This window comes from Sycon ciliatum, chromosome 9, assembly GCF_964019385.1.
Source record: "Sycon ciliatum chromosome 9, ocSycCili1.1, whole genome shotgun sequence".
Taxonomy (NCBI): domain Eukaryota; kingdom Metazoa; phylum Porifera; class Calcarea; order Leucosolenida; family Sycettidae; genus Sycon; species Sycon ciliatum.
This window is the reverse complement of record NC_088651.1, coordinates 24,435,088-24,560,554: the sequence shown is the minus strand read 5'-3', so window position 1 is coordinate 24,560,554 and position 125,467 is coordinate 24,435,088. Positions and strand designations below refer to the sequence as shown.

The 125,467-nt window shown below is 46.2% G+C and overlaps 3 protein-coding genes and 1 long non-coding RNA gene across 5 annotated transcripts; all 4 read right to left on the bottom strand.

Annotated features, from left to right (window-relative positions):
• Positions 1-3,915: 3,915 nt before the first annotated feature.
• On the bottom strand, positions 3,916-37,258 carry LOC135824380 (uncharacterized). The gene is made up of 15 exons (XM_065337112.1): positions 36,386-37,258; positions 26,219-26,391; positions 25,185-25,250; positions 24,467-24,538; positions 22,576-22,647; positions 21,225-21,296; positions 19,399-19,470; positions 16,425-16,496; positions 15,758-15,829; positions 14,525-14,596; positions 11,522-11,634; positions 10,815-10,925; positions 9,415-9,642; positions 7,256-7,472; positions 3,916-6,613 (listed from the first exon to the last, which is right to left on the bottom strand). Exons 1-15 carry the CDS (start codon positions 37,256-37,258, stop codon positions 4,558-4,560), a joined length of 4,341 nt encoding a protein of 1,446 aa, XP_065193184.1. The 3' UTR covers positions 3,916-4,557.
• Positions 37,259-40,078: 2,820 nt separating this feature from the next.
• Positions 40,079-56,126, bottom strand: LOC135824379 (uncharacterized). The gene is made up of 6 exons (XM_065337111.1): positions 55,770-56,126; positions 49,745-49,806; positions 44,675-45,275; positions 43,745-43,962; positions 42,033-42,085; positions 40,079-40,488 (listed from the first exon to the last, which is right to left on the bottom strand). Exons 1-6 carry the CDS (start codon positions 56,124-56,126, stop codon positions 40,250-40,252), a joined length of 1,530 nt encoding a protein of 509 aa, XP_065193183.1. The 3' UTR covers positions 40,079-40,249.
• Positions 56,127-70,013: 13,887 nt separating this feature from the next.
• LOC135824378 (uncharacterized) lies at positions 70,014-71,699 on the bottom strand. The gene has a single exon (XM_065337110.1). The coding sequence runs from the start codon at positions 71,697-71,699 to the stop codon at positions 70,014-70,016; it is 1,686 nt and encodes a 561-aa protein (XP_065193182.1).
• A 39,394-nt stretch (positions 71,700-111,093) lies between these two features.
• LOC135824955 (uncharacterized) lies at positions 111,094-112,430 on the bottom strand. Of its 2 annotated transcripts, none has more exons than XR_010554986.1 (2): positions 111,931-112,430; positions 111,094-111,294 (listed from the first exon to the last, which is right to left on the bottom strand). It is a non-coding gene; the product is annotated as an uncharacterized LOC135824955 (long non-coding RNA). The 2 variants fall into 2 exon arrangements; XR_010554987.1 differs by having other exon boundaries at positions 112,012-112,430.
• Between the last annotated feature and the right edge of the window lie 13,037 nt (positions 112,431-125,467).

Genomic DNA, 125,467 nt, shown 5'->3' with positions numbered 1-125,467 from the left:
GGAAGTGCTACTGAGGTTGCGTTTGTTCGGTGCCACGTGACAATATCGAGAAAACATTATCACTGTACAACTCACGACAATTGGTACGGGCTGACAGATGTTGCTTGATTGACGAAGTGCGATTCTTAGCTCCGTTGGGTGTTGTCTCCTTCAATGTCCCGTCATCTCGCCTCTTCGTGGCATCACCACTATCCGTCTCTTCGCGTTTCCGCGGCCTTCCACGTTTCTTGACACTAACCGTTGGGTGCGCGATGCCCAGTGTTCTTTCAGCTACGTCTCCTCCATTGCGGATTTCTACTGAGCTTCTTACTCCCACTTGTCTGGTGTCCGATATTGAGGTTAGTTTTCGCGGTCTACCACGTTTTCGAATATTGACTGTTGTTGTCACTTCCGTTGTCGTTGTACGTTCGTCCTCCCCAGTCCGTATTTTTATTTGGCTTCGCGTCACCCTTCCCGACGCCGACAGATGCTTTGTCAATTTCGGTGGTTTACGTGTCGGTCTTTCACCATCTTTCATGCTGTTCTCAGCTCGCCCGTGTCCTACACACGCAGAGGAGTACGGGCATGCAGTCACATCTTCACGGGAAGAGGAAGATCCACTGATGGACTGGACAGCACATTTTGGAGGAAGACCACGGCGAGGACGACAATCGCGCGCATCAAGTGCCGTTAAGGTGTGTTCCGCTTGATGCTTTCTTTCTCTTCTTTGTTCATTTTTCAGTTGCAAGTTTAGTGTTAGTACACACATTCGTTATTGCTCTCGCTTTCATTGTTAAAATTCACACTTGTAATTTTCACTGCTGTTGTTCTTAGTGTTATTTCTCTAACTTAGATTTTCTATAATAGTTCAATTTGGTTTTCAGTGTCCTTGAGTACAACGAAGATTCCTGATGAGTGTTGTACGAAAACTTGTTTGAATCCCTTTTTTTCTCTACACAAGTTCTTCACATTTTCATCGTTTTATTGCACATTGTCTCCAAAGTTTTACATCACATGAATACAGTGTACACAAATGTCGATCCGGCTTGTATTACTGATTGCGGTTATCAAATAATAATAATAAGAAGAAGAATAAGAATTTTAATATGGCAATAAGTAGGACGAGCTGAAGCGACATGTGGACTACTTTATTAACAATGTAAGCGATGGAGACGATGCAAGAAACAATCTAAAGGGTAAATAAAATACATGTAAGAAGAAAAAGGGCAATGGAAAAAAAGATGATTCGAACAAGTTTTCGTACAACACTCTTCAGGAATCACCGTTGTACTAAAGAACAAAATGAGAACAAAGGAAATAATATAGCAATCAAGGTAGGGTGACACGATACAATGACAGCACTGGAATATCGAGGTGCGATTTCTCACAAAAGTGTGTAGAACACAAGGGTATACAAGTAAGAACTAAGCGTGACAAGTGTGTATCAGCAACAAAAACAAAAAAAGTGAGAACGAATGATAATAATAACAATAATAAACAAGAAGGTGACAAAACACATTTAGGCACAAGTGGCAACAACGTTGCCACACTACACAAAAGAACATTATTTGAACAATTTTAGGGTAATAACACTATCTTTCTGGACACACAAATTCGGCTTATGAATGCGCTGACAAACAGCTTCCAAAACTTGTAACTGCACAAGATAACCATGACGAGCACGGCACAAAACAGAAAAACAGGAATCAGAATAAGTACGACAACAGTCAGTACTAGAAACCAAATGATTGTATACTGAAGACTTATTACGAGACGGACGCACACAATCTCGACTCACGCGCACACCCTCACACTCACTCTCACCCTCACTGTCCGAATCAGAACCTGCTCCGTCATCCACAGCGGTTCGACTCTCCTCCTCACTTGCATCGTCCTGCGTTTCACCTTCACCACCCACGCCAACCGTGAATGCCGTTGCCTAAGAATAAGAATGCAATGAATATAACTAAATGCGCACTCATATCACAACCATGGGGACGAATCATGTATTCCAGAACGTTTTCTTGTCACAATTATCAATGGAATTCGTGACTAAAGAGAATGATGAAACTACAATAGGATTTATACACTTGCAGTGGAACAGCGAGGATACAAGCATAGTAAGAAAAATAGCACAAACCTAGGAACAATTTGCACAGGTAATAAACTATAGGTGAGGTGAGAAATGATAGGAAATTCAGCAAGTGCAGTGTGACAATGGACATGCATGTGTAAGTGTGTGTGAGTGCGAATTTACTGGAATAGCGTATTTACTGGAATAGCGTAATTTCCTATCATTTCTCACCTCACCTATAGTTTATTACCTGTGCAAATTGTTCCTAGGTTTGTGCTATTTTTCTTACTATGCTTGTATCCTCGCTGTTCCACTGCAAGTGTATAAATCCTATTGTAGTTTCATCATTCTCTTTAGTCACGAATTCCATTGATAATTGTGACAAGAAAACGTTCTGGAATACATGATTCGTCCCCATGGTTGTGATATGAGTGCGCATTTAGTTATATTCATTGCATTATTAAGATTATTGTCTCCACGTCGCCTTTTTAAATAATAATAAGGTTCGATTAAAATACTAAGAACTATCCTTAACATGTAGATGCACCTCTGCTGCGTTTGCATGTTCAATAGCTAAGAGACTTGAATGACGACTGATAAAGACTGATATTTCCTTTGTTACTCCCTTCATTGGTTGATGTATTTTGCCTGTCGCTGCAAATTCTTTATAATTGTTTTGATGTTGGAGTTCGGATTGAGTTTCTTTCCTTTCTTCCTCTTCCTTCAACTATTTCTTGTCCCTTTGGTTTTTAGGTTTTATTTTATTTGTTTATTTTTTTCACTTTCTTTTTGCTGTCCCACCCATGGAAATATTTCCCGGTGGGTCTGGATTATCGCCTTCGAAAGAAGTGAATAAAGGAGACAAAATAATATCTGCAAAGCAGCAAGGAAACCCAACGAACTTCAAGCTGTCCGAGTACATTGCTAGTTGCCACCCAGCAGTTTTGTGTCACAGTGTACGATAGACAGCTGTGCTCTCACACTTACATGTCCAGTATTTACTATCTTCCTAGCATTGCTGCCGTTGGTGGTGTTGTTTTTGTTGTCGTCGTCGTCCTTGTTGTCGTCATCGTCGTCGTCGTTGTCGTCGTTTTTGTTCTTGTTGTCGGAACAGTTTACACTGCAACTGCCAAGTTGTGACCTTTTCATAGTTTCACCTTTGTTACCGTCGCACATGAACAGTCTGTATATGTACATTTGACCTCCCCCCCCCCCTCCCCCCCCCCCCCCCAGAAAACCCACGGCAATATTAATTTTATGCACTTATTTATTATTTATATATTTATTACAGCATCTCATAGCACAGTGAGAACACCGGCCAATACAAAGAGAGAGGGTGTGGTGTTAGCCAACCACGGCAAGGAAGGGAGAAGCTGAACATTGTACATCTACTAGTATCGGGTATGTGCATGCCTCCCCGGCAATTCCGTATTTGTTCAGGACCACCCCCCCCACCCCACCCCACCCCCACCCCCACCCCTGAGAATACTGTAAAGGCTTGGCAAAATTATACATAATTATTATTGTCATGTCACTCATGTTATTGCCTTTGTGTAGAACGTGTCTGGGGCATGCCGACTGTGCTGCTAACTTACGTTATGGGACATCATGTTTGTACCCCATACCACTGTAGCATGCGTAGACACACACACACACTCACACACACACACACACACACACACACACACACACACACACACACACACACACACACACACACACACACACACACACACACACACCTTTGGAAAGCCAATCGCCGAACACACACACACACACACACACACACACACACAAACACACACACACACATGGACACACTCACGATAAGCTGTGAATTTCAGGACTAAAAACAGGAATGAAGTGAAATAGCTTTGCTATACCCTCTCCACTCAATAAAAGAATTGCTTTTCGAAAGACAATAAAACTATTATTGTATTACCACTAATGTTACAAATGTTTTCAAACTATTATATTATCGAGTAGATGGTTGTACATAGCGACAAGTATAGACGTTAGCTATTGGAATTCAGTTAAGCATTAAATTATTGTGATGATTCTCCACAAGGAAGCAGCGGTTAGTGATTGAAGCACATTACGATCCAACTATCTTGCACGGAACGCTTTTGAATGGAAGGCGTGCTTGCAGATACACAGACAGTCTGAGTGTGTACGTGCGATATCGCGACAAAAGACAATGGGTATGGGGGGCGAGTGCTTTCCGACTCGGTGGTCTTGCTGAAGTAAATGGCAATTAATTATTGAGCATCCACCATAATATGCATGAATGTGCACAGGAAAGATGATTAAAAGGGTTCACTAAAACAAGCCAGATCAATCAGACCGTGGGTCTTAATGCTAGGACATTATGTTAGCTATGATTATAACGGAGAAGCAGCAAGTTTACTAGAGAATAATTATTTTACGACCAATTATACCACAATAAATTATTTTACGATAAATTTTTCCAACATAGATTATTTCACCATTAGGTGAGTAAATGATTAACACCGATGTGAGTTTGGTCCATTTGCATCCGTGCCTTCAGTACCCTGGAGCTGAGCCTTTTCACACAGCACGGATTTGCTTCTGGCGGCTAGCATCTGCTTCCTGAGGTAGGGTGCCAGAGGCTCGTACTCCTTGTCCCCCAGCTCAGTCACCTCGACGGTGTGTGTGATATGGTCCGTATGCACCCGGCCGAGCGATGCTCTCATCATGCTGCCTTGTGCGCCACTCGTCTCCGCAGTGTAGTCTTCGGCAAAGCAGCTAGCATCATCCGTCCACACGGCACTGAGTGTAGCAGAGCGAACGTCAGCGACGGACCTCCCGGCGCTGCGTGCTGGCAGTCTGTTGCCGTCTGCACACGTTATTTCAGATGTGGCTTGCGAGACGTCACCAATTTCGATATCAAAGTCGATCTTCTCGCCATTGGAGATGCGCTGGACTTGGGGAACTGCTTTTCCTGGCGTTCCGGTCGTCACTCTTGAACTAGCACCAGCGCCAGGTTTGCTTATGTTTCCACCATCTGCATATTCATCCTCATCAACAGCATGCGCATCTGCCAGCATCATTGACTGAGCCTTTTTGGTTTCTCGGCTGGTGCCCAGGGCAGTGTTTGCCTGCACTGTCTGCATGTGTCGGATATCAGTTTTCTGAGGCATAGGGAAGAGATCCGAACCTTGCGATTCAGCAGTGCCCATGCGAACAGGTTCTACTAGTGCTGCCTCCCCACACGCTCCACCTCCTGGCTGTCCACCATCTCCTTCATAGGCAGCTGATCCAGTACCCATGGGCTCTACAGCAACCGCCTGATATGTAGGTTCGGACGCGCGCGTGGCGGACCTCTGGTTAGGGAATGCTGCATTGTCGCGACTCGCAACTTCCAAATCTCTCCCTGTTATATACCCCCCTGATTCGGCTCCTGATGCTTGTAGGGCGACCGCCTGATACATGGGTTCAGGACCACGTTTGCCGGCACTCAGGGTAGAGAATGCTGCATTGCCACGCCCCGCCACCTCCGGCTGTCCTCCTGCTTCGTAGCTAGCTATGTCAGCGCCCGTCGCGTGTATAGCAAGTGCCTGATATGTGGGTTCAGGAACGCGTTTGGTGGCGCTCAGGTTAGATCCGGATGAAATGAATGCACTCCCCTCCGCATGCGGGTCTCCATCCATTACGTTCTCGCCCGACAGCGCAGAATTGAGAAAGGCGCTGCGCGTGGCTTCAGGAGCGTGTCTGCCGGCAAATAAGGTCGCAGCAGATGCAATGAATGCAGCATCACCTTCTCCATGCAGATCCCCATCCATTCCATTCCCGCCGGAAAGGGCAGAATTGCCAAAAGCGCTCGGCATAGTCAAATCGTGACCATCCGCTGTGCTCGACAATATTGTAGTGTTCGAAACGGATCCTGGAATGTGATTATGCACCGACACTACAGGTGTGAGTATGCCGCCGCGGTGCACATTATCGTACATGTACGAACTCTGTTGATTCCGGCCTAGAAAGGTCTTTGCAATGGCGTGAGTGTATTCCGTGTTATGCAAGTTTTCAGTGGACATGCTATGGGGCACTGCATACGCACCGTGCTCCTTATCTGCATGCTCCTGACGACTGCCAAGCTGCGAACAGAGATAGCCACCCTGATCCGAATGCGACAGTGAGTCGTAGAGATGCTGGCTGTATTCATCCGCATTGCTGCTCAAGCTGTACTCGTTGTCGGTGGACATGCTTCCGCCGATAGCCCTGCCAATGGCTCTGGAATACGTCGACTGGTCATCGGCACTTGTGCCGTCGTCGAGAATAAACGAGCTAGGGCCCGAGCCATTGTTGACTTCCGAGAACATAGAGCAGAGAACTTCTTCGCCTGGACCCCATCTGATGGACGTTGTCGACATACATGAAGGCGACATGCAACCGTCCTCCCTCGAGTCCACACTGGCGACACCGCTCTTGGGGAATTTAGCCAGCATGTACGCTCCATTAATCCTGCCCCAATCCATGCCCACGTCGTAATCTATTTCGGCAGGGTAGTCTGATTGCGCTCCACCCTCCTGCTGTCGTGTGCTGGACAGAACACAAGAGAGACAGGCACAATGGAATTCAGGAGATAGACCGAATTACACATACAAGTACTCTCTTTTTAAATGCACTCATTTATTCACTCATGGTAAAAAAAAGGAGAAAGACGAAACATTACGAGTTAGGACTAACAGTCCACAAACGTAACATTTTGTCCGTCTCCCTTTTACAATAATTACATTGGCTCACCATCCGAGTTCAAATTTATTCACTCATTCATTGATTTGACGCATGTGCACAGGGAAACACACACACTGCAAGATGGCATTGAGACACGCACTGACTGTGGATACGTCAGAGAAGCATCAAATTAGGAAGATATCAGTGTGCCCTGTCATGGTTGCAAGCCCCCCCCCCCCCCCCATCCCACCACCACCCATAATACTCCTGTCAATTGAAGAGAGAAAGAACACTGGAAGAAATTTGAACGTGCTGCTGGTATTGCTCTTATCTACTTTTCTCATTTCTCCTGCTGGCAGTCATACCGTGGTAATCAAACTCACACTATGCATGCACATAGCATGCCACTCACTCACACCACATATCCGTGCATAAATCCACACCCACCAGCCTTCTCTGCGCGGACAGCAGCCATAGCAAGAAGAGAGGAAAAAAAGACTTGCCTACCTCGTTCCGTTTTCTTTCATCATGGTCAGGGTGCCATGCTTCTTTCGCTTGTCCTTCTTGGTCATGAAGAACATGATTCCCATCACAGCCAGGAGCATGCAGATAATGGCACAGATCAGTAAGATAATGAAGCCTGTACTGAGGCCAGACTTTTTAGAATTGACACGCACTGGAGGTGTACTGGACGCATTCACTGCTGCCGAGGAATTTGTGGGTTCTGCACACAACAAAAAACACACGCATTCCGATACAGAAAAATGTTCGCATTTGCTCAATTCCAATATAGGCTAGGTGATAGCATCATGGGTTCAGCTGCTTGAGCAAAGTCGTGGCAGCACAGCACCGCACTAGTCACCCACCCTGTGTATTTAGCGCCCATGAGCGGTTCCACTAATACAACGTATCGTAATTTACGGAGTATAAGCCACGCTGGATTATAAGCTGCACCCCCCCCCTCCCCCTTTCTGCCACGAAATACAGTAAAAATGAGGCTGTGATACTGACATTCATCGATCCTAATTTAACCCTTTAAGAGCCACAGGAAAATTTCAAAATTCTGCATTTTTTCGTGTTCCTTGAATCATAGCTTCAATTCTACTCACTCAATCCTCACAATCTAGGGCTTCCTGGAAAGGTCTCCGGGAGAGGAAGAGAATGAGGTCAATCATGATAGCCAGCACACCATCTATCCAGCGCTAGATCGCAGCGACAGTACGAAAAATGCCCCAAATGCGCCCAATCGCGTCCCGCTCCAGATATTTCATTTTGCTCGATCGTGGAGTTCCAATTTTTTCGCTGTGTACTCTTGACAATATCAACAGTGAAACCCGTGCAAATTCGAGTAAACCAGCGTGACGAAAAGTCTCAAAATTCTCAATACTAAAGTCGCACTGCGCGCTTTTGAAATTGCCGCGATCGCGGCTCAACTTACGAGTGATTTATCTCAGGAACCGTTGCTCGCAGCGCTTCGCGGATTGTTTCTCCCGACAGGTGAGAGTTTTCTCTTCGCCCTGGATATTTCGATCACTGGATTTGAGCGAGATTGGACTGAGTTACGATCTTTTGAAGTTTTGCATTTGAATGCGTCGTTTACGACGCATTCAAGTATGGGGCGGCTCTTAAAGGGTTAAGTTAATTCGAGTTTAGCTCTGCACACCTGATATTTCATATCACTACAGTATTTTCCGGAGTATAAGCCAAGCTGGAGTGTAAGCCGCACTGGAGTATAAGCCGCACTGGAGTGTAAGCCGCACTGGAGTAACTGGAGTAAGGCGCACCCACGCCCCATTTTTCGGCCAGGAAATACACGACGTCTACCCTATTTTTCACCGTTAATTTGATCATCGGAGTATAAGCCGCAAATTGACTGGTCGTGATGGAGGAAGATGCAGCCAACATCATTGACGGGGAAACCGCGTACATGATTGTGATGTGCTCGCTGCTGCGACTGCAACTGACCTGGTATGTTCTGAGGCAGTGAACAAGCAAGAAATCATCATGTATTCTTTTGTCACATAACCACTTGACAAGACCAAAATGCGACAGCACTTGGTCAAGTGTGTCCGTGGTGGGAAATTGCTGCAATTCCCCGGATGTAGTGGCAATGGCATGTAGGATGTTGAGCAATGCTCGCTATCACTGGACATCAGGACTGTTCCCCGAGGGCTGATAAAGCTGCAGCTATTCGTGTAAGTATTTGTACTTCGATGTGGTTTACATCACTCAAGGTCTTGCAAGAAAAGTATTTTCCTGTGAACACCAGGAATGTTTTGCCGAATATTTATGACCAGGCAGAAGAGCCGACAAAAGGCATCTCATTATTGTTAGAACGTATCGCAGCAAGAACAACTACACAAGCGCAGCACATTTTTCCACAAGCATCAGCCATTCTTTTTGTCGTTTTGTCGGCTCTTCTGCCTGGATTTCGTTGACAGATGCGTTAAGCCCATGGATCCTTCCATGAGTGACATGCGAACTGTAACTATATACTATATATATATATGACCAACTCCAAAACTGGTTCGAACTAATCGCTATCAGGTTTGGCCTCTTTCCTCTGTGCTGCGCTAATGAATCCACAAAGGACGAAACAGCATGCTGTCCGCAGATTAAGTCTGTGTTTGTATTAAATAGAACCAAGCTTCTTGATGAGAGTGTACCTGTCAGATTGTGTACGTCCGGTGAGGTCTCATGTGGGTTAGCGGTGATTCCTGCTCCACTCTGGGTAGCTGAGAGCCCCGCTCCCCGTGGCCGAGTGGTGAGGGAGGATCCAGGTACCGTGGGCTTTAGTTCCCTTGTTATGGGCGCGGCGACGGTGGTTTGCGAGCCAGTCTGGCTTGAGGTCGTAGCTTTGTCTCCGTGTCTGGTGACGGGTACAACAGGATGAGCTGCAGGTGATACAAACAAGATCGGAGAAAGCTCAAAATGCCTAGTGACAAGAAGCTGCCAACATGTAGCGTGAACCAGATAAATCTAACATTTTTTTCAACGACCTCTTGAATGCCAAACATGAGATGGAGCTACAGGAAGCATGCACAAACTGAATCGTGGCAGTGGTGGTGAGGGTTAGGGAGCTCCACCGACCTGGTGTCTCGACTTCATGGCCACCTACGCCACATGTACCACATAATTTGGATATAGCAAACCCTTTGGATATAGAAAGGAAAAAGACACTATGGATACGAGTTAAGAGTAACTCTCCATCACTGTAACATGATACTTTACACAGTCTTGTGTCTTTTCCTTTCTACATTTATTTATGGCTCAACATCCGAGTTCCTTTGGATATAATGCGTTTTAGGAGCATCATACTAAACCCCAATGCAATACAGCTGCATTTAATCTTTGGCTACACTAAACATTCCAGTTCAGTCTTTCCACTGTTCACTAACACCGTATCATCAGGGATATGGATTTTGTACGGCAGTGTGTGCCTTGGGATTAACTATGATCATGACATGGCCACAGGGGAGTTACGCTATACTTCAGTACTTTGCAGGATCTTGCAATATTCTATAGCAGTCATTTGACCATGGATGCACAACACAATCTCTTATCGCAATTTGAGCATGAGCAGAGTAGGCTAACACAAGCAAGCAAAAATGTACTTAGATCAACTTGTGTGGGTAGAGAAGGCTAAAGAAAAAGTACTTAGATACACTTGCACCATGTGAAGTTCACCCACTGTCTTAGAGGGTTGAATTTGCCGGAGGCAGATAGCGGAATATATGAACAGGAGAATGAGTGGTTGCTGTTTCGTAACTCTGTGTTTCGAAAACAAACGGAATCGATCATTAGACGAAAATTGATTTTGATCTTACGATCGATTCGGTTTGTGAAACTCAGAGTTACGAAACAGCAACCGCTCATTCTTCTGTTCGTATAGATACACTTGTATGTGAAGGGTAGGCTAACAAAAAAAGTTCTCAGTTACACTTGCAGACGTAGGAGACGGTACCAGAAAAGTACTTAGATGCACATGTATGAATATGGCAGGGTAACCAAAAAAGTACTTAGATACACTTGTATGCGTAGGGTAGGAAAACAAAAAAGTACTCACGGACACAGTGGTGGTCCAGTACAGAACCTGTGCATCTCTCATTGGCCGAGCATGGTGTGTCGGCTGCGGGGATACTGGAACATGGGCCATGGCAGAATTCCGTCGTCAGATCTGCATGCAGAAAACCCATGCACAGTGACTTTAGCCACCAGTAACCCAGCATAATGGAACTTCAACAGGCAAGAACGGGGTGGTTTTTCCCTAGACATTTTATACTATGACAACATCAGGTGAGATGGTTTTTGCAAAGTTGCGGTACAACGACTCACTTCTCGCCAATTTACAACTCGCTGGCAATAAACGTGTAATGCATTGCGTCCAAAACATTTTCCGCTGACTGACCACTATGACATCATTCGCATCTCGGTATCCCAGATATCACCATAAGTACGCGTATCATGGCGTGTCCACTAAACCGAGTGGCTGGGGAGTGTTGTATATGACCGTGACTCATGGCTTGTGGGGCAATACCATACTGATGCACACTTTCTGTATTGATTTCCACTGCAAATAAAGTATACAACAACAGCACTGAGGTTCAGGCTTGTGACGAGTTAGCCGCAGTTCACTCTTTCAACCTAGCCTGGTGGTAATGTTGCAGAGAGAAATGACAGACATTTGAACAGTGTTGGGGATTTTTTTCCAGTGGCTGGTAGTTGGTTTGAGCGCCTGTCAATGGCACATCTCTATTTCTTCTCGAAACTTACTGTTATCCAAGAAATGCTGCACGTGCTTGTCAAGCACAATTGTGTTTGCAGATCCATGGATCTTGATCGAACACAAATGGTGGTTCAAGGGGAAGGGATTTCCCCTAAGATAGCTGTATACAAATGGCATAGACAAAGAACACAACATGCACAATCTAGTTCAGCTACTGCCGTATTCAATATGTTAGCACAATATTATTTTTTAAGAACTCAGATGGCGAGCCAAGGAAATTGTACCATGGAAATCGTGGGCACAGGTTATGCGATCATGCACGTCTGACTGTTCAAAATCTGGTTTAGTTGGTGGACTCGATCGCATAACTTGTGCCCACAATTTCCATGTTACACATATTATTTTTGTGGTTAATCCTAGCTTAAAGATGAGATCCAGGTGTGTGTTCACTATCATATTCCGAATAGTGTAGAACGGGTCATTTTAGCGACTATTAATTTTAGCGTTTTCCCATTGTCAACCGGCTAGCGACGTTTTATTTGAGCGATTTGCAGCGATTATACTCACGAATCATCAGTGCACTACCACTCGTACTAATGTCTCAACGGATTAGCTACTTGAAACTTTAGCGAAAATGAGTTGACCGCTAAATTCGCTAGGGTTTTTACGTCGCTACAATAACCCGTTCTTCAGTAAATATTATAGCAAGAAAGAAGTTGTGGAGTTCAGAAAATATTCAAGCAGCTGTTTGTTTCTTGCTTTTTACATACACTTGGCCGACTACCATTGTGAGTGCCTGCCAGATAAACAGGCGCGTGCACCGTATGAGTTTTTTGGTGTCTGGAAACCACCTTTTTTCGGGCAATCTTGCCAAAAGAAAAGCGTGTAGTACTGGATTGGTTATCGATCCTGCAAACGCATCGATCGACGGGCAGTTTACCATGGTTTACAGTACAGTGACTATGTCCTTATTTCGAAGTGAGAGAGAGTTGCTTTGCCTGCAGTTCGAAATACATTATTCTCTTTTTCTTCAGTGGAGAGTAGCCACGGAGGGATCAATCTCTAGCTCTGGTTCGCTCCTGGATTGGCGATGACGTTCAAGAAATCCGTTTTGTCTCGAAATTTGAGTCAAGCACGCGCGATACAAGTCAGTTCAAGGATATGATTGACGATATCTCCTTCCAAACCGTTGACTCAAATCAAGATCGCCACAGCCTTTCGTTCTCGCTCATGTGCGCAGCAGAGATGTTCGTCAAAAACGTTGTCGACTGGAAGACGTAAAAATGTGCGTCTATGATCCACTTGCGCTGCTTCAGAACGAAGCGCTGCTCCGGCCGCGACTCAAGGACGCGGGGCTTCGCTTTTCTTCCGCGAGCTTCCATCGAAGCAAGGTCCATAACTCTCTATTGAAATCATGTGGAACATTGCCAATACATGCTGAAAACTTCGTCATAAGAACAGAAAGAAAGAGACGTCGAATGTAACTTGTAAGCAGTGTTTTGATGAAACAAACAAGCCTGGAGTGGACTAGTGAAGTACCATAGTCTGATAGACATAGTGTTATAGACTGTAGTGTAGCCTGGGCAGCTAGGCCTATCAAACCTTTACGTGTTCAATAATTATGACAAACATGTATGTGAGTACATTGACTGTTGCACCCTTTTTGCAAATGCTTTTTGAAGTGCTGGTATGTAAAAGGTAACCCGTTTTATCCTGCTATCGATTATACATGTACCAACATTTCCATGTAACCGGCATCGTCCCCTCCCTCCATTCCTCTTTATTCTTATTTCTGTCCTTTCTACCCCTGTACCTGGTTCCCTCTCAGACGCGTTTGTGCCGGCATGATCTGATGATAGCATGCAGTCGGACGAGCCCCGCATCTCATCAGCACCAGTGTTCATTGGTGCCCTGCACCCCTGATCTTGAGTCCCCCCCTCCCTCCCTCCTCCCTAGCCGGCTGCCCTCGCCGTTATCTCCGACGGGATGTTCGGGGGATGCGCATGTGCACAAAATTCATACATAATTATACAATGGGGCCCCAGAAAAAAAATTATCAACTCTAGAAACCCCCCTTTCAAGACTCGGTGCACGCCACTGATAAACCGTGGGTTGCGTGCGAGAGACTACAATTCATTCATGGAAATAATTCTGCTCGATTTCAAAAGCTCGATTTTGGCCGTATTCAGGCTAAAAAACTAAATTTAAACTTTAGATAATGGGATGATGACTATGGTATGGTATGGTATTTTTATTTTTATTCACCAATTGAACAGGCATATCTGCCTTCTTGCCGGGATGGCCAGAGCCAACCATGGCTCCTACTAATTGATGAATATGAGAATGTGAAGCAAAAGAAAAGAAAAAAATGGTACTTTGTCAGCTATATATTCCGTACTCAACAAATTTGGAGAGGGCAGTATATGGATTCCATATTGAAGGACTATGGATGGTAAAGATGCTACTTGTGTTTTATGATAAAAGTGTACAGAGAGAGAGACTACAACATAGCTCAGTGGTTGGAGCATCGCTGGCTACAAGCGAGGGTCCCTGGTTCGAGTCCTGGTGGTGACTGTCAATTTTTTTCTTCAGACTTTTCCCGTTTTGCGTCTTTACCTCAAACCAGTGAAAATTGTAGATTTATAGAAAAGAAAAGGACCAAGAAACTGCAAGTTACACTATAATGTCCACTAACACCACCAGATACTAAACAAATAGTTCATGCGATAACATTGCACGACACTGACCAACCGTACTGACATTCTACAACTAGCTGCCACTCAGCTCTAGCACGTCTTGGATGCGCACTCCAGCAGCCTTCCAACTTGGAAGGTTCTTAGTTAAAGCTCTGCCCAAGCCACTGCTCGTGAAACAGATTAGCAACAGGCATCACCGAGTCTCAGCTTTTGCGCCAGTCTGCGCAACATTAACAAGTAGATTACGGACAGGAGGAGTGACGAGTACAAGACAAGAAATAGCGCTAAAGTTGGTGTATCTGAGATAGTGTGTGGATACACTATGCTATTTGAATCCTAATCTTTTCAACTTACACAGATGTTGGTTGCTTTTTTCCAATGAAAAGACTCGTTGGTATTTTGGTAAGGTTGTTATTGTCGAGATAACTATGCAAGCAGATAACAAAACACATAGGCACACACATGCGGCCATGAATACAGACGCAAACACACACACACACACACACACACACACATACACACACACACACACATACACACACACACATATATATACACACACACATATATATATATATACACACACACAAACACACAGATTACATGCATCCGTGCACGGTCTTGTGTCTTACGCTGGCCAACAATGACTGTGTATCAATATTATTTTGTACATCTGTGGACGCTACATGAAATCTCTCGTACAGTGGAGGACATAAATGCAAAGAAAATTCATTTACTCTATGGACACTCGATGGAGCTTTGGGACCGTAGCTGTCGGTATATAAACCGCGCTACATGCTACAATAGGGAGCTGGATGTCTAAGCAAATGTAGTTGTCCATACTGTGAGAGGATCACGGCAGTATGTACTGCAGGTTTAGGAGCACTTCGGTGCTCGGAAGTCACCTCCCCTCAAACCCAAGCAGCAATCTATGCCATTGGCATTAGAGGTAAGAACCTGTCTTGCCTCTATCTTGTATTGGCCACACAAACACCATGCGAAGAGGCTTACTATGGGCAGAAATGGGCTGCAACTCTAAAATATTAATTTTATCTGGACCAGGCCAGACTTGAGATGGATACATTCTTCAGCAATGAATCCACCAGACTTCAGGTGGACATGCTCTTCAGCAGTGAAGCTGCTTGTGCAACACAAGCTATGAGGACCCTGCATCCTTTGTCCTAGTCTCAGTACCATTGTCTTTCTTTATTATTTTCGAGCTGGGAATTCCACAAAGTAAGAAATAAATTAAAAAAATCCAAAATACACTCTGCCTGATAAGATACCAGAGATTTGACAAATGCACGGTTGCATGTACAGTGAGACCTGGTTAAGAAGAACACTGATAAGACAAACTTTCGCTTTAGAAGAACTAGCGTTCATAGCTCTATTGGATAAATCACTGTGTATTCACTGGGTATAAAATATGGATAAGAAGAACTCCCGTTATAAAAGAACAAATACCATCGGTCCCTTGGTGTTCGTCCTAAAGAGGTTTGACGGTATTTCAATCTAAAGTCTAACTCTAATACACCGTTTACTGAGATACAGCTGTATCTGTATCAAGATCCGTGAATAACAACTCACATTCTTCTCAGTTCTGGATTGTATCCGAGTAGAGCACTTGGCACACTTGAAAAGGCGTTGCCTGCCAATTTCCTGCATGCGCAAACGCAAGGGACAACGAAGGTTACAAACATTAATGGTAATTTCGGCCTTTTCATCAGTGATGTAATCCAACACTACCATATAATTCTCTCTGCAGATTTTTATGTGTAAGTATCTACAAGTTGGAGTCATGTTATGTTCTGCTATCTTTATTTTAAATGTAGAAAAGAAAAGGACATAATGGATACGAGTTAAGAGTAATTCTCCATCACTGTAACTGGATACTATATACAGTCAGAATGTGCCTTTATTTTACTTCACCATAGGTACGAGCATTGCACTACAACGGACAACAGGCAGAAAAGGGCAAACAAAATGCCAAGCAGAGTATAAATAAACCTCTGCCTCGTTGGAATTACTACAATGTCATACTGAATGTATCAACACATGTGATTGCTCCCCCATCATGCTCCAAGGTCAAAATGCTGCTTAGCCCGATGATCCTTGGATGGGACTAGCTATGTGCCTTGGCTGGCAGAGATACGTTTCAGAGTTTAAAATCCTTCCTTTTATGTATGACTATTAATTGTTATCCTATATGCACAATGGTTATGAAGCCAGGGGGAAAAAATACACGCCAACATACACTGTAGCAAGCTTGTTCTTTCCGTCGAAGAGTCCTTGAGGTAGGCTTGATAATCGATTGCTATCCAGGTCCCTGTGGGACAGAAAAGGAAAGCAATTCTTGCAAATTAACACAAGGTCTTCTGGGTCTTACAGGTTCTTGATTGAATGATCTAAGTTGTTAACACAAGACCACAATTTCAGTCCATATTTGCTTCATTCTTCTTTTCCTTTTCTTTTTGACTTCTTACTCTTTTCCTTGTTAGCCGTGGTTGGCTATAAAAACCCTGCACCTGCCACGTAACGTGGTCATTGGCTACCCCAGCCATGTATTGCTTGGAAAAAAATAAAATAAAATCGCTACTGTATTTTCCGGAGTATATTTCCAGAGTATATATAAGTATACTTTGAAAATTCACCCGAAAAAGGGAAGGGATGCGTCCTATACTCCGATGTTCAACTCAACTGTGAGAAGTAAGGTAGATGTATGTGTTTCTTGGCAATATATTGGGGCGGGGGATGCGACTTATACTCCAGTGAGACTCATACTTCGGAACATACTGTACTAGCTAATTGGTTTTAGCTACGAAGAAAATGTATGAAAATTTGTAGATTGGCGATAGAAATTATTGCCATGAATATATTAACCTGTGTGAATACATGATTTGTAACACTTCGCCAGCTTCATACAAAGCAGTGGGCATCCATAATACCATCGTGGTGGTAAAACATGCGACGATCACATAGGGCATTCCCGTTGTAATTGCTTCCAAATCAACTAGTCATCAGCATTGGCCGGGGACAACAGTGCAGAATTGCTGCTATTGCTGTTGAGGGCCCAACACATCCCAAAAGAATACTATTAGGTACAGTTTAAGTCAATTGTAATGATTTGAAAATGGAAAGCCATCATTGTCTCCGATAAAAACAAAAAACGAGGAACAACCAAGAGCAAAACTGAAAAGGAACAACCAGCTTCAAACCTAAAGAGTGCTTTCACATCTATCACATGACCATACAGGACAGCCATGTTAGTTCCAACTCCACTCAATCCCTGCATCAGGGAGTCGTAAAAGCCCGGGAGAGGACACGGCACACATTCCCAGAAAACATCTTTGCCTCGCGCTCCCGGGGAACGCTGCCAGGGAACGGTGTTGCGAGGCAAGGACATTATTATTTTCGAAAATTGTGATGTCTTCTTGAAATACTAATTGGGACATTCTCCAATTTCTCTTAGAGCACGGAGACGATTGCTCCGTCGAGTCTTCTGATCTCTATTTTCATCCTCAATTCTTCCAGCTGCTTCACTCATTCTCTCTCTGTTTATCGAAGTTAATTTATTCTGAGGCGATGGAAATGCAAGATAAATCCCTAATTGTACTTCAATTTTATTTGAGTTGGGGTGAACGAAATGAGATTTGTGGAAAATGACGCCACTTCCCGTGTTAGCCGCTGGTCGTATCATACAGCCCATATTCCATTGCAGGTGATGGGCGAACGTTCGTGTTGAGATCCGCTGAGCTTCCTCGTACTCATGGAGTTGAATTTGTGGCAGAAATTGCACTGAATTGCAGTCAAGTGGTTGTGAATGAAACCAGATTTGTGGAAAATGACGCCACTTCCCGTATTAGCCGCTGGTCGTATCATACAGCCCATATTCCATTGGAGTTGATGGGCGAAAGTTCTTGTGGAGATCTGCTGAGCTTCCTCGTACTCGTGGAGTTGAATTTGTGGCAGAAATTGCACTGAAATTGCAGTCAAATGGTTGTGTATGAAACGAGATTTGTGGAAAATGCAGCCACTTCCCGTGTTAGCCGCTGGTCGTATCATACAGCCCATATTCCATTGGAGTTGATGGGCGAAAGTTCTTGTGGAGATCCGCTGAGCTTCCTCGTACTCGTGGAGTTATGAATTTGTGTCAGAAATTGCACTGAAATTGCAGTCGAGTGGACTTCTGTGCGTGTGTTGTGAGTGAATCGCAACGGCTCCCTTCCTTCAGCATCGTCAAAACTCAACATAGAGCATTATTACGCACTCGTTCCATGATTCATGATATTGCCCGGATTCTTTTAAAAACAATCAATGTGTGTTCCCCATCTATCTACATTGTACATGGTTGCAGGTCGTTATTTATAAATCTTGGATAATTTCAACACTTTTCTACTCGTATACTGAGTACGCGGTGACTTTAGCCGTTTAGGAAACGGAAGGCTCAGCCTCCAGGTTGGCCAGAAAGGTTCTCAGTGAATCTAACCGAAGTCTTGGCGAGTGTACAAAAGGTAAACCTATCATTTGTACTTCATAAGGGAATTGTGCACAAAAATGCTCACACACGCACGCATGCGAGCGCACACACAAACACTGTACAAACACACACAAAAGTACAAGCACATGTGCACAATACACACGCCCCCCCCCCCCCACACACCCCCAACTCCCCACCCCCTGTACCATGTGTACTGAGTCTGACAGACAGACACACAATCATGTTTATGCTTCCTTCGCCAAAAGTTTCGGATAATTATGGTGTCAACAACGAGTTGTAAAAATATTGGTATTTTAGGACTCCCTGCCCTGAAGACGAGCACAGCGCCGTGGATCGAGCAGATCCGGCCGCACCGGCCTAGCGTGCTTTACTTTCTGGCCGAGGCAAACATCGTCCGCGTGCGCGCATCCCGTGTCCTCTCCCGGGCTTTTACGATTCCCTGCCCTGCATATATGGATCACATGATGTCGGCCATGTTGGTTCCAATGTCCGCATGATATGATCCCCTTCTGCAGCAATCTGCATAAATTTAGTAACATGACAAACATGTGCCACCACTCTGCACCCACACCCCAATGAGATTTCACACGTTAATCTTTGGATAGGACTTGCCGCGATACTTAGCCTCCAGAAATTCTTAATTAGACTCAATATTTCCGTATAAGGTGGTCTTAACCAATCCGCTCTATCTCCATGAAGACATAAAAATCACACTACATCTTCAACATACAGAGTCATAAGCTTGGTCTTTCCATCGAAGAGTCCTTGAGGTAGGCTTGATAACCGATTGTCGCCCAGATTCCTGTTGAACGGAAATGAAAGACAAGACTTTAAAATCAACAATAGTACTGCTGGGTCTTGCGATTGAGAGATTGGATGAACTGAGTATCTCAGAACTCAGAAATGCAGGGCTAAAATGTAACATTAGCCCTGTGTCTATTGGGTGTGTCGCACCTCGCGAATTCCAGGCTGCAGTGGCACAACACAAGAATCCCACCTTGGACCAGCCTCACCGTTTCCTGCTGGTTATAATCACAAATGCAGTTTCTAGCAAAACTCAAAAATATTCTTAGGTGCAGATATTAGGTACGGTAATCAGCATCCACTGTGTGGTCCGATGACTGGCCATGTTGCCACAAAACTCGGAGCAACAACAAAACAATGTTTTGACCATTGAGAATATCTGCCAAAGTCTCCATCCTCTTCAGGGGTTAATAAGCAGGGGGTTTGATTTTACTTGGTCCGACTTATCAAAATGTGCGCTTCGCTTCCGAAGCCTACCAAACAAATTCTCTCAGGACGGAATAAACTTCCCAGCTACCTAATGTGTGCCTCAGTTGTCGATTCGTGATATTGAGGAAGGAATGGCTCAAACTCAAAAGGAGGCAGAAAACGCACCATCCAGAAACTCATGCAGCAATGTTCACGATGTGGCGGCTGACGAATCAAGATCGCAGAAGAGATGGCCGAGAAGCTGATCAATATAAACAACCACCCCTGGAGTCGCCTCTCATGCGAGAAACTGGCTGGAAAACTGAAACGAACAAATAGCGGATACGGTGTGTGGATGGTGCGGAGTTCTCAGAGCCGCGAGGCGTCATCATTACATCAAGCCTATGCGATCAAAATCTCCGTCGGTGATGAGAAGTGATATTTTGGTGCGTGGTGGTCTACCTGTTCACCTCATTTGAAGGTATCGTAGGAATATCGGGCGAAAAAGCCTACAGTTACCATTCTTGCCGTTGCACTGCACAAGCAAGAGGCAAAGGCGATCGTCAGAATAGGGCTTCTTGATTGCAAACGTCAAGGAAGCGCAATGTAGCTTGAAGGAGACAAAAAAAAACCATTTTGGCAGTTGCACTGCACGAGCAAGAGGCAAAGGCAATCGTCAAAATAGGGCTTATTTATTGAAAAAGTCAAGGAAGCGCAGTGTAGCTTGAAGGAGACAAAAAAAGAAACAGTTTGGCAGTTGCACTGCACGAGCAAGAGGCAAAGGCGATCGTCAAAATAGGGCTTATTGATTGAAAAAGTCAAGGAAGCGCAGTGTAGCTTGAAGGAGACAAAAAAAAAATGCCGATGTTTTGCAGGGTGACGCACTTGCAGATGCGCCCAGAGACACCAGCAGCTATGAAAACTAGAAGGTCAGCCCAAGAGATGATACAGTTATCTATCTAATGTCTCTTGGTTGATTTTTTAGTTATGGTGCTCATATGTACGAATGCTTGAGTTTTGAAGTGAATCACACATTTTAATAAGTCGGACCAAGTACTTCCTTCCATCGTGTTTATTTTGCCCATGCAAGAGGCTTCTTGGGAGCACGAACACAATTTAGCGGAAACTATGCGTTGTGAGTATACTATTTTTCTCTTATATAAATGGCACACCAATTACACACATGCAGCTGTTGCGACCTTGCCATAGCTCATCAAATGCCCCTAGAGGATATACTATACTTGAACAAATTCAATGTGCTACTGTATTAGCAGGCACAACTTCCATCAAACTTTGTTATTGCAATCTACTCGAAGTAGTAACAGATCAACAATGGACACTTACAGAGATATGAGGTCCGGGTTATGATCAAAGAATCCTTCTGGTATTGAAGTCAAGTTGTTGCGATCAATTTTGCTGATTGGAAAATCCATGCACACACCACGTTTGTACCCGCATGAATCACATGCGTGGGGCAGAGGTCAGAAACGGGGGGGGGGGGGGGGGGGGGAAGAGATTCTCAAATCAGAGCAATGAATGGACACAATGTACTGGAGTGAAGGCTATGAGGACATGTATGCATCAAACTGTGCATTATGCCTGGTGAAAGACCGTCATGGTGTGGAAAGGTGACGCTAAATTTTTGCAAGTTCAACAATAATGTACAAACTAGAGTTTCGTATCCGTTGACAACCAGAACTCAAATTTCGACAGCTGCGGTAACAGGCCAGTATCAAAGAGTACCGTCAGGCGAAATAGCACGTCATGGTACATTTGAGACCAGCAGGAAGGAGATGACGTCCACTAATTTAGTATCGGTGCACACGAATGTGCTGTGTGTGTGTGACTTTGTGTGCCAGCTATGACATCAAACCCGGTGGTTCCGTGCCTAGCATGTAGGTCAGAACCATCCTGCAAAGTTTGAATGATGTAGGTTGACCAATCGCTCGACCTGCCATACATTTTGAAATTGTTTCCGACTTCTGACCGCTGGTGAAGCCAGGAATCATTTGTCCAGTCAAGTCGGCAGCCTAACTGTCGGTAAGTTTGTGTTTGGATCCCGTTCTGCTCGATGTGGTAGATCACTGACAATTTTGATATCGCAGAAAATTGAACTCGGAGTCGTGCGTACGCTTCTTTATATTCAGAAAATCGCAAAAGTGTCTCTGTGTGGCCGTCCTATGCCAGGAGAAACTCCAATCAGGCTCTTATGTCCTCTGCCTTCTTGGTAGAATGTAAACTTTGTTTGAACAACGAACACAACAATCAAGAACGGCTTTGCCATGAAAAATATAGCTATGCTGGAGCTGAAAAAAAGAAGATGAAAAAACGTGCCCAGGATGAGACTCGAGTACACGCGTACTCTCCTAGGAAGTTCTTTTGATGTCGCTCATAGATGCTTAATTTCGCGTGACGGACATTGCTCGTTTCTAGCTGAGAAGGTGCAGGCCTGATTGCGTTCAGTGACTGGTTTTGACGGTCTGGTTGCGGGACTATGACCTGTTGGCTCAAGTGTGATGGATAGAGTCCAGAGCTTCTAGGACAGGTTTTGCAATATACACACAAGACACTGAGCTTATAGAACAGAAAATGACAAAGGAGCTACGAGTTACGAGTCCTTTCTTAACACACTTTGTCACATATGATACACAAACAATACGGGATGTCACTTTCAATACACTTGCTATACACTTACAGGTATTTGAGATTAACATTATGAGCTAGTAATCCACTTGGCAGTGTGTCCAACTTGTTACTGGACATCGTCCTGAATAAAAAGAAAGAAAGAAAGAGAAACAAGGATTACGACGCATGCCGTACTCCGTCAATTTGAAGCTGGGATTCTATTTGCAAATGTCCATTTTAGGAGTTTTCTATCCAAGAGGGGCTTCTAATCGAGAGGAGCTTAATTCATTATAATCCATACCATTATTCCAATCAAATCTCTGAAATGTTCACATAACACTCAAAAGCAACTCAGCCTCACATTACGTCCATATGGACCTGTGTTATGCATACATGCGCAGTGTAGTTTTGTACTTCCTCCGCGTCATCGAAATTGTCGCAGTTTGACTTTTGATATAAAACGGGGTATTTACTCACCAGCACTCGTACCAGAGGCAAGGAATCGGACATAGGCGATGGTCATCAGTATAGGGTGACGGCAAAGTTCTATTTTCTGTTATTGGAAGCTGGAATTTTTGAACTAGACGCAATTTCTTCGCTGATGTCGCTGCGATGGTAATTTCGACTCGCTGAGATCAGTCAGGCGTTGTAGCCTGCACATTTCTCGTGCTTATGGCCATTCACTCAAGCCTCGTCACTGTTTTGCCTTAGCTGGGGTGAGAATGACTTCGTGGAACAAGTGGCAGAGCTTGGAGAAACATCGAAGGATCAGCAAACTAAATGCCTGCAACAGCGATAAAATTTGTCGCTCTGGCTGAGACACTCAATACAATCATGTACTCGTACATTATTGTACCTGCAAGAGCCGTGTAGACTCTACACGTAGTGCTAGTGATGCACGCGCAGGTGCCGTACCATGGTATACCAGTGAATCACGGCCGGGCAGTGATGCTGAAAAAGAGGGCGCGCTGGACGTGATAGTACACTTACCTGCATGAGCTGTGACCGCACAGCTAAAATAAATGGGCATGACACGGCTAAAAAAAGTTCATTTCAAGATCGAGGTGATTCCGCCGACGGTAATCAACCGACCTCGCAACGATCGTGTATTCTTACTAGGCTTCGTTGGTGGTGAAGTAGAAATCATCCAGAGCTAGCAGATGACAAGCATAGCAGCTCTTGTCCTGCGGAGAAAGTCAAAACGTTTGAGATGAGGCGCGACCAACTTTCAACCCTCCTTGAAATATTTCGGAACGATATTTTTGCGTCCATTGACATCAGCGACGACGAGGACTTCATCTCTGCATGAAAACTCTCAGTCCAACTGTCCTGGAACGTTACTCTAGTCTTCAGACTATCATACTGTGCAATAAGTTTTGAATGGCTTAGCTTATGAAGTGGTCAGTAACAAGTGACAAGTCACTAGTCAAACTGCGACAATTTCGATGATGCGGAGGAAGTATATACATGCATGAGATATTGGAAAAAACTCAAAGTAGTGTCTTGTCAGCGGCGAGTTTGGATCTTATTTCGCGCCGCGTGCCACATGCTTGCATGGCACTCCCACGTATTCGGGAACACCTCAGTGTGTCACAGAGTCGATATGGATACTCTAGCTGGCCCAGGGAGTGACTAAGATCAAGGCCCATGCCCACAGGTTTTGCACGGTTCAGCGTCGCGTATACGCGACGTTGGCCATTCATTCAGGGTTCATCTGCAGCGTCGCGCATTCGCGATGCTGGCGTGCAAAGGGGTTAAAGCCAATATCAATTATAATGTTTTTGACAATCTGGGCCAAGAAATGTAGTGCATGTTTATTGGTGGTGTTTAGGTATCCATTGGTTTCAATGGTTATGTAGTCAGGCCTTGGGCGTAGTGCAATTGCGGGATTTCCTATTACACAATGAACTCAAAATGGGTATGTCAATCAGGGAAAATTACATTCTAAATTTTGAACATACAGCCTCGTGAGATTGATGTTGTTTGCAAACACGTCCTCCGGTAGCGTGCGTATGCTGTTGATGGAGATGAATCTGTGAAGTGAGCACAAACGGTATGGAGGTGTTGACCACATCAACTGCATTTTTTACTTTGAAGCAGACTCCATCACAATAGAATTAGGCAGCAACGCTTGAGATGATGCTCCTGATAGCGTGTAAGGGAGGCTTCCGAAGAACAAGCATCACAGAACAGGAAACGTCTGACCATCAATAAAAATGGGAAACATTTCGAAAGCTAGGGTATTGTTGATTTTCTTGAACATTGGAGTGCGTGGTAGTGGACGATTGCCAAATATGGGTAGTCTAAATATCAACAAAAGGTAGTGGGCGAATGCAGGCAGCGCAGGGATGAAACCAGCCAATTTTGATCGTAATTGGACATTGGGAAATGCCGATGATGTTTGATTGTTACAGACACTGACTTTAAGTCTGAGGGGCTGGAATCATTTTATAGAACACGGAGGCTCCACTGCAGCAGCCAATTCATATCACAATCAGTCACCAACACCACACCAAGGTCGTTGATACTGCAAATTCTATTCAAAAGATATGAAATCTGGACTGGACCAGACTGGAATCAATCTCATTTGTTTACTTCCCAGCACTTTAAGCTTTTAGAGCTGTTTCTCCCCTCCCCCCCCCCCCCCTGCTACTATTCTTGCTACTTTGAAGTACTCACATATTCTCCGTATGATCACCAAATGCGCCGGGAGCCAATCCGGTAAGGTTTTGAGTGTGTGCCACCCTAAGAACGAAGCATGACATGCAAACACACACGCATATCTGCCAACCTTTGCAAGCCTGAGATCGACACAAGGACATACCTAGGAACGAAAAATGTATACAGTGGTCCCCCTATAATCCGGCACCATTTGTGCCATGGAAAATCTGCTGGAATAGGGAGGGTGCTGGATTAACAAATCTGATTTACTGCTGCAATGTGCATGAAGAGGACATTTTGGCTCCTGAAAATTGTGCTGATTTATCGAGGGTGCTGGTTTATAAAGTGCTGGATTAAAGAGGGACAACTGTACAAGTCTAGCTGAGGCATGCGACAAATGCACTTTTGGGTGCCTAGTACCACCCTGCCAAGTTGGGACAGTCAGGGCCAAATCGGGATGGTCGGCAGGTATTCACACGGGTCATTGACAAAGCATGAAGGTGGATTGTTCGGGTAACTCAGGCTTTTCTTGAACATCCAGTTCAGATCCAGTGTGGTTCTCCGTGCCGATCAATCCCCTCTAGCTTAAATACAGCATTCATTCATAAAGGCAACAATCGGTGAATCGCCCATAGTAGGTCGATGCTAAAGGCCGATCATCCAAAACAGTCCCACTGGCTTTTGATAGCCCATTATTGGTTGAACGGAGGCTTAAAACCACTTCAAGGTCCAAAGTCTGGGTATGGGTTCTTATTCTCCATGTATATGGCCATACCATACCTGTCCTAATTTGTGTAGCCTCGAAAAATTCCTATTTCTCTGGCAAGATCATTTTGCATGGTCTACACAATGCAGCATAAGCTGCTGTTTTCACGATAGCTACAATTATTTGTTTTGGTGCGAGACACCAAAAGGTTAGGATGCCAATTTGGGATGAACGGACTGTAGAATGGAAAACATGTTGATGTGGGCTGGTAAAGTGTCAATGACGTCACTATCAGCCAGGCAATTAAACAGCATTCTGAAAGATTTAAAAAAAAATTCAAACGTACCACTGAGTAGCATTGTTGGGGCATCGTAACAGAACTCTGCGTCCATGGCTCACATACTGGCTATCGTCGAAGTCGCATTCGTCACTTCTGCCCTGGTTCCTGAACATCCTGGCTTCACCACTGGTCAGGAAGCAGTGTGCGATCAACGCCACGAGAAGGGCATCTTGGCATATCTGCGCAGTCGGATAGCAGGTGCACAGTTGTTTTAAGCACAAGTTGGATGATGGAAATACATTGCATCCTATCACGCTTTGGTATTGTTGTTGTTGTTGTTGTTGTTGTTGTTGTTGTTGTTGTTGTTGTTGTTGTTGTTGTTGTTGTTGTTGTTGTTGTTGTTTTTGTTGTTGTATATTTTATTTATAGTGGAAGTCAAAACAGGCAAAATGCCTAGTAACATTGGACCCACTGTAAATAAAATGTTAAAGGGTATTACCTAGATCATGACTGTCTTGTGTTATATTTCCACTTACTTGTACATGTCACGGTGACTGTGTCTCACCTTGCACACTCCACTCTCACTATCACACCTGCACATTTGCACCAGCATACTAGGCCGACTACAATGATAAAGGCTTCTGTTTGAGTTCCCCATCATTCTTCTCCTATGCTAATAATGCCTACTTACTGTTGACACAGTGCAACTCCATTCCGTTAGTACTGCAGTTTGATACCAACTGGCGATCGATTATCAGACACAAATGGCTAGTGATCGCCCTTTGTTCTGAAGCTAGGAGTAAGAACAATGAGCTGGTTTCACATTCTCGACAGTGCTTACTCCAACTCCTACCCATCGAGCAAGGATAAGGCAAGGTGATCATTGAGTACGGCACAAACTGGGCCTGTATGTGTGTAAGACTTAGACGGCGAGCAATCATGAACTTACGTGGCGCGTTGGCGACATCCTCCAAGCAGTAGTCCAAAATTATCCCTTGGGGTCGAAGCGTTCAAAGCTAGGCTAGGTGAAGAATGTCGGGCAGCAGGTTTTTCACTCGAGGACAGTGTTGACGGAAAAAGTAAGTTATTACGCTGAACCTTTAAATGTTTCTTGTTCTCGTCTCAGACTAATAGAACGAACGTGGAATTGAATGAAGGACAAAGAATTTCGAAGGTATGGACGCCGTAGTGAGATGGTAGGTGTTCACCACTCAAGGCATTGAAATAAGTTTAGTTTTCTTTCCGAGACAGAACTCTTTGAAGCTTAGAAATCCGATACTGTCACTACCAGCTTCTCTACTCCATAATTATGCTGACATAGTTCCAACCTTGGACCATTGTACCGCGGGAGCCCGTAATAGAACGCGGGTCATCCTCCATTCTCCTGGGAAATGTCAAAACCGGACGCTAGCATGATACGGTACCGCAGACATGCTCTACATGGGGGTGGCAAGGTCCTTTTAAAGTTCCAAGGAGCAGCTTCTGTACATGTATATCTAGCTAATATAGCTGTTTAGAAATTGATATGGATTCATCTCAGAAATAAAAATAATATGGTCAGACGAAAGGGTTGCCAGTGATGCGTTTTTTGTCCAGCACAACACTAACAATTACCGGTATAAGCATGATGCTGGCGAGCCAGAAGGTGCAACGACTAGCACAACACTGACTGATGAGATAATGACATTCAACGACCAGTCAGTGTTGTCCTAATCGTTGCTCGTTCTCACTCACCAGCATCATGCTCATAATTATTGTAGTTTGAAACTCGAACGTTGAGGCAATAATAAATGTAGAAAGGAAAAGGCCATAGGGAACCGTCCGAGTTGGAAGGCTGTCGGTTGGCGCTACGGAGATGTGTTGAAACTACCTAGGTAGGTGTCAGGACGTCGAATGTCGCAGTACGAGGTGGTTTGGCTTTTTTTAACATGGTTGTAAAATGACGTTTTTTCAGTCACTTCTAGACAAGCTACGTCCAAATGAATTGTTGCAAGTGGAAGTGCTATCCTTCATGCCCGTTGTGTCCAAAAATGGGAATGATCCCACTTTGGAAAGTGTCTTGAATCATGTCCTACTTTCATAGTATTCTCAGGATTAAAATAATTGGTGTGTCATTTTTTAACAAATTTGTAAAATGGCATCACAAACTGGGATATTCGGTCATCAATGTTCTGAAGTTGATAGATATCACTTCAAGGATTGCTAGTGGATGAAAATTAATCTATCAACAGAAGAGGGAACTGCATTGTATGCTGCGAAAGCCGTGTTTTTGTATTTGTAACTAGTGGCTGTGTTATACGGTGGAATTGGATAGATAGCATAGCATCGCAGCGATGTTTTCGTTCTCACAGAGTGTATTCCGTGACCTACTGTTCTTCATTACTGTCTCTAGTGATGGCAAGACGGCCTGACGTCGTCCAAAGGCCCTGCGGAAGCAATTCACTGCCCTCCTCGTCCATTCAGGGGCTCATTTTACACATTTTACACAAAATGGCAAAGCACCCACCACTAGTTATACCAACGTGGCAGGGAGAATTAAATTATATGCACCAAATTTTCTGGTCAATGTTGATCTACGATAAACTGGCTCTCATTTCCCACCACCCATGTTTCGATACAGCCATCCGGAGCAGAGAAACAGCCAGAAGAAAAGCAAATTTTACACATTTGTTAAAAAATGCCAAATGTTAAAAAATGCCAAATCACCTCGTACTCTGTCAGTTTTGTGTCTAGTTGTTGCACTTTCTGACTGTATAATATAGTATCTGGTTACAGGGATGTAGAGTTACCCGTCCTTTTCCTTTCTACAATTATTATTGTAGTCTTGAACAAAAAACGCATAACTTGTAAAACACTGGTCTTCTCTTTTTTAATTTTCATCCTTGGCTCTCCATCCGAGTCAAATATGGTCGGATGTGTATGAAATCTACGAGGTTCTTCAGTTCTTTACAATTGAGCTCGACGTACACAAGCTGTTTAATCCGGCATATGTGCCGATACGATACCTGTGGTTGTTCACTGCATAAAGAGGAGGTCGACTGTCGTAGACAAATTTAAACCCACTACAAACATTGCCCGTAACGAAAAGGTTGTCGGTGGCACTTGGGGAAGTTTGTGTCGCTCCCTATGTGAGAATTCTCTATAAATAATAATGTACCCAACAACACTAAAACAACAGCCTGATTGACTCACGACTGCCATCCAGAACAACTAAACAACGTACTGTAGTAGTAGAATTTATTATTTTGATAGGGAAGGCAACGTCTGTAGGGCCTTCCCTATCAAAATAATAAATTCTACTACTACTACTACTACTACTACTACTACTACTACTACTACTACTACTACTACTACTACTACTACTACTACTACTACTACTACTACTACTACTACTACTACTACTACTACTACTACTACTACTACTACTACTACTACTACTACTACTACTACTACTACTACTACTACTACTACTACTACTACTACTACTACTACTACTACTACTACTACTACTACTACTACTACTACTACTACTACTACTACTACTACTACTACTACTACTACTACTACTACTACTACTACTACTACTACTACTACTACTACTACTACTACTACTACTACTACTACTACTACTACTACTACTACTACTACTACTACTACTACTACTACTACTACTACTACTACTACTACTACTACTACTACTACTACTACTACTACTACTACTACTACTACTACTACTACTACTACTACTACTACTACTACTACTACTACTACTACTACTACTACTACTACTACTACTACTACTACTACTACTACTACTACTACTACTACTACTACTACTACTACTACTACTACTACTACTACTACTACTACTACTACTACTACTACTGCAAACACCCGTAGTCTTAGTTACACAGGAATGATTTAAAAACACGATAGGAAAGTTTGCACATCACCAACATAGCCGCTCCATTTTTCTCTCTGTGCTGCGCTGATGAGTCTACAAAGAACGAAACAGTTCTGTCCGCAGATTGAGTAGCCTAAAGCGTAAAGAATAATAACAAGAGTCCATAAGGCCATGGTAAAAAATATCTTTGATTCTCAAGTACGCGCGCATCGATTTTTGGTGGCGCACCGACGATTTTTTTTATTTCTATGCATGCATATGCGTGCATGAAAACGGTCAATGCGAAAGGCATGAATCCGGGAGTAGCAAAATACCGGTATTTTTCTACTCCCTGGCCTGAATAATAAAATAATTTTAAATTAATTATGAACCTGTGACGTACACATGTGTGACCCTATCTTTGGAAATAAAAAAATTGTGGGAATTAAAATAAAATATCGCTCGCTCGCACCGATTTTCACAGGCTCATGACCTGAGTGTCAACTTTATTTTTTACCATGGCCTAAACTGGACTCTTGATAATAATCATCCAGTATCGATATGGCCATGTCCATCATGTACGTAATACGTCCCTGGAGTACTTCGCCACGCAGAGTCCCAACAGTATGCTGACGATATCGCCTTTTATATACACTGTCAGTCTACTGGAGAACTTCAGCACAAGTTGACAAGTGAGTTGAACAGACTAAATACGTACCTTGGAAGCATTGGTCTCATCTTGAATGCCCAGAAAACGAAGTTCATGGTGCTTCGGAAGAAGGCTCTGCCTCTTCCGCCGGATCTTACCATTGCATGCGGTGGTGTCGATATTCGACCTTCTGCCACAGCGCGTTATCTTGGCCTCATTATTGACCAACACCTCACCTTTGAGGATCAAGTCAACCATGTATGTACATCTGTTTATAAGAAGATAGGAGCATTCCGCCGCTGCCGCCGTACAGTAGACCACACAACTAAGCGAATATTTTATTTATCCCTCATCCAATCCACTATTGAATACGCCAGCAACTCGTATGCCCACTGTCTTACACCATCTTTATACTCTCGCCTTGTTACTTTAAGAGAGCATGTCTGAGAATACCAAAGTATGTGTGCAAGTGGATCTCTCCGATTTCGCTCAAAATTTGCAGGTAGGTTCCCTTTGGGGTGTGGATCGATTATGCAAAGCCCTTGAAAAAGTTTCTGAAGGGAACCTTGAAATTTGCATACCCCTCAAAAATGGCCGAAATATCACATTATTTATGGGTCTAGAAACGAATCACGCCACAGCGTATACGAACAAGCTATGAACAAAACTCCATCAAGCCAACATTGCCTCACCTTAGAAGAGTTCCTGGAGCAGTACCGCTTAGCCACGCCAGCATCCCAGAAGATGAGGTCCATCACCCCTTGACGCCACAAATGATCGTCTTGAAAATAGCCAATTTACAAGCGCTGGCAAAACAGCCAGCTACGTCCTCAATTGGCCAGAACTATACACCGGCAGATAGTAGAACACCTCTTCTAGCGCTGAGGACATGTCCCCCATCTTCCTTTTGGGGTTTTCTTGAAATAAACTTTTTTGAATTTTTCCACTCGACCATGCTGAAATACGGCCAAAGACTTAAGTCATACCTGCGCAGGAAAGCTCGCTACTCCGCGACGTCTCCTCAGCAATTTCTACTCCAACACTACTCCCAAGGCCGCAGAACAAAGTGTAGTGTTGACTCTGACAAGGAAAAGCAGCGGTGATCACTTGTCACTCCAGACGACAAGCTTCTCCTTGCGCCACCAATAATTTTTTGTGCGACTGTTGATGCAAAAGTGACTGAAGGCCTGAGCGCAGTTTTTGAATTTTATTGCAAGATGCACGGTGAGATCGCGTGCTCTGTGACGTAGGATGACGCTTCCTGCATCACGTTACGCGGCCATCGATCGCGAATGTGCCTGGAACGCTACTCGGAACAGACCATGATGGCAGAGGTAAGATGAGCTTCATTTCCTGCTTGAACTGCTGAGAACCCCCACAAACTGTCCTAGGAGTGTTGCAATGGCAGCAAGCCGTTGGAATATGCCCCGTACAGCATGGAGAGTTATTCGTCTTTCACACTTACCTCCTGCAATCCCGAACATAGTCCAACAGTAAAAGTCCCTTGTTTTCATGTCGATGCTCGACAAAAGCGACTAGCTCGGTCCCTTTGTGTTGACTGGCACGCGAGCAGCACTGGCTGCACGCACTTGTCGCGTGAACTGCATGAGAGATTTCTTAGGCCGATTCCACACTACACCAAATCCTGTCTAAAAAGCCATTTTTCAGGCACTTTTCAGGCAAGTTGCCATGGCGATCACTTTGGGAAACGCGCGAAAGTGAAAAGTGCTTGTTGTCTACAAAGCAACACCAGCACCCTCTTTCAAGGCAACTTTTTGCCTTTTCAGGACACTTTCTGACTTCTTCAGCCTTTCGATTTTTTTCCGAATGTGTTCCCTGTCGTATCTTTCAGTTGTGGTGAGTTGTGAGCTGTCAACAATGCCTAGGGTCATTTTTAGCCAGGAGCTTGAGAGCAAGCTGATCGAGCTTTGGAGCGGACATTTGAGGCGACCTCCGGGCGGTACAGTTCGCAGGAGCTACGCCTGAGGAGATCGCCATCAAACTGAATTTGTTTGCTGAACAGCTCCGGGAGGAGGCAATCTATACTGCGTGGATCGTCCATTCCAAAATCGACAACATGAAAACGAAGGCGAAAGGACTGTACGAGACATACACAACGAAAACTGCCACCGGAATGCCTGTTGGCGAGGTTGACAAATATTCGACTTATCATCTTGAATCCGCCTACACAGCGCGCGCTAGCGTGGTCAAATTTCAAGATTGGGCACGCGAAAATGGGTGATATTCAAGGATTTGGACCAACAAAGAGCCTCTCCACTACCGCCGTTGCTACATCAAGCACAGGAAAGCCTCACAGTCTAACCTTCAAAGCAAAGTCCCGTGATCGACACTTGTAGGTGTGAATGCAGCTTCACTTTATAAGCCACTTTATGCCTTCAAGGCAAAGCCACTTTCGGCGTAGTGTGGAATCGGCCTCACGTTATAAAGAATGTGATTTCATCATCATTTCACTGGTCTTCGACCTACATGGTCAGGGAAAGTCCCGGTTCGTAGGCCTACAACACGGTTAGCGTGTTCTTGAGCGCCGTAACAACACAAGTGTGATCACTTCCAGACCAACGGGCGTTCAAGGCGAGTAACAAGCGCACTTGACAAAGGTGACTCTGAAATCGCGTGAGCCGTGGGCCACGCGACTTGGCATTCTTGCGTCACAAGGCACGTGATTTCACCGTGCATCTTGCAATAAAATTCAAAAACTGCGCTCAGGCCTTCAGCCACTTTTGCAGCAACAGTCGCACAAAAAATTATTGGTGGCGCAAGGAGAAGCTTGTCGTTTGGAGTGACAAGTGATCACCGCTGCTTTTCCTTGTCAGAGTCAACACTACACGTTGTTCTGCGGCCTTGGGAGTAGTGTTGGAGTAGAAATTGCTGAGGAGACGTCGCGGAGTGGCGAGCTTTCCTGCGCAGGTATGACTTTGGCCGTATTTCAGCATGGTCGAGTGGAAAAATTCAAAAAAGTTTATTTCAAGAAAACGCCAAAAGGAAGATGGGGGACATGTCCTCAGCGCTAGAAGAGGTGTTCTACTATCTGCCGGTGTATAGTTCTGGCCAATTGAGGACGTAGCTGGCTGTTTTGCTAGCGCTTGTAAATTGGCTATTTTCAAGACGATCATTTGTGGCGTCAGGGGGTGATGGAACTCGTCTTCTGGGATGCTGGCGTGGCTAAGCGGTACTGCTCCAGGAACTCTTCTAAGGTGAGGCAATGTTGGCTTGATGGAGTTTTGTTCATAGCTTGTTCGTATACGCTGTGGCGTGACTCGTTTCTAGACCCATAAATAATGTGATATTTCGGCCATTTTTGAGGGGTATGCAAATTTCAAGGTTCCCTTCAGAAACTTTTTCAAGGGCTTTGCATAATCGATCCACACCCCAAAGGGAACCTACCTGCAAATTTTGAGCGAAATCGGAGAGATCCACTTGCACACATACTTTGGTATTCTCAGACATGCTCTCTTAAGTCATATCAGCATGAAACAGGTTTTTGGTCTCCCTCGCCGTACCCCGACTGTCTTTGTTTTGCGGCACGCTAAGTTATACTCCCTCGAATCTCGTCTCAACTTGAGGCTTTTTATTTTTGTTTTCCGCTGTATTCATCAGCTTACAAGTCCTCTTCTTTCCTCAATGTTCACCCTCCAGTCGGCTGCTACTTGCACCGAGAGGCGCACTAGAGGGCAATCATTCTCTTCACTTTCTTTGCCCGCTGCTACCACTAGATATGGCATGTTCTCCATTTCTTTCCTTGGCGCTGATAGGTGGAATTCTCTGCCTGTCTCGTGTCGTCAGGTTGAGCATCTATCCGTTTTTGTTTCGCTCTGTAAAGAGCACTTAGGGTTCCCTGTAACAAGACGGCAACGTCTGTAGGGCCTTCCCTATCAAAATAATAAATTCTACTACTACTACTACTACTACGTATGTAATCAAGCACGCTCAGGTCATGATTTTTTTTTTTTTTTTTTTTTTTTTAATTCCACGATGGCGTGACGCCAATAAGGATGATTAATAAGTGCGATAGAACTGGTACTAGCCAGAAACAGCTAGATGGAAATTAACCGGGAGGCAAGAAGCAATGGATCATGAAAAACAAGCGGGGGCAATAATGTTAGCAGGGGTGATCGAGATAGTTAAGTACACGTTCGAGATATCAGAAACCAGGGGGATGCGCGGAGCAGGAGCATGTACTGCTCAAAAGAAGACTGGATGCATTGTTTCGGAAAGAATTTCTACGAGGTTGGGTTGTGATGTCGATAGGGAGTGAGTTGTAGAGGGTGAGGGCACTGTTGATGGGGGAGTCTCGGTGCCTGTTCGTGTGTGCGTGTCCGATGGAGTAGGTCCTTGTCTGTCGAAGGGTGTATGGTTGGTGTTGACGTTGTGGTGCAAGATGTGGTTGTTGCAGGTGTGGTGGGGAGGTTTGGTGGTGGATGTCCCATGCTAGTAGGGCTTGTTTAACAAGGAGTCGTGAGCTAAGGGTGGGGAGCTTTGCGTGATGGAGGAGGGAGCTGTGGTGAACTGGTACAAAGAGGGGAATCCGAAGGCAGATGCGTATAGCACGGCGTTGAATTCTCTCCAGTGTGTCCCGCTGTTGCTGTGTGGTGTTCGAGAGGGCAAGGCTGCCATATTCGAGAACGGGTCGGATGTAGGTTGTGTATATTAACAATAGGCTGGAAGCGTTCATTGTGCCACGTGTCTTGTGGAGTTGGTGTAGTAGTTTTTTGGCTTTGTTGGTGGTTTCTATGATGTGTTGGGTCCATCGCAAATCGTCTTGGAGTGTAACACCAAGGTGCCTATGTTGGTGGACCTGCTGCAGCCGAGTCGAGTGGAGCGTGATGTGGATGGTGTGTTGGGGTTGGAAGGAAAGGACGACGGTTTTCGTGGTGTTGACGAGGAGATGCCAATCCTTCAACCATCGTCCTGCTGCATCCACGGCACGTTGGAGGAATGCAGCTGACAAATCCCTCGTGTAATGCGTCGCGATGAGTGCCGTGTCATCGGCGAACTGGCTGCATTTAGTGTGAGAGTTTGTACATGCTGGGGGGAGGTCGATCGTGTACACCAGGAAAAGAAGAGGCCCCAGGACAGAGCCCTGGGGTACTCCAGCTGGAATGGATTTCCATGATGACAAAGCGGAGCCAACCTTGACGCGTTGTCGGCGGCGAGTCAGGTAGCTTGTGAGCCAGGTAAGGGCAATGCCACGGACACCAAGGTGCTCGAGTTTGGCCAGGAGGCCAGTATGCCAGACTCGGTCAAAAGCCTTTGATAAGTCAAAGAAGCATGCTGACACTGCCTGACCGGAATCTCGGCTGGCGGAAATCTCATGCACTAGGCGGGAGAGCTGTAGTTCAGTACTATCCTTAGATCGAAATCCAGATTGGTCGGCCGGTAGGTGGGGCTCAATGTGAGTGTAGAGGCGTTGGTGAACAATCCTCTCCTGAACCTTGCTGACAACGCTTAGGAGCGAGATTGGTCTATAATTGGTGACCTCTGCACGAGAGGCTTTCTTGTGTAGAGGACTGATAGTGGCGTCGCGCCAGTCCTGTGGCTGCTCGCTTCGCGAGAAAGACTCGTTGAAAAGTGTTGCGAGGGAGCACGATATTTCGTCTGCAGTGATCTTGAGCAATTTCGTCGGGATGCCATCGTACCCAGCCGACTTCCGGAAATCAAGAGCGGAAAGGAGTTTTCTGACCTCCTCCTGGGTGGTGATGATTTCCTTCAGTTCGCTTCCGATGATGCGCGACATGCCAATCTCTGGCACGGCTTCAGTTGGTCCGGAGACGGACTTCTGGCTTTCCGAAATGAAAAAATTGTTAAACGCTTCCGCCTTTTCTCCATCTGATCTAGCCACTGTTTCGTTCGCTGAAATAGGTGGAAGCTCCTTTTTCGGGGACGACCGCAGTGATTTCATTAACTTGTACAGGTTTCGCTGTGGGACACCAGTTACGTCGCCTTGCGCGGTAGTGGATACGATGGTGGATTTAGCTTCTCTCAGTAGTGTTGTGGTCCTATTGCGTTGAGTAACGAATGTGAGCCAGTTCTCGGCGCTGCGAGTTCTGAGATACTGACGGTAGAGCTGATGCTTGAGTTTAATGCTGCAAAGAAGCTGTTGAGTCATCCATGGTCGCCGACCTGGGCATGTCTGGTGTGTACGTCGTGGTGCGAAGTTAGTACAGTACAAGTGTGCTGTGTTGATAAGCGAGTCATGCCAATGCGACCAGAGGTCTGTCATTGATAACTGCGGGATTTCCTCAGCTGGTGGCAAAAGCTGCATTGAGCTCAGGGCTTCTTTCAGTGCGACGACGCGATCAGGGTCCCAGTTCCAGCGCCAAGCTTCGACGTTTTGCTGGGGTGTTGGTGCTTGTGGTGGGCATGCAAGGGACACATGTCCTCCGACGAGTACATGATCTGACGCTCCGACAGGGGTATACCATGTGACAGATAGGTCTTCTTCTGGTACGTTGGAGATGACAACGTCGAGGCAGGACTTCAAGTTGCCTCTGGAAATACAGGTCGGAAAAGACACGTGCTGGTTTAATCCTGCAGTGTCTAGTAGGTAGCTCATGATGGCTGAATCTTGCCCGAGCCTGCAGCCCAAGGGCCGTAGGCCCGAGGGCTGCAAGGGCCGTAGGCCCGAGGGCTGCAGGCAAGGGCAAGATTCAGCCATCATGACCTCCTGAGCGTGCTTGATTTGATTTCTTACATCGCGAAGCAACATATTAGGGAAGGTCAAAGGTCGAAAGGTCGAAAAATTATTCCCGAAATGACGTCAAACGGTCCGAACATTCCCGAAATGACGTCAAACGGTCCTGAAACTCTCGAAATGACGTCAAACGGTCCTGATGGCCTGATTATGCCCGCGGCGGGAAGATCGGCTATTGGCTATGGCCCCAGCAACGATCACGTGTCATGTAAGAAATAACCATTATGGTGGCTCAGTTCACACGCTGCACGGTTCGGGCTCCCCACGCCCGCGTGGGCTTCGTACCATGTGTTGACCCTTGCACCTGAATCCATATCGGGTAGTTACAAAGACCTCCACACTGTGGATAGGCTCAGCCCCCTCATCCATATACATGTACAGGGTTAGTGTATTTGTCGAACTATTTACAGACTCAAGTACAAGCAAGAGTACATACCCCCCCCCCCCCCCGGCCCCCAGAGTGTGCAACGCCGATCCAGCTCTGCATAGGCAGGGTAGGGTGTAGGCCCTTGGTCAAGCGGAATCGGATCTTCTGATGTCATGCGTACACTCCACACCAGTGCAAGGCCGGTCTCGAGGCAGGGCACCATTGTTTTTGATCCAAGAGTACCCGCGACTCCCCGGGTTCCCCTCAGCTGTGTACGGTATTATGACGCAAAGATCCGATTCGGCTCGACCAAGACCCTATGCAGAGCTGGATCAGGCGTTGCACACTCTGGGGGGTTATGTACTCTTGCCCCCCCCCCCCCCCCGCCAGAGTGTGCAACGCCGATCCAGCTCTGCATAGGCAGTGTGTAGGGTCTTGGTCAAGCGGGGGGTTATGTACTCTTGGTACAAGCAAGAGTACATAACCCCCGGTACTCTTGGTACATGTACTGTACAAGTAACCGTGATCCCATAACTTATAGTTGTCGTATTGTCATTTTGGTATGCATGTTCATTGTTGGCGATTGCTCAATTCTTCATCAAAAAAGTCCACTTTCTTCTTGTCCCTCATATGATAAGTAATAATTGAGTGAGCCAAGTTAGTCGTGCTGCCTTGTCTTCTGAATGACTTCTTGTAATCTCCAGTCTATAAACACCTTGTGAGTCCAGAGAGAGATCAAGTGTGGTTGCTTGCTGCATGTGCCAAAAAGAAGTGTCCTTCTCCAGTTGCCTGACTGAGTCTGAGTGTCTTTCTACAAACTGTGTAGAGGTAAAGGACATGAACCTCGTACTCGGGAAATATACTACCCAATAAAGTACCCTCCTGCCTCGTGCAGTCGGGATTTATGTTCGGCTACTATCCTCAGTCCAGTCGGGGGATTTTCCCTGCACACTGACGCACAGAAGCGATCACGACATCCACACGCAGTCAGTGCACACAAAACATGAAAGGAACAGGACATTCCTCAATAGTAGCAGCATGCTTCAGAAGCCACATCGCCATGGTCCTTTGACAGCAATGCCGACAACGACGTCACCACCACCAACGATAACAAACGTGATTGTCACCGGCACCTCCAGCAATGACAGCAACACCACCAGCACCCACGAGAAGATAACGTCACCAAGGGCAACAGCACTCTACTATCACCATGGCTGGCTATCGCCCACATCACCTTTTCATCGGCTATTAATGCCACGTCCTTGAGAATAAATAAATAAATGAATAAACATTGGAACTACCACCAGCCAGCATCCATGACACTGTGTCCATGACGCTACCTCAACAGCTTTGACACAACCAGCCACGGTAACAATGACGCCACCAACAGCCACATACACACAACCACACAAGCCACCACCATTACCACTACAACTGTCACAGTAAGTTTCCACCTTGAACAGCTAGGATGAAGGTGCCTTAAAAAAAATGCAACAATAATTCTGTGCGAATTGCTATGGAATAAAAAAAAAACAGTTGTGTATTCTACGCCAGTGGGAAAACTTTTTTCGGTTGAAAAGTGTTCATAAACGGTGTTTTTTTTCATGAAAAAAAGTTGTGTGCTTGTGTGCAATTGTTGTGGGATAGATGGAAAACACGAAAGCCCCTAGAACAACGTATAGGAAACACAAGATTGATGAAATGACGCAATCGTTTGACAACTAGGTGATATATCTAGCCATAAGACAAATCCATTCGGCGGACAAATACGTTGGAGACTGAGTCCTTTATAAAGTTGCTGGATAAAAAACATGATATTGTTCACATTCGATTATGCTGACATAGCGCTTGGCAGCAACGGCTCAAAAAATAATAAACACATTTGGATATGATGGCATAGGGTGTGCAATTGAAGAGATTCAGGAATAATTGAGTATAGTGTGAAAAATACAGGCAGCAGCAAGTGATTTGCCCAAAAATAAATGCCGCAGGACAAGACAAAACAACTGGTGATAGTAGGGAAAGAGGACAGTGAGTGATACACAGACACAAATTCGGAATGCAAGCACATACCCGCACACACACACACACACGCACACATGTGCGCGCACATGCACACGCACACACACACACAAACACACAGAACACATGCATCCGTGCACGGTCTTGTGTCTGGTGCTGTCAACAATGACTATATCAACCTTATGTGTGCATCTGTGGACGCTTCACACACACACACACACACACACACACACACACACACACACACACACACACACACACGCGCGCGCGCGCATACACACACACACTTACACACATAGACGTCAACTCGTCGTCATATGCGCATGCAGTAGACTGACATCGTCCCACACGGTACAACCCACTCGCATGCTCTATACTACTCGACTTGGCTGGCATGCGCGGACACACATACTACAGAGGTGTGGGTGGAGAAGTAGCCGGGACACACCATAAACACCACCGCCTTACTGGTCGGACGCCAGGCTGGTTAGGAGAGATTTGGCTTTCGTGACTTGGTTGCGTTGCACTTCCAAGTCGCGGTTGAGCTTGCTCAGACGCCGTCTCAGCTGCTCGTTCTCCGAGTGCAGGTGCTTCCGCTCGGCCTCTTCCTCGGCCAACACCTGCTTGACAACTGTCGCCACGGAAACCTCCAGTGGTGACCGCATCTGCTTCAGAAGCTCGTCCACGAGATGGTCCTCAACACCTGAAATTAAAGAAACACACAAACAAATGTCACGGTTCGCTTGAGACTCAGTTAAGCGAGATTCACAGAAGCTTTTTTTTGCGATGCGACACGCGATGCGGCGCGATCTGCGACGGACGCGTGCGATGCGAACTCGCGAAATACCATTCACAGAAGAAGTCAGCGATGCGACAACATCTTGCTGATTTGGCTACGTCACGATGATATTCGCGCGGTTTGATACAACTTGTACAAATTGATAGGCAACTCTTGAACCTTTGTACAACTTTGCGGTAGAAAAGGTCAAAATCGTACACCACATCGCTTGTCTCATCGCATCGCATCGCAAAAGTTGAGCCTCGCTCAACTTCTGCGATGGCCCAGTTGCGTGGAGTGCGACATGGCTGCGATTTGGGGTTTTCCCGGTTTCGCGCCTGTCGCATCGCAAAAAAGCTTCTGTGAATCCCGCTTAAGACTGAGTTTTCAGCACCCGTACGAACGCCACCATCCTCTAGGATCAAGGCGCAAATGCAGCTCCTAAAGCGGGGGCAGGTGAGTAGATCAGACCTGTCAAAAAGTGGTCAAAGACTGAAATCCTATTCTCTGCATCCCTGCTTCCCTGAAACCCACAAACACCGCAGATAATTGTGGAGCATGGAAAACGTCTCTGATCCCAGAACAGGTTTGTGATGCTCAGGTGGAGTCCTGATATTAGACACCCATAGCAAAAAAACGTTATGCTGTAACGGTATTACCGTAAGGGGGGAAAATACCGTGATTTGGGTTTGACCTTTAGCAAGATGCACGCTATTTTTAGTACCCTGTTGCCACGAGAATAGCTTTCATTTCCCGCGGTACAACGATTTATGTCACCATATACGCGATACAAGGTGAAATACGTACGGACTATTCAATATTTGGCCAAAACACGTACCGTTGGTCACAACGATAAATCAGCCCCCTTTTAACATTTTTACGCTGCAGCTGCAACGCTATTTGGGCGATCAAGGTACGAGTACCGTAAAAAAATAGCGTTACCGTTGTTTGCTAAGGGTGTCTACTAGCAATTCCAAACGCTAAATGCCAGGGAGTATTTTCTATCTTTTCCGAAATTCAAATTGTCCAAACTTGCACCAACTCATTATAATGTTGAAATGCTCGCATTTTCACGCACCATTTCACTATGCACCGTAGTCCAGATTTCAGGACACATTGACCCGGAAAATAACTTACAGCCTGCTCATGAACACTAAACTGACCAGCACAGTGTACAGTGGACTTCTGATAATGATTAGCTATCATTCAATACGCCTTTCAAATGCCGAATCATCAGCAAGAATCCCACACATAATCCTCTGTAGCAGGATTTCATTGAATTTCTATTTGAGCATACACTATATGCCAAGTTCGAGGCGCAACTCATCGATTCTTGTCGTGCAGAGATAATAATTATCGATGTGCTTCAACGCTATTTGGGTGATCAAGGAACGACTAACGTAAAAAATAATGTTACTTTTGTTTGCTAAGGGTGTTTATTGAATGAACACATCCGAAAAATGACTTACTGAGAGAAGACGGCCGTCCTGATATTGTAGGTGCCGAGCGCCGTCTGTTCCGTCTGTCAAATGAAATGAGAGGTGGAGAAAGAGAAATACCGAGAGAGAGAGAGAGAGAGAGAGAGAGAGAGAGAGACCGAGAGAGAGAGAGAGAGAGAGAGAGAGAGAGAGAAAAAGAGAGAGAGAAAGAGAGAGGGGGGGGGGGGAGAAACAGACAGAAAGACAGACAGAGACCAATGAGTTTTCACCATCGGCGAACCCCATAGAAAGGGTTTCAGGATTTACTCCAGGGACTTCGTACCTATTCGAGGCGATAGCTGAGAGTTTTGCCTACCACCTAAATCCTTCGATTGTTGAATTTGGGCAAGATTTGGCCGATAACCGAAGGTTTGACTGCGCCCACATGCATACAAAATGCCCATGGTTCGAAATCGAACCATGGACGCCAAAGGGGAAACACACTTTCAGTGCCAAGGACGAGATAACTCGTCCTGAAACAACCACTCTGGATGGCCAAGGACGAGAAGACTCGTCACTCACATGGAGAATATAAAAACGAGCATAGATCACTGGGCCAACAGCTACAACTTTGGTCTCCCTACTTCAAATTCAACATATGACAGCTCGTGGGAAAGCTATGGAACGCAGCTTTCCAACAACGTATTGTTCATTATAGCGCGGAGTAAATACTCTAGCCCGAAGCTCGAAGTTCGGGAAACGGGTGAATATTAAATTTCAAGCGTGTGACTGTGATGCACTTCATGCTGAAATTGATAAGGGGTGAGAGCTGGAACAGCCTGATTCTGCTGGTATTTGAATCATCGCTGTACGTTGAGTGTGACCTGAAAATCGAACGAAATAGTCTCTGAGTTTAGAATAGCACTACAAAGGCGCATTGGAGCGGCTTTTGAAGCGTTTGTAGGTCGTTCTCCAGCGCCTACAGAGCACTGAGCAACATGGATCGACAGCGGAGAGCCTAAGATGATGAAAATCCGTTACTGGTGAGTGAAATGGCGATATTTTTTAATTCCCAGTGGGAAAATTGCGTTTAGTGCCATCTGTGGTGTGGTGACTATGTACGATTGGCAACCTCATACGTGCCATTTTGCCAATATTGGACATATTGGCACCTATGAGGCTGCCGATGGTACCAGTCAACCGTAAATCCTACGAATCTGGATTCGGATTTGACCATTCGATCATTGATTCTGAGGGTCTGCTCAATCTGTAACGATTGATTGGTCGAAATCTCCCCCCCCCCCCCCTCGCAGGACCCCATGGGCTTTATAACACGGTGCTATACGGCTATAGTGACGATCCAATTAATTTTAGGTGTGTAAGAATATACCCGGGTGGAGAGCCAAGGATTAATTTTTTGCGAAAAAGCAGGTAAAAGGTGGTGTCAGTGGACATTATAGTGTAACTAAAGTGCCTTTCAAAAGTATAGACCTGTAGATTTTTTGAATAATACAAATTTGGTTCGAGCTTTCTGAAAAATTTCTTCGGAATATTACTCAGGCAGCTCACGCAATTTTTCTCATATAAATTTCTAAGCGATTGGATAAGAGACGTCCAATTTCGAAAATTTTATGCACAAAGTGATCACAGATTTTATGTGGTATAGATACTGTCCTAATGGTTTTTTGAAACCAGAGGTCTGGACTTTTGAAACACACTACAGTAGTTCGTTTGTCCTTTTTTTTGCGATCAGTCAAGTTTACCTTGATGAGGGTTTGGGAGACGGTCGGCTACTGGTCGCAGGTGTCACGGCAGCTGGTGTCACCGGTGAAGACGCGGGCGCGAAGGGCACCATGCCAGTAGCGTCGCCGCGATCATACGGCTGCATCAACATTGGCGAGACCGGTGGTAATTGTAGACATAGGCTGGGTTGGGAGTTCAGCAGGTTACCCGGGGTAGAAATACTGCGGGCCCATGAATACTGTAGCGAAATTAGAAACAATCAAGAAGAGAAAAGCAAGAATTGTTTTCAGCCCTCGTACACAGGGGATTTAGTAGTGTTGTCTACTAATTGAGATTTGTCTTGTAACCGATGTTGTACTAACGAGGGTGGACCTGTACAGATGTTGTACTAACGAGGGTGGACCTGTACAGATGTTGTTCTAACGAGGGTAGACCTGTACAGATGTTGTACTAACGAGGGTGGACCTGTACAGATGCTGTACTAACGAGGGTGGACCTGTACAGATGTTGTACTAACGAGGGTGGACCTGCACAGATGTTGTACTAACGAGGGTGGACCTGCACAGATGGTGTACTAACGAGGGTGGACCTGCACAGATGGTGTACTAACGAGGGTGGACCGGCACAGATGTTGTACTAACGAGGGTGGGCCTGTAAACAGAACAAGGCACACGACTAGTTTGTTGCAGGCCTGAGTTCAATGCCATGCAATGATCCCAAGCAACATGAAGACGCTGACGGCCACGCCAGTATGTACGTCAGGAGCAATATTAGTGGTTTACTGGTGTGGTACTTTGTGATGCAGAAACAGTGCGGCTCAATGAAATCCAGCCGCGTCTTTCAAGTTTGAGCCTCGCATTATTCCGCAGCCCACTGCTCGCAGGTCTATGGCTGAGCAACATGTGTGACACAGCCGGATTTCATTGAGCAGTGCTGGACATTATACTTACTGAAGGGTTGGCCAGAGGAGGCACTTTTCCACTGAAAACCATCGCACGAGGAAAGCCAAGCTGAAAGGCCTTCTCAATGTCGGAGAACACTTCACTCAGTGGCCGTCCGTTGAACAGAATGCTGCACTTCCAGTTTTCCGGATCACCGAAGCCAGCCAGAGCCTCGAACTCCCGCGGTGTCATCCACACCCCCTCGAGATGCAGTGACTGCACATTGCCATCGAGTGTGTTATTGGTACCGTACAGCTTGAAGAGATGCAGCTCGCCGCCGAGCTCTTTACAGTTCACACGCAACACCGGTGGCCACACTGGTATGGGTAGGGAATTCCTCGCACTGGCCGGCATCACCGCCGAATGCATCGCCTGGGTGGGAGCACCACTGCTGGTGCTGGCCAGGCTATGGCTGGTGGGGAACGGCACGCTGGTCGGCCAATCCACCACCCAGGGATCGCTGCCAGCCATCATGGCCAGGTTCTGGTGGAACAGGTCGCTGGCCGCGCTGGGAGAACTGGACGCGATCGTGCTCATGCTGCTGACTGTGGCTGGCCTCATGGTCTGATCGCTGCGAGTCCCCATGGCAGTTGCTGGGTCATTGCGATGCCTGAATTAAGCATCAGGCAAGCAACAAAGCAGATACAAAGGACAGGAACAAATTCAGAAACAGCAACGAACAGCAGCAACGAACAGCAGCAGCAGCAATGAACAGCAGCAGCAGCAACGAACAGCAACAGCAACAGCAGCAGTAACAAACAGCAGCAGCAACAGCAGCAGCAGAAACTATTCTTCTAAGAAAAGTATAAAGCACTTGAAGAATAAATACTGCTTGTTCCGCGTCATCAATATTGTCGCTTATCTTTCAGCTTGGTGTTGATGTTGCCAATGCTCACTTTGCAGCCCATCTCATCTCTCTTTGAGTAAGTAAGTTATATTACTATTACCTGAAAGGTCGAGCTAGATTTCGAGATTATATAACGAGAGCGACGGGCGGGTGAATCGGATTGATACCATGCCACATCAAATAGCACATACTGTCATACTGCATAAGCGAGAGCTGCGTGACGCAGAAGAAAATAATCGGCTACTCGGAATCAGTTCCATTTTGCAAAACGGCCAAGATCGCTTACCCGGGGGATTGCTCGCCAGGCTGAGATCTGAGATCGCAGTTTTCTCGCCTTCAGCTCAGAGCCCATAATACCCAGCATATTTTGTAGGCGTTCAAAATAAATTCTTGTAAAGAAAGGTGAATGATGTCAGGGGCGTAGCCAGGATAGCGATCAAGGGGGGTGCCACGACTTTCCCCACACATAAGTACATGTACATGCACTTATGTTGGTCCTTTCATGCATATTATTCGATCCGTGACATGGGGGGGGGGGGGGGGGGGGAAGCAAAATTCGCCCCTAATGTAGGGACCGGCGGATTCTACTCGAAAAGGTGGAAGATTCTGCTCGAAAAGCAGTAAAATTGGCAGAACCATACAAAGCTTATGGCGGGCAATTCCTCGAATTCTGCTCCATTTCCTTATCCACATACCAAACATGGATGCAACTTACCAGAAAAAGCACCGAATTCTGCCAATTTCTCTGCCGGCAGAATCCACTGAACCCTACCCTAATTCGACGCTGAAGATCAATCAGTGAATGGCAAATCGCTAACCAGGGAGTAGTAATGATTATGGTATTTGACTACACCCTGGCCTGCTTCCAACTAATGATGGACTAAGTCCTGGATACTGCTTTCTCCAGAATTATCACACTCTCCATCGAACTTTTAAAGTGGGATTGCTCGAGCCATTTTTCCCCTTCGTCATGTTTGATAGTGCAGTAAGGCATCCTTGATCAAACCTACACTATTCCCCACAAAAACTCAAACTGCACTTCAACGTTACTAATCAATCTTCTGCTGCTGTATCCACACTTGCAATGCATGAAAAAAACTTTGCCTTTCCACAACGAGACCAATTAACAGCGAGAACTACAATGTACATTATACAAAACATAGCGAGAACAAACTGCTATGTCTGATGTGTGCTTTCCGGCCATAGACCGCTTTGCTACTTCCTTGCTTCTACCAATGGTGTGTTTGTATGATTCTTTGGTTCTAACAAAACATGTGGAGTGTGATGCAAATTATGTGCTGAGCCTGCTGAGGCCTGATGTGACACTGCATAACGGCAGGTACGAAGCGGAGTTCCCTTGACTAGAAATTTCATTGCAAAATGGCCAATCATGACATGAGACAAAAATTAATAGTCCACTGCATGTGGATTGGTTTCAGATACATTGTACTTGCAGGTCTAAAACAGGGATGGCTACAGTGCACTAGTGTGCGATGTGCAGAGTTGCGCATGTGATCAGCGGGTCTGCTATAGTCTCTCTCGAACCAGCTGTGAACCAAGATCGAAATTTTTGAGGGGGTGCTTTGGCACCCAAAGCACCCCCCCCCCCTGCCTACGCCCCTGGATGTGAACCACACAGGTAGTCGTGCTGCCCACGTGAAGTCCTATAGAGAAGGCGATCGTCACAATCGACTTCCCTTTAGAAAATAGCCAGGCAGAGGACAAGAAGAGAGATGAGCTTGCAAAAGCGAGAAAGTCGAGCCCGAACAAAAATATTTGCCACCAGTGCCGAGAGCAGTGACGAGGAGGACCAAAAAAAGCATGAACCCTTCCTTGGACAATAAGGTCCTCATGGCTAGTTGTCAATCAATATCTAACCTTCCAGCATACCAAGTTTTATCACTTCGAGTACACGCGTTGTCCAAAGTCTAAGTTCGAATTGTTGACAGATAAGCAACAATATTGATGACGCGGACCAAGTACCCACCACCCTAATCCTTCCCTGGCAAATGAGAAATTAAGTGATTAATGCAAAGCACCCAACACGTTTCCTGGCATCATTTTGATTTCTAGATATTGTAAGGTACTACTCCTTTTTTTTTCTTTGCCCAAGAAGAACTAGTTGTAGAATGACCAGAGCTCATGCGTACGGCCGCGGGCGCAGGCCAAGGCGCGTAGCGCCTTGGCCTGCGCCCTCTGCCTTGATTCATGGTCAGGTTTACACTCGCGCAAACTGTATATAAGCGTGACACCACCTAGGAGTGAAGATCGCGGATGTGGTAGCCGGATCTTATTCCCACAACAAGTCTGGCTGCGTAGTTTCGCTGTCGGCAGCTGTGACTCAACATTGCAGTACTTTATTTCAGTGTGCAGTCGAATATTTGACTGCTCTGAATATCCAAGGAATGGAGAAACTCGGGACCAAACTGCCGTAGTGGGCGAGTGAGGTCTTATTATTATTATTATTATTATTATTATTGCAATTAACGCTGAGTAATTACACGAATGCATAAAAACCAGCATTTGCTTCCGGGAAGGATTCACAAACATAAGACAAAAACACCATGGCTCAATGTAACTGCACATATGAAAGCAGCTTTTATTGTCAAGTTTGAGTGGCAATGTCAGAAAGACAGTAGACTGTTCGTGCACGATGTTCACCCTGCAGGGGAAAAGTCAAGGACGCGGCTCGGCAGAGGAAGATGAGTACCGCGGGGTGCCATTCCACCGTGACTTATCCCCTGCCAACTGCCGCAGCTGATTAAGGCCTCTAGGCATGCCCAGGCGAATGCCGAGTCAGGCTAGGCTAGTATTGTTTGAGCGAGGTCTACCCAGGAATAAAAGGAGAACAGTTGAGCGAAATCGGAAATTGTCCATGTTCGATTTTCTGGTTGTTGCAGACATTGAATCATAACCTCTTTCATTGTCAGCAGCAAGGTAACTCTCAATAAAAAATCACCTTAACTGGCTCATGATGAGAAAATTCGTCATGCACATGCGCACGGACATACTGTAGGACAGTGTGATGTTATGTGTATTAAATTTCGGTTTCAGGACGGAAAAGGTTTCAGGTGTAACTTAGATTTCGGTAACCAGCATTCCCACCACATACCGTGCGCACCAAGAGTGCATAAACAAGAGTGTGCAACTGTGGTTATGGCCCAGTGCGCGGCACGCTGCCTTCATTACGTAACTTGCCTTCATCACGCTCTGAAAGCATGCATTCAAACTCACAATTTCTCGTACGAGCCCGTCCGTTTTTGCTCCATTCGTTCCAGTACCTACGCGATCTCTGAATTCTGGCGCGTGAACTCCAGTTCCGTACGAAAGTTCATTTCAAACCAGAGGGAAGTGCGGTGTTTGATGTTCCGCAGTGCGCGGACTGCAGCTGAATGATGTAATGAAGGCAGCGCGCCGCGCATCTGGCCCATAGAAAAGAGATCACAGTTGCATACTCTTGTTTATGGACTCTTGGTGCGCACTGTAGGGCCTTTTATGGGTGATATAAATTTAGGAGCGTTTTTTTGTCACCGAAAACAACGCGTTAAACTGTAAACTGTGTAGAAACTGCCATGCTTGAGTCCCACATACATTCAATTAACGCTTTCATTGCCCACGACGAGATAACTGAGTTATCTCGTCGTGGGCAATGAAAGCTCGTCACGAAACAGCCGCCCTGAATGGGCTAAACCGTCCACTGCTGCTCCCGGAGTAATACGTGATTTTATATCACGGCCAGGCTCTGGGCCCTCCTTACATTTACGTGATGAGTGTGTTGGTGAGCATTTATAGGACAAGCATAATCCTATCTCCTGTACGACCAGTAATGCTAACGAACATTTAATTCGATTTTAACGTTCACTTTCCTTGTCATGTCCATTCAAGCTACAAATTCGTTCGCCTTGCTTGCCTAGCACTGAACAATTAACATTCGCCTGAAATCTTGGACTTCGAGTAATCATCGGCTGATGATTTCGGTATAACTTTGAGCATAACTGCATAACTGCACCCTCCTGGAAAAATCGAAATTCGATAACATTTGAAGTCGTGATGTACAACACAATAATTGTGTTCCTTTACAGTCAGTTCCCAGTTTTGAGCCGGAATTCGTCAGCATTTCACCTCGCTAACCCACAAAAATCCGGCGATCGTTAACTTCAATTGACGTTAAAATATCTGGTCTCACAGCACTTATACAGGCATCTTAATGTGTCGTGCAGTGCATCACGTACAACGAGCTGATGGACGTGGTGGAGGGCTGACGCTGCAAACTGGACGAATCCGCTGACGAGATCTGACAGGAAACACACAAAGTGCAGATACAGGGATGGTTTCGTGCTGAAGTAACGTGTCCACTTTAGACGAACTATTCCAGTTAATTAAAAAAATTGAATTCCTCACTGACTCCATTGTAGCAGTGTACACCTCAGGGCCTCTCAACTTAAACACTGAAAACAATTCAACTGACTTATGCCGCACTGATCGCATGTGACCGTGTTCTCAGTGTTTGAGCTGGGAGCTCCAAATATTTCAGCCCGAAGGACCCATTGCGCAATGACGTAATTTGTAGCATAAAAACTAGGGGTGAAACAATTATACCGAATATTCCAATACTCGTTTGGATTTTAAACAAATATAATCGTACTCGGAATAAATCAGAGTACTCGCTCATACATGGTACATGGATTTGCCAGAGAAGTCTGCATTTCAGAGCAGCAGTCAGCAGATATTGATGTGCAGACTGTGTGGTGAACACTTGTAAACGAGTAGAGAGAGAGCCCAAATGACCCACCAACCAATACACCCGAGAAAAGGACTGCCAATCGGTTCAATCAGGGTTGTATCATGTGATTTTTAAGGCCGTTGGTGTGCGATTTTTAGGATATCAAGAATACTCGAGTACTCGAATATTCGATCGGAGAAAATCAGAGTACTCGAACTCGGGTTCTCAGTGCCAACTTTCACCCCTAATAAAAAAACCCTCACATCCACCTGGACATGGTCATGCATGGGGGTGTTGAACAGTGCATTCCTGATCCCAGCGTACTCACAAGCGTTACTCATACATTCCACATTTGCCAACACACAATGGGTCAAATACAGGTACGCACTTTGCCTGGATGACGAAAATGTACGTACGACAAAGATTGCTGCAGAGAAGCGGCAGCGGAATGATTTTTCCATCTATGCTGCGGCCTCGTGGCCTAGCATGAGAGAGGCATGGATGCAGCGAATGGAAATTTCAGTCTTTACTAGTAAATACTTTGTTTGGTAGGTCTGATCCGCTCACCGCCGACGGCTATAGGAGGTGCATGTGCAAGTCAATCCTTGGAGTTGGTGGCGTTCCTAAGGATACGGAAACGTTCACACCCATTTCTACCGGGGACACTGTGGGTGATTTGTAGTGGACACTTGAATATTTCTACTCGGTTGCAAATTTGTGTTGGAATATAGGAGTGAAACGATTAGTTCGAATATTTGAGTATTCATGAAGTTAATTGTTCCAACTAGGAACACACGCTTCTTGCCGAACTTGACACTTGACTGACTCACGACTGCCATCCGGAGCACACGAGGAGCACGTCGCGCCTTCCACTCCACTCCACTTTCTAAGTTCGTATTTGAGTATTCGTTCGAAAATTTCAAACGAGCGAGTATTCGAAATTTTGCACTCGTTCGGATTTTTTTAATTTTAATTTTTTAGTATTGGCTTTCTATTTTTCAAAAACCTTTGTTGTACCGCTCGTCCACTGGTATGCATGTGTTATGCATGCCTTTGAGTCAGTACAGCCAGACCTCGCTTAACCGCACACATCCGTTTTCCACAAAAATATCCGGATAGGCGAGGGAACCGGATAACTGAACACCGTTTATGTTGGATGCGTCACGTATGCTGTAAATATGTAACCAGCTATTTTCTTCCGGATGGCGAGGTATCCGGATAAAAGAGGACCAGATAAGCGAGGTCTCACTGTATTTTATAACTTGGACGATGCAATCACCATGGCAAGTAGCATCAGTTAATGTTCCGAGATATGAAAGTACTGATGAAAATCGTTACTTTACACTCTGTACAAGACGTTGACGACTTGTTTTATGTTCACAGATAATTTCTTCCCGAATTTGTGGAGAACTCACAAATCTAGCTCTTTTGAATTTTGATAAAATACTCGAAATACCGTACTGGCAATATATATGGTCGCAGTGAGGCCATGAAGCGTTACATTGGCACATGTTTACCGCACGCAGGGCGTTACATGCGAAGTCGCACAGGAGCCGTTACACAGGTTTCTATATTGCCGCAGTCCTTTTTTTGCTATTGCCGCATCACTTTTTTGCTATTGCCGCATCACTTTTTTGCTATTGCCGCATCATTTTTTTGCTATTGCCGCATCATTATTTGCAAACTGCAATGAAAAGATCGCCGCACCCCGCCGGACGCGCGTTACGAACGCAACGAAAATTTGTCAAACTAGCCTGGTCGCGCGTTACGCCGCACCCCCCTGCGTTACGCGTTACGCGGCAACATATATTGCCAGTACGGTAATCGGATACTCGATCGAATATTATGAACGAGTGATCGATTGGTCAAAATAGATACTCGTTTCACCCCTTTTGGAATAGTGATGTTGTATGCCTGATTTCTGGCCCTGGAATATGTGTGTTTGATTCAGAGTTACGATACTTTAAAATTATGGGCAGTGCCCAGGTCCCTAACCATCCACATACACATACACAAGCATGCACATGCACACACACACACACACACACCCATGCGCGCGCGTGCACACACACACACACACACCCATGCGCGCGCGCGCACACACACACACACACACACACACACACACACACACACACTGCACACATTCAGACCCACACACACACACACACCAGGGAATAATTTAGCCGGTATCGCATCGCGGTTTGCAACGCTATTCTTCTATGGTGAACAGCAACTTCAATAATTTGTCAGGGAAAACTGCGATGCGTGCCGATTATGTACTGCACCCCGTAATTCAATCTGCACAGCACACATAGCAGGTTCACCACGCACGGATAAAGTCGATACACGAAAGTGCTCCGCATCCTCCCATGCACAATGTCGGCCTTGCAGCTAGATGCCAGTGTGCGGTCCGAGCGTTCACTCTACCTGGCATGGATAAGCGTGCAGTGCTGACCCCGGAAGTGAAGCAGTGGAGTACCGAGCATCACCCAACAGAACTTTACGCCAAGAAACACAGCTATGGACCAACATTACTGTAAAAGCCATTATTCTAACCATTTCCCCAAATTGGCTGGTTTACGTGTACCGAAGGTAACGATTCTCACGCATTCTCAACGCTCAATGGAACAGTATATGTATCGATTTCTGTAAAAAGATTTATATCTTAACGATAGATTTTTCCTCGTTAACTCGTTAGAATTAGCACTTTGTTATATATATATATACTGATGATTGCGTAAGCATGAAACTTAAAGTAGCAGCAAACAAGCCTTGATTGTCCTTGTTGTTCTGTTGTGTATTACGCTCTGCCTTTGTGGTGTTGAGCACTGTCAAGCACTCTGGGTACATCCTTCGGTATATACTGAGTATATGGCTTTTACAGTGCGTGTTTGTTTCTAACGTTTCACATCTTTATCGTCACGGATTCTTCCTTTCCTCTTCAGCTCTGCCGTTCCATGTTTACAACTGCTCATGTTCACGTTGGCTAAAAACCATCACCTGATATGACAACCTTCCCAAAGTGGGTGGCGGGGAAAAAACAGCTTATTGGCGCGTTCAGACTACCGAGAACAGCGTCAAAACGGGAATGGCGATAAACTTTGAGCGACATTCGCACTACCGGTAAACTAATGTTACGTGTGCAACTCTCACTGCGGCCCCCGAGAAGGGATTTTCCCTTGCTCAAAGCCTGAGAACGTTTTACTGCTGGAATGTTGTTTCCGCCGCAGCAGCGAAACGTTTCCGACGGCAAAGTGCAAGTAGCATCACGTCACTAAATCAACTTGGAAACTTTCCCATTCCGTCACTTTTTTTCGGTAGTCTGAATGCGCCCGTAGAGCGGGGTTCGTTTTGATGATGCTAGACGCAAAGTCAGCTGCACTATTCAGGGGCGCAAGCCGGATCCGGAATGAGGGGGGGGGGGTTGCTCCAACATTTCCCCAAAGAACCGAATCATGCATTTTTCTGTGCATTTGATACATGGATTGTTGATATCTTTATGTTTACTTTTAGGGCGCCATTTAACTGTGATTCAAGCATTTACCCTGATTCAAGCATTTACCATGATTTACCAAGTCGAGGGAAAACGTAGGAAGCTTTCTGGAGAATGGAGCAACCATGAGGCCTTGAAGTACCCAATCTCAAATATACCCCTCCATTTGGAGGACAAAATGTACTTCCTCTGTAAGCTAGGTCCAAGAGTACACTACTCTTGCTAGATCATAATTATCACATAAACCATTTTCAATTTGACTAATGTACTTTGAAGTACTAGAAAAACTTACAATGCTTCACACATTGAATGGGGGAGAAGGCAAAAGTACCATAACAACTTCTGGCAGGAGTCGCAGAAAAAGCTACCAGGAGTTTTTATACACTTGCTTCTGGTATGGAGAAATAGAATCAGGTCATAGAGGAAGCAAGTGCAATGGACGGTGGAAGCTTAACAAACAGAATACTAGCAGAGGGCTGCCACATTTCTGTTGGTAGAAATCAGAAGCAGTGTCTGAGGTGTTCAATGTCGGGATGGCAAGGGGGCAGCTACCCCTTTAGAAGCCATAGCATTTTTAGGATTTCAAGGGCCCGAAACAACAGATTAGTACACTTTGGTGAACAATCGTTTTCAGTCGGTTTGTCGAAACGGCTGATCGGAGTGTTCCCGGAAAATCGGAATAGAATATGTCGAGGCCCCTGACAATATGGATAACCCCCTGTCCTGCCACATGAAAGTACAATGGTGAGGTATGATCAACTAGTGACGACAGCGAGTGGAACGCAAAACATCCGTTATAAAAATCTGATAATTGTGCCACGAAAAATCGCGTTCAAAAGTCTGATTTATGAACATGCCCATTTCACAATGAAGGTTACTAAAATATCAAATTCAATCACATCTCAATGTATAGCCTCGCTCAAGACCTTTCCAATGGGCCGCCATTTGCGTGAACCGGACAATCGGTTGCAAAGTTATGGTACTTTTACTTTAACGGCATGGGTACATCAAGTTGGCCTACATGTACATGTATAATTATGGAAAATTTTGAGGGGGGTGCTTCAGCAACCAAAGCACCCCCCCCCCCCCCCCCTGGGTACGCCACTGCTATTTGTGCCGCTTGCAGAACACATGCTGATCACGTGAAGACAGTCTACAGTCCATTTCAAAACTATAGACGCGTAGTGTTTTTGAAATACAGTCAACTTCGCGTATAACGACACTCGCCGGGGCATCAAAAAGGTGTCCTTATTGGCGAAGTGTCGTTATACCCGAAGTCTCATTTTATGTATTACAGTGGGATAGGAATTTGCTCTGGGCATGGAAATTCTGTCGTTATTCGCGAATTGTCGTTATATCCGTAGTCGTTATTGGCGAAGTTGACTGTATTTCAAATTTGGTTGGAACTTTTTGAGAATAGTTTTCGGAATATTGCTCAGGTCCGCTCCACAATTACTCTCATATAGTTTCTAAACGATTGGACAACAGACGCCCAATTTGGAAAAATGTATGCACAAAGTGATCACAGATTTCATGTGGTAGAGATGCTGGCATAACTGCTTTTGCCTAGGTACGCGTCTATATTTTTGAAATGGACTGTAAGACAGGGTTTATGGATGGAGTTGTTATAAGGACAACTCAAGCGCTGGAGAAGCAATCTGCTATACTGCATGTTCAACTTGCTTTCAAAATATGACTGAGTACGAAAATTGACTGTTTACGGAGTGATCCGCAATTACACCAGTACTTCTCTCTCTCTGTCTCTCTGTGCATAATTGAGCAGACATTGAATGGCAGCTGTTACGGTATTCTTTTGCAGACTTTCGAAACAGTTATAATATTTTCGTAGCCCCTGTTGTTCAGTAGACATAATTCGACCACTCCCAAAGTGGCTTGGCGGGTGTCACAACGGGAAACGGTCCTGCCGCCCAGGATCCATTATTCGAGCATAGTTTAGCCAGACAGAACGCTGATGCACAAGATTTGGAAGAGAAATGTTCTGTTTACTCGTAATGCTTTCCTATAGTATAGGACTTACTGATAGAATGGAACTCGGGAGGGATCCCTCGGGCGACGAGTGCAAAAGCACGGAGCCATGACCGAGGCACTCCAGACTTGACGAAGACAACGACTCTGCCGCACTGCCGCCTCCATTCGAACCTGTCGCCTCATCAGGCAGGTGATACTGCAACTCGGTGTGTGCCCGCGCACTCCCTGGGCCCATGCCCTCTGAACCGAGCAGACTTTCAAAAATGGCAGTCATGCTTCTGTCGCAGCCCTGTTGGTGGAGAGTGGACAGGTTCAAGGCTCGATCGGCGTCAGCAGCACCCTTGATGGGCTTGATTGGTGCAGTACCAGATGTCTGGACTGCCGATTTGGGGGGCAGCTCTTCCATATCGGGAAAAGAACGACAAGGCGGCCTTTTGGTAGCCTGCTGCAGTTCTACTGTGTTCTGCTTCTAGAAACTTGAGTCTTCGTCAGACATTTTAGGTACGCACACGCCGGGTGAGCGTACGGTATAGACTAGTCTGAGCTTGGCAAAATTATAAAATATTCATGTCATCTGTCTGGTGGTGGCAGATTCATGCATGTGGTCATGATGAGGGTGATTGTGGTGACTGTGAGCTAGTTCTGGTTTGGCTATCTTTATTTCAGTACAGGTTTTGCCCGACTACTCTTGTAGTGATTTGCTATCAGTACATAATCTTGCTATCAGCCTTCGGTTCCCAAAATTTAAAAGGCCCTCACCATAAACAGGGTCATTTTTGGGCCAGGCGTTCGACCGGGTCATGCATGCAGTGCATGGAGAGTACAAAACAGTTTCTTTTTTTTAGTAGAGCTCTTCTATAATAATAATAACTTTATTAGGATGACCCAAAGGCTGACCGCCTATATATATATATATCGTGGGGTCCGTCGCATTGAAAGATGATGGTACAAGAGAGTAAAGATTGGGAAGGGGGGGGGGGGGGGAGGACTACGAGGAACAGGGTAACGGCATGCCAGCGAGTTAGGCCTTGACCAAATAAACTAAAAAAACAGAGCATTTTATTCTCGTCGCATATCAGGGAAAACGTCCATAATATGCCAAAGGCTTAGCAAGATATTCAAAAAGATATGCCATAAAATGCTCGACATACATGTAAGCAGAAAGTGTAGATCATTTTCAGTAAAATTACAACCTTGGAATATTCATTGGCTTCACGGCTATCAAAGTATCAAGTTAGTTATGGTGCTAATCAAAACACATGCGGAATAGTATGTCTGGGGTGTGTCCCCAGCTGGCCAGCAACCGTAGCGATAGTGTTCATCCATGGGGAAATGTAGCAAACGCCTCAACCATTCCAAATTCATCCGTAAAAGGCATTTCTGAACGCATTTTTGTCCATAATATTAATGTTTTGTCCTCATTTCCTTCAGAATACTTGAATTATATGCTGGCTTCATTCTAATATTCCCTTTGTCGCTCAATATGCCATATATGAACTGTCTCACAAAATATGCGGAAATATGCGCAAGCATATTTGGTCAAGGCCTAGTACATATATAGTAGACATGAATACTGACAAGAATGTTATCAAGAATCCACAAACATTTGTTTATGCACTCTTGCTTCTATATATAGCTATTCTCCTTTAAGGCTTTTCGGGTAGATCTGCCCCATTCCGGTATTTGAGGGTTTTTTTTCGAAAAAATAAAGTTTGGCTCCTATTTGAGTGGCAGATCACAGAGCTACAGAGAGAGAAGACCACAACAAACGATACACAGCCAAAGGATCAAAACAGCACCCACAAACCAAAGCCTTGAAAAGGGCTTGGCCATTGGGTTGTCTGTTTTCTTTCACCCGTCTTTGGACTAAAACGAGAGAGCTTGGAAGCTCAGGGCCCTACGCTATGCTTTGTTGCTTAGCTCATCGTGCATGTTGTGGGAACTGATGGAAATGTTTCCTGGGACGGCGCTGACTCTGCCGATCACGGGCGTTCTGGAGTCGACGGGATCTCTCTCCCGACGTTTCCTGTGACCGGCGCTGACTCGCCCGTTCACGTCTATTTTTGAGGCGACGGGATCTCTCTTCCAAAGTCTAACGCATCCTATCACCTATTCGGCAACTAACGTCCATTCTAATTTCATTTTCTCCTCGTCTCCCTATTTCTTTCCAGAAAGTCTCCCTATCCATCAGGGAGTCGTACTGTATTGTCAGCTACCCTAACGGGTCACGCCGCCATCCACCCAAGCATGGGTACGATGAGGGACAGTGGCAACAGAAACAAAAAAAACAGCATGCAGAGAGAGATAGCAAGAGAAAGACAGAGATAGTAGTACATCTGGTGTGCGACGTATAGAAAAGAGAGATGACAAGAGATGCGCACAAAAAAGGAAACAATAATTATTTTTGCAGTTCCGAAACAATCAACCAGGTGATGGAGTGTAGGCACCCGAAGTTCCACCTGGACTCCACTAGAAGAACATCCCACGCAGGGATGTCAGCGATAGGCCAAGCTTTGAAAAACAGCCATGAGGACACATCGTCTAGAAGTCCACCGCGCTCGGTTAATTGCAGGTTCAAACAATTTCCCACGCGGCGTCAGGCAGCGTAACTCTTCTCCGTGCATCACCATCCATGTCCAGCAACCGTCTCCACTCACAGCTAATGTCTCTGCCACCACTGTACTCCTCCGAGCTTCGCAGTTTGAAACCATTCGGGGGTCAGCTACACCACCGCGAATAGAGAGACGAGGACGGCAACGGTCGTAACTGAAAAGACACTGCCTTGACGACCGCGTCGCGGAACCCTCGCCCCAACAAATTCAGAAACACGCCAGGGGCGACTCTGGTGGACCCAGAGCCACCCCCTTGGCAAGACTAGTAAGAGGAACGACTGAAAACTCAGTTAAACAGAGCAACAAAAAGTGCAACCGTCCACTTCAAGCACAGTTGCAACACACAGGGAGTCGTGTACATGTACATGTACATAATACGACCAATATTGTGGCCAGCTGTGTTTGATGGTACGGTACGGTACGGAACAGATACGGGAGTCAGCAAATGGCCAGCTGTGTTTGATGGTTGCGATACGGTACGGGACAGATACGGGATAGCGCCAGGCGTAACACAAACAAACAAACAGACAAACCCCAGCACCACAGAGCGCACCCTGAATCTTGCTGCTGAAAAGGGCGCCTCCAGCTGGTTGACCTGTCGGCCCCTTCGTCAGTATGGTTTCAACCTACACAAGCAGGCGTTCTGGGACGCTCTCTGCCTACGGTATGGTTGGACCCCTCCAGGCCTGCCAACAGAATGTGTGTGCGGCAAAGCGTTTTCACCGGAACACGCGCTGTCTTGCCCAACTGGTGGCTACCCCGCCATGCGGCATAATGACCTTCGGGATCTCACCGCATCTCTCCTGCGTGAAGTGGCCCATGATGTCCAGGTCGAGCCACATCTCCAGCCGCTAACCGGTGAGACCTTCCGTCACCGCTCCGCCATCTCCGAGGATGGTGCCCGCCTGGATGTGGCCGCATCGGGTGTCTGGGGTGGACGTTTCGAACGTGCACTACTGGACATCCGGGTATTCAACCCGCACGCCCGCTCCAACCGCCAACAGTCCATCACAGCCACCTACCGGAAGCATGAGGCCGAGAAAAGGCGCGCGTACGAAGAACGCGTCCGGGAAGTTGAACACACGTCTTTTTCTCCCATTGTGTTCAGCGCTTCCGGCGGCTACGGCAAGTCCGCCTCCGCTTTTTTCAAGCGTGTCGCCTCTATGCTCGCCGACAAGAGAAAGGAGCCCTTCTCCTCACTTCTTGCCTTTATTAGGTCAAGGGTTTCCTTTTCTCTTGTTCGTGCCTCCAATGCCAGCCTCCGTGGTCACCGCAGGCCACGGTCTCAAGATGCCCGCCAGAGAGTCATTGACTCTGATGCTTCTGTGGTCCTTGCTGCTGCAGAGTGCTTTCGGTAACTATCCGTGGTGTGTTTGGCTACTGTTCTGCTTCGGTACCCCCCCCCCCACTTTTTCATGATTTTGCATGTTATCGTTTTCTCGGATTCCGGTTTTCCACTCTGTTATGTTCGAATCCATAGTCTGTTTAGTCTGTACACGATTTGTACGCAACTTCTCATTGTTTTTTTTTTGTTTTTGTTTTTTTTTTACCAGGCGTGGGCCATCCCCTGATCATAGGTGCCAAAGACTACATTTCAGATTCGAGTCCAAAAAAAAAAAAACCTCCCTAGTTCCGCCTCCCGAAAAAAAAAAAAAAAAACCAAACAAACAGACAAACACCAAACGAGAGAGCTTGGAAGCTCAGGGCCCTACGCTATGCTTTTTTGCCTTGATGACCTAGACCAAAAAAAGGATAGGGATGTTATAAATTCTTGTAAATTTCTCATTTTTTTAAAGACATAATCCCAAGTTGCTTCACGTTAAGATCTTTCATTTGAAAGCCCTATTTGAATATGCATTCAAACGACCCACGTGCCCTTTGCTAGGTTACGACCAATCAGCGGCCTCGGAGAGCGGGCTTTGATTTGCCATCAAAGCCCGCTCCTGGTACGCAAAAACCATCAAAGCTCTATCGTACTGCTCATGCGCACTATCAGTTTTATTGTTTCCTGTGCAGAGTGAGCGTAGAGTTCTTACCTTGCTCTTACCTTTTTTGGAAGTGTCTTACCTAATATGGCCGAGTCATCGTCGGAACCAACTGCCAAGCGCCGGTTCGAGTCCGTTTCAGTGCAGGAGGTGGACACTGTGATCACTGAAAGAGTACCGAAGAGCACATCGTCCACCACGAAGGGATGGGTGAAAGTGTTTATGGATTATGCTGCCGACAATGGAACCAATATTGATCTGGCCACGTGCTCCAAGGACGAATTGAATGAAGCACTATGTAAGACTTATTTGGGTATAAGAACACAGAAGAAAGAGTACTACCAGCGGAGCAGTTACCAGGGGTTCAGAGCAGCAATCAATCGCCACCTAGCTGAGACTGACCGTGACATGAATATCTTCACCGATCCTGAGTTCCGCCGTTCAAACCAAGCCTACGACGGAATCCTGAAGAAACTAAAACGGCAGGGCGAACTAAACGCAACACAGTCCAAGGCAATTATCAGTACCGAGGATTTTGCAAAGATTAACAAGTTGTTTTTGTACTCGAAAGAGCCAAGCAACCTAAATATGGAAGTTTGGTTCTACCTGACGTACCACCATGGCCTCCGGGGACGTGAAGTTCAGTGCCGGCTGACAAAGGAATCCTTGACACTCTGCAAGGACAACGAAGGCAAAGATTACTACACGTTAAACACGAACTTCAGCACCAAGAACCACCAGGGTGGCGCTTCGGAAAACACGGCAACAAAGCAAGCAGGAAGGATTCAGTGCCCTCAACAAGTGTTGGCGATCAGTATACTTTTACAACACCTGAATCCGGATTGCAACCGTCTGTTTCAACGCCCGCGACGGAACCTGCCTCCGCGCGACAGAGTCTGGTACGAGAATGCCCCACTGGGCAAGAATACATTGGACAACATGATGAAGAGCCTGTCGGAGAAAGCTGGCACATCGCGGATTTACACAAATCACTGTCTCCGTGCTACCTGTGTAACAGTTCTCCAAGAGAACGGGTTTTCTTCCAACGACATAATGTCTGTGACTGGCCACAAAAATGCCCAGTCACTTCTCAGCTACAGCAAGCCAGGCGAGAAGCAGCAGCAGCGGATGGCTGCTTGCCTTGACGTGACCGCGTCGACGGCAGCCCCACTTCAAGAAACGACTACGTGGCAGCTGAATCAGGACGCTGTAGACCAACTCGTTGAAAGCTACACGCCAGCTGACCAGCTTGTAATCAGTCAGTCTGCTACTTCGGACACCGTCGACACTGTTGACCAGCTACTCCTGGGAATGTCTGACAATGACATTTTCGGAGATTTGGCCCTGCCGCCAGTGGCACTACCGCCAGCACCTGTCTCGGCACAGCCATCGGTCTCGTCCGCGTCAACTCTGAATCTGTTTCAGGGAGCCAATCTCCAAGGCGCAACCATCCACTTTACTGTGAATCACAAATAATTCCTAACTCTCACTTGCTCTACTGCTTCGAGTTCCAGTGCTTTACTCATCTATATATCTTACTCAAAATTTGATTCTTCCATATTTGAGCACACGAAATTGAGGTCAAAGTCATGAAAAAAATATCACCACAAAACCATGTGCCAGCGTACAGTTGTAGATCTACGAACTGACCCTGATCGATGCAACCGAAAAGTGATGTTGTGTGGGTGGGATCGTCTGAAGCATATTCAAGCGAGGTACAGTCGGGCTTGATGGCTGATCAAAGCCCTCGGGCCCAGCCCTCGGGCCTACGGCCCTCGGGCTGGTCCCTTGGGCTTTGATCAGCCATCAAGCCCTCCGTACCTCGCTTGATTATCTACTTGTGGCCAGCCGTCTTTGATGGTCCGGTACGGTACGGGACAGGTACGGGACAGGTAATGCGACACCGTCTACCGCATTGATGACACAGGCAACAAAATAGGGATGTTATAAATTTTTCAATTCTCCTTTTTTCAGGCATAACCTGGGATTCGAACCCGCACTATCGCGTATCGCCCTACATGCATTCTCTCATACACTTCGCATTCATACTCATTCTTCCAAGTTGCTTCACGTTATGATCTTGCGTTTGAAAGCCCTATTTGAATATTACGGCCAGCTGCATGTGGCCAGCTAGCTGTGTTTGATGGTACGGTACGGTACGGGACAGATAAGGGATAGCGCCAGGCGTGACACAAACAAACAAACAAACACCAAACGAGAGAGCTTGGAAGCTCTGGGCCCTACGCTATGCTTTTTTGCCGTGATGATCTAGACAAAAAAAAGCATAGGGATGTTATAAAAATGAGCGCGTACTATGAATATTTATCGCTGTTCTCACACTTTACCATTTTAGCAGCTTGCATATGCCATTGTTATAATTATGTGGAAAGCGCGCACTTGCGCCATTTCTGGTTATCATCATTATCATCCTCTACTGATGAGCTCCGACAGGGAGCGAAACGGCTGTCTAGAGGCGTGGAACAATATTATCTCTCAACGGAAGTGTCCTTGCTGGTGTCTGAATGGTTCGGCTGAAGAGCGCGTGGTTGTGATGAGTTGGGAGTACAATGAATTGAAAATATGGCCGAGAGCTCTGTCGCAATATTTAGTTCTGAAGTTTTAATGCGCCGTTAGTGGCAGAGCAGAGTGGACACGACGAGTCGATGACGAAAGAAGGAGAGATGACAAGACGAGTCGGTGAAGAAGGAAGGAGAAAAGCAAGACACATCTGCAACATCTTTGTTTGATCAAAATGAGCTGAGCTGCAGATACGAAGCGTCGACCAAGCAGCCCTGACTGGAGTGAATGCCCCAGCTGGCCTCTCGTTTGTCAGTGGTTGCTACTAGACCTGTTAGTATCCTGTTGACGGGCGGACAGGTCGGTGTGAATCCTGAACGGCAACCGAGCCTGTCGCGTTGGGGGATCTCGGCGGTGAGTCTCGCCCCGCCTGCATACATGGACATTGCAACATCATAATAATAAACAACATACATATACTTTCCATTGGCATCAGTATTCCGCGTAAGATTTTCGTCGCCTGTGTGGTGTGTTTCTCCACCAATGAGCGCGTACTATGAATATTTATCGCTGTTCTCACACTTTACCATTTTAGCAGCTTGCATATGCCATTGTTATATGTGGAAAGCGCGCACTTGCGCCATTTCTGGTTATCATCATTATCATCCTCTACTGATGAGCTCCGACAGGGAGCGAAACGGCTGTCTAGAGGCGTGGAACAATATTATCTCTCAACGGAAGTGTCCTTGCTGGTGTCTGAATGGTTCGGCTGAAGAGCGCGTGGTTGTGATGAGTTGGTAGTACAATGAATTGAAAATATGGCCGAGAGCTCTGCCGCAATATTTAGTTCTGATGTTATAAATTCTTTAAAAAATTCCTTTTTTTAGACATAACTAGGGAGTCGTAAAATAGGTATTTTACGACTCCTTGGACATAGCCTGGGATTCGAACCCGCACTATCGCGCCCTGCATGCATCCCCCGATACACTTCGCATACATACTTATTATTATTATTATTATTTGAAACTCGGATGTTGAGCCATAAATAAATGTGGAAGAGAAAAAAGACATATGGATACGAGTTAAGAGTAACTCTCCATCACTGTAACATGATACTATATACAGTCAGAAAGTGCAATAACTAGGCACAAAACTGACAGAGTACTGAAACATTCGACGTCCTGACACCTAGCTTCAACACATCTCTGATATGACGACCTACACATAGCGAGAAAGTGACCAGTCTTGCCACAGCCATTACATTTCTTGCCGCTGGCAGGGCAACTAGACTTTGTGTGCGGGCTCCGGCCGCAATTGGGGCACTTCTTGTGTGTGTCGCTTCCTGAAGAGGGAGCGGATGCAGATGGCAATACAGGTGCAGACATCTTGCTGCCAGGCTGTCCCTGTCGGGATTGTTGCTTACTGCGTTGGTACGCGGACCGCCGCACAGCATTGAGCTGGCTGGTGGACGGGATACTGCTGCTCGTCGTGGTAGCCGCTTCCTCCGCCCGGCAAATTGTGACTGCATCGTTCAGGGTCAAGTCCTTGGCAGACAATAGCTTGTGCCGGGTAGCGTCGTCACCAATTCCAATGACAATCCTGTCACGCAGGGTGTCAGCACGCACACGTGTCAGGCTTGTGCGACAGGTACTACATGTGTGTGCTGAACATTGTGAGCACAAAACAACGTCCGGAAAATCACAGCTAGTGTGTAATTCTTTCAACGAAGTGTAAAAACAATCGAAAGACTCGCCTTTCGACTGACACCTGTCGTAAAATGCGATACGATCCAGGAGTGGGTTGCGCTGCCGTCGCAAATATTCCTTGACTGCAGAAATCACATCGTCCGCATCGGGATTCGGTGGAGTCACGATTATACCCTCGCGGAGAAATCTGCGTAGCTCCTCATCAAGAGCTTGCCGCAGCGAGGATACTCTGGTCTCACGGCTCTGGGCTGACAGGTGCTGGCACTCATAATAGTCTCGCCACATTTCCTGCCATGCCGTGAAGTCGGCTAATGTCGAGGACGACAGTAAAATCGGTCGCTCCGCAGAGACAGGCTTTGGAGCTGGTGATGTGGTGCTGGGTTGCACGGGTTGTTGTGTTGGTTGTGTCAGTCGTTGTATAGTTTGTTGGAACAGGTCAGCCATTTTACGTTCCCTCTCCTCTGAGGACTTCATTTGTGCCGCCAACATCGCGGTCAGGGCAACAATGTCAGGAGCAGGGTCTGAGTCGGACATCGTGGTCGCAACCTACGCAAATGCTAGTATCACGAACAAACTACAAAAAAATCGGCCAGTGCGCAACACAACGAGGTGCAAACACAAAGCACGAGAAACTAAACACACAGGTGAGTTCTACAAGGAACGAACAGTTCACTGCGCCATGATATGTCTACAGATAGCAAGAAGACATTTATTATAAAACAAATCTGAAGAGAAGGAAAACACAACTGAAGAGGCAAAACACATGAAGCACGGAAGTATCTCCCAAGCCAAGCAAGCATGCCGTTATGGTGCGAGGTCATACAACTGTGGTACAAATCTAGTACGGGAGTACATGAACTACAGGTCAAATATGATTGATTGATTGATTGATTTTATTTTACTTCGCAAGTTCAAACGGGTTCCTGGCCCAGTTATATGAAAGCGAAGGATAGAATTTGCCAAAATCCTAATGAGCAACAGCATAGGCAATATTATCATAGAAGTGGAGTACTATGCGAGCGAGAATACTGAGAAGAAAGGAACATGTCAAAACCTGACGAAACACAACCTATTTCAGGCATACATAAGGAAGGCAGGCTAGCTTAAAATCTTGCAATCTGGATACGGTGCGCACCTCTCTAGGCAAACTGTTCCACAGCAATGCTCCTGCGGTGGCGAATCTCGTTTGGCCACACCGACTGCGATATATGGCATGGGGGAATCCATATACATCAATCTCCGTAGCGCTAACCGACAGCCTTCCAACTTGGAAGGTTCAAGGTTATGGAAAGACCAAAGAGGGGAAGGCAAGCGCAACGAAAACGAGCAAAAGCTACAGTCCCAACGGAACAAAGAATGTCGATTGTTACTGGACGATGACGAGACCAGTACGATATTTGACAAAGCGGTCTAACTACAATTCGAAGCAGCAAAGCAGCACACCACCCAACTTGGGTGGGTCATAAATATCAAAGATAAGTAAATAAAGGGAAGCTTTGCGAGAACGAATTGTACAAGCCGAAAGCCAAACTCCTACAGTACTCCTCATGCATGACATTGTGATGGACTAGTTGACTACAAAACAAGTTGTTTCACACGACGTACGTTTCGCCGTATGGTTCGTGACGGCTCATCAGGTGTGCAATTTGAAACTCGGATGTTGAGCCATAAATAAATGTGGAAGAGAAAAAAGACATATGGATACGAGTTAAGAGTAACTCTCCATCACTGTAACATGATACTATATACAGTCAGAAAGTGCAATAACTAGGCACAAAACTGACAATGAATGTTTCAGTACTCTGTCAGTTTTGTGTAGTTATTGCACTTTCTGACTGTATATAGTATCATGTTACAGTGATGGAGAGTTACTCTTAACTCGTATCCATATGTCTTTTTCTCTTCCACATTATTATTATTATTATTATTATTATTATTATTATTGTAAAGGAGAAAAGGACATATGGATACGAGTTAAGAGTAACTCTCCATCACTGTAACATGATACTATATGCAGTCAGAAAGTGCAATAACTAGGCACAAAACTGACAGAGTACTGAGACATTCGACGTCCTGACACCTAACTTCAACACATCTCCGTAGCGCTAACCGACAGCCTTCCAACTTGGAAGGTTCAAGGTTATGGAAAGACCAAAGAGGGGAAGGCAAGCGCAACGAAAACGAGCAAAAGCTACAGTCCCAACGGAACAAAGAATGTCGATTGTTACTGGACGATGACGAGACCAGTACGATATTTGACAAAGCGGTCTAACTACAATTCGAAGCAGCAAAGCAGCACACCACCCAACTTGGGTGGGTCATAAATATCAAAGATAAGTAAAGAAAGGGAAGCTTTGCGAAAACGAATTGTACAAGCCGAAAGCCAAACTCCTACAGTACTCCTCATGCATGACATTGTGATGGACTAGTTGACTACAAAACAAGTTGTTTCACACGACGTACGTTTCGCCGTATGGTTCGTGACGGCTCATCAGGTGTGCAATTTGAAACTCGGATGTTGAGCCATAAATAAATGTAAAAGAGAAAAGGACATATGGATACGAGTTAAGAGTAACTCTCCATCACTGTAACATGATACTATATACAGTCAGAAAGTGCAATAACTAGGCACAAAACTGACAGAGTACTGAGACATTCGACGTCCTGACACCTAACTTCAACACATCTCCGTAGCGCTAACCGACAGCCTTCCAACTTGGAAGGTTCAAGGTTATGGAAAGACCAAAGAGGGGAAGGCAAGCGCAACGAAAACGAGCAAAAGCTACAGTCCCAACGGAACAAAGAATGTCGATTGTTACTGGACGATGACGAGACCAGTACGATATTTGACAAAGCGGTCTAACTACAATTCGAAGCAGCAAAGCAGCACACCACCCAACTTGGGTGGGTCATAAATATCAAAGATAAGTAAAGAAAGGGAAGCTTTGCGAAAACGAATTGTACAAGCCGAAAGCCAAACTCCTACAGTACTCCTCATGCATGACATTGTGATGGACTAGTTGACTACAAAACAAGTTGTTTCACACGACGTACGTTTCGCCGTATGGTTCGTGACGGCTCATCAGGTGTGCAATTTGAAACTCGGATGTTGAGCCATAAATAAATGTAAAAGAGAAAAGGACATATGGATACGAGTTAAGAGTAACTCTCCATCACTGTAACATGATACTATATACAGTCAGAAAGTGCAATAACTAGGCACAAAACTGACAGAGTACTGAGACATTCGACGTCCTGACACCTAACTTCAACACATCTCCGTAGCGCTAACCGACAGCCTTCCAACTTGGAAGGTTCAAGGTTATGGAAAGACCAAAGAGGGGAAGGCAAGCGCAACGAAAACGAGCAAAAGCTACAGTCCCAACGGAACAAAGAATGTCGATTGTTACTGGACGATGACGAGACCAGTACGATATTTGACAAAGCGGTCTAACTACAATTCGAAGCAGCAAAGCAGCACACCACCCAACTTGGGTGGGTCATAAATATCAAAGATAAGTAAAGAAAGGGAAGCTTTGCGAAAACGAATTGTACAAGCCGAAAGCCAAACTCCTACAGTACTCCTCATGCATGACATTGTGATGGACTAGTTGACCAAGTTGTTTCACACGACGTACGTTTCGCCGTATGGTTCGTGACGGCTCATCAGGTGTGCAATTTGAAAATCGGAGGTTGAGCCATAAATAAATGTAAAAGAGAAAAGGACATATGGATACGAGTTAAGAGTAACTCTCCATCACTGTAACATGATACTATATACAGTCAGAAAGTGCAATAACTAGGCACAAAACTGACAGAGTACTGAGACATTCGACGTCCTGACACCTAACTTCAACACATCTCCGTAGCGCTAACCGACAGCCTTCCAACTTGGAAGGTTCAAGGTTATGGAAAGACCAAAGAGGAGAAGGCAAGCGCAACGAAAACGAGCAAAAGCTACAGTCCCAACGGAACAAAGAATGTCGATTGTTACTGGACGATGACGAGACCAGTACGATATTTGACAAAGCTGACTGTATATAGTATCATGTTACAGTGATGGAGAGTTACTCTTAACTCGTATCCATATGTCCTTTTCTCTTTTACATTTATTTATGGCTCAACATCCGAGTTTCAAATTGCACACCTGATGAGCCGTCACGAACCATACGGCGAAACGTACGTCGTGTGAAACAACTTGTTTTGTAGTCAACTAGTCCATCACAATGTCATGCATGAGGAGTACTGTAGGAGTTTGGCTTTCGGCTTGTACAATTGCAGAATGGCTCAGACCACGCAGTGGTTGCCAGCTAGTCTGGATTATATGAAGAATGCGATGTCGAACATATCAACGTGTTTGGCCTAGTTTCCTAGCATGTGACAGCTTTTTTGTAGTGAATAATTTATGTTTTATTTTGTTTTTGTGCGTTTTCATGCGCATGCTTGTATAAAATAGCCCGTGTTACCCTTCAGCCAGTTGGCCTTTTGTATTGCGAGCGTTGGAGAACATAAGGGCGGGCACGGGTGGGACGTTGATATGTTCGACATCGCATTCTTCATATAATCCAGAATAGCTGGCAACCACTGCGTGGTCTGAGCCATTCTGCAATTATATTTCAGAATGCTCTGTCTCCATATCAACGTGATTTTGTAGCTTTACTGTCAGTGGTTGACAGCGTCTTTTGGCGGGATAGGACCGCATTGGCAAATGAGATATCATGTTGAGGCTTATAGTAAAATTTCTGGAAGACAGACTCTCTACTCCAATCAGCTGCTTTCAGGATTTCATTTGTTGTGACGCCGGAGTCGGCAGCGGCCGAGGCAGATGCACCCCTTGTGGATTGTGCCTTGAAGATAGATGTATCAATACCTGCTTGTGAGAGGCAGGATTTAAGCCACCGTGCGACCGTAGAGGAGGTCACCGCCTTGTGAGGCCGAATGGTCGCAAGGAATACGCGAGTCTCACCCGAGCGGTGAGGCTTGGTTCTTTGTTCGTATTCCATCAAGGTTGTGACCGGGCAGAGTTTAGCCTCATCCGGAAATTTAGCAAAGAAGAATTCAGTCAGAGGTCTCGATTGTCGAGACTGTTTTGCGAGGGCACCTGTTTGAAAGGTTACGCCTTCTGGAGAGAAATGTTGAAATTTAATATCAAGATTTGCTAAATCAACCGACCGGGATGGTCGAGTTAACGCAAGTAGCATGACAGTTTTGTGAGCAAGACTGCTCAGTGATAAGTCATTGTTATTGCCCAAAGATACAATATATGACAACACCTGGGCAACATCCCAAGTGGTACTATATCTGGGCTGTGGGGGTCTTTGGTGGAAAACTCCCTTTAGGAGTCTTATGACCAGGGGATGCTGTCCAGCATCATAGCCATCAATTTTATCATGGGCAGATGAGATTGCAGAGCGGTAGTTATTGATAGATCTATACTGGTAGCCGTCTTTGAAAAGAGACGCCAGAAAGTTGATTATGACAGAGACATCACTTGAAAAGGGATCTGAGTCCCGTTCAGAACACCAGCTACTCCATTTGTTAAACAAGGAATCATACGTCTTACTAGACTTCTCTCTCCACGATGCGATGAGGAGGTCTGAAGCCTCTGTTGAAACTTCATTGCTCGTGAACTTTTTCCGCAGATGTTCCACGCGGCTAGACGGGGGTTTATGTCGGGTCTGTTCACACTGTGTGTGGGTTGGATGAGGTTGTCCATCTCCGGTAGGAGGAGTGGCTCTGCTATTAACAGCTCCAGCAGAAGCGGGTACCATGGCTGACTGGGCCACACCGGGGCAACCAGTATCACCTGCGCTTCTTGCTCCTTGACCTTGGCTACGGTTCTGCCGATCAGGTTCCATGGCGGATTCGCATATCCGTGATATCTGGTCCAATCCAGAGAAAATGCATTCGTTTCCATTGCCATGGGGTCTGGCCGCCAGCTGGCAAATAGCGGAAGCTGGTGAGTCAGCCGAGATGCAAACAGGTCCACGTCCAGGGGGCCCATGATCTTGTTGATTACTTGAAAAACTCTTGGATGAAGCATCCAGTCTGATCTGTCTTTCATCGTCCGCGATTCCTCGTCCGCGACTACATTCTTGGATCCTGCCAGGTGGGTCGCCTGCAGAACTATCTGCCTTTCCATGCACCATGACCACAGATCTCGTGTTAGATGGTTCAGGGTCGCTGACACGGTTCCCCCGTACTTGTTGATGTACGTCAATGCTGTTGTGTTGTCCATTCTCAGGAGTATTGTAACATTTTTGCGAGATTTCGCAAAGGTTTTCACAGCCAGAAATGCTGCCAGCAGTTCGAGACAATTGATGTGCATCTCTCTTTTCAAGTGTGTCCAAGGTCCACCCGTGCGGTTGCCCTGACACACCGCACCCCAACCAATTGTCGACGCGTCTGTTTCTATCACCAGGTCTGGTCTGGGAGACAAAAGGTTCCGACCGTTCCATTCTGATAGGTGATTTATCCACCAAGATAGCTCGTTCAGAGCTTCTCTTGTCAGCGGACACGGATGATTGTAGTCCTGACGGCCCTCCTCCAAGGAGGCTTGGAGACAGTTTTGAAGGTTTCTGTGAAACAGAGGAGCTTGCGGCACTGCTTGTGCTGCATGGTTCAGTTTGCCCAAAAGGCGAGAAACCACAATCGCTGATTGATGAGGCTCCTGATGTAACTTTCTTGCCTCTGCACGAGTTTTCTTCAATTTCTCGCCTGGGAGTTTCATTGTCATGGTTTCTGAGTTTATCGTGAAACCAAGAAACTCTACTTCCTTGCTGGGAGTGAGTTGCGACTTCGGGAAGTTCACCACGAATCCCAGATTTTGCAGAAGGAAAATCAGACCGCCCGTGTGGTCGATTGCTTTGCTTTGGCTGTCTGCCATGATCAAGATGTCGTCTATGTAGATTATCAATCTCAGACCGAAGGATCTCAGAACGACTACTACTGCTCTGGAGGTCTTGGTAAAGACCCACGGAGCTGACGACAGACCGAAAGGCAGACAATTGAACTGGTAGAGTTTGTTCTGCCACACAAAGCGTAGACAGTTTCGATCGTTCAAATCCATTGGGATCGTGAAGTAGGCATCCTTCAGATCGACTTTTGTCATGAAGTCTCCCTGACGAAGCAGGTCTTTCAGCATGTGAATTCCCTCCATTTTGAAATGGACTGGTTCTATGAATTGATTCAAGGCTTTGAGGTTTATTATTGGCCTGATGGCTCCGTCCTTCTTTGGGACTGCAAAGAGTTGAGAGATGAAACTGGGGGGCTCCGCTCCCATTATTGTGGGCATTGAAACTTCTGAAATTGCCCCTTTGTTGATCATCGAGATTACCTCGGAAGAGATTTTTGTTCTCTCTTCCTCTCGAAACACAATCTCTCGTGGAGGGTGAGCCTGAAAAGGTCTCTGCAACCACTGAATCCTGTACCCTTGAATACAGTTCAAGACCCACTGGTCTGAGCTTATTGCCTTCCAATTCTCTGCAAACATTGCTACTCTCCCCGCAACTTGGGGTCGTTGAAACACAACAGTCTCCGTCATGTCTTTGACACACATTTGTTTCAGAGCACTCACAACAGAGGACATTGGATAAGGTTGAGCAACTTTTATTTCCTTTAGAGGAAGGGGTAAAGGCGATGCATTCTCTGAGCTCACTTGCTGGGCTCGCGGCTCCTGTCGCTCTGGTTGAGTGGTTTCCGGTTGCCGCCGAACCGGAACTGATTGCCGTGACCGTTGTAGGGTCGAAAACGGCTGGTGTTGTTGAAGTTGCCCCGACTCGAGTGGCCTCCCCGAGGGGCACCGGTTCGGCCTCCACGAAAAGACAAGCCAGGTGAAGACTTGCCACGAGTGGAGCTGGAGGCTTGAGAGAGACACTTGATCTCCTCGTTCCGTTCTTTGGCTCTCTTGGAGAAGCCCTCTCCGAACAACTGAGGGGCAGACGCCTTGTAGATGGGATCATCCTCAGCCATGTCGGCGAGATCCCGATTCATGCACATGATTGCATTTCTTCGCCTGTCTCTGTTCAGGTACATATTGGCGTTGCCGATAAAGGCCAGAGCAGTCTTGCATGCCTCAACGGCCTCCCCCGCGGTCAGGGTATCCTTTTGTGCCTCTTCAAGCACGTGAGTCAAAGGACCCACAGCGTCAAGGAGCAAGGCCTGTTGCTTAGACAGGGCCTTGTCACGCGACTTCGTCGCAGGGTGAAGACGAGATTTAATCATCTTGTCCATCAACGGCGGGGTAGCCACGTCAATCCGTGGACGCCCGAAACGACTACGCCATTGGCGTCGAACTTCGTTCGAGGTGGAAGCAGTAAAATGCTCTTGAAAAAACTCCAAGGTTTCCGAAGACACCTTGAAGTCTGTGCCAGACTTGTCCAACACATTTGAGTCCTCCATCTCCTCCTCGGACTCGTAGTCTGACGGAACGTCAGCATTGCGGGTTTTACCCGGGATTGATGAGGCGCTTGGCGCCAGAACGGAAAACGAGGCACTTCGTGCCGGGTTGGACATTGGTCGAGCCGCTTCCAGAGCAGACACTCTCTCCGCAATGTCAGACATATTTGATCCAATATGCTCCACCACCTGCGTCACCTTCCCAAGCCGGGAGATCATCTCCGTCATCAATTGTGTCTGCGATGGCTGACCAGCAGCATCAGACGCGTTATCAGTGACATGATCCATGATGAGAATGGAATGCAGGCGTTCAGCAGATAAGCAAACAGGAGGCGATCTACAAGAATCACACACACCGAAATAGGTTAGAAACACTACCTCGAGTTCGAAAAACCGCCTAACAAGAAAGAACTAAAGCAAGGGATTGCACCACAAGCGAGTAACTATTACTTACTTCAAGCGAGCTAGAAAAAAGGCCAACTGGCTGAAGGGTAACACGGGCTATTTTATACAAGCATGCGCATGAAAACGCACAAAAACAAAATAAAACATAAATTATTCACTACAAAAAAGCTGTCACATGCTAGGAAACTAGGCCAAACACGTTGATATGGAGACAGAGCATTCTGAAATATAATTCGTTTTCGCAAAGCTTCCCTTTCTTTACTTATCTTTGATATTTATGACCCACCCAAGTTGGGTGGTGTGCTGCTTTGCTGCTTCGAATTGTAGTTAGACCGCTTTGTCAAATATCGTACTGGTCTCGTCATCGTCCAGTAACAATCGACATTCTTTGTTCCGTTGGGACTGTAGCTTTTGCTCGTTTTCGTTGCGCTTGCCTTCCCCTCTTTGGTCTTTCCATAACCTTGAACCTTCCAAGTTGGAAGGCTGTCGGTTAGCGCTACGGAGATGTGTTGAAGTTAGGTGTCAGGACGTCGAATGTCTCAGTACTCTGTCAGTTTTGTGCCTAGTTATTGCACTTTCTGACTGTATATAGTATCATGTTACAGTGATGGAGAGTTACTCTTAACTCGTATCCATATGTCCTTTTCTCTTTTACATTTATTTATGGCTCAACATCCGAGTTTCAAATTATTATTATTATTATTATTATTATTATGCAGGCAGGCATAGTGGGATGGTCTAAGACCATGATTGAGAAACAGAGGGTACCAGGTTCAAGTCCTGCTTGGAAGCGGAAGGATTTTTTCCAGCCGTGCTGCGACCCACAGTTAATTGGGAACTCGTGGCCTGGCACGAGGGAAACATGGATGCAGTGAATGGGATTTCGGTCTTTGACCACTTTGTGGTGGGTCTGATCTACTCACCTCCCACCGCTTAGGAGCTGCATCTGCGCCTTGATCCAAGAGGGTGGTGGCGTTCCTGCGGATGCGGAAAACTGGGCCTTTGGCCGAGTCTCACGCGAACCGTGAAATTTTTTTATTTTTATTTTTTTTTATAAATAATCTACGTGGAGATCGGAACGTGAAAATCGATTTTGGAAACACACAAAACCAAACCTTGAACAAATTGTCATGTTGCGTGGTGATGTCTGCGGCATTCATACTTTTCATTGCTATTATTATTTATTATTATTATTATTATTATTATTATTATTATTATTTATTACAACACCTCTGCGCACTACATCACCTCCAGCAGCATGTGACGGAGCCTACTCGTGGAAATGCCCTCCTCGACCTCATCATGAGTGACCTGCGCCGTCTGTCACTAGCCTGTTCAATGCCTCGCTGTCGTGCGGACATGTGCCCTCCGCGTTCAAGCTAGCTAATGTCATCCCACTGCATAAATCTGGTGATCCATCGCTGCCAACTAACTTCCGCCCTGTATCCCTTCTACCCATACTCTCCAAGCTGCTAGAGAAGTTGGTTCAGAAGAAGCTCATCACCTTCCTGGACATAACAGCATCGTTACCAACAACCCAGTTTGCGTTCAGGCGTGGCCACTCTACCGAAGACGCATTAGTCAGCTCACTGCAAAGAAGGTACCTCGACCGTCTACAGGTCCTGCAGAACAGCGGGGCTCGTGCTGTCTTTGGCCGCCCTCCGTGGTCGTCTGCCCGCGACCTGCTGGAGCGCATTGCAGTGTTCCGTGTGGCAGAAGTCTTCAATCAGAAGCTCGCATACCTGGTGTGGCGCTGTCGTTATGCACTGGCAAGTCCAGAGTTGCAAGCCCTGCTAACCCCCGCTGCACCCGGCCCTACTCGGCTCCAATCTGCCATGGGCCTGTGCGTGCCAGTTTCCCGTTCGGTTGCGGGGCGGGGGCGCTTTGCTTGCAAGGGTGCTGTATTATGGAATGCCCTCCCCAGCGACATCCGTGCCATCCATCACGCTCGGCAGTTTCGCACGCAGCTATACCTGCGTCCTGTAGATGTCGACAAGCGAAATCTGATTTTTTCTGTTCTCTTTCTGTTGTACCCGATCTCCCTCTGATGTACCGCTGACTCTACGTTGAAGATCAAAGTATTTGAATTCTCATTCTCATTATGATTTTCATATTCGCTTTCATGTTATTGGGTTCTATGCCCGTTTGAACTTGCGAATCAAAATATATAGAAACAACAGTGACAACAACAACAAACAACCTGGGCAACCCGACGGTCCGGCTCGGCCCCTCAATCGGTAGATCTGACCACGCCACCATCTTGGCAGAATTCAAGACAGAACTATGTCGAGAGCCCAAGACGGCCAGAACAGTCTCGCAATATGGCCGCGCTGACTGGGACAGACTAAACTACCACCTTCGGAGTGTGGACTGGGATGCCCTCATGTCTGAAGATGCAAACAGCAGCTGCACCAATATTACCTCTGCCATCCTAGATGGAATGAACCAGTTTATCCCATCCCAACTTCTCTGTACTCGGCCCTCTGATCCCGCTTGGTGGACGCCAGCTTGCAGCAAGGCGTGAAGGCGAAACAGAGTGCCTGGAAGTCCCTCAAGAGACGACCAGACTCGCCCCAATGTCAAGCTAACTATACTCTCGCTGTCCACCGGTCTTCTGATTGCCTATGTGATGCCCAGAATCACCATCTAGCAATAGTCCGTGCACGACTCCAGACCGGCAGCCTTCGAGACAAACAGTGGTGGTCAACCATCAAGCAGTCCATCGGAACCTCCCGAAATAGCTCCATCCCGATTCTTGTCGACCCTGCTGGCAAAGAACATGCCACGAACATTGAGAAAGCAAACTGCCTCGGTCACTACTTCGCGGAGAAATGTAGCCTTGGTGCCAATGACCTGCCAGACACACCTCTGCCCCCTATTCGCCAACGCACAGGCAATAGGCTGAAGACCGTACACTTCCGCCCTGCCACAGTCCAGCGAGCTCTCAAGAACCTGGGCGCTTCTAAAGCTACTGGCCCTGACGGCATTCCGGCGCAAGTGCTCAGGAAGTCAGCGCAGTCACTCGCCAGCCCTCTGGCAAAGCTGTTCACCCAGTGCTTCCGGGACGGGGTGCAACCTGCATCCTGGAAGATCGCGAACGTTGTCCCTATTTTGAAGAAAGGCTCCAAGTCTACCCCGAAGAACTACCGTCCGATTTCCCTCCCCTGTATACTCTCTAAGGTGATGGAGGCCATCATCAATCGCAGCATCACTAACTTCCTGGAAAGCAATCAGGTTCTCTCCGGACGGCAATTCGGGTTCCGACGCGGCCTGGGCACGACTGATTTTCTCCTCTCACTTCAGCATGAGTGGAGTCGGACGTCCAATGCTGGGGGTGTGACCCGAGTCCTTGCTGTCGACGTGGCCGGCGCATTTGACAAAGTGTCGCACCGCGGTGTAGTTCACAAGGCCAGATGCCTTGGGCTAACTGGCCACCTGCTCTCATGGTTGAAAAACTACCTAGAGAGCCGCCAGATCCGGGCCGTAGTTGGTGGACAAACATCAGCCACGCACGCCATCCGAGCAGGTGTGCCTCAAGGAAGCATCCTGGGGCCCACTCTCTTCTTGATCTACATTAATGACGCTGAGGACCACCTTCCCCAATCGACCAGCCTTGCCACGTACGCAGACGACACAACGCTCTACAAGTGTATTCGGTATCTCGGCAACCTCGCAGCTGACTGTGATGATCTCCAGACCGCCGTCAATGCCCTTGCTGCCTGGAGTGCGACCTGGCGAGTGACATTCGAGCCCTCCAAGTCGTACCTGCTCCACGTCAGCCACCACCGTCGGCCCTGGGACTGCCCTCAGGTCACATTCCAAGGTGAAATGGTTCCTGAAACCCAGTGCCTGAAGCTACTTGGGATAGCCTTCGACAGTCAACTGACATTCTGCCAGCAGATTCGACAGTCAGCCCTGCGCGCCACACAGCGACTGGGCTTCCTGAAGAAGGCCTCAGCAGTGCTTGACCCTGGCTGCCGACTCACGGTCTACAACGGCTTTGTTCGCCCAGTCTTAGAGCATGGCATGCTAGTCTGGATGGGTGCTTCTCAGACGGTGCTGGCCCAACTCGATGCTGTACAGCGGAGAGCCCTGCATCTGATCGGCGAAGGCGCATATCTGCCAAGCCTTGAACTCCGGCGCAAAGTGGCTGCTCTCTGCTATCTCTACAAAATCTACTACCTGACAGGCCCACAGATGCTAACCCGAATGCTGCCCCCCTCCCAAGCAGTACCAGACCACGACCAACATCCTGCCAACACCAGGCAGCAGGCGCGGGTGGCGGCCGGCCACCGCTACCAGCTGCAGTCTGATATCCCAGCCAATTCTCGCAACAACGTCCGCCGGTCGTTCCCTGAAGGAGTGCTGGACACCTGGAACCAGTTGCCTCGCCAACACCTCCTGGATCAGCCCGACCAGAAGAGGTTGCAGTCCTTCAAGTGCAGCGTCCACCGGTTCCTGCGCTCGAGCCACTGGGACTGGGCGACCGACCGGCTGTAGGGACTCTGCGTGGTGGTTTTCTGGACGTTACTGTGAGAGAGTGAGTCTGTGCACAAATATTATGTATTATTACGCGTCTGCGTGAGTGTGCACGTGTGTGTCTGTGTGTGTGTGTATGTGTGTGGTGACGTGTGTGGTGTGTGTATGTGTGTGTGTGTGGTGTGTGTGTGTGTGTGTGTGTGTGTGCGTGTGTGCGTGCATGCGAGCATGTGTGTGTGTGTGTGCGCGCGCGCGCGCGCGTGTGTGTGTGTGTGTGTGTATGTGTGTGTGGGTGGGTGGGTGCACATGGTTGGTATGTGGTGTTTATGTGAGCGTATGATAATAATCTCTTCAATAATATTAATATCTTTACTTCAAGATTACCCAACGCCGGCGAACGCCTATCAGGTTGATCTCCTATTTGAACATGCGCATATGTGTGTGTATGATGTGCCCTAGCTCACTTATAATTATTATTATGTTATACACGTAGATCATGTCCATGATGCCTTTCCTCTGCGCAGGTCGACCGCACTATTGTTTTTAAGATTCACATAATTATTACTTCTGCATATGCATTACATACTATGATCATGCTGGCTCCATCCCTTATCTCCTAAGCTGTATTTTCCGATGATATGTAACTGAAATGTCTTGAGGTATGGCATTCCATCATCGCAGAAAAGTAGAGAAATATAATTTCCGAAACCGAAAAGCCAGACCAAGCTACCATCGTATTGAGCGAGTACACTGTAAAATAATTGGTCACTGACCCGATCACAACGAAGCAACTACAAAAACAAAATCGACATCGTCCAAAAAGGGCAAAGAATGCATATATGGCGGTGCGTGCGTGCAGGACCACAACTACAACATTTTTAAAATGTGCAAATGTCGAGGTGACATCGACAACCGCCGATGTTCATAAATCAACACACCGGAATTTGAGAAATTGAACATACTTCAGGCCAGGTTGTACACAAATACGCTTATTATTATTATTATTATTATTATTATTATTTTTCTTATTTTGTTAGGGATTTCCCAACAGGCAATGTTGCCTTTTTACTGGGAACCCTAAATGAGACTTTGTGTGAGCGCGAAACAAAGCAGGCGACTCGGCCAGGCGACAAGATGGAGGCAGCGCATTCCACCTGTCGGCACCAAGATACGCAATTGAATGGAAACCATACCGGGAGTGGCAGGCAGGCAAGACAAGAGCAGCTGTAGCTTGGCCCCGGGTTGTGGCAGCAGAATGTGGGCCAGTGCAGCGGGGAGTGAATAGGAGGCTGAGAAGTGGGCTAGATAAACCATGCAGACAGCGAAAGACAAAGACGTATTGCTTGAAATTTAAGCGTTGCTCTAGTGTGTAGATCTTGGTGTAAGCGTACAGTGTCTCAGTGGGAGTTCTGCGGTCAAGGGCAAATATTCTTTTAAGACTAGTACGGCTGGCTGTGATCAGCTGGTTGTATGAACGGTGAGATAGACAGTTAATGTAGGCAGAGCTAGCATACTCAAGGGTGGATTGAATAATAGATAGATAGAAAAGACGACGCGCTCTGTGGTTCAGGTTCTGCCTGGCATGCCTGTAGGCTCCGACCTTCTGCTTGACGGCAATGCAAACTCGCTCTACTTGAGCATCGAATGCCAAGTGCTCATCCACAATGAGGCCCAGGTATTTGGCTGTGTGCGCAGGATAGAGAGTGGAGTTGCGGCATGATATGGACACAGTGGTTCACGTCTACGATCATGTTGCCGCCAAGTCGTGGCACCCCCCTCCGGGGGTCGCGGTCACGATTTGAAACGTGGCCGCGACGTTTTGGTCAAATCCATGCCGTTGCTATGCAACTTGGCCGCATGGCCGCATGGACGCTGGTTTTGGTCGCAGTGTGAGCGCGCCCTAAGGCTTTCAAACGCAAGATCATAACGTGAAGCAACTTGGAAGAATGGGTATGAATGCGAAGTTTATGGGGAATGCAAACGGTAGTTTGGAGGCGGTGGAAAAACAGTTTCGTAATCAATAGACATCCTTAGCAAAAGTACAATAACGCTAACTTTTACGGTACTCACTCCCAGCCGTGACAAAAGACGTTATCGGATAACGGAAAAACGTTACAGAGCTCAAAATAACGGGCCGACGTTCGTTATGGAAACTCTGCAAAAAATGCAAAAACTTGCATTGTTTTGTAACTGGCGGGAGATAAAAAGCACGTGCAGATTGAGATGAGAGTCGAGATTGCTTCCTCTTGTGACATTTAGCTTTTTTGGCGAGTTTTGCCTTTCAGTTGACAATGTCTGCGTCCTCTGCTTCGTGCCTTTCTCCCTCTATCCCATCTGGCAAACAAAGGACCAGTTCCACGGCACTCCTGAGGAAGGAGCTGCAGAACCCTTACAGTCTTCGGTGCTGCGTTTAGGAAAGGTTTTCCAAAGACCTGGAAACAGCGAAAACTCATTTTCGCCGTGCTTTTGCTATCCCAGAGTAAAATACCTCGCCAAGGTATTCTTTCGGAACGACAGCAAACTAATCCCTGGTTCAAAATTTTGAATTTCCCGCATCTGTTTCCACGAAAATTCATATCGCCATGGTTGTCACGACTACTTCGTCTCAACTATAACATACTTTGTGCTAAGGGAAAAGTCAGCTTGAACGATCCGAAGTACGGAAAGGTTTGCGTTTACGTTAGCGTTTTTTAGCTAAGGATGTCTAATATTCGCATGCAACGACGCAAATCCACACAATTCAGTAGACACTTCCTTTCTGTCAAACGTTTTCTTTCCCTTCTCTTCAGGATAGTACAGGGAATGTTGGAAACTTTGAAAACACATAACTATGTAGAAAATAGAGAAAAAGTCAACACTTCAACATACGCGATAAAATGGCTAAAGTGCTAAAAACTCGAAAACAAAAGCTGCAAGTTGTAGACAAACACGTCGAACACATCAAGGAACACTTGTCACACTTTCACGAGGTGTGACACCAAACAACTGCAACGATAACACATTCTCCTTCTGTACACATAGTTCTGGATCTAGTTTACGAATTATACAGAGCTTCTAACACAGCAAGATGTAACTTAGACCTTCCACGAGTTAAAACCGAAAAGATATCATCACTATACAACTCACGACAAATAGCACTTCCCGACAAATGACGCTTGATGGACGATGTCCGATCATTTAGCTCTGTCACCTTCGACGTTTGCCGTTGTTCTCTTCCGTTGGGCTTGTTGACACCTCCAACGTCCTTTGAATTCATGGTTGTTTTCGTTTGACTCCTCGGTCTTCCTCGTTTCCTCTTGTTGATCGTTGTTGTCACTTCCAGTACCGACGTATTCAAATCTCCAGTACTTCGTCTCTTCACCTTGCTTCTGGTAACTCTTCCGGTGTCCGTGAGCTCCGGTGTCACATTGGGCGGTTTTCGGGATGGTCTTCCTCGCTTCCTCACGCTAGTCTGAAATGGGTCAAGCTCCCCGCCCGTCGAGGCGGAGGCGCACATGCGTACATCGACACTGGACGCAGACAAAGGCGCTCCAGTATCGGACTGCACCAATCTTGGTGCAGCCCTCGGGTGTGCGTAAGTCTGTGCCTCTGGGTGCTTTGCATGGGGCTGTGCCTCGAGTGGTGACAGCACCTCTGCCTCCCCCTGACCCTCCTCCTTAGGTCTGTGTTGGTGGGGAGCACCCGTGGCGGTCGATTTATCCCACCGGAACCAGAGCTGGATTCAACAGAAAGACCAACAACCATGGCTGCAACAACAACACCAGCTGCTTATCATCCAACAACAACACCAGCTTCACATCCTACAACAACACCAGCTTCACATCCAACAACAACAACAACTAATCCACAAAACAAAGCAGCAAATGACAGACCACGCAGATCCACAGCAGATTACAACCGGACCTATGAATTCACGGTAAAAATACAAAGGAAAAAATCGGAAGGGACGACGACGAGTATGAAGGCAACGGCATTCACGGTTGGCGTGGGTGGTGAAGGTGAGACGCAGGACGATGCAGGTGAGGAGGAGAGCCAAACCGCTGTGGATGACGGAGCAGGTTCTGATTCGGACAGTGAGGGAGAAGGTGAGCTGAGTGAGGGTGAGAGTGAGTGAGAGTGAGTAGTGTTGCATTATAGGTTTGTTTAAATTAAATCAAATCCTGATTTTCAGGATACATTTTCGATATACCATCCTGATTTAGTGTGGATACGCATAGGGGACGAGGCAGGCACAGTGGGTTGGTCAAAGACCATGATTGAGATATGAGAGGTACAGTACCTGGTTCAAGTCCTGCCTAGGGGCGGTTATTCCAGCCGTGCTGCTACCCACAGTCAACTGGGAACTTGTGGCCAGGCACAAGGGGTACATGGATGCAGCCAATGCGAAATGGGGTCGTTCTCGGCACTTGTGCCAGTGGCTGTGGGATATATCCTCTCACCCCCACCGTTAGGCGCTGCATCTGCCGCTAGGGTTTACCGGGTGTTAGCGGCCGTCGTGAGTTCCCTTAGGAAACGGACATGATAATTTACTTTTATTTTATTTTACACATAGGATGGCCTGATTTCAAACGAAGCCTAGCCCTGACTTCGGCTTCTACAGGAGAAACAATTGCCACGGGTCGCGTGAGACTCCGCCAAAGGCCGAGTTTTCCGCATCCGCAGGAACGGGTCCACCCTCTTGGATCCAGGCGCAGATGCAGCTCCTAAGCGGTGGGAGGCGAGTAGATCAGACCCATCACAAAGTGGTCAAACACCGAAATTCCATTCACTGCATCCATGTTTCCCTCGTGCAGAGCCACAGGAATAAGCCCGGTTTAAAACATATATTGAGCGAAGTTTACTAAGCCCTGGATATTATGGCAATTATGCAATCACACAAATTCTAGTCGTGTGCGTTGCGCACGAACAGCAATGTGATCGAGAAAAAATGAAAATGTTGGGACAAGACAATCTGATTGCTCATACGTGTACACGCGTGGCCAAGTCTCTGCTGCTCTTGTTCTGCCCCCCCCCCGCTAACACCCGATCTGGCTTTAGTGCAATTTCTTATTTGGGCGCTGCCAGGTGGAATACACTTCCACCGGCTTGCCGCATGTTTAGTTCACCAGCTGAATTTCGCTCATCCATCAAATTATACCTAGGGTTCCCTGTAAAAAGGCGCTGACGCCTGTTGGGAATTCCCTAGTAAAAGAAGAATAAATAATAATAATAATAATACATGTAAAAGAGAAAAGAAGAACGAGGCCCCAAAAGAATGTGTTTGTAAAAATCTCTCGTGATATCAACCACCGCTTCTAAGGTGTATTCAAGCCAATCTGGTAACGTTATGCTAACGCTTTGTTGTTCCGTATGTATTAGGGATTTCATAATTCCCTGCCCTCATCAATCACCTACTGCACCACATACTTATTTGCTGACGATGTCACCCTCCTGTATGTACATGATAACACGAATTCCCTGCAGTGGAACCAAACTCGTCTAGCGAGCGACCTTTCTGCCTACCAACTATTGGCCAGCAACGTCGGTGGAGAGTTCTCACCAGCCAAAACGACTCAGATCCGTAACTACAGTAACGACCACCCTATCCAGCTCTCTTCCCAACCTATCACCATCGTTGAAGCTGCGAAGCATCTTCGAGTGTATTTAACACCCGACCAGTCCGACACCATCCACCTTCAAAACATCTTGAAAATCTTCCAACGTCGTGTTAATCTGCTATGCTTCATGGGACGGCATCTTGCCCCCACAGCCTTTCTACTTCTATATAAAGGTTTTGTCCAACCCGCCCTGGAACACGCCACCTCGGCCTGGTCCTATGCCATCACCAAAGCTGAGCTGGAGCGTTTAACTATTTTGCAAGCCAGAGTAGCTAGGGAGTATTTGCTACGTAAACAAAGTCAATGTAGATAGATGCGAAACGAAATCCCAGTTAAATGCCCTTTGTGACTTAGAGTCCTTGCACTTTCGCAGACAAGCATCAGCTCTTGTTACTCTATTTAAACTTATAGATATATCTCCAGAACACTTCCAACATTTTCACCTTTCACTGTCTTCAAGTCCAAGAAGACCAAACAAACTTAACATCAATTATCACGGTGTGCGTTTTTCTTCCCTCTTTTCCAACAAAGCTGCAATGCTATGGAATTGCCTACCACCTTATATTACCTCTATAACCAGCTTCCCCGAATTCAAGCATTCTCTCTATCAGCATTTTCGCCGATATATTAATTACACTGACGCTATCCCAACTCCTTAATTACCAGATTTTGTAGGCTTCGATCTATTCCTTAGCCTATCCTCGATTACCTGATCCCCATACATAAAGTTGTCATTTCATTCTTCTTGCAGGAGATCCCCTCGACAGGCTCAAAGCCTTTGGGAAATCTTTAAATATAAAAAATACAAATAATTATATCCTAGGAACATAAGCTCGTTTTACAACTTTTGAATCAAAGCAGGAGCACGTCATACTCTCCAAGCAAAACAATGGGCAACGGGAACTGGTAGGGTGGGGACGACATTTATTAGGGAAGATGAAGAGACTCAGACAAAGACGAATTGAACGATTACATTGTGGAAGAGAGAGAGAGACAAAAGAGAGAGGGAGAGGGAGAGACATCAACTGAGTGTAGCAAGACTAAGAGCCTGGGTAGCTATGGCAAAATTAATATGTGCGCGCAACTAGCTACCCAGGCCAACGGAACAAAAGGTGAAAAAAGGCGACAAAAGGTGAGTACGATGTGACAAATTAGTATGGTGTACATGCAGGCCAGCTTGTAGGTTGTAGAACGAATGGGAGGAGGTACCTAACACAACATATTCCACACACGGAGTTACCACGATACGGCTTGGACAATATGATGATCATTGCAACTCCTGAAGAGTACTGACACGTAATGTGTGCATGATTTATGCAAGGTGTGCATGTGCGTTGCCACTTGATGTATTCATGACGGGCGCTTGGAGTACCCGTGATCTACCGATTCAATGAATAAAACATTTTAAAAAATATGTTGGACTCCTCTAAGATGATGAACGCACGTTAAAAACTGTTCCCCGTTTTCTCCAGAACAGCGCACTTGTCTACACTACTCCATCACTTATTCTCACCTGTTTGATTGTGACCGACTTGTAACCATGGTGGCTGAATCGCACGTGTACAAGTAATTTGATTCTGCCAAGCGATGGATGCTGGCCGGGCAGAGGCGTTATGATGAGGTCTGAGGCAATCACCGTCAAGTCGCCAGCCGGTAGGTTCGTAGAAGTGGCTTGTCCGAATATTGTGAACGTACACATCTGTCGCAATTCTACTAGTCCCTGTATGACGCCCGCTGCTGAATGTATATTCGCATCGATTCCAGCGTGACCGTAGACCACACTCATCGTAGCGTTCTGGTGAAAGAAAGGCAATCCCCACAACAACGGGTAAGGACCCTGTCCGGGAACGAGTTGAACGGCCAAATCGTTTATATCAGCCAGATCTGCCAGCTGCGACTGTACGCCAAGGAACATACGCAGGAATCTTTCGCCTTCAGAAGGGCTAAGTGGTGCCGGAGGCAGTGGCAGAGGCAGAGGCACGTTCATTTTGATTAGGGCAACTCCAGTCCTCGTCAGGAAAAGAAATTAAAGTCGGTCCAGCACAAGACGTTAGAGAACGACGACAGATACAACATTTTACTATATCAGTTATTCTTATCTTGTTGATCTGTTTTAAGATCTCAAAGCATCAATGCTTTTAGCTGTTCAGGTGCTATGTGTAGCTCTAAATTTCTCAAAATGGCGAGCATCCTAGCGACATACGTGAAGTACCTTATCACAACCCGGATAGGAAATTGCACATTTTCTGCGGCGTTCATTGCTTGCTGCGCCACATTATAACCACCTTTTCCGTTTCCCTTGGGCGTGATTGATCACACGGAGTTGAGTCGTTGACACCAGCATACTGTGCAGGGCCTGCTGTAGACATTCAACACAGCCCGGTCAGAATGTACCTGGCGCATGCAGGCCAGCCGGGTCAGATCATCCGGCAGAAAAACAACCAAAAAGCCTGCTCAAAACGCAGTAAAACAGAAAGGCGAATTTATTGCCGGAAATCGGACATTTTAGAGAACAAGGCGAACTATCAAAGTCCGCAAACGTAGAAGGTACCGGTAAACGACATTATGTGAAGAATGCAAAGCAGTTCCATTGGATTCTGATTTAACAAATTGAAAAAAGGAATTCTGTTAGTGCCAGTAGCAGGACGAACATGTTCACATAATTGATGTTGCGAAACATCATGCATCAAACGCATGCATCTAAACGTTATTTCTAACTGTTGGTGTGTTCCCTTCAAACGTCGCTCACTCACATACCGAGTTCTAGATTCACGAGCAGTCTCGAACGAAGTCACTGTCGCCTGCCGGTCTTGCTAGAGATAAATTCCAGTTCAGATTCTAACGCTATCCATCTTCAAAGGCACAGTTGTGATTCATTGCACATAATTGTCGTTGTGCTCACCTGTTTCTGGCTTCTGCTTAGAATGCTTCCTATATACCACAGCATGCACCCTCACGTTAATAAAATCCAAAATGATAAATTATGCTTATCGATTTTTTTCTGCATAACTCGTTCTGATGTGGTTCTTCTCTTTTTTACATTTTATTACTGGCTCAGTATCCGAGTTTAAATTTTGCACACCTGATGAGCCGTCACTAACAACACGACGAAACGTACGTCGTGTGGAACTACTTGTTATTGTGGTCAACTTGTCCACAATAGTGTCATCCATCAGGAGTACCGTTAGATATTGTCGTCCAGTTTTGTACAATTCGTTTTCGCAAAGCTTCCCCTTTCCTTTATCTTCGATATTGCTGACCCACCCAAGTTGGGTGGTGTGTTGCTTTGCTGCTTCGAATTGTAGTCAGACCGCATTGTCATGTTATTAACTGGTCTCATCATCGTCCTGTAACAGTCGGCATTCTTTGTTGCTGAGGGACTTAGCTAAGCTTGTGCCCATTTTCGCTGCGCTCACCTTCCCCTCTTCGGTCCTACGAAACCATGAACCTTCCAAGTTGGAAGGCTGTTGGTTTGCGCGGTGGAGATGTGTTAGAGCTAGGTCTCGGGTCGCTGAATGTCTCAGTAGCCTGTCAGTTTTGTGCCCTATTATCGCACTTTCTGACCGTTTATCATTTTGTTACAGTCGTGGATAGTTGCTGCATAACTCGTTCTCATGTGGTTTTTCTCTTTTTTAGTTGTTTTTGTCAGATCTGGATAAGAAGACCTCCCGATAAGGCAAACAAATTTGCTCAGTCCTTTGAAGTTCGTCCCAATGAGGTTTGACTGTACGTGTACTGCGCTGAAAAGTACCTGTAACATCGCTTTGCACCCAATTATGGCGCATAGAGCACTAGCAGTATCTTTTTTAAATCATTTTGATGATCTCAGCCGACGCATCATAGTTTTATCGAGCACGGGTGAACCACAAAATAACCATTTAAAACATACTAGGAATTTAATCTCGTTTGTATACTGTTGATGACTGTGTGTTGGGGCAAAGCTAGCTGCCCATCGCCTCTCAGGACACTCTGATGTTGGTACTTTAAACCGTTTCAAAATACTTTCTCGTTCACTAGGCAGCATTGCGATCGGTGTGGCCAGTCACTTAGAGCTCAGCTGAAAAGACAAACAACGTCTCAGCATAGAGCTGTCGGGAGATTGCGTAATTTCCCATCAGGAAGATGAGCGTTGGTTTGCTCTTTCCAGACGTGATACTGCTAAGCAACATATCGTTGAATGTAAGTTTCACGTCAGTCAGTTTTGTGCTAATTGTTGCACGTTTTTACTCATCTCTTTGTCCTGCGTATAATAATGTTGGACAAAACGAATAAGATGTAACCTTTTGGTCCTCTGGCATTCCACCGGGGTCAAATGCGATCACTCCTTGGAAGAAGATATACTGACACAATCTCAAACGCCGACATATACCGCAGAACCAAAAAGAACCCTAAATAATAATAATTATAATAAATTATTATAATATCATGGTCATTCGTCAACTGCGAAATCCTACAAGCGCCCTGGTCATACCTTGGAAGATGGTGGGCCCCAATGGTCGAACAAGCACCTCTCCGGCATCCATTGGTAACTTTTTGAACCGCCACTTCGTCAGTGCTGGCTTACAGGTTGACCCCGATGCTCCTATTCCCACTATTTCCTCCCTACCTCCACCAGCAACTACATTGCACTCCCTGATCATCACCTCATCGAATGTTCACAAGTATATTGGAAGACTGCCTCTGAACAAATCCCCCGGAGCTGATAGGATCACCAATGAGATATTCAGGAAACTGAGCTACTCAATTGCCCGCCCACTCTCCATTCTTTTTAACCTTTCCCTCTCCTCCGGCACATTCCCGTCACGTTGGAAGTCAGCCACTGTCATTTCAGTGTACAAAAATAAAGGCGACAAGAACAACCCGTCTAATTACCGACCAATCTCCCTCCTGTCCTGCGTCTCCAAACTGCTAGAGAGAGTAGTGTACGACCGCTTGTACGACCATATCTCCCCTCTTCTTCACCCCGCACAATCTGGCTTCCGTCGTAAGGACAACACATCACTGCAATTGTCCCGCATAATCCAGGACCTCTGCTCCCTAAAAGACCAGCGGCAGGTTTCCTGCATCTGTTTCTTCGACCTCTCCAAGGCCTTCGACACCGTGTGGCACAAGGGCCTGATCGCCAAACTTCGTGCCCATGGTGTCTCCGGCTCCCTACTCGCCTGGATAACTAGCTACCTCTTGGCCCGAAATCAGTGCGTCACAGTAAATGGAACCTTATCTGACCCCGAGTCTGTGACATCCGGAGTGCCCCAGGGCTCCATTTTAGGTCCCCTGCCCTTCCTCGCACACGTTAATGACCTCCCCTATTTAATTCCCAATATTTCTTTGTTTGCAGATGATACCACTGTCCTTGCTTCCTCCCCATCTCACGCCACCCTGTACCCCAAAGTTCAGACCTGTATCAACGACATTGTTCACTGGATGAGCACTTGGTACCTTAAGCCAAATGTGACCAAAACCGAGCTCCTCCTTTTTCCCCCTCCCACAGATCCAGTGCCCATCTTCCACTTTCCCGATGATCCTGGTCACCCTATCTCTGTAGCGCCCCACCATAAACACCTTGGCATTGTCATAGATTCCGCCCTCTCCTGGTCTCACCATGCTGATCATGTGTCGTCCAAAGTATGCTGATCTGTCGGCATAATGTCAAGTCACTTGCCCCATTTGCCCCAAAATTGCCGGATTAATTTTTATAAATCATACATTCTTCCCCTCTTCACGTACGGCTTCCCAGCCTGGTCCACCATTAACAAAACCCACATAGGTAAATTAGAAGTTCTCCATCGCCGTATACTGCGCATCATATTTCGTACTGATCGTTATAATTATCTCAAATCTAGACTTGTATGCTGCTGCATCCACTACCACTCTGCAACATTACCTTGATGCTTCCAAGTGCACCCTGGCACATTCAATTATTCTTGACCAGCACCCTGCTCATTTACAGTCCCTTAATTGGTTCAATTCAGGTGGCACCACCCGAAGCTGCGTTCGTCTCCCCTTAGCTAGGTCTACCCTATTCGTAAATTCCCCCTTCTTTTCCTCCTACTCCACGTGGCTCCAACTGCCTCCCAGTGTTAGACAAGCTCCAGATATGCCCAAATTCCGTACCCTCGTCAGACAGCACTTCAGTATCTCCCAGTAAACAAAGTCACAGTCCCCACTTCCGCTGCATAGCTCGCTGAGCATCCCATTGCTTTGTAAGTTGCTAATCCCTTCCCACTTTGTGTACGTGCTCTTCATTTTCTTTTTTTCTCTTCTTCCGTGGTTGGTCTCACCCTCTCCTCAATTCAATTGACTGTCTTGACATGCTACGAGGTGCAGAAATAAATAAATAAATAAATATAATGTAGGCGACTACGAATGACCGGTTATGTGCTACGGATGGACACGCCACCACAAGTCGCCAAGAGCGGTTATTTTGACAAGGGCAACGAAGCATCTCTTGTGCGGCCAAGGTTGACACTGGCCACAAGTCTGGTCGCTCAGTTGAATAAGCTGGGTGTGCTCATGAAGACCATGGAAGACCGTTCCAGGTGCCGACAACAAGCAGCAGACACGACTGACTGGAAGAAACTGTGCAGCTCGACACTCGACGAGAAATCAGTATCAGCAGCTACTACACCTTGCTGATGAAGCTCTCAAGACAAAAGCGGAAAAAAACACTGAGTTTCTTTATTTAGTTTTCTACTACGCGAAATGTGCTAAAATTATTATTAATATTATTATGGGAAAATAGCAATGAAAAACATCAATTGTGCACTCAAAATTATGTACAAACAATTAAAATGAAACAATTCCAGATGTAATCGTTTCATTTTAATTGTTTATACTTGGTTATGAGTGCCTAATTGATAATTGTCATTTCCATTTTACTACTGTTGTCTCCTTAGTTTCAAAGTGCTTAAAAAATGATGTCTCGTCGTTGGTTATTATTACGCTCTTCCTATTTTTTGACTAGTTTGAGGGAAAGGCACAAGCGGGAAAAGTCTGAAGAAAAAAAATTGACTGTCACCACCAGGACTCGAACCAGGGATCCTCGCTTGTAGCTACGATGCTCTAACCACTGAGCTATGGTGTAGTCGTCATCCCAGCAGAGGCCGGTATAGAAGGCTGGTTTAAATCCAATTCTGATTTTCAAGATACATTTTCGGGATACCATCCTGATTAAGTGTGGACACACATAGGATTGCCTGCGTTGAATAGAAGCCTGATTTCAAAACAAGCCTAGTCCTGACTTCGGCTTCTACAGGAAAATTTAAAAATTTAAAAGATTGCCACGGTTCGCGTGAGACTCCGCCAAAGGCCGAGTTTTCCGCGTCCGCAGGTACGCGTCCACCCTCTTGGATCAAGGCGCAGAAGCAGCTCCTAAGCATTGGGAGGCGAGTAGATCAGACCCATCACAAAGTGGTCAAACACCGAAATCTCATTCACTGCATCCATGTTTCCCTCGTGCCAAGCCACAGGAATAAGCCCGGTTAAAAACAAATATTGAGCGAAGTGTACTAAGCCCTGCACATTATAGCAATAATGCAATCACACAAATTCTAGTGGTGTGCGTTGCGCATTAGCAGCAATGTGATCGAGAAAAAAAATGATAATGTTGGGACAAGACAATCTGATTGCTCATACGTGTGCATGTAAAAGAGAAAAGAAGAACGAGGCCCCAAAAGAATGTGTTTGTAAAATTCTCTCGTGATATCAACCACCGCTTCTAAGGTGTATTCAAGCCAATCTGGTAACGTTATGCTAACGCTTTGTTGTTCCGTATGTATTAGGGATTTCATAATTCCTTGCCCTCATCAATCACCTACTGCACCACATACTTATTTCCTGACGATGTCACCCTCCTGTATGTACATGATAACACGAATTCCCTGCAGTGGAACCAATCTCGTCTAGAGAGCGACCTTTCTGCCTGCCAACTATGGGCCAGCAATGTCGATGGAGAGTTCGCACCAGCCAAAACCACTCAGGCAGGGACAGTGGGTTGGTCTAAGACCATGATTGAGAAACGAGAGGTACCAGGTTCAAGTCCTGCTTGGAAGCGGAAGGATTTTTTCCAACCGTGCTGCGATCAACAGTTAATTGGGAACTCGTGGCCTGGCATGAGTAAAACATGGATGAGGCAAATGGGATCGAGGCCTTTGGCCTCTGGTCGGTGGATCTGATCTATCTTCCCCCACCGTTTAGGAGCCGCATCTGATGACTGATCCTAGGATGGTGGCGTCCCATGGTAGCAGAAAGGTGGTTCTTGACCAGTGAGTTTTACGACTTCTTGACCTGCCCGGTACGCGAACCCCGTCGAATTTATTTATTTTAATTTTAAAACGACTCAGATCCGTAACTACAGTAACGACCACCCTATTCAGCTCTCTTCCCAACCTATCACTATCGTTGAAGCTGCGAAGCACCTTTGAGTGTATTTAACACCCGACCAGTCTAACACCATCCATCTTCAAAACATCCTGAAACCTTTCCAACATCGTGTTAATCTGCTATGCTTCATGGGACGGCATCTTGCCCCCACAGCCTTTCTACTTCTATATATAGGTTTTGTCCGACCCGCCCTGGAACACGCCACCTCGGCCTGGTCCTATGCTATCACCAAAGCTGAGCTGGAGCGTTTAAATATTTTTGCAAGCCAGAGTAGCTAGGAAGTATTTGCTACGTAAAAAAGTCAATGTAGATAGATGCGAAACGAAATCCCAGTTAAATGCCCTTTGTGACTTAGAGTCCTTGCACTTTGGCAGGCAAGTATCAGCTCTTTTTACTCTATTTAAACTTATACATAGATCTCCAAAACACCTCCAACATTTTCACCTTTCACTGTCTTCAAGTCCAAGAAGACCAAACAAACTTAACATCAATTATCACGGTGTGCGTTTTTCTTCCCTCTTTTCCAACAAAGCTGCAATGCTATGGAATTGCCTACCACCTTCTATTACCTCTATAACCAGCCTCCCCGAATTCAAGCATTCTCTCTATCAGCATTTTCGCCGATATATTAATTACACTGACGCTATCCCAACTCCTTAATTACCAGATTTTGTAGGCCTCGATCTATTCCTTAGCCTAGCCTCGATTACCTGATCCCCATACATAAAGTTGTCATTTCATTCTTCTTGCAGGAGATCCCCTCGACTGGCCCAAAGCCTTTGGAAAATCTTTAAATATAATAAAATATGCAAATAATCGACGTGGGGACAACAATTTTATAATAGCAATAAAAAGAACAAATTCTGCAGTCATCGCCACACTACAACGAAGTCATGAAAGTTTACCAGAATTAATTTTCTTGTCACATTCATCAGTGGAAAGTCGTGACTGAAGAGTAACCATGCTGAACAATGATTAAATATACATTCAATGATGTGTTACGAGAACAAAATACAGTGCCAAAATAGAATGAGGGAAGGTGAGACAATAGAAGTGAAGTGAGAGCTAAGTGCAACGGTGGGTGAAAAACTAATAATTATAACGCTAAAACTGTGTAGTGAGACAAACAATCATGCTGTGCACCTACGAAAACAATTTTTTAAACGCAACTACATGTTTCTTCTGCTTACAAAGATCAGGCTTATGCAAACGAATACAAACAGCCTCAAGTACTTTCAACTGACTAGCATACCGTGCACGACAAAGAACAGAAAAACTAAAATCATCATACACCTGCAGACACTTAGGGTGAGACAACAAGTGAAGAAAAACGGCAGACTTCTTACGATCACAAAATTATACAGTACTGGAGATCAAGCATCGGCGAGGACACTGGGAACACAAGATTTAACAACAACAACAACAACAACAAGTTGCCATCAAGATCAAAGGAGGAGTCAACGAACAAAGGTTAAACAACGTCAAACGAGCCTGGGACCGATCAGTGTTGATGTGGAGAATGACACTGAGGACGACACTGAGGACGAGTTGGGAGATGAGACGGAGGACGAAGCTGCGGTTGTTGGAGACGAGGAATCAGATGGTGATTGTGATCGTAAGAAGTCTGCCGTTTTTCTTCACTTGTTGTCTCACCCTAAGTGTCTGCAGGTGTATGATGATTTTAGTTTTTCTGTTCTTTGTCGTGCACGGTATGCTAGTCAGTTGAAAGTACTTGAGGCTGTTTGTATTCGTTTGCATAAGCCTGATCTTTGTAAGCAGAAGAAACATGTAGTTGCGTTAAAATTGTTTTCGTAGGTGCACAGCATGATTGTTTGTCTCACTACACAGTTTTAGCGTTATAATTATTAGTTTTTCACCCACCGTTGCACTTAGCTCTCACTTCACTTCTATTGTCTCACCTTCCCTCATTCTATTTTGGCACTGTATTTTGTTCTCGTAACACATCATGGAATGTATATTTAATCATTGTTCAGCATGGTTACTCTTCAGTCACGACTTTCCACTGATGAATGTGACAAGAAAATTAATTCTGGTAAACTTTCATGACTTCGTTGTAGTGTGGCGATGACTGCAGAATTTGTTCTTTTTATTGCTATTATATAATAAAATACAAATACAAATATATTCTAGGAACATTAGCTCGGTACTAAAACTTTAGAATCACACCAGGAGCACGTCATACTCTCCAAGCAAAACAATGGACAACGGGAACTGGTAGGGTGGGGACGACATTTATTAGGGAAGATGAAGAGACTCAGACAAAGACGAACGGAACGATTACATTGTGGAAGAGAGAGAGAGAGAGGGAGAGAGAGAGAGAGAGAGAGAGAGAGACAAGAGAGAGAGAGATAGATCAACTGAGGGTAGCAAGACTAAGAGCCTGGGTAGCTATGGCAAATTAATATATGCGCGCAACTAGCTACCCAGGCCAACGGAACAAAAGGTGACAAAAGGCGACAAAAGGTGAGTACGACGTAGTATGGTGTACATGCAGGCCAGCTTGTAGGTTGTAGAACGAATGGGAGGAGGTACCTAACACAACATATTCCACACACGGAGTTACCACAATAAAGCTTGGACAACACGATGATCATTGCAACTCCTGAACAACACTGACACATAATGTGTACATGTGCGTTGGCACCTAGTGTATTCATGACTGGCGCTGGAAGTACTCATGATCCACCGATTCAATGAATAAAACATTTGAAAAATTGGACTCCTATAAGATGCTGAACGGACGGTAAAAACTGTTCACCCGTTTTCTCCAGAACATTGCACTTTTCTACATTACTTCATCATTTATTATCACCTGATTAATTGTGACAAACTTGTAACCATGCGGGCTGAGTCGCACGTGTACACGTAATTGGATTCTGCCAAGCATTGGATGCTGGCCGTCCAGAGGCGTTATGAGGAGGTTTGAGGCAATCACCGTCAAGCCTCCAGGTGGTAGGTTTGTAGAAGTGGCTTGGCCGGATATTGTGAACGTATACATCCGTCCCAATTCTACTAGCACCTGTATGACGTCCGCTACTTCAGGGATATCCAGAGCGAGTCCAGCGCGACTGCAGACCACACTCATCGTAGCGTTCTGGTGAAAGAAAGGCAATCCCCACAACAACGGGTAACGACCGTGTCCGGGAACAGGGTGAAACGCCGTATCGTTTATATCAGCCAGATCTGTCAGCTGCGACAGTACGCCAAGGAACATATCCAGGAGTCTCTCGCTTTCAGAATGGCTAAGTGTCGCTGTAAGTCCGTTCATTTTGATCAGGGCAGCTCCAGTCCTCGCCAGGAAAAGAAAATGAGGTTGGTCCAGCACTAGACATTAGAGAACGACGACATATACACTATTTCATTATACCAGTTTTTTCTTATCTTGGTGATCTCTTTTAAGATCTCAAAGCATCGATGCTTTTAGCTGTTCATGTGCTATGTGTAGCTCCAAAGTTCTTAAATTGGCGATCATCCTAGCGACAAACGTGAAGTATCTTATCACAACCCGGATGTGAAATTGCACATTTTCTGCGGCGTTCATTTCTTGCTGCGCCACATTATAACCACCTTTTCCGTTTCCCTCGGGCGGGATTGATCACGCAGCGTTGAGTCGTTGACACCAGCATACTGTGGCGAAACATCATGCATCAAACGCATGCATCCAAACATTATTTCTAACTGCTGGTGTGTGCCCTTCACACATCGCTCACTCCCAAACTACATACCGAGTTCTAGATTCACGAGCAGTCTCGAACGAAGTCACTGTCGCCTGCCGCTCTTGCTAGAGACAAATTCCAGTTCAGATTCTAACGCTGTCCATCATCAAAAGCACAGTTGTGATTCATTGCACATAATTGTGGTTGTACTCACCTGTTTCTGGCTTCTGCTACTTCGAGTAAGAATGCTTCCCATATAGCACAGTATGCACCCTCACGTAAATAAAATCCAAAATGATATGCTTATCGATTTTTTGTTAGATCTGGTTAAGAAGAACTCCCGATAAGACAAACAAATTTGTTCAGTGTTTTGAAATTAGTTCTAACGAGATTTGACTATACATGCAATGCGCTGAGAAGTACACGTAACATCGCTTTGCACCCAATTATAGCGAAGAGAGCACTACTAGTATAATTTATAATTCATTTTAATGATCTCAACCGACGCATTCTAGCTTTATCTAGCACGGGTGAACCACAAAGTAATGATTTAAAACATGCTCGAAATTTAATCTCGTTTGTAAACTGTTGAAGACTGTGTGTTTGGGCAAAGCTAGCTACCCATCGCCTCTCAGGACACTCTGATCTTGGTCCTTTAAACGGTTTCAAAATACTTTCTCGTTCACTAGGCAGCATTGCGATATGTGTGCCAGTCATTTAGAGCTCTGCTGAAGAGACCACAAATATCATAGCAGATAGACGTCGGGCGATTGAGTAGTTGCCCATCAAGAAGGCGAGCGATGAGTTCCAACATGAAATAGCTAAGCAACAGCTCGTTGAATGTCAGTATCACATCAGTCAGTTTTTAGCTAATTGTAGAGCATTTTGACTCATCATTATCCTGCTTTCTACGTATTGAATCGCTAGTGTTGGACAAAACGAATACGTTGTAACCTTATTGTGCTCTTTGTTAAATAATTGTATTCCCTTGACTCTCCATCCGGGTTTGATTCCCAAGTGTGCTTTATTAAAGCCTTTCTCGTATAGAATGCGGGTGTGAATCTAATCCTGATTTTCAAGATACATTGTTGCCATATCATCCTGATTTAGTGTGGACACACTTATGAATGCCTGGATTGAATAGAAGCCTGATTTAAATAGAAGCCTAGCACTGACATTGGCATGAACAGGAATATAAAAAATAAATAAAAATTCACGATTCGCGGGAAAATCGGCCATCACAGCGCAGATACAGCTCCTAAAGCAGCGGGAGGTGAATAGATCAGACCCTACACAAAGTGGTCAAAGATGGAAATCCCATTCACTGCATCCATGCTTCCTTCGTGCCGAGCAACAGGAATTATTTTGAGCGATGTTTACCAAGCCCTGCACATTATGGCGATTACGCAATCACACAAATTTTAGTTGTGTGCGTTATTGTGCATGGACAGCAATGTGATCTACGAAAAGAGATAACATGTTGGAAAAGACAATCTGATTGCTCATAACATCACTTGTACATGTAAAAGAAAAAAGAAAAAGACGCCAAAAAAGGATCCGTTTTGTAAAGTTCTCTCGTGATATCAACCATTACTTCTAAGGGGTATTCGAGCTAATCTGGTAACGTTATGCTAACGCTTTGTTGTCCCGTAGGTATTAGGGATTTCATATCCTAGGAACATCAGCTCAGTGTCACAAAATATTCTACACACGGAGTTACCACGATACAGCTTGGACAATATGACGATCAGTGCAGCTCCTGAACTGCGTTGACACGTAATGTGTGACTGTGTTTTGTGGCAAAGCTATCGCCTGTTAGGATTCTATGACCTTGGTGCTTTAAACCGTTTCAAAACACGTTGTCGTTCACTAGGCAGCATTGCGATCGGTGTGGCCAGTCACTTAGAGCTCCGCTGAAAAGCCAAACAAGGTCTCAGCAGATAGCTGTCGGGAGATTGCGTTAATGCCCATCAGGAAGGTGAGCGTTGGTTTGCTCCTTCCAGATGTGATACATCTAAGCAACAGGTCGTTGAATGTCGGTATCACATCAGTTAGTTTTTTGCTAATTGTGGAGCATTTTGACTCATCATTATCCTGCTTATAATGGTTAGTGTAGGACAAAACGCATAACGTGTAACCGTATGGTCCACTCTTCTTTAATTTTAGTCCTTGGCTCATTATCCGAGTTTGATATCGTAGTGTGCTGTATTAAAGAAGGCTAGATAGAAGGCTGTATTGAGTCCGATCCTGATTTTGAAGATGGATAGTCGGGATATCATTGATTAACCATTTAAAAACATGCTCGAAATTTCACCTCGTTTGCATGCTATTGAAGACTGTGTGTTGGAGCAAAGCTAGCTGCCCATCGCCTCTCAGGACACTCTGATCTTGGTCCTCTAAACCGTTTCAAAAGACTTTCTTTCACTGGGCAGCATTGCGATCGGTGTGGCCAGTCACTTAGAGCTCCGCTGAAAACACAAACAACGTCTCAGCAGATAACTTTCGGGAATTTGCGCAAATGCCCATCCGGAAAATGAGCGTTGGTTTGCGCCTTCCAAAGGTGATACAGTTAAGCAACAGGTCGTTGAATGTCAGTATCACACCAGACAGTTTTGTGCTAATTGTTACACATTTTCACTCATCGTTGTCCTGCTTATAATAATGTTGGACAAAACGAATAAGATGTAGCCTTATGGTCCTGTGGCATTCCACCAGGGTCAAATCCGATCATTACTTGGAATACGATATCCTGACACAAGCGCAAACGCCGACCTATACCGCAGAACCAAGAGGAACCCTATATCAGATAGAGTTGCATGTAGGCGACTAGGAATGAACAGTCACGTGCTACGAATGAACAGTCACGTGCTACGAATGAACAGTCACGTGCTACGAATGAAAAGTCACCTGTCTCGTGTCGTCAGGTTGAGCATCTATCCGTTTTTGTTTCGCTCTGTAAAGAGCACTTAGGGTTCCCTGTAACAAGACGGCAACGTCTGTAGGGCCTTCCCTATCAAAATAATAAATTCTACTACTATCTACTACGTGCTACGAATGAACAGTCACGTGCTACGAATGAACTGTCATGCGCTACAAATGGACACGGACACGCCACTGCAAATAGCCATGAGCGGCTATTTTGACAAGGGCAACAAAGCATCTCGTGGGCGGCCAAGGTTTTTGTTTGTTTGAAGTTTTATTTTATTAGTACATCGCAAACCAAACGGTCATTAATGCCCAAAATTATGATGGCGATAGAATAAAAGTGTGGCTCGATAAAGCTGTACTTGATACAGTGAGAAAACAGTCAATGGGAAGTAAAATTATGTACTTGTACTTTCAAGTCAAGTTCGAACGAATGTTAACAATCAGAGAGAAATAGGGAGATGAGGGGCTATGCCAGAGGGAGGTACTATTCGGCCATATTATCCGTAGAAAAAAACTTTCAGCAATCATTTAAACTGGGTTGGACGACGAGTGGACGTGAGTTCCTGTGGCAGGGTGTTCCAAACGGAACGGCGGAAACCAATGGTCGGCTGTCGCCAGATGCTCGCCGATTTAGCGGCGCAACGTATTTGCAATTGTCATTGCCACGGGTGTTACTGGGAGGTTGGGGGGCTACTCTCTCTTTCAGAAGAAGGCTAATGCTGCTGGTGTGGACACGGTGCGTAAGGAAACGGGAAGGGCAGATTTGCTACGCAGCGAACACATGGCTTTGTCAAGGCCGGACAGTGAGCTGGTGCCGCGGCTGAGCCGTGAGTGCAGAGAAGAACGCATGTGATCCATAAAGCATGTCAGGAAGTATAGGGCAGAATAGAAGAGGATCGACTGGCATTCGGATAGCGACGGGCGGATGGTTCTCAGGGTGGTCAGCTTCTGGGAAGTTTTACCTACTACGTTGGAGACCTGCGCTTCCCATCTAAGACAGGAATCGATCTGTAGGCCCAGAAAGCGAGCAGTAGTGGTCTGGGTGAGAGGCGTCCCGTTGCTGTTAACGTTAAGTTCCTGGGTACTACGGCGTGATGCCTCAATGGCTAAGACCTGCGTCTTTTCGGGGTTTAAAACCGGGCCTTTACCGTGTACATAGTCCGCCAAGTGTGACACAGCAACTGACAAGACTTGATTTAGGGTTGCTACGGATCTGCTTGCAGTGTCGAGAAGGATGTCATCGGCAAACAGCGGGGAGTGTGCTGGGCTGGTGAAGCTATGGACGTCCATGGTATAATTATAGTGAAAACACTACCCTGAGGGACTCCACACTCACCTGCAGTTAGGCCTGGGCACTGCCCACTCGCCAGAACTACTCTCTGTCGACGGTCCGTGAAGTAGCTCGCAAACCAACGCAATGCAGTCTTAGATACACCCAAAGCAAACAAACCTTGGATCATGAGCTGGTTGACACTGGCCACAAGTCTGGTCGCTCAGCTGAGTAAGCTGGGTGTTCCCATGAAGAACATGGATGACCGTTCCAGCTGCCGACCACAAGCTGCGGACAAGACAGACTGGAAGAAACTGTGCAGCTCGACACCCCAAGAGAAATAAGTATCAGCAGCTACTACACCTTGCTGATGAAAATCTCAAAACAGAAGGGGAAAAAACACTAAGTTTCTTTATCTAGTGTTCTACTACGCGAAATGAGCTGTTATTATTATTATGGTCTTCCATTTCTTTTTTTATTCCTTGGCTCTCCACCCGAGTTTAATACCGTAGTGTAGTGTATCTTTCTGGTATAGAAGACTGGTTTAAATCCAATCCTGATTTTTAAGATACATTTACGGGATATCATCCTGATTATTTTAGTGTTCATACACATAGGATCGCCTGATTTTAAAAGAAGCCTAGCCCTGACTTCGGCTTCTTCAGGAAAATTAAAAAATTAAAAAATCGCCACGGTTCGCGTGAGACTCCGCTAAAGGCCGAGTTTTCCGCATCCGCAGGAACGCGTCCACCCTCTTGGACCAAGGCGCAGATGCAGCTCCCAGGCGGTGGTAGGCGAGTAGATCAGACCCATCACAAAGTGGTCAATCACCGAAATCCCATTCACTGCGTCCATGTTTCCCTCGTGCCGAGCCACAGGAGTAAGCCCGGTTTAAAACATATATTGAGCAAAGTTTACTAAGCCCTGCACATTATGACAATTATGCAATCACACAAATTCTGGTGGTGTGCGTTGCGCATGGAGCGCAATGTGATCGAGAAAAACAATGAAATGTTGTACAAGACTATCTGATTGCTCATATTATTATTATTTATTATTATTATGGCAAATAACGCCGAGTAATTACACGAATGCATAAAAACCAGCATTAGCTTCCGGGAAGGATTCACAAACATAAGACAAAAACACCACGGCTCAATGTAAATGCACATACGGAAAGCAGCTTCTATTGTCAATTTCGAGTGGCAATGTCAGAAAGACGGTAGACTGTTCATGCACGATGTTCACGATGCAGGGGATAAGTCTAGGACGCTGCTCGGCAGAGGAAGATGAATGCCGCGGGGTGCCATTCCACTGTGCCAACTGCCGCAGCTGATTAAGGCCTCTTTGCTCATACGTGTACATGTAAAAGAGAAAAGAAGAATGAGGCCCCAAAAGAAGGTGTTTGTAAAATTCTCTCATGATATGAACCACCGCTTCTAAGGTGTGTTCAAACCAATCTGGTAACGTTATGCTAACGCTTTGTTGTTCCGTATGTATTAGAGATTTCATATCATAGGAACATCAACTCGGCGTTACAACTTTTGAATCACACCAGGAGCACCTCATAATCTCCAAGCAAAACAATGGACAACGGGAACTGGTAGGGTGGGAACGACATTTATATTTATTCCCGTAGCTATGCAGAAGACGTTACTTCAGTAACGTCTGGCGCTAGCCAGGGTCCACACACCTTTCCCGTAGCTATGCAGAAGACGTTACTTCAGTAACGTCCGCCGCAAGCCAGGGTCCACACAGCTTTAATTTGGTGTTTGTTTGTTTGTATCGCGCCTGGCGCTATATCGTTTCTGTCCCGTACCGTACCGTACCAGCAAAGACAGCTGGTACGTATGGTCACAATATTTTTGTTTGTTTGTGCCATCGACATGCCTGGCGCTATCCCGTACCTGTCCCGTACCATCAAGAGTACGGTACCATCAAGAGAATGAGTATATATGCGAAGTGTATCGGGGGAATGCATTCAGTGCAGTAACATTTTGTGTGGATTTTTGTGGGAGGCATGCAGGGCGCGATAGTGCGGGTTCGAATCCCAGGTTATTTCTTTAAAAAAAGAATTTTTTTAAAGACCGGGCCGCGGGGGATGCATGCAGAGCGCGATAGTGCGTGTTCGAATCCCAGGTTATGTCTTAAAAAAAAGGAATTTTTTAAAGAATTTATAACATCCCTATGCTTTTTTTTTGTCTAGGTCATCAAGGCAAAAAAGCATAGCGTAGTGCCCTGAGCTTCCAAGCTCTCTCGTTCCCGTTGCTATGCAGAAGATGTTACTTCAGTAACGTCTGGCGCTAGCCAGGGTCCACACAGCTTTAATTTGGTGTTTGTTTGTTTGTGTGTTTGTGTGTTTGTGTCACGCCTGGCGCTATCCCGTATCTGTCCCGTACCGTACCGTACCATCAAACACAGCTGGCCACATACAGCTGGCCGCAATATTCAAATAGGGCTTTCAAACGCAAGATCATAACGTGAAGCAACTTAGAAGAATGAGTATGAGTGCGAAGTGTATGGGGAAATGCATGTAGGGCGATAGTGCGGGTTCGAATTCAAGGTAATGCCAGAAAAAAAATAGGAGAATTGAAAAATGTATAACATCCCATTTCTCTTTTTGCCGTCATCAAGGTGGTAGACGGTGTCGTATTACCCTCGACCGTACCTGTCCCGTACCTGTCCCGTACATGTCCCGTACATGTCCCGTGCCTGTCCCGTACCTGTCTCGTACCGTACCGTCAAAGACGGCTGGCCACAATTCATATTCAAATAGGGCTTTCAAATACAAAATCATAACGTGAAGCAACTTGGAAGAATTAGTATGTACGCGAAGTGTGTCGGGGGATGGATGCAGGGCGATAGTGCGGGTTCGAATCCCAGGTTATGTCTAAAAACAAAAAGTAGAAACTTATAAGAATTTATAACATCCCTATGCTTTTTTGTCTAGGTCATTAAGGCAAAAAAGCATAGCGTAGGGCCCTGAGCTTCCAAGCTCTCTCGTATGTTTATATTTATTACAACATCTCGAGACTCGGTGGAAACATCGGCAAATGTTAAGAGAGTGGGTGATTGCCAACCACGGCGATAAACAAAAATTAGGGGAGGGAAAAAGAAAGAGTAGCAAAATGAACAGCAACGGCAACTCCGTAAAGAAAGATAATGTCAAATACAAACAGTGAAAAACACAGAGACGCAAAGGATATGTGGATAATGAGCTATTTATATCGTAGTAAATAAGGGGTGGCACGGATCTTAAACAGGCGGAGTGAGGTCAGATCCTTAACTTCTCTGGATAGAGTGAGCCAAACAGAATAAGTAATAAAGAGAGGGGAGCGCAAAAGAGTGGATGAGTTACACTTAGGATGTAAGAGCGAGTTTCTAGTTCTTAGAGAAGAGAACAAATTGAAACACATGAGATGAGGTGGGCACAACTCAAGCTTAATAGAATTGGCAAGAGAAACCTGGTGTGCACTGCATCCATGTGATAACGGGGTTGTGTGAGCGATTTTATAAAGGGCGGATGATGAGAGCATGCGGAGTTGATGGAGGAGAATTTTAAGGATTTTCTTGTGGTGTATTTCAAGCTTTGCAGCAGCGGCAGAGGATAATCCAACTCAAGACGTATCGGCATAATCCAATATTGGGCGAAGGTAGGCTGAAAAATGAAGCTTACAAGAAAGTGGGAGGTAGGAGCAGTGGGGGGAGAGAATTCCCAAGGATTCACTTGATTTTTTACAGATATATTCGATGTGGGGTACCCAAGAGAGTGCAGAGTCAATTGCAGTGTCAAGGTGTTTATGAGAAGACACTATGTCAATTGGATTTGGAAAGTTGGCATGGATGAGGGTTGTGAACTCTGGCTGGGGCGGGAAGAGCATGATCTTTTATTTTGATAGATTTGATGACAATCTCCAGGACCACATCCAGGAAAGAACTTCCTGAGTTCCAGCACGCAAGTTGTTTTTCAGGCCAGTGAGGGAAGCTGATGAGGTGAGAAGGGTCGTGTCGTCAGCAGACAGAGACTTTCCAGGGAAGACTGCAGGTAAGTCGTGTACGTAAATGATAAAATAGTAGGGGACCTTGATCCTTGGGGAACGCCTGGCAATACTGGCTCTGCAGCCGAGGATGTGCCAAGCACAGTAACGCACTGATAACGCCCAGAAAGGTAAGATTTCAGCCAGGAAAGTGGTTGTTTACGTACCCTGAATGCATGCTCGAGCTTTGCCGAAAGTTCTCGATGCCAGACGGTATCAAACGCCTTTGCCAAGTCAAAGAAGCAAATACCAGCAAGCGCTCTGTTATCCCTATGCTGGCACACCTGCTGCACGATGCGGGTCAGTTGAAGGGAGGTGGAGTCGCCTTTACGAAACCCAGATTGTGCGGGACTCAGAAACGGCGAAAAATGTCTGTATAAGTGATCATAAAAGATGCGTTCACATACTTTGGACACGCAGGGAAGATAGGGCGGTAGTTTGCAGGTTCGTGGCGGGAACCTTTCTTGTATACAGGTATGACTTTCGCTATTTTCCATGCGGAAGGGAATATGCCCGTGGTAAATGACATGTTGAAAATATGGCACAAAGGGCCACAAGGCCCGCAGCAACCATGCGATAACAAATTTATCACATGGCCCACAGAGCAGACCATTGCTGCTGTTGAAATTAGCCCAAATGCCAACACATTATGACCACAATGTATATTGATGTGCTATCATTATCAAAACAGGAAAAATGAAGATATTTCTCCTACACCCTAACGAAAGGTCTTCTACAGGCCATCAGAGAGTATACAGTACTGAAAGACGGAGACAGAAAAAAGTGCCGGCACCGCATCGTCATAGCAATAGACATGGCAACGACAATAAAATACAGCAGAATCATAATTTCAATTGAAAAATTAAGAGTGCTACTACAAAGAGTTTCTTCATGTTTACATGTGTATCAGGAAGTCGTCAAATACAGTACTGCAACAAGTGCAAGTATTTGACGACTCCCTGGTGTGTAATTCTGAGGACAATTTTTCTTCTTTTTTTTTCAGCTCCAGATAGTGTATTTTTCATTGCAAAACATTTCTGAATTGTTGTGTTTGTTGTTCAAGCAAAGGTGAGATGAGCCTGGTAAGAGTTTTGCGTGGCACATGAAGACCACACACAGGCAGTGACTGTGAGGATTTGAAAACGCACGACGCTGAGTTGAATTTGTGTTATTTCAAATAATTGTTTGTGATCACAGTACCACTTCGAGCAGAACTGAATCTTATCCACAAGCTTACCGACGGTCAGGCTGCCAGCATGACTGAACAAATGATCCCTGCAAGCACCACACGGCAGACGTCCGAGGCCATGTCCATTGCCGGGATGTCCATCTCCAAAAAGAATTCCATCTTCGTCTCAATGCTACACTGCGACTCGTCGTAGAGTCGTACAGTCTACAGAGTCGTCGTACGATCGTAGTCACGCGATCACTGAAATAAATTATTTTTTTGCGGGCAAATAAACTATTTTTTTGCGGGCAATATCGCATATTATTGCCCGCGGCGCGAAAGGTGCTGATTCGCTGGAGTACGGGCAACAATCACGTGCCATGTGATAAAAAAAAAATATATATATATAACCAAGAGTACATAAACCAGAGTGTGCAACTCGGGATGGTTCCTGTGGGAGCGTAATTCGTGCACTACGTCATTTCTGACAGCATGGTAAGCCACAGGTACGGTGAAAAGTTGCGTAACCAGTCGCGGTGGTGCAGGTCACTGAGTTTGTCCTGATTTCGGTTTTTTGATACGGATAGCCTGGTGACTTTACTTGTCGGTGGATGTACGCAGCGTACACAGTCACACAAAACACCGAAATACTGAAACTGGACGTCTAAAATCAAGCAAACTTGGCTGATTTCCGGGCTATGAAACATGAAAATTTGAGCTGTACGCAAGTCGCGGCTTGGCTGACCTCATCAGGGTGAGGTAGTGCACGAACTGCGCTATTTCAGATCTGATATGCACAGTTGCACACTCTGGTTTATGTACTCTTGATATAACGGGTATGTTCCTGCGTTCCATGTGGTTGGTGTTATGTACGGTGGCCCTTCTACAGTCCGTTTCAAAAAGATTTGCAATCCTGGCGATCGCCCGCGGAGTTTGGCGTCTTACCGTATGAGCACTCGAGCGCTGCCTGGAAAAACTCACTGTGAACTCGAAGAAATATTCCGCGCGAAAGCAGGAAAAATGACAACTCACTCACGTTGATACAGTCATGTACGTCTGGTTTACAACAAACGAGTTCTTCCTCGTATCGATAATGGAGTCAGAGAGGACATGTCGTAACGAAAGTGTTGTAAATGTTGACGAGCGGCATGAGTCCCAATTCGTTTTGTGACCAAAATAGTTTCTTTGAGCTGCGATGCAATTTACTCACCGTATGACGAAAACGACATCGACACGGACTCATTCCCAAGCCCATGACTTGGCAAAGCTATCCGTGTGAGTTCGACGACATTTTGAGAAAAGCAGACGCTTGTGAACTCTGATAGAAGGCGGCGTTGACTGCTAAATTCAAATAAATTGGCGATCTTGAAATACGAAAATAAATCTCAAAAAGCTACAGCGCGATGACTTCCATTATAATTCACTCACACCATTGCAGTGTTGTGGGTGTGTTCACATGGCGTGAGCCAGTCAAGTGTCAGTCAGTTCGGCAGGAAGCGCGAGCTCCAACAACAAGTCGTTTGGTGCAGCCATCTTCTTTGTCTTGTACCAGCTTGATCACCAAAACAATGAAAAAAAAGTTTGACTTGAGGAGAGGTTGGGATTTGAACTGACAACTTCATGGTCAGCAGACAGCATTCATAACCACAAGGCCAAAAAGGGAAGGATAAATCGTGGGTTTTGATAAAAAATCGATACTGGCTTCCTGGGCAAATTGTAAACCATGGGAAAAGGCCGGAAATCTGGCCGAAATTCTAACTCCTTAACGGTTGCTCCAATTGTTCCGAAACCTTCACAGAACAATTAGCCGTGTCCTAACAAGCCATTCTATGTACTTTGTTGTCCAAATTTCCATTATCTTCATACATTTTAAGACCCAAACCTGATTGTAAATCTTTTTGAAACAGACTATAGTGCTAGTTGAACTGCTTATACAGTTGTGGCAAGTGAAATCCGACACTTGCCATAGGGGACAGCGCCTCAAATGGACATCAATGATCTAATGCACTGCACCTAATTTGTACTATAGAGCCGCATGCATCCCAAACAGGTCGAAAGGTCACAGCTTAGATACACACAGTTCACAAACATGGTACACATAAGGAGTATTGGTATCCAATTCCCAGTCATTTTTGCCAGCACCTTTTGAACCTTGACTGTGATGAGTACGAATTCTGTCATCAGACAGATAAAGTTGTATGCAACACATGTACTGTACGTATGCAGGGCTGCAGAGGCTGCAGGATGCACGGTATATAACGGGAATGTTCCTGCGTTCCATGTTTTTGGTGTTATATACGGTGGCCCTGCTAAGGGCGCGGTCACACATGCACTAGGATTCGCTTCGGCGACGAGGTTCGGCGACAGCGAGCCTGGTGTCGCTCCAGCGAAACCACGTGTGTATGGTCACACATACAAACAGGGCACAACTCCTACTTTGGCGGAAAATGAGACTGTGGTGCATACGGTACGGAGAATAGACGAGGTCAATGACTATCTTGCACGCATTTTTGTTGCATGGACATCATACGCATACAAATTTCTCGTAGCAAGTCCATATACAGCAGACCGTCGTGTTTTCCGCTGAAGCGAATCCGCAGAAGCAACAGTCTCGCTTCGAAAATTTTGGAGGAAGCGGATTGGAGTTTCCGCTGAAGCGGAAGTTCCGCTTTTCGCAGTTGCCATGCCATTTTTCGCTCCTGCGACCTCGCTTCAGCGTATACGCTACTTTCGAGTGCATGTGTGACCGGGCCCTAATGCTAGTTGAACTGCTGTGTAGAGTGCGTGCATCCTCTTCTGGCTGTGTGCTATTCGTACTTACTGTACGAGTACAACGGGATTGCCTGCCTGGAGTGGCGCAGTGTACGGGTTTGGATGAACCATTGTACTGCTGCTGGTGAAGCTGTTGCACTTCCCCCTTCAGCTCCGAAATTTCCAGCTTGAAGGACAAAATTATGCTATCCCTGGCCTCCCTCTAGGTGGCAATCTCCCCCGCCAAGGCCTGGATAGTGTTAGCAAGGCTATCTAGCTTAGAGTCATTAATCCACGACGTACCGGTGTCAGTGATGGGCTTCACTCCAACGCCTTCCTTCCGCAGTGCCTGCACCAGCTCTGGCCGGGCGAGGCTCGAAGGGGAGTCCAGGGACTTGCGTTCAGCGATGGCGATTAGTTCCTGGTACCCCATCAGGGCAAGATCAAGGTCCTGGTCCAGGGACATTCTTAGTTTCAGCAAGGACAAAGGTAGAAGGGTAAACTGCTGTTGGGGGGCTCCCGGAAAGCTGTTCCGAGGAGCACCAAAAACGTCAACCACCCCCTGAAATTCAAAACTTTTTTTTATTGGGGCAGATGAAGAGACTCAGACAAAAACGAACAGAACGATTACATTGTGGAAGAGAGAGACAAGAGAGAGATCAACTGAGGGTAGCAAGACAAAGAGCCTGGGTAGCTATGGCAAATATGGGCGCGCAAGTAGCTACCCAGGCCAACGGAACAAAAGGTGACAAAAGGTGAGTACGATGTAACAAGTTAGTATGGTGTACATGCAGGCTAGCTTGTAAGTTGTAGAACGCATGGGAGGAGGTACCTAACACCACATATTCCACAAACGGAATTACCACGATACAGCTTGGACAACAGGATGATCATTGCAACTCCTGAACAGCACTGCCACATAATGTGTACATAATCTATTTAAGGTGTACATGTGCGTTGCCACCTAGTGTATTCATGGCAGGTGCTGATAGTACTCATGATCCACCGATTCAATGAATAAAACATTTGAAAAATTGGACTACTATAAGATGATGAACGCACGTTAAAAACTGTTCACCCGTTTTCTCCAGAACATTGCACTTTTCTACATTACTTCATCATTTATTATCACATGATTAATTGTGACAAACTTGTGACCGTGCGGGCTGAGTCGCACGTGTACATGTAATTGGATTCTGCCAAGGAATGGATGCTCGCCGTCCAGAGGCGTTATGAGGAGGTTTGAGGCAATCACCGTCAAGCCTCCAGGTGGTAGGTTTGTAGAAGTGGCTTGTCCGGATATTGTAAACGTATACATCCGACTGAATCCTACTAGTACCTGTATGACGCCCGCTGGTTCAGGGATATCCAGACCGAGTCCAGCGTGACTGCAGGCCAAACTCATCGTAGCGTTCTGGTGAAAGAAAGGCAATCCCCACAACAACGGGTAAGGACCGTGTCCGGGAACAGGGTGAAACGCCGTATCGTTTATATCAGCCAGATCTGCCAGCTGCGACAGTACGCCAAGGAACATACCCAGGAGTCTCTCGCCTTCAGAATGGCTAAGTGTCGCTGTAAGTCCGTTCATTTTGATCAGGGCAGCTACAGTCCTCGCCAGGAAAAGAAAATGAGGTTGGTCCAGCACTAGACGTTAGAGAACGACGACATATACACTATTTCACTATACCAGTTTTTTTCTTATCTTGGTGATCTGTTTTAAGATCTCAAAGCATCGATGCTTTTAGCTGTTCAGGTGCTATGTTTAGCTCCAAAGTTCTCAAAATGGCGAGCATCCTTGCGACATACGTGAAGTACCTTATCACAACCCGGATGTGAAATTGAACATTTTCTGCGGCGTTCATTGCTTGCTGCGCCACATTATAACCACCTTTTCCGTGTCCCTTGGGCGTGATTGATCACGCAGCGTTGAGTCGTTGACACCAGCATACTGTGGCGAAACGTCATGCATCAAACGCATGCATCCAAACGTTATTTCTAACTGTTGGTGTGAGCCCTTCACACATCGCTCACTCCCAAACTACATACCGAGTTCTAGATGCACGAGCAGTCTCGAACGAAGTCACTGTCGCCTGCCGCTCTTGCTAGAGACAAATTCCAGTTCAGATTCTAACGCTATCCATCATCAAAGGCACAGTTGTGATTCATTGCACATAATTGTCGTTGTACTCACCGGTTTCTGATGGACGTCGGGCAATTGAGTAGCTGCTCATCAAGAAGGTCAGCGATGGTTTCCAACGTGAAATAGCTATGCAACAGCTCGTTGAATGTCAGTATCACATCAGTCAGTTTTGTGCTAATTGTGAAGTATTTTGACTCAACATTATCCTTGAATCGTTAGTGTTGTACTAAACGAATACGTTGTAACCTTATAGTGCTTTTTTAACAATTTTATTCCCTTGACTCTCCATCCGAGTTTGATTCCCAAGTGTGCTTTATTAAAGCCTCCTTTCTCGTATAGAATGCGGGTTTGAATCTAATCCTGAGTTTCAAGATACATTGTCACCATATCATCCTGATTTAGTGTGGACACACATATGAATACCTGGATTGAATAGAAGCCTGACCACGCCACCACTCCCCTTAGTCAGTGCTCACGCATGACGGGTTAACGTGGCTCTAGTAAAAAAATGTGAATAGAAGCCTAGCCCTGACATCGGCATGAACAGGAATATAATAAATAAATAAAAATTCACGATTCGTGGGAAACTCGGCCATCAAGGCGCAGATACAGCTCCTAAAGCAGCGGGAGGTGAATAGATCAGACCCTACACAAAGGGGTCAAAGACGGAAATCCCATTCACTGCATCCATGCTTCCCTCGTGCCGAGCAACAGGAATTATTTTGAGCGATGTTTACCAAGCCCTGCACATTATGGCGATTACGCAATCACACAATCTTAAGTTGTGTGCGTTATTGTGCATGGGCAGCAATGTGATGGACGAAAAGAGAAAAAATGTTGGAAAAGAAAATCTGATTGCTCATAACATTAATTGTACCAGTACATGTAAGAGACAAAAGAAAAAAGACGCCAAAAAAGGATCTGTTTTGTAAATTTCTCTCGTGATATCAGCCATTACTTCAAAGGTGTATTCGAGCCAAACTGGTATGTTAACGCTTTGTTGTTCCGTATGTATTAGGGATTTCATATCCTAGGAACATCAGCTCAGTGTCACAAAATATTCTACACACAGAGTTTCCACGATACAGCTTGGACAATGAGATGATCATTGCAGCTCCTAAACTGCGTTGACACGTAATGTGTCACTGTGTTTTGGGACAAAGCTATGGCCTGTTAGGATTGTATGACCTTGGTGCTTTAAGGGGGTTCGGGACAGTTAGGCCCAAAAATTTAATTTCAACATCAGCCCAATCTGACATCAGGTTTGAATAGGTACAGCCTTATATTTTCGCTTAGTAACATCGGTTTTTCAATTGCCCGAATAGGTCTTGCCAAAAACACAATTTTCCTTGATGACACAAAATAACACAAAATCCCAAAATTGATGAGAAATCGTCCATAACATCAGTTAGGACAGAAAATATGACATAAAATTTTACAGACTGTTCGAGGTATTGACTAAGATGATATCAACACCGAAAAATGTACACTTTGGTTGACGATGGGATCCAGGTCGTCATTTCCTGGAGAAGATCAAAAAGACGCAAAAAATGAAACTTTGAATATTTTTTGCAGCTTATTTTTGAGTTTGCCCCATATGTGGATACTTCAAATACGTTCTATAAGTGGGTTGGAACAGGTTTACCGCGGCGAAAATAGGGGTCACCGTGCATATTCTGGAGAAAAATCCAAAAAACTGTCAAAATTTGCCTAAAATTGGTAAATTCACGTATCTATGTTGCTTGTACTTCTCTGCTGCTGCTTTGGTCATAACGTATTGGATTTTTGGCTGTTAGGTGTTGCATAAACTCACTAGAGCCCTCGGCGTTCAGAACAATACAAGGATGGAATTGCTGAACTAGTAAATTTGCCGGAAAACCCTGGGTGCACGCATTATCGATAGGTACTTTTCTCCATGATTACTCTCCGGTTGGTACTTGGTTGTGATACATGTACATGTAGCTGTGATAGCGCTTAGCACAGCCCCATATCAAACTACAATGAAAGCTGACATGTTGGAATGAATCAGACAACAATTACATTGAGTCCTCTTGTTCTTCAACTATGCAAGCTAGAACGTGTCCCCACACTGGCAAAAATGATGGTATTTTGCGGTGCGCACAAACAAGTGAAGCACTGTGCCACAGGGCGTTCCTTACAGTTGGGTTGCTGCTGGTTCTTCGCTAGGTGTTCAGCCACCGCTAATATAATCTTCCTTGAGACTGTCACCCGCTTCTTACCTCCGACTTGCTCCTTCATCAGTCTGGAAATGGCTGGCTCACCACTTCGTTTGTAGGACAAGACAAAGTGCTTCATCACCAACCCACTGGCAGCTGCCCGCACTGAAACTGATTTAGAGAAGCACGTTGCTTGGACCAACGGTTGAAGGGTGGCCAGCCGCTTTTGCTGATGTTCTGCAAACTCCATCGCCGAACATGCTGATGCAAAAGTGACAGAGCGCTACAGGATACTGGCATCAGGGCGAGCTTCGACAATTTCAGCTAGGGCCGCAACATCCGCAACAGCATCATGAGCAGCGAACTCATTCCCAACGATGAACTATAAATCAATGTGAGGCTGTAGCTTGGGAGCTCCGGTATCGCGGTTTAGGGATCAGAGTGTTCACCCAGCACAAAAATGCATACCATCGACACACACATCCGTGCACACATACACACACACACACACACACACACACACACACACACACACACACACACATACACACGCACACACACACGCGTGCATGCTCTCACACGCAATAGAACACACGCACGCGTACACACACATACATTCACGCACGTGTGCGTACCCACCCACATGCATGTGCACACTCATGTGCATGAGTGGAGATGCCCGCATACACATGTCACACCAACATGCCCTGGGAGCGGTCATGCACGTGTGTATAGTACATGTATGTGTGCGAGGGCACGTCCACATGAGCGCATATGCATGTGCATGTTCATACATGCGTATGGTGCACACATGCACAAACATGCAGGTCTATGCAAACACACACACGCTCGCGGCCGCCGCGCATACAGTGTGCTCATACATTTCCATAGCCATAGGGTGGCAATGACTCGCAAATATCATGAATAAATCTTATGAGATTGAAAAACGCACTTACCCAAAGCAGCTTTGGTGTTGCTTGTGGAAGCACGGGGGCCAGGGTGTTGAGCAGTTACAGGGCTATCTGTATCTATAAAATTCTCCATCCCACACTGCTGACACGGAATGACAAGTACGCTGCCCAGGTCGTACCTCAGGCTCTTCTCTTCAACGCAATCAATGAGCGCCAGAGGTTTGCCACATCCAGGATTCTGGCACGCAGACAATCCCACAGCCAGAAACCTGAGATGAACGATTCGTCGACCGTGAAGAGGGGCACTGAACGACCTCTTCGCGGGAGTCGAATCCAGTGGCGTTAGTGGTGGAGATCACCCTTTCCGTTTTTCAGGAACTCGATCGATCGTTTGAGTTTGCGAAGCGTCCCCCTCCCCGGCTTCTTGCATCGTCCAGTACGCAGAATGAGAGGCCGCGTCGTGGGTGACGGATTACTCTCCCGCGTCTTCATCTCTACGACACGTCGGCAGGAGAACCGAGCTATCCAAAAACCGCCAATGTCAAAACAAATCTGCAAGTCCACTAGTGGCTGAGCTTCTTCCTCAAATCTTGTCTCGACTCGAGCACCCGCTGCGAAGTCATGGTCAAACTATTTACTGAGTCTGTGCATGATCGCGTCCCATTTTTCCACTCCGAAAGGCATTATTTTTCAGAAAAAAATTCGGAAATCCAACATGGCGCTAACCGTCGCGAACCTCCTTAAACCGTTTCAAAATACTTGTTCGTTCACTAGGCAGCATTGCGATCGGTGTGGCCAGTCACTTAGAGCTCCGCTGAAAAGACAAACAAGGTCTCAGCAAATAGCTGTTGGGAGATTGCGTGAAAGCTATGGCACCGGCGGATTATGCCGGCATAATTATTGGCATAATTGGGTGGTTGAAAATTTTTGAGCATAATTTGGCATCCTTTCGGAGGTAGGAGCATAACTACATGATTGTACCACAGTTCTAGTATGTAGGCTACAGAATTGTGTAAAATGCACCTGATCAGCGCTAGTGATCTGTTTGGTGAAGGGTTTGGAGGTCATGCAGATATACATGTAGTTTTCAGTGAAAAGCAGGGTTTCATGAGGTATCTCGAGGTGGACGAGATATTGATGGGTAGTCCACAAACGGACTGTGCAGGCTATGGATATTGCTCTAATAATTAGAAAATATCAAGTGAGGTATTGTTAATGTTCGATCATGATGGAAGGAGAGGTGGAGCTACGAGAGAGATGAGCTGATTATTCGCAGGGTGAGGTTGACATCGGTAGGACGAGTGTGACGATTACGAAGACAGTCTGTTGAACATGATAATTTTGTAAGGTAACTCAAACAAAATTTAGCAATGAAAAGTCTTTTTACAAAAGAAGTTGTAGTGAATAGAAGTTGCAATGTTTTCTCTTTTCTAGGTTGATTTCTAGCATGCATGGACACCTTGGTATGGGAAAACTCATGTATTTTGTTGTACTTATGGCCACTTGGCACTTGCAAGTACATGTACGATCATTACAATGTACGAAAAACGCACAATTTTCCAAATTTTGAGGCTCCATAAGTACAACAAAGTGAATGCGTATCCCCGCGTGCCAAAGCATAATATGAGGATTTTGCGAGAATAATGCGAGATTCCATGAAAGCATAATTCCATGATTTCGGGAGCATAATCCGCCGCAGCCTAGTGAATGCCCATCAGGAAGGTGAGCGTTGGTTTGCTCCTTCCAGACGGGACACATCTAAGCAATAGGTCGTTGAATGTCAGGATCACATCAGTCAGTTTTGTGCTAATTGTGGCGTTCTTAGACTCATCATTATCCTGCTTATAATGGTTAGTGTAGGACATAACGTGTTACCGTATGGTCCACTCTGCTATAATTTTAGTCCTTGGCTCAATATCCGAGCCGTTTAATTTAATATCGTAGTTTGCTGTATTATTGTATTACAGAAGGCTAGATAGAAGGCTGTGTTGAGTACGATCCTGATTTTCAAGATGCATTGTCGGGATGTCATCCAGATTTAGTGTCGATGACTGCCTGTATTTAAAAGAAGCCAGAGGGGAATAGAAGCCTAGCCCTGACAACGGCTTGAACAGGAATAATAAAAACAATCCACGGTTCACGTAAGACTCGGCCAAAGGTCAAGTTTTCCGCATCCGTAGGAACTCCACCACCCTCTTGGATTAAGGCGCAGATACAACAATTATGCTACGTTACTGTGCATGGACAGCCATGTGATGGACGAAAAGAGATAAAATGTTGGAAAAGACAACCTGATAGCTCATAACGTAACATTCACATGTAAAACCGCACCACCGGTATTGTTTTTAAGATTAACATAATTATTACTTTTGCATATGCATTACATAATATGATCATGCTGGCTCCATTCCTTATCTCCTCAGCTACCACCCCCCCCCCCCCCACCCCCGTGCGTCTGCACAGTGTTGACTCCGAGACCCACGGTCGGACGAGCTGCCCAGGCCTCACCACTACTGCCGTTTCCGTGCTGCCTTCTCGATACATCCGTATGTACACTGTATATCATGTGCACATTCACATTTCTGGAGGTTTGTGGTTTTTCAATAAAATTAAATAAAAAGAAAAAGAAAAAGACAAAAAGACAAAAGACGCAAAAAAAGGATTTGTTTTAAAAATTACTCTCATGATATAAATCATTGCTTCAAAGGTGTTTTCGAGGCAAACTGGTATGCTAAAAACGCTTTGTTGTCCTAGGAGCATTAGCTCAGTGTCAAAAAATATTCTACACACGGAGTTACCACGATACAGCTTGGACAATATGATGATCATTGCAACACCTGAACAGCACTGACACGTAATATGTACATGATTTATGCAAGGTGCACATGTGCGTTGCCTCCTGGTGTGTTCATGACAGGTGCTGAGAGTATCCATGATCTACCGATTTACTGACTAAAACATTTAAAAAAGATATTGTACTCCTATACGATTATGAACACACGTTGAAAACAGTAAATGTTCCCCATTTTCTCGAGAACATTGCGCTCTTCTACACTGATTCATCAGTTAGTATCACGTGATTGATGGTGACAAACTTGCAACTGGTGTGGCCGACTCGCACGTTTACATATAATCGGATTGCGCTAACCGATGGATGGTGGCCGGATGAGGTCTGAAGCAATCACCGTCAGGTTCCCAGACGGGAGTTTGGCAGAAGTGGCTTTTCCCAATAGAGTGAACGTAAGCGTCTGTCGCAATTCTGCCAGTCCCTGCATGACACCTGCTGCGGAAGGTATACCCTCATCGCCTTTAACTTGTCTGTAGAGCATACTCATCGCAGCGTTCCAGTGAAAGAGAGGCAATCCCCAGAACAAAGGGTAAGGAGCCTGTCCGGGAAGAGGACGAAACGCCGTATCGTTTTTCCCAGCCAGATCTGCCAGCTGCGACAGTACGCCAAAGAACATACCCAGGAGTCTCTCGCCTTCAGAATGGCTAAGTGTCGCTGGAGGTCCGTTCATTTTGATCAGGGCAACTCCAGTCCTCGTCAGGAAAAGAAATTGGAGCTGGTCTAGCACTAGACGTTTGAGAACGACGACAGATGGAATATTTTACTACATCAGTTTTTCTTATTTTGTTGGTCTGTTTTAAGATCTCAAAGCATCGATGTTGTTAGCTGCTTATTTGCTATCTGTAGCTCCAAAGTTCTCACATTGGCGAGCATGCTAGCGACGTACGGGTAGTATCTTATCACAACCCGGACATGAAATTGCACATATTCTCCGGCGTTCGGTGCTTGGTGCGCCACACTATAACCAACTTTTCTGTTTCCCTCGGGCGTGATTGATCACGCCACGTTTAGTCGTTGACACCAACATGTTGTGGCGAAACATAATGCATCAAACGCATGCATCCAAACGTCTTTTCCACCGGTTCATGTGTGTCCTTCACAAGTCGCTCACTCCGAAACTACATACTGAGTTCGAGATTCACGAGCAGTCTCGAGCAAAGTCACTGTCGCCTGCCGCATAGCAAAGCTCTTGCTAGAGACACATTCCAGTTCAGATTTTAACGCTATCTATCCCTCTTCAAACGCACAGTTGTGATTCATTGCACATAATTGTCATTGTACTGACCTGTTTCTGGCTTATGCTAAGAATAACATGCTTCTCATATAACACAGCATGCACCCTCACGTAAATAAAATCCAAAATGATATGCTTATCGATTGTTGTGTGTGATCTGGATAAGAAGAACTCCCGATAAGACAAAACAAATTTGTTCAGTCCTTTGAAGTTCGTTCTAATGAGGTTTGACTATACATGTACTGCGCTGAGAAGTACACGTAACATCACTTTTCACCCAATTATGGTGAAGAGAGCATTACTAGTATATGTTTAAAATCTTTTTATTGATCTCAACCGACGCAAAATAGTTTTATCTAGCACGGGTGAACCACAAAGCAACAATTTAGAACATACTCGAAATTTCAACTCGTATATATACTGTTGAAGACTGTGTGTTGGGGCAAAGCTAGCTACCCATCGCCTCTCAGCACAATCTGATCTTGGTCCTTTAAACCGTTTCAAAAGACTTTCTTTCACTGGGCAGCATTGCGATCGGTCTGAGCAGATAACTGTCGGGAATTTGTGCAAATGCCCATCCGGAAGATGAGCGTTGGTTTGCGCCTTCCAGAGGTGATACAGTTAAGCAACAGGTCGTTGAATGTCAATATCACACCAGTCAGTTTTGTGCTAATTGTTACACATTTTCACTCATCGTTGTCCTGCTTATAAAAATGTTGAACAAAACGAATAAGATGTAACCTTATGGTCCTGTGGCATTCCACCGGGGTCAAATGATCAGGGCGGTTAGAGCATGGACCTTGAAGCGGAGACTGCATACGTTCATGAACCCTAAGGACAAGTGGGATGTGTCGTGGTTGGTACATGATCTCAGATTTCGGTTGCTCATTGGTATGAAAGATGATGCTAGGGGATTTAGTGATGTAGAAAAAAGGAAGAACTAATGTGTGTGAAATTTCCTATCATTTTCAATGTAATATACATGACTATTATTTTTGTTGAATGAGGATACATTATGTAGCAATGGTGTACGTACGTCCGAGGTTGGGGCTTGTTAGCGACTGCAGGTGTCATTAGCCGCCTTGCTGTGCCTGCGGGCGTTAGCGGCTCCCTGCCTGGCTCCCTGAATAATGTTGTCGGCTAGAACCTCGTAATGTGATCCTGTCCGGTGCAGAACACTACTCAAGGCATCATCCAGGATGTCACAATTGGCAGCTTGGTTACCTGGTCGGCCGTTTGTTGACTCTTCTTTTTCGGCCTACGGGCTGGTGTCAAGCCATCACTGTCGTCATCTTCTTGTGCCGTATCATCTGTAGGCGTGTGCTCAGCCCTGGACTTGCCACGCACGGCGGGGTTTGTCAGACCTGCCCTGGGCTTGAGCTCACTGGAGTTCAAGTCTCCCGTAGCGTTGTTATCCACAATAGGTTCAACTGTTGACGTAGCATTGTTATTCTCAAGAGGTGCTGTTGATGTCTTGGTCAGTTCTTTTTTGTATCACAGTGGTCTCACGGGATGTCTGGCGACGTGGGCAGCTACGGGATTTGTGACCCAGCTGGTGACATTCCTAGCATGTCGATTCTTGTCCCTCTTGCCAAAGGCGCAATCTTGTTTTCATTTCTGGTACAACTAGCGTACTGGGGATTGACCTCAGGGACGTACCGAGTATGAACCGTCTCACGCTCTCAACCATCACATCCACCCCCTCTGCAAGGCGGACTTTCTGCCGTGATGGTCCATGGACAATTTTCATAAATGGTTCTAGCATGGTGACCAAAGTGGCATCCTCGAGGACAAAGGGGCACCCAATTACATGCACCCAATTACATGTAGCCGGACAACATCATCACCATTTTTTCACCGTTTTTTTTTCTGAAGTGGAAGCAAATTTTTGAGCTCCGCAGTTTTTCAGTCTCTGGCAGCCCGTCGGCGTGGCCAAGAGGACCACTAGCAGTATTAGTTAGTTAGTATCGTGTAGTAGGGCTGGCCCACCTCTGGCGGCCATGCCCCCAGCTACAAAGGCCGCCCTCAAGGGGCTCTCAGAGGTAGAGACAAAACTGTTGTGCTCCCTCCCGGGTATCGAGTCGTCTGTGATTGAGGTTATCAAGACCCTGGCGAACTTAGCGTCCGAGTCGGCCGATCGTGAGGATCGCCTCAACAAAAGAATCAATGACCTGTCGCGGCAAGTGTCAGGCCTGACTCAGGAAGTTGTCTCCCTCAAGGAAGCCGCCATTGCCAAGGCAAGTGTTCTCCCAAATATTCAAGCTCCTCAGCAGAGCCAGCGTACGAAGAGTAGATCTACGAAATCGTCAAGAAATCGTACCCGTACCCGCACAGGCCAGGCTGCCGCGTGCACTGCTAGTACGGGTGAGCCCCGTAGCGTGGGTGACACTGGCAGTGACCCTGAGGCGTCCGGTGAGGAAGACAGTAATTCTGAGATCATTGACATTGGCATTGAGGGCCCCTACGGCAGGAGCGCTAAACATCGCTCCAAGCCAGTCCTGGAGGTCTTAGACGACGACAGCTGGCAACTGGTGTCAGGAGAGCCTCCCAGGTCCAGGAGGGCAGTTTTGTATGTAGGCAATTTAAGCTCAAGCTGCACTGAGGATGGACTGAAAAGCTTCACCCAGCAGCGTGCAGTTGCAGCAGGGGGTACGGCAACGGTGCACACTTGCAGCCTCCACACCACGGAGGCAGGAAGAGTGTCTGCCCACCTAACTGTGGACGCTAAGGACCTCACCCTGGTCACAACTGAGAATTTCTGGCCAAGGCCCCTGTATGCGAGGCCATGGCGATTTAAGGAACGCACTGAGCAGCAATCCAAATGATTCCCCCAAGCCTAACGCTCCTGCTGACAAATGCCTTAGGACTGCAATCCAAACTTGGTGAGTTCCAGCACACTGATGAATCGTCTGGTGCCCTCAAGGGATCGTCTAGCATGCACGATGCCCAGTAGCCAACCAACGATGCCTCATTCTTAGCATTCTTTTATTCGCTTCCATGTAATTGGGCTTATTGCCCGTTTGGTATTGCGAATTCAAATAAAAAACAACAACAAACAACAACAACAACGATGTTCAGACTCTTGGTGACGAATGCCTTTGGCCTATCGTCCAAGCTTGCAGAATTCCGCCACACCCTCCAGACCCTGAAGCCAGATATAGCAGTAGTCACAGAGACAAAATTTACGCCAGAGAAGTGCAGCGAATCTGAAGCAGCCATGCCTGGCTATCACACCCCCATCCGCAAGGATCGCTCTGCACACGGTGGTGGAGTAGCAGTCTGGGTGAAGGCTGGCCTAGGATATGAACATCTTGATCACATCCAGTGCCATGATCACGAGATCATCTGGCTGAGCGTCACGACGCAGAGTGGACAGAAAGTTGTTATCTGTGCAGCCTATCGGCCCGGGTCCTGTTCGGAGACAGATCTCCAGCTATTGGAATACTTGGACAACACGCTGGAGGCATCCCGTACCTACGGATCAAATGTCATTGTGACCGGCGACTTCAATGTGCATAACGCTGCCTGGCTCTGCAGCAACAAGACCACCCGAGCTGGAGAGTATGCAGAGGATATCTGCTGCTACCATGGCCTGAGTCAACATGTCGACGTACCCACCCGAGGTGATAACACCCTGGACCTGGTGATGTCTGATTTCCCTTCACCAGCAACTGTTAAGGCACACCCGCCTATTGGACTCTCTGATCATGCTGTCCTCCAAGTTGACTTTCCTGTGAAGCTCACCCGTGAGCCCAAGACATCGCGTAGAGTCTGGCGATACCACCGCGCAGACTGGGAGCGGCTTGCCCACTTCTACCGAACAACAGACTGGGAGAGCATGCTCGGACCTGAACCGGATCTCAGCTGCGACAACATCACCAAGAGGATCCTCGAAGTAATGGCACAATTCATACCCAACAGAGTTATCTCATCGCGCCCCTCCGACGAACCTTGGTGGACACCGGAGTGTACAGCTGCAGTCAACACCAAGCGACAGATGTGGCACCAGATGCGCTCAAATCCCGACAGTGCTGATAAGAAAGCACATTACCGCACAGCTGCAGCCTCTGCACGCAGTACCATCCAGCGAAACAGAGAACGGCATATTACCATGCTCCGGCAGAAACTCACCACTGGTAGCCTTCGGGACAAGGAATGGTGGTCCACTATCAAGCGTGCGGGTGGCAAGGGCCGCAGCGCTGATATACCAACACTCCGATCTGCTGATGGAACTGAGTACACAACCAGTCAGGAGAAGGCCAAGTGCCTTGGTCAGTACTTCGCCGATAAGTGCAGCCTCGGCCCACAGGACTTCAATGAGGAATCTGAATTCCCCTTTGTCCAGCCTCGCTCCCAAAGCCGTCTCCTAAGTATTCGCTTCCGCCCTGCTGAGGTCCGTAAATTGCTGAGGGCCCTTGATCCTTCGAAAGCGTCAGGCCCTGATGCAGTTCCGGGCAGAGTCCTCAAAGCCAACGCTGAGCACCTTGCAGTGCCACTATGCTTGCTCTTCCGCCAGTGCATGACGTCGGGGACACAACCACAGTCTTGGAAAGTGGCAAGTGTCGTCCCAGTCCATAAGAAACGGTCAAAGTCAGCCCCATCGAACTATCGGCCCATTTCCCTCCTGTCGCTCATCTCCAAGACAATGGAAGCAGTTGTTAACCGTGCTCTCACCAACTTTCTCGAACGAAATAATATACTCTCAAACCACCAGTTCGGTTTTCGTCGAGGGTTAGGACCTGCTGATCTCCTAACAGGACTACACCACCAATGGAGCAAGATAGCAGCTGCTGGCGGTGCTGTACGTATTGTTGCCGTCGACATTGCGGGGGCCTTCGATAAAGTCTCCCACGCAGGTGTCCTTCACAAGGCAAAGGCTTACGGAGTGTCCGGGAACCTCCTCAAGTGGCTCTACAGCTACCTGGCGGATAGACAAATCCAGGCCGTTGTGAGTGGACAAACCTCACCTAAATTCCGAATCAGCTCAGGTGTGCCGCAAGGGAGCATACTGGGCCCCACTCTGTTCCTCCTATATGTCAATGACATGGAGGACCACCTCCCAGCCACAACCCAGCTCGCCATATATGCAGATGACACCACGCTTTATCAGTGCATCCCATCCCTGACCGCTCTCCCAGTTGGCCTAGCGCAGCTCCAGACTGCTGTGGATGCCTTAGCTGAATGGGGCCAGAGCTGGAAGATCGCATTCGAGCCGACAAAGTCGCAAGTCTTGACAATTTCGCATCACCGTCAACCCTGGCCGATTCCTCCAGCCACTTTCAATGGGGTGGCCATAGAGGAAGTGGAGGAGCTGAAGTTGCTCGGAGTGCTCTTTGATCGGAGCCTCTCCTTTCGCTCCCACATTCGACAGGTTGCAGTCCGTGGTCACCAACGTCTTGGCTTCATGAGGAAGGCCCTGCCCATTCTCGACAGCAAGGCCAAGTATGCAGTGTATCGCGGCTTCGTCCGCCCAGTACTTGAGTACTGCCCGCTTTCATGGTTGGGTGCGTCCCAGTCTACCCTGAACCAGCTGGACCGGGTACAGCACCGAGCCCTAAAGCTCATCGGCCCAGGGTCATACCTCCCAAGCCTCACTGTTCGGCGTCAAGTCGCAGCACTCACATTCCTGTACAAGCTGCATTGGATCGACGGTCCCCCAATCCTGACCACCATGACTGTAATAGTTTTACCTTGACACTTCTTGCTTGTCTTATGGTAACACCTTGTGTTCCTAGTATTCTCACTCCTGCGGTTCTCACCTTTCTTTTGCTTTATAACCTCTGGTTTGAACATCATTCGACGAATTCTCCAATCAATCAAGTCTATACTGTTACACTGGTAGCTTGAGGATGGTTGAGATCATCGTTTGCCCTTTAACGTGCCTTGTGCTCCTGGCCGCTACTGCTCTGCTATACGCCGCTTTCCGTGAGATCCGCCGCGCTCGGGACAACGTGGCTGCTACAGTTGGACGACATCAATTACCTGCTACATCAAGCTCAAGTCCTCCGGATCTAGCCCCGTGTCGATCGCGTTCTCTCTCCCAGACAAGCCCGAGCGTCAAACACGTTACCAGAGAACCGAATGTTTTCCATGGCAACCCTTCCGAGTTCAAAGAATGGGTATTTACGGTCGAGTTAGCCTTGAAGTGCTCACCTCAAGGTGACCCGGAGAGCCAAGTTAACTTTGCGGATAGCTACCTCGCTGGGAATGCGCGTCTTTGGCTAATTTCTTCCCTGGAAGCAGGTGAGCAATTTTCGGATTGGCATTCTTTGAAAAGCGCCCTAGCGCGAGTGTATGGCCCGCACTATGATGGGGAAAGAGTGCGGTTGGATATGTTCTCTATCCAACAGCGTGGGTCAATTGAATCGTACGTAACGGAGTTTTCTCGGCTAAGTTTACAGGTGCCGGAACTTGACGAACTCTCCAGAGCCTTGCTATTTGTCAACGGCCTGCACGGTAACATGCGGACCTTGGTAGTGAAGGAACACCCCACTACACTGTCAGCCGCCGTTCAGTCAGCGCTAGCAGTCGCCTCAGACAGCCGATTTCAGCGCAGACCACCACTGGCGACCGCGCCGGGATTCGCACCACCATCAGGTAGCAAAAAGCTAACAAAACTAAGCCCCGAGGAACGTGAGACATTACGAGCCCAGGGGGGCTGCTTCGCATGTCGTCGACCAGGCCATATGGCCCAGAATTGCCCGCAGCATCGAGATCACCCAAACAGTGGACGTCAGTAAGGCCGATGCGATTACTGACGCAGCAAGAAAAGGCATCACCTGCGTGTAGTGTGTGCTCCGTCTCTACCCGTAACCGATTCAGTAGCCTCGCTGTGGAGGATGTTGACGATGATGCTGAATGCTCCGAAGCCAATTTCAAGCGAGATGTTACACCAACTATTGAGGCCCAGGTTACCAGCGTCAATGTGGAAACGGAACATGAGCTCCTGCGTGTAGAAGGCAAAATCAACGGTCGTCGCGCGCTTATGTTAATAGATTCGGGCTCGACCCATGATTTCATTGCCGAACAGTTTGCCAGGAGAGTTAACCTGCCAACCGAAATTGGCTCGGAAAACCTGAATGTCACGCTGGCTGATGGAGCATCAAGCTCGTTTCCCATGGAGACGACCCATGAATTGAAGGTTATCGTAGGCGACTTCAGCGATAACCAAACCTTCACGGTGTTCCCCCTTCATCGCTATGACGCTATATTGGGGAAACCTTGGTTAACGCGTAACAATCCAGACATAAACTTCCGGACGAATGAAGTCAGGTTGAACTCGAATGGTTTGCCTTGTGCGTCGCCCAGTCAAAGCGAACCGACCGCTCCTGTGGAGGCGATGTTCATATCTGGTCGTCAGGCTAGGCATGCCCTTAGGAGTGGAGACGAAGGTGTTCTGGCGTGGGTCAGCGTAGAAGACGGCATTGGCAAGGAACCTCCCGACAAATCCACTCAGAACGAGCACCCAGATCTCAAGGCCATGTTCCGTGACTATGACGATCTTTTCCCGGATGATCTGCCAGCTAGACTCCCACCAGAGAGGTCTGTAGACCACGAAATCCGCCTGGAGGAAGGCTCATCACCCCCATCGCGACCTGCCTATCGCCTGCCCAGGCCAGAAATGGAGGAATTGAAGAAACAGCTCACAGAACTCTTGAAAAAGGGTTTCGTAGAACCAAGTAAGTCCCCCTTTGGTGCACCGGTGTTTTTTGTCAAGAAAGCTGATGGTTCGTTACGCATGGTCTGCGATTGGAGGGAGCTAAACAAGATAACTGTTAAGAACAAGGCGTGCTTGCCCAATGTGGATGATTTATTCGATACCGTACAGGGCGCTAGGTACTTCACGAAACTAGACCTCCGATCAGGGTATAATCAGATTCGCATTCAAGCTGAGGACGTGCCCAAAACCGCGATTAACACTCCCTTTGGGCATTACCAATTTAGGGTCATGGGATTTGGTCTCACCAATGCACCGGCAACATTTCAATCCATGATGAATACGATTCTTCAACCATATCTGAGGGAGTTCGTAGTCGTGTTCCTAGATGACATACTCATCTTCAGCAAAACGTGGTCGGAGCATATGCAGCATGTCCGGTCGGTATTGAGCGTGCTCCGGGACAACCAGTTATTTTGCAAACGGTCAAAATGTGAATTTGGCGTGGAGAGTGTGCGGTTCCTGGGACATTGCATCGATGGACTGCACATCGCCCCTGACCCAGACAAGATTGCCGCAGTAAAGGTCTGGCCCGCTCCGACTTCCGTCACAGAGGTGAGGCAATTTCTTGGATTTACGAATTATTTTAGGCGATTCATAGATCAATACTCATCGCTCTCTAAGAACTTAGAGGAGATAACGGGAAAACATGCACGATTCGAGTGGAACAGCTCTCGGCAACATGCCTTTGAATCGCTAAAGCATGCCTTGTTGAATGCGCCCCTATTGCGGCTGGCTGATGTGAACCGACCATTCAGAGTGGTAACAGATGCAAGCGATTTCGCCTTGGGATGTGTTCTTCTCCAAGA

Coding starts and splice junctions, on each gene's coding strand:
- LOC135824378 (XM_065337110.1), bottom strand. CDS start 71,699: ATGGAGGGAATTCACATGCTGAAAGACCTGCTTCGTCAGGGAGACTTC.
- LOC135824379 (XM_065337111.1), bottom strand. CDS start 56,126: ATGGAAGAGCTGCCCCCCAAATCGGCAGTCCAGACATCTGGTACTGCA. Junction 49,807..55,769: donor TCCCGAGTTCCATTCTATCA/GTAAGTCCTATA, acceptor GTTTCCTGTCAG/ATCTCGTCAGCGGATTCGTC. Junction 40,489..42,032: donor AGGACGGCCGTCTTCTCTCA/GTAAGTCATTTT, acceptor CTTTAATTTCAG/GTGTTGAGGACCATCTCGTG.
- LOC135824380 (XM_065337112.1), bottom strand. CDS start 37,258: ATGAGCTACCTACTAGACACTGCAGGATTAAACCAGCACGTGTCTTTT. Junction 11,635..14,524: donor AAAAAGCAACCAACATCTGT/GTAAGTTGAAAA, acceptor ATTTGTATACAG/CTATCTTAGGGGAAATCCCT. Junction 10,926..11,521: donor GCAGCATTTCTTGGATAACA/GTAAGTTTCGAG, acceptor TTCTGCATGCAG/ATCTGACGACGGAATTCTGC.